Genomic DNA, 144,179 nt, shown 5'->3' with positions numbered 1-144,179 from the left:
GGACACCTGCACCCCGATGTTTATAGCAGCAATGGCCACGATAGCCAAACTGTGGAAGGAGCCTCGGTGTCCAACGAAAGATGAATGGATAAAGAAGATGTGGTTTATGTATACAATGGAATATTACTCAGCTATTAGAAATGACAAATACCCACCATTTGCTTCAACGTGGATGGAACTGGAGGGTATTATGCTGAGTGAAGTAAGTCAGTCGGAGAAGGACAAACATTATATGTTCTCATTCATTTGGGGAATATAAATAATAGTAAAAGGGAATATAAGGGAAGGGAGAAGAAATGTGTGGGGAATATCAGAAAGGGAGACAGAAGGTAAAGACTGCTAACTCTGGGAAACGAACTAGGGGTGGTGGAAGGGGAGGAGGGCGGGGGGTGGGAGTGAATGGGTGACGGGCACTGGGTGTTATTCTGTATGTTAGTAAATTGAACACCAATAAAAAATAAATTAAAAAACAAAAAAAAAACAAAAAAAACAAAAAAACAAAATATCATGGACTTTCTTCAGAGAGTTGGAACAAATCATCTTAAGATTTGTGTGGAATCAGAAAAGACCCTGAATAGCCAGGGGAATTTTAAAAATGAAAACCAGAGCTGGGGCATCACATTGCGAGATTTCAGGTTGTACTACAAAGCTGTGGTCATCAAGACAGTGCGGTAATGGCACAAAAACAGGCACATAGATCAGTGGAACAGAATAGAGAATCCAGAAGTGGACCCTCAACTTTATGGTCAACTAATATTCGACCAACAGGGAAAGACTATTCACTGGATAAAAGACAGTCTCTTCAATAAATAGTCCTGGGAAATTTGTACATCCACATGCAGAAGAATGAAACTAGACCACTCTCTTGCACCATACACAAAGATAAACTCAAAATGGATGAAAGATCTAAATGTGAGACAAGATTCCATCAAAATCCTAGAGGAGAACACAGGCAACACCCTTTTTGAACTTGGCCACAGTAACTTCTTGCAAGATTCATCCATTAAGGGAAAAGAAACAAAAGCAAAAATGAACTATTGGGACTTCATCAAGATAAGAAGCTTTTTTTTTTTAAGATAAGAAGCTTTTGAACAGCAAAAGAAACAGTCAACAAAACTAAAAGACAACCTACAGAGTGGGAGAAGATATTTGCAAATGACGTATCAGATAAAGGGCTAGTTTCCAAGATCTATAAAGAACTTATTAAACTCAACACCAAAGAAACAAACAATCCAATCATGAAATGGGCAAAAGACATGAACAGAAATCTCACAGAGGAAGACATAGACATGGCCAACAAACACATGAGAAAATGCTCCGCATCACTTGCAATCAGGGAACTACAAATCAAAACCACAATGAGATACCACCTCACACCACTGAGAATGGGGAACATTAACAAGGCAGGAAACCACAAATGTTGTAGAGGATGTGGAGAAAGGGGGACCCTCCTGCACTGTTGGTGGGAATGTGAACTGGTGCAGCCACTCTGGAAAACTGTGTGGAGGTTGCTCAAAGAGTTAAAAATAGATCTGCCCTACGACCCAGCAATTGCACTGCTGGGGATTTACCCCAAAGATGCAGATGCAGCGAAACGCCAGGGCACCTGCACCCCGATGTTCTAGCAGCAATGTCCACAATAGCCAAACTGTGGAAGGAACCTCAGTGTCTATTGAAAGATGAATGGATAAAGAAGCTGTGGTCTGTGTATACAATGGAATATTACTCAGCCATTAGAAACGACAAATACCCACTATTTGCTTCGACGTGGAGGGACTGGAGGGTATTGTGCTGAGTGAAATAAGTCCATCGGAGAAGGCAAACATTATATGGTCTCATTCTTTTTGGGAATATAAAAAATAGTGAAAGAGAATAAAGGGAAAGGAGAGAAAATGAGTGGGAAATATCAGAGAGGGAGACAGAACATGAGAGACTCCTAACTCTGGGAAATGAACAAGGGGTAGTGTAAAGGGAGGTGGACGGGGTTTGCGTTGACTGAGTGATGGGCACTGAGGGGGCATTTGACGGGATGTGCACTGGGTGTTATGCTATATGTTGGCAAATTGAACTCCAATAAAAAATAAAATGTTATACAAATATTAAGTTTTTTAAATGACCACTTTTCGTATGTTGTTAGATTGAATGTGTAAATATGTTGTTATATTTTGTTTCCTATGCTTATGAAGCACATGGATTTTTAATTTTCTTATTTAAAAATTTTTTAAATTTAGAATAAAAGAGGAAAACTAGGTTTATAATACATTCTAATTCATCCTTCTTCTCTTAGTATTCTCATGATTCCCTATTAAATGCTTGATAGAATTTTCTAGTGAAGCCTACTGGCCTGAAGTTGTTTGTGGGAATGATGTCAAGGAGAGTGATGAAGAATTTCAGTGTAAGTTCTAGCAAACATGAAATACACGAAGTGTTTCCTCATTCCTTGTACAAAATCTACAATGTATCAATTGAGGCTGCAGATATGTCTTATTTGCCTGTAATTTTCCTTTACATTTAATATGACTGTTGATGTAAAATTAACTGCTAATTCAATTTTCCAAGTTAAGTTAGTATATCAATATTTAATAAAGATAATGCGTTTTGAGGCAAAAATAATAGAAACTACACACGTATAATGTCAGGTCTTGCACAACCTTAGAGGTCCAAACAAATAATATATAAAATATCATGCTATCCTTTGTCTCTAGATATTTCCTTGGAAACCAATGGTAGTCAGGAACCATAATGCTGAGATTGCACAGTCTGCAGGCTGAATTACAAATCCATTGGTCATGTATTGTCCCTCAATTCTATATCTCCTGGGCATGCACTGCTCCACTACAGATTGTTGTGACACCAGTAGATTGCGATTTTGAGTCAGTTTCTCAGTGTTCTTGGATCTTTAGTGCCATTTGGGGAATGATTGAGTCCGAAGATGTTACTCTGTTTGCATTTAAAGGGATATTTTCAGGAATAATTTTATGTTAATACAGTAATAGATGCTTCTTAAACACTCACTTTCATGCATATCTCTTGGGATGCTTATTAAAACATACATCTATGAACACCAATACTGGTTTCAGATGTAGAAGTATAGGATGGGAGGTTACAGTTTTATTAGGCTTCACATTATGAAAATCTTAATTCATTCCTCACAATCATATTAGCGAATAAAGTGAGATCTACCAATGCTTTATTTATAGTTTATTAATAGTCCTCATAGATAACAGATTGAGTCTCAGTATTGGTTTATGGATAACGGAAGGGAAACTGCACTCCTGAACATTTTAGGCAGAAAGGGTGCAAGGAGGCACAGCCTTGGAAGGTACATTGGAGAGATGAACACACCTTGGCAGAGATGGAATGGAGTTGATTGCCACTAAGCAATGAACAGGAGAGTGGCACCCAGGAGCTTCACTTCCTATGGTGATGTTGACTCTTTCCCCACCTCACTTTCTCTCCTGCCTCTAAGGGTGAGGCCATGAGGAGGTTTTGGCTGCACTTCCCCATAGATTTAAATCATTGTGTAAGCACCACCACTCATATATGAGGTAGTCAGCCTCATCCTCAGGTTGGGCTTCTGTGATGGTGAGGGCAGTTTTGTTCTCAGAGATGGATCCAGAGAAGCGATCAGGGACCCCAGAAGGGTGGCTGCTTGTGTCATAGATAATCCTGCAAGGAGCCTGGTCTGGGGTGTGCTGGTACCAGCCAGGTTTGTTACCTGTAGAGACTGACCCAGAGCTGAGGCCACAAGTGAGTGTGACTGTCCCTCCTGGAGACACTGAGAGTGATGGCTCCTGGGTTACCACAGTCTGAGAATCAACTCCTAAAATCAAGAGGAGAGAAAGGTGTTGTTATGGAGACAAGGGTCACATGAGTCCCTGTTCTTATGTGCCCTCACAGATGCAGAATCCTTTTCTCTGACCTGATCCATAAGCAAGGAGCTCAAGAAGAAGTAACCTCCAGACCATGGTGGGGACCTTCATAAAATGCAGCCTGCTCAGGCTCCTGGGCTGGAGAGGGGTGTCCTGGGTCCTTTTCACGCCTTCAGTCCCATTAGAAGGAAAAGACGCTTCATGCAAATCAACTTCCTCTCTCTCCCTGCCCCAGAGTCATCCGCATATTCCCCTGGGCAATCTTGAAAGAGGCAGACACTAAGGACTCACAGACAACAATGACTGCAGGGTGACCTGGGACACTGAGTATAAGGAAAACTTCTTTCATGACCCTATGACCCTAGGGATGTCTGTCCCAGGGTTGCTCTCTGAGAAACCTGAAAGCTGTATGAGGAGATGCATGTATTCTTCACCTCCTGGCCCTATATCTAGTTCACCTCAAATCTAACATATCCCTGGAAAATTTTCTTCCCTCCCCAGTGACATTCCTTCTTGTCTCCTTGGAGGATCTTAGCAGCCACTCCTCCAGCAGTGAGAACACTGGGTATCTCAGAGGGTGTAGGGATGGTGGCCTCCTCTTAGTTAATCATGGACCCTGTCCGCAGTAGTGCAGGGGGAGCTGACCGGTGATGTCTCTTTATCAGAAATGAACAGAACATGGGATCCCTGGGTGGCGCAGCGGTTTGGCGCCTGCCTTTGGTCCAGGGCGCGATCCTGGAGACCCGGGATCGACTCCCACATCGGGCTCCCGGTGCATGGAGCCTGCTTCTCCCTCTGCCTATGTCTCTGCCTCTCTCTCTCTCTGTGACTATCATAAAAAAAAAAAAAAAAGAAATGAACAGAACACTGTGAACAAGTGAACCTCAGGGAGCATTTTGAACTCCATTTCCTTTTGTGTTCTGCTGAGGATCAAAGGGTCCTGGAAGGCTGGGGAAGGGATTGGAAGGAAGGAGGACTGGCAGGAGGGTAAAGAGTCTCCAGGAATAGGGGAAGATGAGGCAAAGGACTCGTGTTTGTCCCAGTGTGAGATACAAAAATGACTGGCATTCATTTTGGAATTACTTGTCAATTGCTGTTGTGATAAACACTACAGAATTATTTTTCTTTCTCTTCATGTTTGAGAGCCCGAACTCATATCAGAGAAAAAAAACTCATACTAAATGATTTTCCTATTAAATGAACGCCTCCTTGACCTTTAGAGAATGATAGGTAATTTCATATCTATCAAATTTTGAGATGAGGAGCAATATTCATACTCAAGAGTAAAAAAAGAATTGGAAGGCTGAAAACACAAATAATATCTATTTCTGTAAGTAAGTAACTCTAAGGTATTGGCAGAAATGAGAAAGACAGTTAAGAGAGAACTAAATGATGGAAGATAAAGGACTCAGGTACTTACTGCATATTTCATCATGAGCACATTTGGAAGACATAGTTATCAGCAAGGGTCCCTGAGGGTGTCCACCTGGACACATTGCCCCAGGGCTTCCCCAGACACCAGGGTCCTATTCACTTTTCCGTGGGGCTTACCTGTGTGGGATCTGCAGCCAGAACAGAATGGAGGGATTTATAGACTGGAGACAGAATCACACAAGTCCCCAGGAGTCCTCTCAGGCTCCAAGGTGATAGAGCAGCGTCCCTTTGTGGGTCTTGAGTGATCCTTCATGAGTTGGGGGAGCTTCCTCTGGGCAGTGCTTGTACCTCTGAGAGGACATACTGATGCAGGCTGACCAGGACGCTCTAGAGATCACTGTGTCCCCTGTGGTGCATACTGTCACATCACTGTTCTCTCCCACAGGGTGTCAGGAAACCAGCACTGGGAGCTCAGGGGCTCTACCCAGGTTGGGGCATCTGATGCATGGTCCAGTGCCTCTTCATATCTGCTCCCCTCATTCCATGTGCCTCATCACTGAGAGACTGCACACAACTAGTCTCAGCCCCAATCCTCCCTGGTGATCAAGGCCAATTTTATCCTGTATCAAATGAATTTTAGTATCTCAGATTTTGAGTCAATTCTGTGATGATATCTCCCTGCAATTTAAATCTGATACACTTCTGTTGGGTTGTGCTTCCTCCCGTGATTTGCTAGAATGATAAAATAAGTTTAGAATACATGAATTTTGTTTTAATATATATTTTAAACCATTTTTTCAACAAAGACTTAAACACTGTGGGTTACAGAACCAGTCTAATTGGACCCAGGACCCTGGAAGACAGGTCAGATGTTGACACAAAGAATTGATGACCACCACCTGTACCCAGATGACAGGAGAAAGAAGCAGAGCCAGTTCCTCTCCTGTCCCGACCCTTTCTCTTTCCACTAGGGGAAACTCCCTGTTCAATCAGTGGGGAGGTGAAGAGAGGATCCAGGTCATGGTAGAGAAGCCACTGAGCTCTGCCTGCTGTTATCTGATTGTTGGCATTGGGACAGTCCCTTCCCTGAAGAGTCCTATACTTTCCCCAGGGAACATTGCAGTCGAGTTCATGAAACAAATATATATTTATTGTATGATTGTTCTGTCCATCTACCTTCCACGAAAATCATGTCTGGACAGGGTACTCCATGGTGCGGTGGAAGAGCAAATATGGGGCCTGTGTGATTCAGAGCTGAGAGCTCTTGTGGCTCCAGGGTTGCAGGTGCAGGAAAGTCACCCACAGTGAGGACCCTGCTTGCTCTAGTGTGCAGGGGCCAGTGATAGATGTTCCTGGTCTTCCTCTCCCAGACCCTGAGCTCTCAGGAGCAGCCCAGCAGCGCCCACTGCTGGCCTCAGACTCCGTGCACCCCCAGCCCATATCACACACCCCAGCCCTCCTGGAAGGGTCTCTGACATTTGCATTTGGACCCTTCTGGTCACACCCAGAGTAGTAGAATGAGCAGGTCAGCTCTGTGGGGTTGAGCCATTCATTTTTCCAGGGCATCAATGCTCTCAGTTAGACAGCTAACTGAAATATATATGTCACAGTGTGTTTTAGGATTCCCTGACAGTGGAGTTGCATCTGCCTTGTCCCAGGTTTCATTACTAGGACATAATGCACTTTAATCAAGCTCAAGATTTAAAGTTCCCAGGGATTCCTGGGTGGCTTAGCGGTTTAGCATCGCCTTCGGCCCAGGGCATGATCCTGGAGTCCCAGGATCAAGTCCCATGTTGGGCTCCCTGCTTCTCCCTCTGCCTGTGTCTCTGCTTCTCTCTCTGTGTATCTCATGAATAAATAAATAAAATCTTTATTAAAAAAGGGATATAGCAAACAGGACTATAAAGGAAAAGAGGAAAACTGAGTGGGAGAAAGTTTGAGAGGAAGACAAACCATAAGAGACTCCTGACTCTGGGAAACAAAGAAGGTAGGGAAGGGGAGGTAGGTGGGGGAAGGGCTGACTGGGTGATGGGCACTAAGGAGGGCATTGAAGGGATGTGTACTGGTGATATATGTTGACAAATTGAGTTTAAATAAATTATTTTGAATAATTGTGATGCCTGGGTGGCTCAAGTGGTTAATGATCTGTCTTCGGCTTAAGTTGTGATGCTGGGGTCCTGATATCCAGCCTTGCTTTGGGCTGCCTATTCAGCAAGGAGTCCGCTTGTCCCTGTCCCTCAGCTCCCCCTATCTCATCCCATCCCTCTCTTTCAGATAAATACATAAAATCATTTTGAACTGAAACACGCATAGGTGGTCCATAGTTTAAGTGTCTGCCTTTGCCTCAGGGCATGATCCTGCAGTCCCGGGACCGAGCCCCACATCAGGCTCCCCACAGTGAGTCTGCTTCCTCCTCTGCCTATGTGTCTGCCTTTCTCTGTGTATCACTCATGAATAAATAAATAAAATCCTTTAGAATAATAAATATGCATCTATAGGGGCTCCTTGTTGGCTCACTCACTGGAGGGTGGGATTCTTGATCTCGGTTGTAGGTTTGAGCCCCATGCTGGATGTAGTCATTCCGGAAAAATAAAATCTTAAAAAAGGAAAATGTAAATATACATGTAATGTTTCCTAAAACATAGTATGATGGTGTGTGCTGTCGTCTATACGGACTTCATCTACTATTCTACACCTTTTACGAGTAAAAAAGTATTAGTGATGTTAAAATTTATTAGTATTAATAAACATTTTGTCTAACAGTTTAGAGGGTTCATGGATATTGTCTTTAATAAAGGAAAGGGTTACAGGGAGGCACAATTTCATGCCAGCATCCCGGGGGCATATGCTCTACTGCTGTCACCAGTAATGGGATTAACTACCTTAGTGCATTGTCCCTGCTTGGGAGCTATGGCCCCAGGACTGTGGCCCACCCCCTCATCTGTCTCTATCACTGTGCTTAGCATCACTGTCATGCACCTGACTGTAAGCTCCACAGAAGCTTCTCAATGATGAGGACAAAGATACAAGGTCCCAGGGGTTTTTGTGTCACTTCTTCCTTATCTGAGATGCTGTGGGTAATTGTAGCTGCTCCCACTGCCATGTCGTGTAAAACAGTAATAGTCAGCCTCATCCTCAGACTGGGCTCCTGTGATGGTGAGGGCGGCTTTGTTCCCAGAGATGGATCTACAGAAGCGATCAGGGACCCCAGAGGGGCGGCTTTTTGTGCCATAGATCATCTGCGTGGAGCCCGCCCTGGGGTCTGCTGGAGCCAGTTGGGGTAGTTACTTGTAGTGATTGATCCAGAGCTGAGGCCACAAGTGAGTGTGACTATCCCTCCAGGAGACACTGACAACGATGCCTCCTGGGTCACCACAATCTGAGAATCTGCTCCTAAAGCCAAGAAGAGGAAAGGTATAGTTATGGGAGACAAGGGTTACATGAGTCCCTGCTTTTATGCTCCCCCAACAGATGCAGAGTCCATTCCCCTGACCTGAGCCATGAGCAAGTAGCCCAAGAAAAAGCACCATCCAGGCCATGGTGGGGACCCTCACTGGAGGTGGACTCCACAAGCTCTTTGGCTTGAGTAGGGTGTCCCTGGGCCTTTTCTTGACTCCAGACCTATGATAATAAGCAAGTGCTTTATGCAAATCAGCTTCCTCTCTATCCCTCCCCCATGGTCACAAGCAACTCACGGGAGATCTTGAAAGGGGCAGATGCTGGGACATCACACACAAACGTCTGCAGGGTGGCCTGGGGCACTGATTATCAGGAAGACATCTTTCATTAGATCACCTACCTATGACCCTGGTGACCTCCATCCCAAAGTTCCTCGCTGAGAATCCTGAGAGATGTATGCGGAGATGGATACATTCTCCAACTCCTGGCCCAGCCTCTAAAACACCTCAACTCTAATCACTCTCTGGAACATTTCCTTCCCTCCCCAGGGACATTGCCCCTTGTTTCCTTGGAGGATCTTAGCAGCCACTCCTCCATCCATGAGGACACTGGGAATCTCAGAGTCCATGTGACAGATGTAAGGATGGTGGTCTCCTCTTAGTGAATCATGGATAGTGTCTACAAGTAGTCCAGGGAGTGCCTACTGAGGATGTCTCTTTATCAGAAAGGAACCCAACACTCTGTGAACAAGTGAAATATAAGAAATAGTGAACGATGGGCAGCCCAGGTGGCAATGTGTAAATTGCCCTGGGTAACATTGACATTTTCACGATATTAATTCTTCCAATCCATGAACATGGAATATTTTTCCATCTCTTTGTGTCTTCCTCCATTTCTTTCAGAAGCGTTCTGAAAGTGAAAGTGAAAGATTTAAAGTTCTCTAGAGAAGCCCATTGATTCAACCTTGATAATAATTCTACTTGGGTTACCCTTATAAGCTGACTTATTTGGTTATTTTTGCTGTTGTCAGAGTCTCCTGATAGGTTCACCAACCTCCATGGTGCAGGTCTTGGCTTTTTATCTCTGTCTTTGCTATGAGAATATCTTACCTTTGGGGACAACAAGTCTTTTGTCATTGATTACTAGTATGGGTTCTCAATTATTCTTGGATATTACCCTTACAGCAATTATTTTGTAACAACTGTCTGATGCATTTAAGATATTTTTGGTCTACTTTTATAATTTTGCTCAGTACAAATGTTGATATTAAATAACACTGCTATAAATGGTCTATAAAATTGGTTTGGGGAGCCTGGGTGACTCAGTTGGTGAAGTGTCTGCCTTCAGCTCAGGTCAAGATGCCAGAGTCCAGGGATGGAAGGAACCCTGCATCCAGTTCCCTGCTCAGTAGGTGGTCTGTGACTCCTCTCCTTCTGATCCTCTCCCTGCTCCTGCTCTCTCACTCACTCATTCTCTCAAATAAATAAAATCCTGTACAGAAATTAATATTATACCAACCCACTCCTCAGTACCACTGTCACCTACTTCCTGAAGGGATAACTGATAACACTCTCAAGGATGTGCTCTAGTAATTTATATACACACACTCCCACACATAAATGCACATACACAACACATATATTTTACATAACATAGTCTTGCGTTTTTTTTTGTGTAGTTCCATTTTTCCATATAAAACATATTCAGTGATATTTGACAAGCTTATGTCTTTCATTTTGATTCATAATTCATCATTATTCCATAGGATAATTTACCATAATTTCATCATTTTTCCACAAAGAAATATTCATGTTGGTTTCAATTATTTGTTATGTAACACGTCTTAACTAGATGTACCTGTATATTTATCTTGGAGTGTATTAGCTAGATAATTTTCATTAGACTTAAAAAAATTTCATTAGACTTGTTTTCTAAAAATGTAATGCTGATGCAAACCATATATATTTAATATTTGATAAGAATTTAAAATTTATGCTCCAAAATTGGTTTACCAATTTATATTCTCACCATAAAAGTATGAGAGTTCCTATTTCAGCAGACTTATTACAGTGGATAAAATCAAACTTAATATCTTCCAATTTTATCATTGAGAAATAATTTCATTGTTCAGTCACACTCCATTTATTAGTGACATTTTCCAGACCTATATATTGATTTTAGATTTATTATTTTTCTAGGGCTTCCATAAAAAAGCGCCACAAACCAGGTGGCTAAATGCAATAGAAAGGCATTTCTGCTGTTCATACACAGCCCCACAGTTTGTAGGGCCTGGACGTGTTCTGTCTGGAACCTGCAGAGGAATCCTTCTTGCCTCTCTGTAACTGTGAGAAACTTGAGGACAATTTTTAGGATTCACTGTTTGCAGCTGCAGAACCTCAGTCTCTGCCTCCACCCTCCCATGGAGCCCTCCTTGTCTCCATCTGACTGTCTTGCTACAAGCACACCAGTCAATTGAATTAGGAGGCCACCCCACAACATCATCGCCTCATCTGTACTAATTACATCTGCAGCACCCCATTCCCAAATAAGGTCACTCTCATAAGTCCTGAGCTCTACAATTTCAACATATGTTCTCTGGTAGATACAATTTAAATTAGGATATTAGGAAAGAAGAATCCTTTCCAAAAAGGCTTATGATTGTTACTATTTTTTAATATGCAACACGGTTGCATTGCACTGAAATGAAACCTAATAAATATCAAGAAAATACAAAATGAAAATTCCATTTTTCTTTTTAACCTGTAAAGTAGTATTGGCAATGCTCCTTTTTTACTGTAGGAAATGTATTTAGCCTCAATCTATAATTCTGATACAACAGAAATTTTGTAATACAAAATACCTGAATTTGGCTTTTTGTGAACTAATGCCTCCTAAGTTATTCATACACTTACTCCGTGTTAGGACTCACAGAGGGATGGAAATCAACCAAGACCCTTCCCATGCCCATCTTTCCATGGCTGGTCTGCATTTACAGTGCTTTGGGCTCAGGTGTTTGGCCATGAGATGTCGGTAATCACATGATATTTGTATCCACACTTGATGAAACAAAGTTTATATGTCCCTTCCTCCTCTGGGTCTCTCACTGTGCCCACACCACCATAGTGTAGCCCCAGCGGTACTCAGCCTCATCCTCAGGCTGGGCACTAGGGGACAATCCAGTCAGATTTGCCCCCAAGATGGGAGCCTGAGAAATGGGTGGAGGTCTATGAGTATTTATTGTTTTTATTATAAATAAATGACCTAGACTTGGCCAGTATGCTACAAGATCCAGTATAGATAGTGTCCTGTGCTGGAGGGATAGGTGAGAGTGACTGTCCCTCCTGGGGATATGGCCATGAAGGCTCCTATGCCACCACAGTCTGAGAACTGGTCCCTGAAATGAAAATAGACACATGTTAGGGATGAAGAAAAAAGGCAGAGGGATCTCTTCTAAGGATGCCTCAGAAATCTCCATGATCAGGGAGAGTGGGTGAGGAGAGGGAGAAGAGAAATCCAGGTCATGGTGTGGAATTTTAACAGGATCTCTGGCCTTACATCTGGGTCTGATCTCTAGGATGTCTCTTTTATTTAAGTTTTTCTTTATATTCCAATTAGCTAACACACAGTATAATAAGAGTACAACTTAGTAATTCAAGACTTATATAAATGAGCCAATGCTCATCACAAGTGCACTTCTTAATTTCCATCACCCATTAAACCCATCCCTCCACCCATCTCCCTTTTGGTAAGCATTAGTTAGTTCTTAAGAGTTAAAGGTCTGTTTCTTGGTTTTCCTCTCTTTTTTCCCTATGATACTTTGTTTCATTTCTTAAATTCTACATGACTGAAATCATATATTTGTCATTGCCTTATTGACTTATTTCACTTAGCATTATACCCTCTAGCTCCATCCACATCATTGCAAATGATAATATTTCATTCTTTCTTATGACTAAGTAATATTCCATCATATATCTAATATATATTATATTATATATTAATATATAAAACATCTTTAACAATTTATCAAAAAAACAATTTATCAGTTGGGAGTATTGTTGATAATGCTAGTATGAGCCTCGAGGAGCATGCATCCCATTGAATTAGTAATATTGTATTCTTTGGGTAATTACCTAGGAGGGTAATTGCTGAATCCTAGAGTATTTCTATTTTTAACTTTTTGAGTATCCTCCAAACTGTTTTCCAAAGGAGCTACACAACTTTGCACACCCATCAACAGGGCAAGAGGGTTCCCCTTTCTCAGCAGCTTTGCCTACACCTGCTATTTCCTATGTTGTGTCAATTAGCTGTTATGACTGATGTGAAGTCATATCTCAGTTTCGTTTTGATTTGTATTTGGGACGTTTCTTTTATCTCCTCCTCGGCTCCAGGGATGAAGGGCATGCGTGGTGGTATATTATGCAAATAGGAGTGCACAATGCCATCTGATACTGGATCCTCAGCCCAGCTAGAACCTTCCATCCAAGAAGGAGTTCAAGGATGGGTGAGAGCTATGAGTTTGTCCCCTGGGAAGAGACAGCTACAGGCCCCAAATCAGGTAGAAACATTTCAGTTGGTTTCAGGCCTGGCCAGCTCTGAGCAGGTGCACAGCGCCCCCTGCTGGCAGCCTCAGCATATCAGTCAAGGTGGTGGGAACTGTGCAGAAGGAATGGAGCCCATTTTTGGTTTTAACAAATAAGCCAGAAAACAAACAAATAAGGAGTGTTACCTACTCTTGAGTCCCTCTGGAGAGTTTCTTTTTTTTCGATGACTTCTGTTATCTTTTTCAGTTCTAAAACTTCCATTTGGTTTGTTTTGATGATTTCTCTTTAATTTCTGCATTTCTAGTTTTTCCATTTGTTTGAAGAATGTTTGTAATTTTACATCACATGGATTTTATGATAGTTGCCTGAAACTACCTTTCCAATAATTACAGCATATGACTGATCTCAGTGTTGGTGTCAGTCGATTATCCTTTCTCATTCAGGATTTTATTTTCCTGGTTTTTGACATGTCATATTTTTTTATTGGATCCTGGATATTATGGCTATTATATAATGAGATGCTTGGTCCGTAGTTATTTTTCTTCAAACAAGTGATCCTCCCGCTGAGGTGCAGTAGCAATTAAGGATGTTCGTGTCGCTTCCAGGTGTCTCAAGTGAAAATGTTTGCCACTCTGCTGCTTACTCTCTGCTGTAGAAGGTGGGGCAGTGATTGCCACTTCCCAGCTGCCATCAGGTGGGGGTGTGGGACATGCTCCTTGCTGGGCCCTGCCAACCTCAAGGTGGGATGCACAGGACTGAATTGAGCTGCTTTTCTTCAGGAAATGGATGCACTGCTCCCCATTGCTTTCCTCTCCTCACTGACACCAGGGAGTGGAGAGGTGAAAGGCAGGTCCAGCTTCCTTGCATCCTGCATCATAATTCAGTGTTTTCAGGCCCAGGGAGAGTCCAGGCTCACTTCTGAAATGTTCAGATGGTCATCAGCAATGGGTGCATGACTGCATATCAGCTCTGCCATGTACCACGGCATTCATTTTCCCTGCTGAGGAATGGGGTTCAGATGAGCTCCCCAGAAGACGCTAAAATCATGAGTGGGAAAAATTGGAATGCAAACTAGTCAACTAGGCCTGCCTTGCCCAGAATTGTTGATGTTCCCATGCGATGGAGGCTCAGTTACCTACTGAGTAGCTGACAACATGGCTGCTGGGTATTGGGGCACTGCCTGCTTCAGCCAGGAGGATATGGACACCAGGTCTCTGCTGAGCAATAATGTGAACACTTCATGAGGGCACAGTTTGGGGATTCATTAGTGTGTGCAAGTGGTGGGCAGGTTTGTTCAAATATTGGGATCCCTGGGTGGTGTAGTGGTTTGGCGCCTGCCTTTGGCCCAGGGCGTGATCCTGGAGACCCGGGATCGAATCCCACGTGGGGCTCCCGGTGCATGGAGCCTGCTTCTCCCTCTGCCTGTGTCTCTGATTCTCTCTCTCTCTCTCTGTGACTATCATAAATAAATTTTAAAAATTTTAAAAAAAAGGTTTGTTCAAATATTGCCTCATCTCAGGCCAACTTCTCTCTATATCTTCTGACAAGAGGAGTTGCTGCTTTTGGCGTTTTGGTGTTTTTTGGTTTTATTTTCTGGATCTCAGGCTCTGGATGATTCTTGGTTGGAGGAACCTACAGCATCTTGTCTTACCTGTGGGGGACATCATACAGGAAAAAGAACCAGGGTATGCACTGCTGTGTTTCCCTCAATTTGTTTGAACTCTTCCTTCTTCCTTCTCCTACCTTATGATGTCTTCTTATGCTTGTTTATTGTCGTGTGTCAGGACATTTCAGTTGTAAGAGAGGACCTGCGTGAGTGGGAGCACTTCTTACTCTCCAGAAATGGGGAACCCCATGGTGCCTGCACTGAATGCTTTCTTCCAGGGCTAGGATGGCGGGGATCCTGCTGAGGTGCTACGATGGAGGTGATTTATCTTGACTCTCAAGCTGTGTAATTAAAAGACAAAGAACGTGATTATTATTTTTTAATAATCAATTTATTTTTTATTGGTGTTCAATTTACCAACATACAGAATAACACCGAGTGCTCATCCAGTCAAGTGCCCCCCTCAGTGCCCATCACCCATTTACCCCCACCCTCCACCCTCCTCCCGTATCATCACCTCTAGTTCGTTTCCCAGAGTTAGGTGTCTTTATGTTCTGTCTCCTTTTCTGATATTTCCCACACATTTCTTCTCCCTTCATTATATTCCTTTTCACTATTATTTATATTCCCCAAACAAATGAGAACATACACTGTTTGTCCTTCTCAGATTGACTTACTTCAGTCAGCATAATACCCTCCAGTTCCGGGCAGCCCTGGTGGCTCAGTGGTTTAGCGCTGCTTGCAGCCCGGGGTGTGATCCTGGAGACCTAGGATCGAGTGCCACGTCGGGCTCCCTGCATGGAACCTGCTTCTCCCTCTGCTGTGTCTCTGCCTCTCTCTCTCTCTCTCTCTCTCTCTCTCTCTTTCTCTGTGTGTGTGTGTGTCTCTATGAATAAATAAATAAAATCTTAAAAAAAATACCCTCCAGTTCCATCCACATTGAAGCAAATGGTGGGTATTTGTCATTTCTAATGGCTGAGTAATAGTCCATTGTATACATAAACCACATCTTCTTTATACAATCATCTTTCAATGGACACCGAGGCTCCTTCCACAGTTTGGTTATTGTGGACATAGCTGCTAGAAACATCGGGGTGCAGGTGTCCCCGCATTTCATTGCATCTGAATCTTTGGGGTAAATCCCCAACAGTGCAATTGCTGGGTCGAAGGGCAGGTCTACTTTTAACTCTTTGAGGAACCTCCACAGTTTTCCAGAGTGGCTGCACCAGTTCACATTCCCACCAACAGTGTAAGAGGGTTCCCTTTTCTCCACTTCCTCTCAAACATTTGTTGTTTCCTGTCTTGTTAATGTTCACCATTCGCACTGGTGTGAGGTGGGATCTCATTGTGGTTTTGATTTGTATTTCCCTGATGGCAAGTGATGCAGAGCATTTTCTCCTGTGCATGTCTATGTCTTCCTCTGTGAGATTCCTCTTCATGTCTTATGCCCACTTCATGATTGGATTGTTTGTTTCTTTGCTGTTGAGTACAATAAGTTCTCTATAGATCTTGGAAACAAGCCTTTATGTGATACATCATTTGCAAATATCTTCTCCCATTCTGTAGGTTGTCTTTTAGTTTTGTTGACTGTATCCTTTGCTGTGCTAAAGCTTCTTAACTTGATGAAGTCCCAATAGTTCATTTTTGCTTTTGTTTCTTTTGCCTTCGTGGATGTATCTTGCAATAAGTTACTGTGGCTGAGTACAAAAAGGGTGTTGCCTGTGTTCTCCTCTAGGATTTTGATGGAATCTTGTCTCACATTTAGATCTTTCATCCATTTTGAGTTTATCTTTGTGTATGGTGCAAGGGAGTGGTCTAGTTTCATTCTTCTGCATGTGGATGTCCACTTTTCCCAGCACCATTTATTGAAGAGACTGTCTTTTTTCCAGTGGATAGTCTTTCCTCCTTTGTCGAATATTAGTTGACCATGAAGTGCAGGGTCCACTTCTGGGTTCTCTATTCTGTTCCATTGATCTTTGTGTCTGTTTTTGTGTCAGTACCACACTGTCTTGATGACCACAGCTTTGTAGTACAACCTGAAATTTGGCATTGTGATGCCCCCAGCTATGGTTTTCTTTTTTAAAATTCCCCTGGCTATTCGGGGTCTTTTCTGATTCCACACAAATCTTAAAATAATTTGTTCTAACTCTCTGAAGAAAGTCCATGGTATTTTGATAGGGATGGCATTAAACGTGTATATTGCCCTGGGTTACATTGACATTTTCACAATATTAATTCGGCCAACCCATGAGCATGGAATATTTTTCCATCTCTTTGTGTCTTCCTCAATTTCTTTCAGAAGTGTTCTATAGTTTTGAGGGTATAGATCCTTTACCTCTTTGGTGAGGTTTATTCCTAGGTATCTTATGCTTTTGGGTGCAATTATAAATGGGATTGACTCCTTAATTTCTCTTTCTTCAGACTCATTGTTAGTGCATAGAAATGTCATTTATTTCTGGGCATTGATTTTGTATCCTGCCACACTACCAAATTGCTGTATGAGTTCTAGCAATCTTGGGGTGGAGGCTTCTGGGTTTTCTATGTAGAGTATGATGACATCAGTGAAGAGGGAGAGTTTGACTTCCTCTTTGCCAATTTGAATGTCTTTACTGTCTTTTTGTTGTCTGATTGCTGAGGCTAGGACTTCCAGTACTATGTTGAATAGCAGTGGTGAGAGTGGACATCCCTGTCTTGTTCCTGATCTTCTGTGAAAGGCTCCCAGTGCTTCCCCATTGAAAATGATATTTGCTGTGGGCTTTTTGTAGATGGCTTTTAAGATGTCGAGGAAAGTTCCGTCTATCCCTACACTCTGAAGAGTTTTGATCAGGAATGGATGCTTTATTTGTCAAATACTTTTTCTGAATCTAATGAGAGGATCATATGGTTTTTGGTTTTTCTCTTGCTGATATGATGAATCACATTGATTGTTTTATGAGTGTTGAACCAGCCTTGTGTCCCGGGGATAAATTCTACTTGGTCATGGTGAATAATTTTCTTAATGTGTTGTTGGATCCTATTTGATAGTATCTTGTTGAGAATTTTTGCATCCATGTTCATCTGGAATATTGGTCTGCAATTCTCCTTTTTGATGGGGTCTTTGTCTGGTTTGGAGTTAACATGATGCTGGCCTCATAGAACGAATTTGGAAGTACTCCATCTCTTTCTATCTTTCCAAACAGCTTTAGCAGTATAGGTATGATTTCTTATTTAAACGTTTCATAGAATTCCCCTAGGAAGAAATCTGGCCCTGGACTCTTGTGTCTTGGGAGGTTTTTGATGACTGCTTCAATTTCCTCCCTGGTTATTGGCCTGTTCAGGTTTTCTATTTCTTCCTGTTCCAGTTTTGGTAGTTTGTGGCTTTGCAGGAATGCGTCCATTTCTTCTAGATTGCCTAATTTATTGGCGTATAGCTGTTCATAATATTTTTTTTAAAATTATTTGTATTTCCTTGGTGTTGGTAGTGATCTCTCCTTTCTCATTCATGATTTTATTAATTTGAGTCTTCTCTCTCTTCTTTTTAATAAGACTGGCTAATGCTTTATCTATCTTATTAATTCTTTCAAAGAACCAACTCCTGGTTCTGTTTATCTGTTCCACAGTTCTTCTGGTCTTGATTTCATTGAGTTCGGCTCAAATTTTAATTAACTCTCTTCTTCTGCTGTGCGTAGGGTCCATCTGCTGTTTTTTCTCTAGCTCCTTTATGTGTAAGGTTAGCTTTTGTATTTGAGTTCTTTCCAGTTTTTGAATGGATGCTTGTATTGCGATGTATTTCCCCCTTAGGACTGCTTTTGCTGCATCCCAAAGATTTTGAATGGTTGTATCTTCATTCTCATTAGTTTCCGTGAATCTTTTTAATACTTCCTTAACTTCCTGGTTGACCCTTTCATCTTTTAGCAGGATGGTCCTTAACCTCCACGTGTTTGAAGTCCTTCCAAACTTCTTGTTGTGATTTAGTTCTAATTTCAAGGCATTATGGTCTGAGAATAAGCAGGGGACGATCCCAATCTTTTGGTATCGGTTCAGACCCGATTTGTGACCCAGTATGTGGTCTATTCTGGAGAAAGTTCCATGTGCAATTGAGAAGAATGTGTATTCAGTTGAGTTTGGATGTAAAGTTCTCTAGATATCTGTGAAATCCATCTGGTCCAGTGTATCATTTAAATCTCTTGTTTCTTTGGGGATGTTGTGCTTAGAAGACCGATCGAGGGTAGAAAGAGCTAGATTGAAGTCACCAAGTGTAAGTGTATTATTATTTAAGTATTTCTTCGCTTTGGTTATTAATTGGTTTAAATATTTGGCAGCTCCCACATTCGGGGCATATATATTAAAGATTGTTAAATCCTCTTGTTGGTTAGATCCTTCCAGTTTGGATTGCATCTCATTCAATTGATTTTTAATTTCTGCCTGATTAGCTCTAAATTCTGCAGTCATGAAGTCTCTTGAGGCCTTCATGCTCTTTCCTAGAGCCACCAGTAGCTGTATAATAGTGCTTCTGAATTGGCTTTCTGACATTGAATTGTAATCCAGATTTTGTAACTCTGTGGGAGAGAGGACTGTTTATGATTCTTTCTTTTGAGGTGAGGTTTTCCTTCTAGTCATTTTGCTCAGTGCAGAGTGACCAAATTCGAGATGTATTGGGAAAAGGAAAAAAAGAGAGGAGAGAAAGAAGGAAAGAAAAGAGAAAGAGAAAAAAGAAAAAAGGAAGAAAAAAGAAAAGAAGAAAATGAGAAAGAAAAAGAAAGAAAGGAAAAAAAAGGTGGGCGAAGGAAACAAATCAAAAAGCAAAACAAAACGAAACAAAACAAAACAACAACAACAACAATAAAAAAAAAAAACCATGGGGGAGTATCTTCTGATTCTGTATACTGTAAGTCCCTTGAATTCCCTTGGAACTTGTCCGTCTAGCTGGTCTTCTGGGGGAGGGGCCTGTTGTGCTGATTTTCATGTGTTAGCACTTGGGGAAGCTGCTCTGCCCCCTGCCTGGTGCAGGGCTCAGTGTGGGTTGTTTACCCCGTGAGGCCCCTGGAGGAACAACCCCAGTGGCTGCTGTAGCTCTGGAAACCTGGATTCAGCTCTGCAGGAACTACTCCGTCTGCAGGGCCTGGAGGCTCCAGGGGCGGGGCCGCTGATCTGCTCAGCTCGGGGCAGGAGCGTCCTTGCTGTCCTGGGCCCTCCCGGCATCTGCCTTTCCCGGGGGTGTCCAGATCCTGGGCTGTGTCCCAGTGCCCTCTGCTCCGGGGCCTGCGCTGTTGGATTTGTGTTCCTGGTGGTGCAGCCCCCTCCGCGGAGCCACCGCCGGAGCCCCTCTGTGCTGCTTGGTTCACACTTTGTAATAATTCTATATGAATTCTTCTTTTTTAAAATTTAAAATATAATCTTTTTTTGTATATACTTTTTAAGGGAGTTCAATTTGCCAGCATATACAATAATGCCAAGTGCTCATCCCATCAAGTTTCCCCCTCAGTGCCAGTTACCCAGTCACCCCAACCCCCTGCCCACCTCCGTTTCCACTACCCCTTGTTTGTTTCCCAGAGTTAGATGTCTCTCATGTTCTTTCATCTGAATATTGTTGTTGTTGTGTTTTTTTTGTTGTTGATGTTGCCTATATATTTTTCTGGAAGGGCATAGCTCTCAGTGCTAAGGCTTTTCAACCTATATTTTATGACCATATAATGTCACCAGGTGAAATGTGTCTGCCACTTCTACTGACTTTTCTGAGTTCAAATTTTCCCATGAATGTTAGCCAGAAATTCTAATTTGTTTGTCTTTCTCATATACTTAGTATTTTTTAGGCTCATTCTGTAATTTACTCAGCATGATGATTCCTATCAAGAGAACATTACTCTGAATGGACCACTCCTCACTTCTGAGGGGTTCTTTGACCTCCCCTGCACTCAAACCCTCGTGGTCCTGCACTCTATGTACACTGGAAACTAGCCTAGATGTTTTGTTCAGATGTCCATGGAATTCACTGGAATTGTGGGTCTAGGATCTGAGTCCAATGAACAGCTGTTGTCCAACAAGTTGCCTAACAGGGAACAAGAGGGGATGAACAGTACACATTGAGGGGTTAAACCGGGGGCAGTGCCCAATAACAGGATGGTACCGAGTGTGGAGATGTATTTGGATGGTGGTGTTTGTAGGTGCACTATATTAAGACATCCAGTCCATTGTCACTGTGTTCTCCCACGTATTATTTATTTATTTATTTATTTATTTATTTATTTATTTATTTATTTTTTATTCGTGTCCAACTCACCAACATATAGAATAACACCCAGTGCTCATCCCATCAAGTGCCCCACTCAATGCCCATCACCCAGTCACCCCCACCCACTGCCCACCTCCCTTTCTACCACCCCTAGTTCGTTTCCCAGACTTAGGAGTCTTTCGTGTTCTGTCTCCCTCTCTGATATTACCCACTCATTTTTTTCTCCTTTCCCCTTTATTCCCTTCCACTATTTTTTATATTCCCCAAAAGAGTGAGACCATATAATGTTTGTCCTTTCCCAATTGACTTATTTCATTCAGCATAATACTCTCCAGTTCCATCCATGTCGAAGCAAATGGGTATTTGTCGTTTCTAATGGCTGAAGAATATTCCATTGCATACATAGACCACATCTTCTTTATCCATTCATCTCTCGATGGACACCGAGGCTCCTTCCACAGTTTGGCTACTGTGGACATTGCTGCTAGAAACATCGGGGTGCATGTGTCCTGGGATTTCACTGCATCTGTATCTTTGGGGTAAATCTCCAGCAGTGCAATACTGGGTCGTAGGGCAGATCTATTTTTAACACTTTGAAGAACCACCACACAGCTTTCCAGAGTGGCTGCACCAGTTCACATTCCCACCAACATTGCAAGAGTGTTACCATTTCTCCACATACTCTCCAACATTTGTTGTTTCCTGCCTTGTTAATGTTCCCCATTCTCAGTGGTGTGAGGTGGTATCTCATTGTGGTTTTGATTTGTATTTCCCTGATGGCAAGTGATGTGGAGCATTTTCTGTTGTGCGTGTTGGCCATGTCTGTCTTCTTCTGTGAGATTTCTGTTCATGTGTTTTGCCCATTCCATGATTGGATTGTTTCTTTCTTTGCTGCTGAGTTTAATACATTCTTTATAGATCTTGACAAAATACAGCAGCCATTCCTTTCACTTATTTAAATCTGTTTAATTTTTGGCAATCTTTATAGTTTCAGTTTACAAGATTTCTTTTTTTTCCTGCTGGTTATATTCGCTCCAAAATGTTTTACTCTTTTTGATGCTACCCTAAATGGAATTGTTTTTACTATCTTTTTTGCACTTCTTCATTTTTGATATAGACAAAACTACCTGATTGTATAGGTTATTACCACTTGAACTCTTGTAGGAGATACTAGATAGATCCCATTGAGGGTTGATGATATAGTTTGTTCCCTATTTCAGAAGAGTAGGAATAAGTAACGAAGCAGGGAAGAATATGAGAGGGAGTACTGCATCCATGACCTTAAAACAAGCAATCTCATATGATTGACTGTATGCATAGGAGAAAATAGATGACTAAATAGAATGGGTGCTCCCTCCACCTCTTATGGGGAAAATAGAAAACCCTAAAGCTTTTCTTCTTTTCCAGGTTGAGATACACCTGATTTGTGTTTTCCAGAACCTATGGAATCAATTGTGAAACATGTATTTTACAAGGACCAAGAATCCTCTGATTGATACAGATGAAGGATTAATAGGTAGGGTGAAGAAGGAGATGCCCTCTGTGTACCTGATCCAGTGAATGTGACTGGATCGAGAAGAGAAATATGCTTCCAGCTCTTTGCTTCCTCAGGATCAGGCCCCTGGGAGAGGACACCGACCTCCCTACAAGCAGCCTTTCTCGGCTGGTTTCCCAGCTCCCACTCCTTCCTTCAGCCTCTAACATCTCCCCCATCTCCTCACTGGACTATGATTCCCCTTTTCTGAGAACAGTGACATCTGGGGAATACCCCTCAAGCTTTGCTACACACCTCTGACTGTTGGATTATTTGAAGGTAAAGAAAAAAAGCATATTTCACTCCAGTTAGGCATCTTTTTTCTATTTATGCTGGAATCATGCAGTTAGTAACCTATAAGTTTCTATTTATAAATTATTTCCTGGATAGTTATACCTTATTTTTTTTATTCATATGTTCCTCCGCTGAAACATTTTCCATTACAAATCAAGAAGTTGCAGAAATTATGCAGTATTGAGTCTCTATAGAGAGCGCCAGATATTCATAAGGTACATAATTTTCATGTATTTGGTAGTATCTGAACTGTATATAAATATCTAAAATACATAGTTATAGATGGGATATGACATATGAATATGAATAACAATGAATAACAAAAAGGTCAGATTGTGAAAATAAGGGTAATTCAGGTTGAGGAGGATGGGGACCATCTAAGTGATTTTGTAAGGAAGGAGGTTGCCAAAGACCAGAAGTTCTCCCCTGAGATGTGTGGGTCTGCCCCACCTCTGAACTCTCCAAGTGAGGAAGGATCTGAATGAGGATTCTTGAGAAGATAGATGGACCTTCAACAAAACTAAGGTTCCCTTACAAAGATACATTTTTGCTATATGAGGCCTATTCCCATACATCTACTCCACATGTTTGCCCGTCTCTACTTCTGGTCTTAGACAAAGGCAAGTAATATAAGGGAAGGGGGAAGAAATGTGTGGGAAATATCAGAAAGGGAGCAGAACGTAAAGACTGCTAACTCTGGGAAACGAACTAGGGGTGGTGGAAGGGGAGGAGGGCGGGGGGTGGGAGTGAATGGGTGACGGGCACTGGGGGTTATTCTGTATGTTAGTAAATTGAACACCAATAAAAATTAAATTAAAAAAAATAAAAATAAAAATAAAAAATAAAAAATAAAAATAAAAAAAAAAGAAGGAGAAGGTGGAGAAAGAAACTTCTTTGCGCTTGAGAAGAATGTGTATTCAGTTGAGTTTGGATGTAAAGTTCTGTAGATATCTGTGAAATCCATCTGGTCCAGTGTATCATTTAAAGCTCTCGTTTCTTTGGAGATGTTGTGCTTAGAAGACCTATCGAGTATAGAAAGAGCTAGATTGAAGTCACCAAGTATAAGTGTATTATTATCTAAGTATTTCTTCACTTTGGTTAATAATTGATTGATATATTTGGCAGCTCCCACATTCGGGGCATATATATTGAGGATTGTTAAGTCCTCTTGTTGAATAGATCCTTTAAGTATGATATAGTGTCCCTCTTCATCTCTCACTACAGTCTTTGGGGTAAATTTTAGTTTATCTGATATAAGAATGCCTACCCCTGCTTTCTTTTGAGGACCATTCGAATGGTAAATGGTTTTCCAACCTTTTATTTTCAGGCTGTAGGTGTCCTTCTGTCTAAAATGAGTCTCTTGTAGACAGCAAATAGATGGGTCCTGCTTTTTTATCCAGTCTGAAACCCTGCGCCTTTTGATGGGGTCATTAAGCCCGTTCACATTCAGAGTTACTATTGAGAGATATGAGTTTAGTGTCATCATGATATCTATTCAGTCCTTGGTTTTGTGGACTGTTCCACTGAACTTCTTCTTAAAGGGGAATTTTAAGAGTCCCCCTTAAAATTTCTTGCAGAGCTGGTTTGGAGATCACATATTCTTTTAGTTGCTGCCTGTCTTGGAAGCTCTTTATCTCTCCTTCATTTTGAATGAGAGCCTAGCTGGATAAAGGATTCTTGGTTGCATGTTCTTCTCATTTAGGACCCTGAATATATCCTGCCAGCCCTTTCTGGCCTGCCATGTCTCTGTGGAGAGGTCTGCTGTTACCCTAATACTCCTCCCCATAAAAGTCAGGGATTTCTTGTCTCTTGCTGCTTTAAGGATCTTCTCTTTATCTTTGGAATTTGCAAGCTTCACTATTAAATGTCTAGGTGTTGAACGGTTTTTATTGATTTTAGGGGGGGAATCTCTCTATTTCCTGGATCTGAATGCCTGTTTCCCTTCCCAGATTAGGAAAGTTTTCAGCTAGAATTTGTTCAAATACATATTCTGGCCCTCTGTCCCTTTCGGCACCCTCGGGAACCCCAATTAAACGTAGGTTTTTCTTCCTCAGGCTGTCGTTTATTTCCCTTAATCTATCTTCATGGTCTTTTAATTGTTTGTCTCTTTTTTCCTCAGTTTCCCTCTTTGCTATCAACTTGTCTTCTATGTCACTCACTCGTTCTTCCACCTCGTTAACCCTCGTCGTTAGGACTTCTAGTTTGGATTGCATCTCATTCAATTGATTTTTAATTTCTGCCTGATTAGCTCTAAATTCTGCAGTCATGAAGTCTCTTGAGTCCTTTATGCTTTTTTCTAGAGCCACCAGTAGCTGTATAATAGTGCTTCTGAATTGGCTTTCTGACATTGAATTGTAATCCAGATTTTGTAACTCTGTGGGAGAGAGGACTGTTTATGATTCTTTCTTTTGAGGTGAGGTTTTCCTTCTAGTCATTTTGCTCAGTGCAGAGTGGCCAAAAGCAAGTTGTATTGGGAAAAGGAGAAAAAGAGAGGAGAGAAAGAAGGAAAGAAAAGAGAAAGAGAAAAAAAAGGAAGAAGAAAAAAAACGAAAAAAAAGAAAAAGAGAAAGAAAAAGAAAAAGAAAGAAAGGAGAAAAAAGGGGGTGGGGGAAGGACACAAATCAAAAAGCAAAAAAAAAAAAAAAAAAAAAGAACCACGGGGGAGTATCTTCTGATTCTGTGTACTTTTAAGTCCCTTGGCTTCCCCTGGAAGGTGTTAGTCAGTCTAGCTGGTCTTCTGGGGGAGGGGCCTGCTGTGCTGATGTTCAGGTGTTAGCAGTTGGGGGAGCTGCTCTGCCCCTGCCTGGTGCAGGGCTCAGTGGGGGTTGTTTACCCCGTGAGGCCCCAGGAGCAACAGCCCCAGTGGCGGGGCAGCTCTGGAAACCTGGATTCAGCTCCGGCAGGAACTCCGTCTGCAGGGCCTGGTGGCTCCGGGGCGGGACCGCTGATCTGCTCAGCTCGGGGCAGGAGCTTCCTTGCTGTCCTGGGCCCTCCCGGCCTCTGCCAGTCCCAGGGGAGGCGGGATCCTGGGCTATGTCCCGGCGCCCTGTGCTCCGAAGCCTGCGCTGGTGGATTCGCGCTCCCGGGCCGCTCAACCCCCTCCGCGGAGCCGCCGCCCGAGCCCCTCCGAGCTGCTCCCGCCTCGCAGCCCCCTCCGCGGAGCCGCCCCCAAGTCCCCCGAGCTGCTCCTGGAACCGCGCAGACCCTCCGCACGGAGCCTCTTCCTCTGCCCGAGCCCCTCCGAGCTGCTCCGGGTCTCGCCGTGCGCGCTGCAGCCCTTAGGGAGCTCGGCGAACTCTCCCGGCGCGCAGTTGCTCTGTTACTGTCCCGGGGAGCCCGAGGGCATCCTCGCCCTTGTGGGTCCTGCTCCTCCTGCTCCTCCGGGACGGGGCTCTCCTGTCCTGGGGACACTCGCCCCGGCCTCAGCCCGGCTCCTCGTGGGCCCCTCCCCCTTGGAGGCCTTTGTTTCTTTATTTCTTTTTCCCTGTCTTCCTACCTTGATAGAAGCGCGAACTCTTCTCACTGTAGCATTCCAGGTGTTCTCTCTTTAATTCTCAGGCCGAATTCATAGATTTTCAGGATAATTTGAAGGTTTTCTAGGTAATTTGGTGGAGACAGGTGATTTGGAGACCCTACTTTTCAGCCATCTTGCCCCTCCTCTTTCCAATTTTTTTGATGTATGCTTGTATTGCGATGTATTTCTCTCTCACGACTGCTTTTGCTGTTTCCAAAAGATTTTGAACAGTTGTATCTTCATTTTCATTAGTTTCAATGAATATTTTTCATTCTTCTCTAATTTCCTGGTTGACCCCTTCCTCTTTTAGTAAGATTCTCCTTATCTCCACAAGTTTGAGTTTCTTCCAAATTTCTTCTTGTGACTGAGTTCTGGATTCAAAGCGTTGTGGTCTGAAAATATGCCAAAGACAATCCCTATCTTTTGGTCTCTGTTGAGACCTGATATGACCCAGTATGTGGTCTATTCTGGAGGAAGTTCCATGTGCACTTGAGAAGAGTGTGTATTCAGTTGCCTTCGGATGCAAAGTTCAGTGAACATCTGTGAAATCCATCTGGCCCAGTGTATAGTTTAAGGCCCTTGTTTCTTTGGTGATATGCCTAGAAAATCTGTCTTTTGCAGAAAGTGCCCTGTTGAAGCCTCCTACTATTAGTATATTATTATCTAAGTAACTCTTTACTTGGATTATTAATTGATTGATATAGCTGGTAGCTTCCACATTAGGGGCATAAATATTCATGATTCTAAGGTCTCTTTGTTTCATAGACCCTTTAAGTATGAGATAGTCATTTCTTACTACAGTCTTTGGGATAAACTTTAATTTATCTGATATTAGGATTGCTTCCCCAGCTTTCTTTTGAAGACCGTTTGAATGGTGAATGGTTTTCCAACCTTTTATTTTCAGGCTGGAGGTGTCCTTAGGTGTAAAATGCGTCTCTTATAGACAGCAAATAGAAGTATCTTGCTTTTTTATCCAGTCTGATACCCTGCATCTTTTCATGGAATCGTTTAGCCTATTCATGATCAGAATTTACTATTAAAAGATGTGAATTTAGTGTCTTTATAATACCTTTTCAGGTCCTGTTTTTGTGGATTATTTCTTTGGGCTCCCTCTTTCTTTAACAAGGGTCTCCCTTAGCATTTCCTGCAGAGCCATTTGATGGTCACATATTCTTCCAGTTTCTGCCTATCTTGGAAGCTCTTTATCTCTCTTTCTATTCTGAATGACAACCTTGCTGGATAAATTATTCTAGACTACATGTTTTTCTCATTTAGTACTCTGAATATATCACACCAGCTCTTTCTAGCCTGCTAGGTCTCTGTGGAGAGGTCTGCTGTTAATATGATATTTCTCCCCATATAATTTAAGAATCTTTTGTCTCTCATTGCTTTAAATATTTTCTCTTTATCTTTGGAATTTTCAAGTTTCACTATTAAATGTCAAGGTGTTGAACACTTTTTATTGATTTGGGGAGGAATCCCTAGATCTACTGGATCTGAATGCCTGTTTCCCTCTCCAGATTAGGGAAGTTCTCAGCCATGATTTGTTCAAATATACTTTCTGGCCCTTCATCCCTTTTGGCATTTTCTGAATTCCAATTATTCATGGATATTTCCTTCCAAGGCTATCATTTGTTTCCCTTAAGTTTTCCTCATGGTCTTTTAATTGCTTTTCTCTTTTTTCCTCAGCTTCCTTCCTTACCATAAACTTGTCTTCTATGTTGCTCACTCTTTCTTCCACCTCATTAGCACTAGTTGTTAGTACATCCAGTTTGGATTGTATCTCATTTAATTTATTTTTAATTTCGGCCTGATTAGATCTAAATGCTGTAGTCATGAAATATCTGGAATCCTTTATGCTTTTTTCCAGAGTCACCAGTAGCTTTATATTTGTGCTTTTGAATTGGCTTTCTGACATCAAATTGTAATCAAAATTCTGGAACACTGTGGCAGAGAGCACTATTTTTGATTCTTTCTTTTCTTGTGACTCTTCCTTATAGTCATTTTGTACAGTGCAGAATGGCTGCATGAGTGGGCTAAGTCAAGAATATCAACCATGACCTAAGTAAATTTCACCCTAGATGATTCTAACAAGGTCAGAGACCAGAAAAGGAAAACAAAGATCAGGACAAAATAAAACAAAAGGACCACTAAAGTGCAAAACAAATTTTAAAACAAAGTAGTAGAAAAATTAAAGGCCAAAAATCCCAAATAAGAAGGAAAAAAACAAAGATTAAAAAAAACTAAAGAGGAAAGAGAGAGAAAAAAACAGAAAAAAAGAGAAGAAAAAGATAAAACAGGGGAGGGACTGGGAGATGGTGGTGAAGGAGTCGTAGTGGAGGGAGAATGTAGTCTACCTGAGGGGTCCTAGAGTATGATCCCCTTGGTTCTGAGTGTTAAGTTCTGATGTTAGAAGATGCTCGGTCCCAAATTTATATAAACCAGAATTACTTTTAGAAAGCCAAATATTGACCACCAAAACATAAACGAGATAAAAGGGTGGCAGAATGGGAATGAGAGAGAATATAATCTCACAGAATGAACCTGCACAGTATTCCACTTGGTTCTGGGTGCATGCTGGTGATGTTTTAGAAGGTATTAACTTCCACCATTGTAGAACAAAATAAGGCAGACAAAACAAAAAACACAAAGAAAACTCATGTTTTGAGAGATATATCTCCCAAAATTAAATTGAGTGTGTTGGAAGGAATTGGGAAGTGAATAATATATCTAACACATGTAATCGTAGAAATATGAAACTCAAAAAAGAAGAAATTTAAAAATGAAGAGGTGGTAAAATATTGTAATTAAGATGGGAATAGAGAAGACTTATTGGAAATTTTTAGTCTGATATTAAAACGAGTTGTAATAGAAAAAGGGAAAAAATTTAAAAAGGAAAAGGAAATGGGGCCTCTAGTTCTATATACTATAAATCCCTTGTCTTCCCCTGGAGCTTTGCAGTGCTGCTTGGTCAAGAACTTGCTCTTCCTCTGTACTTCCAGTGTATTTTTTGGGGGAAGCGCCTGCTGTGCTGATTCTCAGGTGTGTTCACCTGGGGGAGCTGCCCCCGCCCTGTTTACCCTGTGACACCTCTGGTCCCTGGTGGCCCTGCTCTGTCCCAGGCACAGCGTGACACCAGGAGGACATCAGCACTGGTGGCGGCCAGCTCCCCATCCCTGGAGTCAGCTCCTGCAGTAACTACCACCATCTGACAGTCTGCAGGTGCCTGGATGCTCCCAGGGAGGCGTGGGTGCCCTGATCTGCACAGCTTGGGGGCGCCCAGCCACAGGAAAATTCTCACTGTCCTGGCCACCCCCCTGCCTCCGCCTGCCCAGTGGGAGACGTGGGATCCTGGGCTGTGCCCCCCTGGTGCACTGGGATCCGGGTCCTGCACTGCTGGAATCGTGATCCTGGGGTGTGGCCCCCGAAGGCCCCAGGGCACAGCCCCCTCCATCCAGAGCCCCCCACCTGACCGACCAGATTCTCCCCAGGGTCCTGCAGGGCATGTCCCAGCCCTTTACGAAGACAGACACACAGTCTGGGGTTCGCTTTCCCTGGGTGCGCTTCCACTGTTAGTGACCCCGGGAGACTGGAGTTTCCACTGCCCCTCCTGCGATCTTGCCCAATTTCCTCTTAAGCGCTTTAATGTACAGGAAGAATCTGGTGCAGATTTTAAAGTTCCCACTATCCAGGGCTGGGCTTTCCTGCCCGTGTCTTTTGCTGCCCCGCTTTAGCCCAGCTCCTCGTGGTGCCCCTCCCCCACTTGATTCTTTTTTATTTTATTTTTCTGCCTTCCTACCTTGTTAGAAGTGGAAACCCTCTTCTCTGTTGTGTTCCAGCTCTTCTTTCTTTAAATCTCAGGTGGATTCGTAGGTGTTCAGGATGTTTTGAAAGTTATCCAGGTAAGTTGGTGACACCATGTGAGTTGAGGAAGGTACTCCTTCGCCATCTTCTCCAGTTGTAGTGAATTGACGGGACACCTGCACCTCAATGTTCACAGCAGCACTGTCTACAATAGCCAACTGCAGAAGGAGCCACCATGTCCTTTGACAGATGAATGGATAAACAAGATGTGAGATATATATGTGTGTGTGTGTGTATATATATATACACTGTATACACACACACACACACACAAAGGAGTATTACTCAGCCATCAGAAAGGGAATGGAACTGGAAGGTATTATGCTGAGTGAAATAAGTCAATCGGATAAAGACAATAGTCATAGGGTTTCACTCATATGTGGAATATAAGAAATAGTGAAAGAGAATATAACAGAAAGGAAGAAAACTGAGTAGGGGAAAATTAGAAACAAAGAACAACCATGAGAGACTCCTACTTCTGGGAAACAAACAAAGGGTTGCGGAAGAGGAGGAGGGTGGGGGGATGGGGGAAAGGGTGACAGGTAGTAAGGAAGGCATTGATGGGATGAGCACGGGGGTTATATGTTGAAAAATTGAATTTAAAAAAATATATTTTTTAAATTAGAGTGCCTAGGTGGCTCAGAGTTTGAACATCTGCCATTGGCTGAGGGCATGATCCTGGAGTCCTGGGATGGAGTCTCACATTGGGGTCCCTGCAGTGAGGCTCTTCTCCTTCTGCCTATGTCTCTGCCACTTGCTCTATGTCTCTCATGAATAAATAAAAAAAATCTTTAATAAAAGAAGAAAATATACATCTATAGGGGCTCCTTGCTGGCTCAGTCAGTGGAGCGTAGGATTATTGATCTCAGTTGTATGTAGAGGTTAGTGAAAAACAAATTCTTAAAAATGGAAAATATTGGGGATCTCTGGGTGGCAGGGTTTAGTGCCTTCCTTCAACCCAGGGTGTGATCCTGGAGTCCCGGGATCGAGTCCCCCAGTGGGCTCCCTGTGTGGAGCCTGCTTCTCCCTCTGCCTGTGTCTCTGCCCTTCTCTGTGTGTGTGTGTCTCTTGTGAATAAATAAATAAACTCTTTTTAAAAATGGAATATATAAATGTAATATTTCCTAAAACATAGTATCATGGTGTGTGCTCTCACCTGTATGGATTTCATCTGTGCTCTAAATGTTTTATGAGGGAAAAAGTTTTAGTGATGTTAAGATTAATTCGTATTAATAAACATTTTGTTTAGCATTTTCGAGAATCCATTGGTATCAAGACTAAGAAAGGAAAGCGTTACAGGGAGGCACCATTTCATGCCAGCATCCCCAGGGAATATGCTCTACTGCGGTCACCAGTAAAGGGTACACTACCTTAGGGCATGTGTCCCTGCTCGGGAATGATGGCTCCAGGACTATGCCCCCCACCTCATCTGCCTCTGTCACTGTGCTTAGCTGTCTCTTATCACTGTCATACACCTGACTTTAAGCTCAACAGAAGCTTCTCGATGATGACGGCTGGAGACAAGGGCCCAGGGGCTTTTGTCTGGCTACCTCCTTATCTGAGATGCTGTGGGTAATTTTAGCTGCTCCCACTGACATCATGCATGCCACAGTAGTAGTCAGCCTCGTCCTCAGGCTGGGCTCCTGTGATGGTGAGGGCGGCTTTGTTCCCAGAAATGGATCCAGAGAAGTGATCAGGAACCTCAGAGGGACAGCTGCTTGTGTCATAGACAAGCATGCGAGGAGACTGGCCTTGGGTCTGCTGGTACCAGCTGGTGTAGTTACTTGTAGTCAGTGACCCAGAGCTGAGGCCACAAGTGAGTGTGACTGTTCCTCCTGGAGACACTGAGACTGATGACTCCTGGGTCACCACAGTCTGAGAATCTGCTCCTAAAACAAAGGAGAGAAAGGTGTTGTTATGAGAGATAAGGGTCACCCTGAGACCTTGATTTTGTGTGCTCTTCAAGGATGCAGAGTCCATTTCCCTGAGCCATAAGCAAGGAGCCCAAGAAGAAGCACCATCCAGACCATGGTGGGGACCCTCACAGGATGTGGTCTCACAGGCTCTTTGGCTGGAGTAGGGTGTCCCTGGGCCTTTTCTTGACTCCACACCTAAGAGAATAAGCAAGTGCTTCACACAAATCAGCTTCCTCTCTCCCCTGGCCCAGGGTAACTCGCATATAATCCGGGAGATCTTGAAAGGAGCAGATGCTGGGACCTCACACACACCAATGATAGCATGATGACTGGGACGCTGAGTGTCAGGAAGACCTCTTTCACCAAATCACATTCCTATGACCCTGGTGACCTCCATCCCAAAGTTCCTTTCAGAGAATCCTGAGATCTGTATGAGGAGATGGATATGTATTCCAACTCCTGGCCCTGTTTCTAAATCACCTCAACTCTAAACCCTCAGGGTGACATATTCTTCTCTCCCCAGGTACATTATTTCTTGTCTCCTTGGAGGATCCTAGGAGTCACTCCTCCATCCATGATGACACTGGGAATCTCAGAGTCCATGTGACAGCTGTAGCGATGGTGCTCTCCTCTTCATTAATCATGGACCATGTTTACAAGGAGTCCAGGGGGTGCCGACCAAGGATGTCTCTTTATCAGAAATGAACACAACACTGTGGGAACAAGTGAACCTCATGGAGGATTTTGAACACCATTTTCCTTTGTGTTCTGTTGAGGATCAGATGGCTCTGGAAGGCTGGGAAGGAACCTGGAGAAGGAGGACTGCCAGGAGCATAAGGATTCTCCAGGAACAGGGGAAGATGAGGCATAGACCTCATGTTTTTCCCAGGGTGAGATACCATATTGACTGGCATTCATTTTGGATTTACTTGTAAATGGTTCGTTTGATAAATCCTGCATGTTCTTTCCCATTTCTCTTCATGTTTAATATTCAGAACTCATATCTAAGAAAAATAGTCATAATCCTGATTAGCCTATTAAACGAACACATCCCTGACATTTTAGAAAGAATAGGTAATTTCATTACGATTGGGTTTTGAGATGAGGAGCAGTATCTATACTCAAGAGAATAGAAGAATGAGGAAAGCTGAAAACACAATATCTTTTTCCATAGATAACTATATAGTGACATAAACAAGGAAAGAAATAAGAAATGAAATGATGGCAGACAAAGGACTCAGGCACTTACTGCCTATTTCATCAAGAGCACAATTGGAATTCATAGTTCGAGCAAGGGACCCTGAGGGTGTCCACCTGGACACATTGCCCCAGGCCTTCTCCAGACACCAGTTTCCTATTGAGTTCCCTGTGGGGCAGACCTGGGTGGGGATCTGCAGCCAGAGTAGAATGGAGGGATTGATAGACTGGAGACAGAATCACACAAGTCCCCAGGAGTCCTTTCAGGCAGGAAGGTGATAGAGCAGCGCCCCCGTGGGTCCTGAGGGATCCTAAATGAGTCAGGCAGAAGCTTCCTCTGGGCTGTCTTATACCTCTGAGAGAACATACTGATGCAGGCTGACCAGGGAGCTCTAGAGATCACTGTGTCCCCTGTGGTGTGTCCTGTCACATCACTGTTTTCTCCCACAGGGTGTCAGGGAAACAGCACTGGGACCTCGGGGGCTCTACCCAGGTTGGGGCATCTGATGCATAGCTCAGTGCCTCTTCACATCTGCTTCCCTCATTCCATGTGCCTCATCACTCAGAGACTGCACACAACTAGTCTCAGCTCTAATCCTACCAGGGGATCAAGGCCAATTTAAAAAAGATTTTTCTTATTTATTCATGAGACAGAGAGAGAGAGACAAATACAGATGGAGAAGCAGGCTGCATGCAGGGAGCCCAATGTGGGACTCGAACCCAGGAATTCAGGATCATGCCCTGGGCTGAAGGCAAGTGCTAAACCCCAGAGCCACCCAGGGATCATGGACATGCCAAAATTATGGTTGGGAAGAACTGGAGCACAAAGTAGCCAATTAGCCCTGCCTTGCCCAGAATTGTTGATGTTCTCATGGGATAGAGGCGAAGCCATCTACTGAGTAGCTGACACCATGGCAAGTGGGCAAAAGGAAATTCCCTGCTTCTGCCAGGAGGTTATGGACACCATGACTCTGCTGAGCAATAAAGTAAACCCTGCATGAGGGCACAGTGGGGGGATTCATTAGTGTGTGCAAGCAGTGGGCAGGTTTTTCCAAATATTTCCTCCCCTTAGGCCAACTTATCTCAATATCCTCTGACCATGAGAGTTGGTGCTTTTGGAGATTGGGTGGTTTTTGGCTTGATTTTATGGCTCTCAGCCTCTGGATGGTTCTTGGTTGGAGGAACTTACAGCCTCGTATCTTACATGTAGGAGACATAATACAAGAGAAGGAACCCCAGGTTCTCCCTGCTGTGCTGTGTTTTCCTCAATTGGTTTGAAGTCTTCCTTCAATCAACCTTCAAAAGTCTTCCTATACTTGTCTGTTGTAGTGTGTCAGGACATTTCAGTTGTAAGATCAGACCTGATTGAATGGGAGCACGTCCTATTGTCCAGAAGTACGGATCCTCATGGTGCCTTCTCTGATTGCTTCACTGCAGTGCTAGTATGGGGAGGATCCTGCTGAGGTGATGCGATGGAGGTGATTTATCTTGACTCTCAAGCTGTTAAAGTAAAAGACAAGTAATTTGAGTATCTTTTCCATTATTCTTTAGAGAATAATAAAGACTATAGACAGCACATAACCAAAACTTCAATGCAAAAAGTTTCACAAGCCAGATGGACCCATTATAGTACAAATGTCCAGCTTTGTGTTCTTAAATGCAGGGGATGGAAGAGGATATATTTTTATTCCCACTTTCCGTATGTTTTTGTGTGTTGAACTTTTTATTTATATACAGAAAAAAGGCAAAAATGTGTTAGAGATGTCTAACATACATTTCTTTTATTAAGATTTTATTTATTTATTTATTTATTTATTTATTTATTTATTTATTTATTAGAGAGAGGCAGAGACACAGGCAGAGGAAGAAGCAGGCCCCATGCACGAAACCTGATGTGAGACTCGATCCCGGGTCTCCAGGATCAGTCCCTCGGCTGAAGGGAACACTAAACCGCTGAGCCACCTGGGCTGCCCCTAACATACATTTCACCCATTTTTTCTAATGGCTTTCAGAGTGAGGGACCCAGAACACTGGAAATGAGGGGTAGAGAACCTGCTGAATCTCATAAAGGTATTTTATCTCTTCGTTGCCTCAGCTTTGACCTTCTGTGTCCCTAAAGGATGTGAGGGTAAAGACCCTAACTGTTCTCCTTGCATCTCCTTTGCAGTCATGCATAGGGGGCCCTGGCCTCTTCCTGAGAGATGGAGGATTTACTACATATATCCAGGGAACCGCTGAGGACAGAGAGGGGCTGTGTCATGATAGGAACTGGCCATGGAGCCCCAGCCACCACTGACCCAGAGAAGTACTTACATTCGCAATCTCCAGATTCATATCAGGAGGTGTGGAAAGGACCAGCCTAGGGAGGTGTGAGTGCTGGTGGATCAGGGCCTGTTGTATGTATTAGGATTAGACCCTTCCTTGACAAGACACTCAACATATGAGGAGAGAGATGGAGGGTCCCCAGCTGCCCTTTGCCTGTGACTAGTACAGAAAGTAGTGATATGGAGGTGGGACATGTGCAGGACATCATGCAGCAAACCCTGAAATCTACAGATCTGCTGGAACCCCCCTGCCCAGTCTCCCTCACTGCCACCAACATCCCTGAGCAGGGGCACCTCAGGCACATCCACACTCCACCCCTGGGGAAGTCCAACAGCTTCAGTCCATGAAGAGGGGTCTCTCAAATGGACCATCTAAGGGTCTCTCTCCTCCTGTTCTCCACAGGGTGGCCTAGGCAGGAGGATGCAGGGAAGGAAGCACATGAACATCTGGAACTAAAACCTAACCATTAGAGCCCTGCTCAGATGCTGCAAAGGCCTTTGGTTGTCCCTGAAGTAGAGCTCACACCCAGGGCGACCCAGCTCATGGGAAGCCTCCTCTCAGCAAGAACATGGCAGGAGGGGTCACAGCAGTGACCAGTGAGCTCCCCGTTTCATCACAAAGGACCCAGACATCCAGTCTCACTTCCCAGTGCAAACTAGAAATGTGTCCATTAATGACTATCTGAAAAGACAAGTAGAGATGGATATACACATTGTGTGGCTCCTATTTATGACCATATGTATTGTCAGTTCTCAATCAATCAATTGTAGTAGAATTTAGAATTTTTATCTATGGGCATTTTACGAAATAAGAAATGTGAACTATGCCATGAATGGAATAATACTTGAAAACTTTTTTTAAAAAATATTTTAATATTTATTCATGAGAGAGAGAGAGAGAGAGAGAGACCGAGAGAGAGAAGCAGGCTCCATTCAGGGAATCTAATGCAGGACTCAATCTTGGACCTCAGAATCACGCCCCAGGCTGAAGGCAATGCTAAATCACTGAGCCATCCAGGGATCCTCAAAACTTGAAAACTTCTAATCATAATTTTTTATACAACGATAAGTGCAGTCGACTTTCAACTATGAAATGAACTGAATGGAGTAATTCAGTGAAGAGAAAACCCATTGCACACCAGGATGGGTGCTGCTGTTTTATTCTAGGGAGGAGACAGAAAGTAAGTGCAATGTTTCAACCCCCTTCATGCACATGGATAAGTCCCCTGTAAGGTGAGAGCCAAGGCTGTGGCCACATGTCAGTCCAGCCCTCTTTTGGCTGTGAGGTGACAGCTGGCCTGGAGCCTCATGTCCTCAGACACGTGTAAATGTACATTTGCAAACCTCATGGCTGACAGATCTAGGGGACTGGACGTCAAAGCCACCTCTTATTCTGTGTGAAACACACAACTCAGAGCCTCTCATGAGGGTCTCAGGGCAGGAACCAGGAAGGAAAAAGAATTATTCCGGAACTTGACAGCTGCAGGTCCCAGGATAGGCAACAAGTGACCCTGCCATCACTGGTAACTTCCTGTGGACCTTCTCCATGGTAAGAGCCTGCTGGTCAACACCAGATCTGATCCTGACTGTAAGCTCCACAGAAGCTTCTCAATGAAGAGGACCAGATAAAAGGACCCAGGGGTTTTTGTCTCACTTCCTCCTTATCTGAAATGTTGTGGGTAAGTGAGGCTGCTCCCATGTGAGGAGCCATGTTCTGTAACACAGTAGTAGTCAGCCTCAACCTCAGGCTGGGCTCCTGTGATTGTGAAGGCGGCTTTGCTTCCAGGGATGGATCCAGAGAATCGACCATGGACCCCAGAGGGGCAGCTGTTTTTGTTGTAGATAACTGCTAGGAGCCTTGCCTGGGTTCTGCTGGTATACCTGGGGTAGTTACTTGTAGTGACTGACCCAGACTGAGGCCACAAGTGAGTGTGACTGTCCCTCATGGAGACACTGACAGTGATGGCTCCTGAGTCACCAAAATATGAGAATCAACACCTAAAACCAAAAAGAGAGAAAGCTGCTATTATGGGAGACAAGAGTCACATGAATCCCTGTTTCTCTGTGCCCCGAACAGATGCAGAGCCCATTTCCCTGATCTGAGCCATAAGCAAGGAGCCCGAGAAGAAGCACCATCCAGGCCATTGTGGGGACCCTCACTGGAGGTGGGCTCCACAGGCTCTTCGGCTGGAGAAGGGTGTCCCAGGACCTTTTCATGACTCCACACCTATGAAAATAAGCAAGTGCTTTATGCAAATCAGCTTCCTCTCTCTCCCTGTCCCACAGTAACCTGCAAGTCACCTGGGAGATCTTGAAAGGAACATGCTGAGAACTCACACACACAAATGTCTGCAGGGTGACCTGGGACACAGACTGGCAGGAAGACATCTTTCACCAAATCAATGACCTATGACCCTGGTGACGTCCATCCCAAAGTTCCTCGCTGAGAATCCTGACAGCTGTATGAGGAGATGGATACATTCTCCAACTCCTGGCCCAGCCTCTAAATCACCTCAACTCTAATCCCTCTCTGGGACATTTTCTTCCCTCCCCAGGGACATTGCTCCTTGTGTCTTTGGAGGATCCTAGCAGTCATTCCTCCAGCCATGAGGACACTGGGAATCTCAGAGTCCATGTGACAGATGTAACGATGGTGCTCCCCTCTTCGTTAATAAGGGACCATGTCTGCAGTAGTCCAGGGCGAGCTGACCAAGGATGTCTCTTTATCAGAAATGAACCCAACACTCTGTGAACAAGTGAGCCTCATGGACCATTTTGAACTCAATTTCCCATTGTGCTCTGCTGAGGATCAGAGGGTCCTGGAAGGCTGGGGAAGGAACCTGGAGAAGGAGGACTAGCAGGAGCATAAGGAGTCTCCAGGAACAGGGGAATATGAGACTCAGAGCTCTGTTTGCCCAAGTGTTAGATACCAAAATGCCTGCCATTCATTTTGCAACTACTTGTAAATTGTTGGTTTGATAAAACATGCATGTTCTTCTTTCCTTTCTCTTCATGTTTGAGATCCTAAACTCCTATCAGAAAAACAATCATACTCATGATCTTCCAATTAAACTAAGGCATCCCTGACACTTTAGAAAACAATAGGTAATTTCACATCTATCAAATTTTGAGATGAGGAATGATATTCATACAAAGAAAAAAGAAGGAATGAGGAAAGCTAAAAACACAAACAGTATCTATTTCCATAGATAACTATAAAGTAGTGACATAAACGCGAAAGTCCAGTAAGAAATAACTACTGAAATGATGGCAGACAAAGGACTCAGGCACTTACTGCCTTTTTCATCAAGAGCACAATGGGAAGTCATACTTAGAGCAAGGGTCCCTGAGGGTAGCCACCTGGACACATTGCCCCAGGCCTTTCCCAGACACCAGCGTCTTATTGACTTTCCTGTGGGGCAGATCCGGGGGGCGGGATCTGCAGGCAGAGCAGAATGGAGGGATCAATTGACTGGAGACAGAATCACCCAAGTCCCCAAGAGTCCTCACAGGCATGAAGGTGATAGAGCAGGGCCCCCTGGGGTCCTGAGTGATCCTACATGAGTCAGGCAGGAGCTTCCTCTGGGCTGTCTTGTAGCTCTGAGAGGACATACTGATGCAGGCTAACCAGAGTGCTCTAGAGGTCACTGTGTCCCCTGTGGTGCATCCTGTCACATCACTGTTCTCTCCCACAGGGTATGAAATATAGTTCATCTTGAATTAACTGGGGAGTCACAGTAATCAGCCAGCCTCCCTCACCTTGAAGGGAGCCCTGAGCCACCCCTAGAACCTGTCTCAGGCATCCCTAAGGCTTCCCAGGTCAGAGGAATCCTTTCCTACTGGGAAGGTCTGGAGCCGCTGGTGAGCACAAGGATTGGAAACTGGGTGTGGAGATCCCAGGGCCCTGGAGCCCCTCCCAAAGTTGGAAGATGCAGACAGAAACCCTGTCCCCCGCTGGCTCTAGGGTGATGCAGGCCGTCCTTGGGGAGAGCTGTCTTGGCTGTGCTGCTCATCTTGGAGGGACCATGCTGATGCACTCTGTTCATGAGGGTCTATGGTATCCAGGTGACCCATCAGTGGGACGAAGTGTGAGCAGATAAAGCTACAGGGTGTCCAATATGTCAAAAGAAAGAAAGAAAGAAAGAAAGAAAGAAAGAAAGAAAGAAAGAAAGAAAGAAAGAAAGAAAGAAAGAAAGAAAAAACACAGTGAGAGATATAGCTTTCCTGACACAAGAGAAGTCATTTTAGTCCCCAGCTATATTCTGGGATCTCTGTCCTAGTGTCTCTCCTTTACCAGCACACATCTTGGAGATCTACCTAAGATTTAAAAAGAAATACAAAACAAACAAACAAACAACAAAAAACCAATCAGTAGTTGAGGATTTTAACAGGACAAAGAGAATGGGGCCCTGACAGTCTCTACCAGGCCAGGAGAGATCCTAACCACATCAGAGAACACAAATCAGTGGTGAACCCCCCGGTGCTGACTCAAAGGAAGCCAGGCCCTGCACTCCTTACCCCAGATGAGGAACCCAAACCCTTTCTGGTTTACACTGGCTCTGAGAGCAGGTCCTCAGCACCTTCCCCCTGTGGGACAGTGACCTCTGCTTCACTCCTGAACAAAAGAAACTAATTGGGCAGCCCCAGGTGGGTCAGCTGTTTAACACTTCCTGCAGCCTGGGGCATGATCCTGGAGACCCAGGATGGAGTCCCAAGTCGGGTCCCTGCATGGAGCCTGCTTCTCCCTCTCCCTGTGTCTCTGCCTCTCTCCTCTCTCTCTCTCCCTCGAATAAATAAACAAAATCTTAAAAAAAAGAAAAGAAACTATTTAACTTTTCTCCATACCTGATCCTTGCAAAACTCACAATCTGTCATTGAGCACTCTTATACTTTTATGACAATAGCACAAGGTTTTAAGATTCTGTTTTTTTATAAGAAGATATAACTGGAAACATCGGTTATATTACCAAGATGTTGACTAGAATGCCATACTGGTTTTATATATATAAATTTTCTTTTATTTATAATATATTTATAAATATATATATTTTATTGGAGTTCCAATTGCCAACATATACTAAACAACCCAGTGCTCATCCCGTCAAGTGCTCCCCTCAGTGCCCATCACCCAGTCACCCCATCTCTCCTTCCACTATCCCTTAGCGGAAAAGGAGATAAAATGAGTGGGAAAAATTAGAGACGGTGACAAAACATGAGAGACTCCTAACTCTGGGAAACGAACAAGGGGTAGAATATCATATTTGAATGAGATATATGCATCTGTATACATCTATACACACATAATCAGATATGACCAGTCAGATTTAGGGAACTAAGGTTGGCTTTACAGATCCAGTAAAACCTCTTGGAAAGATCATCCTACCACCTTCTTACAGAGTTTGCAACAGCTTTACCAGGCTAGTCAGGAGGTCATGTCCTAGCAGGGCAGAAACCTTGGGATATTTGGGTACCTCAAGAACAGACAGTGCACCCAAGTGTATGCGTGTTGCAGGCTAAGTCTGATGACAAGGCTTGGCACAAGTTTTGACTTAGCTTCTATACTGGGGGAGCTGTTAAGTATTTTGTCTAGAGGTTTTTCACAAAAGTTGCAGCAAATCACATTTTAACAAGAGCCATGCTTGCTGCAACTATATTTAGTAGAAATGAGGCTGGTTGTTGAGAAAACATATATTTCCATGACACATCTGAGTAAATACTTGAGTTGATTCTTGTTCATTATAATCTGAACTTGATCCTGATTTTCTCTAGCTTCCTAAAATCTCTGGCTACAAGTCTGAAAACTAGCATGTTGATTTTCCCCCACCTTTGGAAGTGCATTCAAACTGCCCTATATCCTGAAGTCCTGAAAGGTAACTGTGAATCCAATGATAGAACCTTCAGGAAAGTCACCACGGCGGCTCATGTAGAGGTGGTCTTCATGCCAGTGGCTCTCTGGGACAGTCAGAGATCACCAGACACATTTGAAGTACAAGCCAGGAAAGTCTGTCAGATTGTCACAGCCTTCTGTGACGACATGAAGCTTAACATCAAGAAATCATCTCCACTGGTTACCCTCAGAACTCAGCAACTACCTACAATTTCATTCGATCATTTACCATCTTTTTTTTTCCCCATACAACTGCCTCATGTTTAATACCTGATTTCTTGAACCACAAACCTTACTTTGAGAATGCACCTCCATCAACCCCTCCTGAAATGGGTTTAAATAAACAGGCCTATTGTCAGGAGAGGGTCAACAAAACTGAACAATCTGCTAGCACAAGTTTTATCACATGTATCTTTGGGAAATTTCAGAGAAGGGAGGGAACTGGCTAAACATAGGCTGCCCCAGATTGGACCCCATGGGCATGAAAGTTAGTTTCATTTAAACAAATGAAAATCTGCAGATTTAGGAAAAGCTCTATAATCCCCCTAAACTGCCAGCTTGTACCAGGAAGAGAGTTATTACCAGGCTCCCTCTTTACCTAAGTCATGTGTCTACACAGCAGGACAAACTCTCTTTTCCAAACAACTCCTCTCACCTTCGCTCTAATGCACTTTCTCCTCTTTGGTCATGAGACAGCTTCCCTTCTCCTTCATTCACGAATGTGTCATGGTGCCTGACTGTCTTTGGAATTTTCCACGTCTGTGTGGATACCCACAATGTAGGCTATGAAACTTGATTTCTCCTGTTAATCTGCCAAATTAGATTTAGTAATTCTTTAATAAGAATTAGATTATTATGAAAACAAGGGACCTGAAGAACACAGGAAATACTTAACTCCACGGCAAAAGGCACTGGTGACGTTTCATCAAGGTCAGTCAAGAGTAAGCAGAGATGTGCATCACTAGGACTCCTGATCAACAGTTCCCTGGATCAGGGGCAGATCCTATATCCTGGAAACATGAGGTAAATGTTATCCTGCATAGAAATGGATCCTTACACTGTCCTAGCTGGTGGAGCCCCTCCCCTCACTGTTCCAAGAACCCCACCTCCTTCCCCTCCTTCCAACTCTCATCCCTGTCCTGGATTCCTCTATGTCATGAGGACTCTGACTTTCCTCATCATCATCCCCTTGTTCAGAACTCCTACTCTCACTGGGACAGAGTCCACGTCCCTGCCACATCCCCCCTACTGCTCATACCCTGCTCCATCACTATCTGGGCAGGACTGGGATGTCATTGTGGGACATCAAATTCTGGGGTTCCCTGGGTACACCTCCAATGTCCCAGCTCCACCCCACCACGCTCACCCCTCCTCAGTATCCAGGGACAAGCTTTCCTATTTTTATTATATGTTTATTCTGTGTCCTCTCTCTTTCCCCAGAAACTGTCAGCTCCTTGATTGTGGGGACTCTTCCATGTCCACTAGTGTCCCACATCCCTAGGCTCACATGGGGCACATACTAGGTGTTCAGTAGGTGGTGTGAATGCACACTGTAAGGACAGTGCTCCATCCTCAGTCAGACGCAGGTGGACTCTGTCTCCTGTTCTGTCCTGACTTGTCACAGTGATACAGGATTGCCGATCCCAATGGTCAAGAACAAATTCTCAAGATATATAATGTTGGAGAGGTGATTTTATTATAGCAGGAACAGGAGCTGTGGGCAGAAAGCTGCACTGGGATTGTGCGGAGGGACTGATGATATGCTTTTTAATAAGTGGAGGTCAGGGATAGTGTAAAACTCTAAGGAATTTGGAAGCAAGGCTTTCAGGACCTTCATGATCTAGCTGCCGTTAAGGTGAGGTTATTCTCAATCTTTAACAAAGATAAACATTAAGGCACTGAGGCAGCCATGAGTTCCTTGAGCAACTCAATCTGTTCATATGTCAGGTCTCTAACAGTGGGTTGCAGGCTGTAAGGACATTTAATTTAATCTTTATTTTTCTTGCCTTTCTTTCTTCATTGATAGATTCTGTACACAGGCCATCATGCTCTCGGCACCAAGGAATTTTTCTTCAATACAAGAAAACCATAGAATGTGTTCGAGCCATGGACAGGGAGGAGAGGCTGAATTGAAGAGAATCAGGATCATTTTGGAGCCAAAGCTCCGTCAGGTTGACCACAGACTGCAGTTTACACCAAACAAAGGGGGAAGCTGACTTAGCCAAATAGTGGGTGCTGCAAAGCAAAACTCATTTCCGGGGAGAGAGCATGTTTGTGTCTCACTTCCTCCCAGGCCCAGAGCACTGTGTGACCATCGAGGTTGTCATCAGAGGACTGGCAGTAATAATCATCCTCGTCCTCAGCCTGGAGCCCAGTGATGGCCAGTGTGGCTGAATTGCCATACTTGGAGCCAGAGAATCGATCCGGGACCCTCAAGGGTCGATTGCTATTACCATAGATGATAGTTTTAGGGGACTTTCCTGCAGCTACTGGTACCATAGTGTATAATAACCACTGCCGATGTTGGTGCTGCTTCCAGTGCAGATGGTGACCCTCTGTCCCAGGGCTGCAGACACTGAGGGCAGCTGAGTCAGCACAGCCTGGGCCCAGGACCCTACAAGAGGGAGAGACACAGAGAGGATGATGCTGGGGTTTGGAATCAAGAAGAGGCAGCAGAATCTCACATGTCCTCCCAGGGTCCCTTCCCCCATCCCCACATTCAGTCACCTGTGCAGTGAGCTAGGAGGCTGAAGAGGAGAGGGGACCAGGCCATGGTGGAGGTCATCACTGACTCTGCCTTCAGTGGTCCCACAGGTGAGCAGAGCCTCCTCTCATCTCTCTCTTCCCTTCTTCATCTTCTCTGGGAGGGAAGGCCCATCCGTGCAAATGAGACTCCAGCTTTCTGACACCCACCTGGCCTTGGGTCAGGTCCCTCTGCCTGAGATGACAGGGGCATGGGCAAGGGAGGGGCTGTGTAAGGCCAGGGGGTGGGGAGGTCCCAGCTGTGATCTCTGAGCAGAGGGCACAAGCAGTGCCAGTTGGCAGGTCCTAACTCTGATCACCCTGACTCTTCAGAAATGGAACCAGAATGCGCCCTGGTGTCCAGACCCAGAGGCACTAGTGTGTGACAAGGTAACCAGGGCCTACATCTCCTGCTTCCCCAACTCTTTGCCCAGTGTTCCATGCATTAGGGCCACATTAGGGCTAGTCCAGTCCCCGTATGCCAGCTCACATTACTTCAGGGCTCACTATTTGCTCCACTGAGAATCTTCAGAGAGAATTTGTCCATAACTCCCTTGACCACTCCTGGTCAGGGCTAAGGTGGTATCTCTTATACAAATTCTTCTTAGAGTTCAGGGTCCAGTCCAGAGCATGACACATACCCATGGATACATGGTCCCTGCTATTCAGAATGCTGGGACTTTCCTCTCATGAGGCTTCTCTGATTTCCAGAGTTATCTACCCATGAGTTCCACCCAGCACTGAGGACATGGGGAAGAAATTACCAAACAGACAGAGCTTCTTGGACAAAGGGACATTTGGGGACAGACCACTCTCTGGGTTGGGCACAGCTCGAGTCTCTGAAACTTGTGTCCAGCATGTTCAGGATAGAACATTAGTCGTTAAACCCCATGACTACACCCATGGATTTCTCCTGCCCAAATCCCCCTGGACCCAGAAGATTCTGTCAAACATCCCACATGTGATTAGAGGAGAGTTGGTGCTGAGGGGAATGATGCACCTGAGCTCACAGGTTCTGTGGCCCTTTGTTGGGACACAAGACTTTCCATGAGGGAGAGAGAGAGAGAAAGAGAGAGAGAGAGAGAGAGAGAGAGATGAAGAATGAGGGTATGTGACCCTTCTCCCTCTAAAAACTTTGAAACATGCTGAGGGATGGTTCTCCATGGAGATGGTCTTCTAAATATCCAAGGTCTTGAACTTACATTTACAGGTAAGCATCTCAAAGATTTTTTATCTGAAATGATTATGTTAGCCAAGAGAATTGCTGTGAGAGCAAACATGTTAACAATCCACTGAATCAGGAGTCTAGGACTTGTCAAGTGACAAGAAATCTGTCCATTCCTTATCTCTGCAGACACGACACCTACATCTCCAGGGTATCCAGGTGTTGTGGAGCGCAGAGCAGGGGTGAGACCCAACCTCCTCCTTCTTACCCCACAACCCAGCCTCACCCAAAGTCCCCTGAGTTCCCCTGGTGTCTACCAGGAGTAAGAAAACATACTGCTGAGAGTTCTGTGTCTGTGTGTGTGAAAAAACACTACAGCCTGGGATGGTATCTATGGGAGAAAATGTTTCTGTGGTGGATGTACTGTCCAAAGAATTTTTCAGAATGAAAATCTGGAGCAAAAGAAAAATAATGACTTATCTTAAAATATGCAGGCAAACCTTTGTCTATGGATTCCTCCAGGATTCCCCATGAGTGAGGGCATCGGATAATTCTAAAGTAGGTAAAAATCATTACATCTCATGTGCAAATACCTAAAAGTAGATAAACACATCTTTTTCAGGAAATGTAATAATTTTACTTTCTTTTTTAATAAAATAATTTTTATTGGTGTTCAATTTACCAACATACAGAATAACACCCAGTGCTCATCCCGTCAAGTGTCCCCCCTCAGTGCCCGTCACCCACTCACCCCCACCCCCGCCCTCCTCCCCTTCCACCACCCCCAGTTTGTTTCCCAGAGTTAGGAGTCTTTATGTTCTGTCTCCCTTTCTGATATTTCCAACACATTTCTTCTCCCTTCCCCTATATTCCCTTTCACTATTATTTATATTCCCCAAATGAATGAGAACATACACTGTTTGTCCTTCTCCGATTGACTTACTTCACTCAGCATAATACCCTGAGTTCCATCCACATTGAAGCAAATGGTGGGTATTTGTCGTTTCTAATGGCTGAGGAATATTCCATTGTATACATAAACCACATCTTCTTTATCCATTCATCTTTCGATGGATACCGAGGCTCCTTCCACAGTTTGGCTATTGTGGGCATTGCTGCTATAAACATCGGGGTGCAGGTGTCCCGGCATTTCATTGCACCTGAATCTTTGGGGTAAATCCCCAACAGTGCAATTGCTGGGTCATAGGGCAGGTCTATTTTTAACTGTTTGAGGAACCTTCGCACAGTTTTCCAGAGGGGCTGCACCAGTTCACATTCCCACCAACAGTGTAAGAGGGTTCCCTTTTCTCCGCATCCTCTCCATTTGTGGTTTCCTGCCTTGTTAATTTTCTCCATTCTCACTGGTGTGAGGTGGTATCTCATTGTGGTTTGGATTTGTAGTTCCCTGATGGCAAGTGATGCAGAGCATTTTCTCAAGTGCATGTTGGCCATGTCTATGTCTTCCTCTGTGAGATTTCTCTTCATGTCTTTTGCCCATTTCATGATTGGATTGTTTGTTTTTTTGCTGTTGAGATAAGAAGTTCTTAATAGATCTTGGAAACTAGCCCTATATCTGATACGTCATTTGCAAATATCTTCTCCCATTCTGTAGGTTGTCTTTTAGTTTTGTTGATTGTATCCTTTGCTGTGCTAAAGCTTCTTATCTTGATGAAGTCCCAATAGTTCATTTTTGCTTTTGTTTCTTTTGCCTTCGTGGATGTATCTTGCAAGAAGTTACCGTGGCCAAGTTCAAAAAGGGTGTTAAAGGCATTAAAGGCATTCAAATTGGCAAAGAAGAAGTCAAACTCTCCCTCTTTGCCGATGACATGATACTCTACATAGAAAACCCAAAAGCCTCCACCCCAAGATTGCTAGAACTCATACAGCAATTTGGTAGCGTGGCAGGATACAAAATCAATACCCATAAATAAATGGCATTTCTATGCACTAACAATGAGACTGAAGAAAAAGAAATTAAGAAGTCAATCCCATTTACAATTGCACCCAAAAGCATAAGATACCTAGGAATAAACCTCACCAAAGAGGTAAAGGATCTATACGCTAAAAAGTATAAAACACTTCTGAAAGAAATTGAGGAAGACACAAAGAGATGGAAAAATATTCCATGCACATGGATTGGCAGAATTAAGATTGTGAAAATGTCAATGCTACCCAGGGCAATTTACACGTTTAATGCCATCCCTACCAAAATACCATGGACTTTCTTCAGAGAGTTAGAACAAATTATTTTAAGATTTGTGTGGAATCAGAAAAGACCCCGAATAGCCAGGGGAATTTTAAAAAGAAAACCATATCTGGGGGCATCACAATGCCAGATTTCAGGTTGTACTACAAAGCTGTGGTCATCAAGACAGTGTGGTAATGGCACAAAAACAGACACATAGATCAATGGAACAGAATAGAGAATCTAGAAGTGGATCCTGAACTTTATGGCCAACTAATATTCGATAAAGGAGGAAAGACTATCCATTGGAAGAAAGACAGTCTCTTCAATAAATGGTGCTGGGAAAATTGGACATCCACATGCAGAAGAATGAAACTAGACCACTCTCTTTCACCATACACAAAGATAAATTCAAAATGGATGAAAGATCTAAATGTAATTCTACTTTCATATTAAATAGAATGGAGTAAGGGGTGCATCTATGAGGTGCAGGTTGTAGAGCATCAACTCTTGTTTTTGCTGATGTCATAATCCCAGGATAGTGAGCTAAAGCCCTGCACAGAGCTCTGCACTGAGCCCAGAGTCTGCTTGAGCCTCCTTCCCTCCTCCTCTGCCTGCCCGCAGCTAAAGCTAACTCATGCAAAAGACTGAGCCTATCCTAACTCCAAGGACTTTTAGGGAGCTCCTCAGAGGAGGGCCTTTCATATTCATGTCAGGAGAGGAGTGGCGGTTTTCTGCACAAAGAGTCATCGAAGAAAATATTAAAATATTAAAACAATGCATAAAGATTTTTCAAATCAAGATGGGAAGCGGTGATTTTACAGAAGCATTACCACCTGGTGAACCTGTGGCCTGGGGATAGGAGGGGGGACAGAACAGGGCAGGACTGAAGATACCCAGTTGTCAGGGCAGAGCACCTGAAGCAGGAGCACAGCAGGAGGGGATGCTGGTGGCTGTGGTCCCAGGAGAAGGCGGGGAGAGAAGCGGGAAGAGGACTGTGTGAACTGGGGTCTGTGCTATGAGGAGCCCCTGAGATGGTGCTGCTGTTGCTGCAGGGGATCCTCAAGTAGGGAGAGGCTTCTCTGTGCATGAAGGAGTAGAAGATCTGGTGAAGGAGCACAAACACTGAATTTCTAGCTCAGAAACGGGAGACCCTGACCTTGAGCGTCAGGATCAGTGCCCACAGCCTGAGCCAGGTGCGCAAGCCTGGTGAGCAGGCCCTGGGGTGTATGTGTCCGTGTAGGGGGATAGGAGCCTAGGATGGTACCTTGGACCCCTTCCCTGGGTGCAGGACAGGGGAAAGGAATCCAGGAGGCAGCGACCCTCAGTCCAGGCTGGCTCCGGGGGCCTTCCTTGCAGCGTCCCTGCAGTGTGTGGTGATGTTAGTCCTCCCCTCTGCTCCAGGGCCCTAGGGGTGAGCCAGTTGTCAATGATGTGACACATGACCCTCTTCGTCTCCCCCATAAAAATGTTCCAGGAGGGCTGAGGCCAGTGACCATGTGTTGGGGAATTTGCAGACCTTCACAACCTAGGGGGACGAGGAGTCATGGAGGAGCATGAGCTGAATGTCCAAGGTCAGGCTGCAGTGCCCAGGACATGGGCATCATGGAGAAGTGGGGATGGAGAAAAACCCCAACCTCTGCCTTGAGCTGAACATCCCCAGGATCCCAGCCACAGGGAGGCAGCGCTGGGGGCTATTTCTCAACCTTTCAGTCCCCAGAGGGAGGAGAATATTATCTTGGTCACTGCTCCTCACTCCCAGTTCCTCTCCTGGTGCCTGTAATGGGAAGGGCCTGGGAGGACCCCTCTGAGCTCAGGAGATCTGGGGCTGACAGCAGGTGGGACGTGGGCCCAGACTCAGGCAGGGGCTGCCTTCCCAGCTGCCAGAACCCCATGGACCCCAGGGACAGGCTCCCAGTCCCCTGCCGCCCCATTCCTGGTCCACACTGGCTGAGATGAGGGAAGAGGATTCCAGAGCAGAGCCCTCTGCCTCCAGTGCTGTGGGTCCCCACCCCTTGTGCATGGAGGACAGACCACACCCAGGTCACACCCAGCCTTCCGGAGGCTGCACCTCATGACCCCAAGTGGCTCAGAATCCCCTGCTTTGGCTCCTCCCTTAGGACTGTCTCCAACTGTCCTCCCTGCTCCACTGCTTCTCCAGGATCAGAGTGAGGCTCAGGGTCAGGAACATCCCCAGGGCAGGGAGCACGTGGACAAAGACATCAGGGGTGCTGCCCCCATGGACTCCAAGGTGGGTCCTCGAGGCCTGGTTCTCTCTCTGTCTCTGTCTCTGTCTGTCATCGGAGCTCCTTCTCTATCAGTTGAGCCTCTGTCCACACTCCTGGTGGGGGGCCACAGGCTCGCTCTGTCTCTCCGATGACCTCTCTCTGTGGCCCCAGGTGTGTGCTATAATTTACAGGTTTATAAATAATCAACCTTTAGTTTTCAAACTATCTGGTGTTGTAGCTGTAGGACCTAGGGTCACACGCATTGGGGAAGTGGATGGGATGATATTCCCCTGTGAGCTCCGTCATGGACCCCAGACTCCCAGAAGACATTCTCTGCCTGTACGAGGGTGCTGTCGCTCTGGGGTACAGTTTACTGAGCTGCGACAACACAGCAGTGTGGTGTGGCCACCATCACAGTGCCGTGTAGGAGAGTGACATCACCACGAATACAGTCACCTGACACATTCACCTTCCTCCTTCCTCCACCTTCTGTCAATCCCTGGCCTCATTACCACCTCTAGATTCCTGCCTCTTCCAAAACACAATGAAATTCCCATGATGTGGAATTTAGCCTTTTATATGTTATTCATCCTGAATAGATGTGCAGTTAATATTCATGCATGTTTTTGAACTTAAGAACTTATTTCATTAAATGTTGACTAATATCACCCTCTACGACTTTCATCAGGTTGGAGTAAATCTTCCTTAATTCAAGTCTGGTCATTTTATTTTATTTTTTTAAATTTTTTTAAATTTTTTTATTTATTTATGATAATCACAGAGAGAGAGAGGCGCAGAGACACAGGCAGAGGGAGAAGCAGGCTCCTTGCACCGGGAGCCTGACATGGGATCCGATCCCGGGTCTCCAGGATCGCGCCCTGGGCCAAAGGCAGGTGCCAAACCACTGTGCCACCCAGGGATCCCAAGTTTGGTCATTTTATAAAAATCTGGTATAAAAAAGTGTGCAAATTTTTTATTCCTTTGAATTGTATTGATTATGAATAAAGTTTCCATAAACATTCACGTGGGGATTTTTCTCGAAAGTTTTTTTTTTACCTTTTATATTTCTGAGTGTGGCATTGATTTATGTGTTCCATGCAATCATCAAATAATAATAACTTGTCCTCTGGTTGAAGCTAAGGCAATTATGATCCCAGCTGCAAAAAGAGCTGACATGTGCATCAGCAGAACAAGGATGGGGCTGAAGGACCATGATAGCTTCACGACGTAAGATTATTTCTTTTACTGAAAAACCAGAAGATGATAAGTGAATGTTCACTAGCCAAAAAGAACCTGTCCCTGATCCCGAGGACAAAATTTTCTCTTTCCTTTGACACCCTCTGTGCACAATGGGCTACTTTAAGTGGCTCTGAGGTCAGAGGTGATGACGCAAGTGCCATTGCCAGGAGGTCCCCAAGATGCACCTGGGCTCAGGGCATCAACTGAAGAATCAGCAGAAACCCAGGGGGAGCCTAAGCAGGCAGCTGCTGGGGCGCTCACTCACTTTGCAGGTGGTAAGTAGGTTTTTGTCTCACTCTCCAAAGGCCTGGAGCACTGTGCCAGCATTGAGACTGCTGTCCCACGTAGTACAGTAATAATCAGCCTCGTCTTCAGCCTGGAGCCCAGAGATAGGGTGGCTGTGCTACCTGACTTGGAGCCAGAGAATCGATCGGGGACCCCTGAGGGTCGGTTACTACTACTATAGATGATGGTTCTGGGGCGTGTTCCCGGGAGCTGCTGGAGCCAACTCACATAATATTCACCAATGTTGGAGCTGCTTCCAGTGCAGGAGATGGTGACCCTCTGACCCAGGGACCCAGACACTGAGGCCGGCTGAGTCAGCACAGACTGGTCCCAGGACCCTGCAAGAAGGAGAGAAATAGGGTGATGCTGGAGTCTGGACCCCACATGTCCTCCCTGGGCCCCTCCCCTTGTCCCACATTCAGTCACCTGTGCAGTGAGCGAGGAGGATGAGGAGGAGAGGGGACTAGCCCATGATGGAGGTCATCACTGATCCTATCTTCAGTGGCCCCTCAGCTGTGCAGAGCCTCCCCTCATCTCTCCCTTCTCCTCTTGTTCCTCTCCTCTGAGATAGGAAGGGGCCCTCCTATGCAAATGAGACCTCAGCTCTCTGACACTTCCCTGGCCCTGTCTCAGGTCCCTCTGCCTGAGGATTTCAGGGGGATGGACAGGGGAGGGGCTATGTGGGGCTGGGGTGTGATTAGGGAGGTCCCAGCTGTGAGACCTGAGAAGAGGCCACAGTCAGGGCCAGGTGGTGTTCCCAGCTCTGATCCAGCATGAGCCCTAAGAAAAAAGCCTCAACTGCCTTCTGGCATCCTGACACCACCTCACCCTGCATGACATGGGAATCAGTTGGCCATAGGACTCAGGTCCTGTCTCCTGAGTGAACCACCTTGGTACCCTGAGAACCTTATGACCCTTACTTGTTTCTTTCTCTTTTTTTACTTCAATTTTTTTTAATTTTTATTTATTTTTTATATATTTCTTTTAATTGGAGTTCAATTTGCCAACATATAGCATAACACCGCATGCTCATCCCATCAAGTGCCCCACTCAGTGCCCTTACCTTTTTTTTTTGCCCTTACTTGTTTCAAGATGTTGATAGACAGGTAATGACCTCAGGCACCTGGAAGAAGCAACTCAATGTCAGATAATTCTGAAATATCTGGTAATATGAGCACATGCAATACATCATGTATTAATGTCTGGAGGCCATTAGTGATTTGAGAATAAGTGTCAGGGCCAAAGGCGACAGGGGGCACCTCTTCATTCTCCTGTCCTGGGCAGTGACCTTAAAATGATCCAGTTGCACAGTCTGGACACCATGCCAGGTGTGTTGGGTGGTGTCAGAGGGGATGGTGGGCTAAGCATGTTAGAGCAACAGGGAGCGCTGTCGCATGGGTCCTGTGAGGACAGACATTTAATAAAATACACAAATTCTTGAAAACTGAGCAGGCAGTGTTCTCAGTGAAATGTGTTGTGCTTCACAGGAGTCCCTGGAGTCTCATGAGTTCTCAGTTCTGACTCACTTTCTCCAGTCACATTTCACCCTCAATCCCCATGGAGTCATTTTCAGAACTGATATTCAGGCAGGAGGAGACAATCCCATATCTGGGCAAATTTGCACTTTAAAAAAAATCACCAGTATTGCTATCTGCTACCTGGGTCTAAGGTGAGAGACCCTTGAGGAGTGGAGGATAGGAATGCTATCAGTGAGTCCTCAGGGAGCAGAGTACTGGGGCTTCACTGTCCTGTCTTGATTCTTCCCTTTACCTCCTCCCTCATCAAAAGGAGCTCCTTTCAGTGATGAGGGAAATGATGCAGATGCAGAGGGAGGTCATTTGTATACCCTTGCTCCCATCATTTGCACAGGATGGTCATCACCCCAGTCTTCCTGTTGCCTTACAGATTGAAGCTTTTCTTCAGGGGGCTAAACTAGAATATGCTATTCTTTCATCCTTGGTAACTGATTTTCACTTCAAGAAATAAGGTATTCATATTTGCATCTAATTTGTAATCTATATATATATAAATATAATATATTTGTAATTATATTTCCTATAATATGTAAACATTAAATATATATGTTAAATATATAATATATTATTTTTAAAGATAATAATTCAAAGAAGAGAGAGAATTGTCGGGAAGGGCAGAGGGAAAGGAGCGAGAAATTTTAGCAGATTCCAAGCTGAACAGATAGCTGAGAACAGGGCTAGGTTTCAGGTCCCCGAGATCATGACCAGAGCCAAAACCAAGAGTGGGAAAACTAAACAACTGAACTGCCCGGGCACCCCATAGGAAATACATTTTAACTAGCCTCTTCATTATCCTAATGCCTATGATGATTCCCACAATAAAATTTAAATCAATACTTGTGAGCAATAAATGACAGATACAGGGGGACTCATATAAAAACAGCAGAGCGAAGAACACAGTAACACACAAGGTAATAAGGGAAAACTATGCAGAACTGTAATGAGTTGTGGAATTATGGGATACTCTGGGGACATGCCACCTTTAACAATGGATTTAGATGGCCCTAGTTTAGTAATCACCCAGAGCACTGGCAGAGAACAACGCAGTGCCAGGTTATGCTGAAATCCCTGTAGAGGTGACAAGTAGATGTGGGGAATTGAGACCAAACTTCCTTAGTTCTATCCTCAATCCACTGGACCTGAATAAAACGGCTTGTTGTTTGGAAGCTAGTTTGCAACATGTATGGATTCAGGCTGTGTGTTCTCTAGGCCTCCAGATGGGATCGTCATAAGGACTTTTACTACCAACCCTGGTGTCACTCCAGAGCAGAGTTATTTCCTCTTCGCCAAGTCATTAGAAACACTGGTATATTTGGCTAACTTCATAGGCAAAGATTATAGCAGCAGAACACAGACACTTGGGGTTTTAGGAACACGGGAGCCAATGGAGAGCAGCTGGTGCCATGACTGGTATGATAACACATTTAGTATCATCTGGCTGACTGGCAAATGTGATGTTAAATGTCTCTAAGAGAAGATGTGTCCCATTTCCCCTTAGTAATGACAAAAATAAAACCTAAGAGAAAATCAATAGACCAGAAACAGAATGTATTTCAGATAAATTGCCAAACTTCGTCAGAGTTGAGCAGTAATTTAAAAAAAATAGAAAAATACAAATATATATATAAGAAGGAATAAAAGGAAGGATACAAATAGAGGTACATAAATAAAGAAAAGGAAGAAAGAAAAAAGGAAAGAAAGAAGGTAAAAAGCTATACAATGAACTTCTCAAACAAAGTACAAGGAAAAAAAAACCTGAATAAAAAGTAAGTTAAAGACATTACCACTGAGGTGGGTACTTAACTCGATGAGCACTGGGTGTTATTCTGTATGTTGACAAATTGAACACCAATAAAAAATAAATTTATTAGAATAAAGATGTTACCAGATATTTCACAGAAGGAGATAGACAGATGGAATTTAAACATGTGATATTCTGTTACATATTACATATCATTAGGGAAAAACAAATGCAAACTTGAATGAGCTACCATTGCACACCTATCAGAATGGCCAAAATCCAGTAGACTGGCATCAGATAGATTATGAACAGAAAAGGAATCAGCAAATTTGGACTATCCCCATCCATATGCTCAATGATACGTCATGTTAGTATGACACATCTTCCCTATGAGGTATTAAGAACATCAATTCATCTTTTGTTATTTTCCCCCAAATCCATAATGTTAGCATAATTATAAGAAAACATGAGATAAACCCATATCCTGGGACATTTAAAAAAATAGCATACCGTTTCCAAATTCCCAAAATCAAGAGCAGAGAAAGACTGAAAACTTCTACATTGGAGGATTTTAATATGTCCTGATGAATAGATGCAATGTTGTTACTTGGATTGATTTCAGGCAAAACTGTGTCAAAATAAGTAAGTAAGTAAGTAAATAAATAAATAAATAAATAAATAAATAAATAAATAAACAAACTTTGAAATCTAGATAAATTCTGCAATTTCACAAGATGGTCAGACCACTGGCAAGTACTTGTTTTTATAAACATATCATAGGAACACAAATGTTACATTAGAAAAAGCTAGGTGAAATATAGAGATATTTATCTTATACTTGCATTTATTTCTCTAAGTATGAAATTATTGCAGAAAAAAATTCTACACACAAACAATAAGGAAAAGAAGGAATCAAAATTTCTTCTTTCCACTCTTCTGCATTTAAGAACAGAAAGCCAGACATTTGTGTTATGCTCGTTTCCTGCCGGCCTGTAAAACGTCTCACATTGATTCTTGGTTATGGAATGTATTTACTTTTTATTACCCTGTATAGAATAATGTAAAAATAATAATCACGTTCTTTGTCTTTTAATTACACAGCTTGAGAATCAAGATAAATCATCTCCATTGCAGCAGCTTAGCAGGATCCCACCAACCTAGCACTGGAAGAAAGCATTCAGAGCAGACACCATGAGGATCCCCAGTTCTGGACAGTAGGAAGTGCTCCCATTCATCCAGGTCCTCTCTCTTACATCTGAAATGTCCTAACGCTTGACAACAAACAAGCATAGAAAGACATCAGGAGGTAGAAGAAGGAAGAAGGAAGAGTTCAAACAAATTGAGGGAAACACAACAGTGCATACCCTGGTTCTTTTTCTTGTATGATGTCCCCCACAGGTAAGACAAGATGCTGTAGGTTCCTCCAACCAAGAATAATCCAGAGTCTGAGATCCAGAAAAATCAAACCAAAAAACACGAAAACTCCAAAAGCAGCAACTCATGGGATCAATTCCCATGTCGGGCTCCCTACATGGAGCCTGTTTCTCCCTCTGCCTGTGTCCCTGCCTCTCTCTGTGTGACTCTCTTGAATGAATAAATAAAAACTTTAAAATAAATAAATAAATAAATTAACAAATAAATAAATAAATAGTGATAATTATAAGCCTTTTTGGAAAAAAATTATTCTTTCCTAATATCCTCATTTAAACTGTATCCTACCAAAGAACATATGTTGAAATTGTAGATCTCGGGACTTTAGGATATGACCTTCTATGGAAAAGGGGAGCTGCAGTTATAACTGGTCCAGATGCGGTGATGAAGGGGGTGGGGTGACCTCCTAATTCAATTGATTCTTGTGCTTGTAACATGACAGTCAGATGGAGTCAAGGAGGCATCCGTGGGAGGGTGGAGACAGAGATTGTGGTTCTGCAGCTGCAGACAGGGAACCCCAAAAATTGTCTTCAAATTTCTTACAGTTATGGAGAGGCAAGAAGGACTACTCTGCAGGTTCCAAACAGATCATGGCCACTCCCTACAGACTGTGGAGTTGTGTATGAACAGCAGAAATGCACTCTTATTTTTTTTAAGTCACCGATTCTGTGGTGTTTTATTATGGCAGCCCTAAGGAAAAAAAAGTGTATCTAAGAACCAATACATAGATCTAGGAAATGTCACTAATAAGTGGATTACAACTGAACAATGAAATTATTTCTGAGTTTATCCCCTGAAATTGTCTGCTGAAATAGGAAATCTCATACTTTGATGATGAGAGTATAAATTGGTCAATCAATTTTGGAACATAAATCTTAAATGCTTATCAAATATTAAATATATATATGACCTGCATCAGTGTTACAAATTTTTGAAATTAATTCTTAAGAAAATTATCTAGCTAATATACTCCAAGATAAATGTACGGGTACATCTAGTTAAGACATGTTACAATAACAAATAATTGAAACCAAAATGAATATTCTTCTGTGGAAAAGTTGTGAAATTATGGTAAATTATCCTATGAATTAATGAGGAACTATGAATCAAAAGGAGAGCATCCTAATACTTTTTAAGCATCCTAATGCTTGTCAAAAATCAGTGATTAGGGGACCCCTGTGTGGCTCAGCAGTTTAGCGCCTGCCTTCGGCTCAGGACATGATCCTGGGGTCCCAGGATCGATTCCCACTTCAGGATCCCTGCTCAAGCCTGCTTCTCCCTCTGCCTGTGTCCCTGCCTCTCTCTCTGTTTCTCTCTCATGAATAAATAAATGAAATCTTTAAAAATATAGTTGATTTTATTTTTATTTTTTATTTTATGAGGGGGGCACTTGATGGGATGAGCACTGGGTGTTATTCTATATGTTGGCAAATTGAACATCAATAAACATTAAAGTAAAAAAAAATAAAATAAAATAAAATATATTTTAAAAAATTCAGTGATTATGTTGTATAAGGAGCAATGGAACTACAGCAAAAACAAAATTATGTTATGTAATATATACTGTGTGTGTATGTGTGGGAGTGTGTCTATATATATTACGAGAGCACATCATCGAGACTCTTATCAGTCATCCCTTCAGGAAGTAAGTGGCAGTGGAACTAAGAGTGCACTGGTATCACATTAATTTTTGTAAAGGATATTTATTTTTTATTTATTTATTTATTTATTTATTTATTTATTTATTTATTTATTTCTGATAATGAGTCAGTAAGAGAGTATGAGCAGTGAGATGATAAGAGGGAGAGGGAGAAGCAGACTCCTTACTGAGCAAAGAGCCCAGTGCAAGGCTCTGTCCTGGATTTCTGAGATCATAATCTGAACAGAAAGCAGACACTTAACCAACTGAGCCACCCAGCTCCTAATTTCAATTTTATAGTCCATTTACAGCAATGTTATTTATTTATTTATTATTTATTTATTTATTTATTTATTTATTTATTTATTATTTATTTATTTTTGCTTATTTATTTATTAAAGATTTTATCTCTTTAAAAAAGAGACACACACAGAGAGAGAGAGAGAGAGGCAGACAGAAAGAGGGAGAAGCAGGCTCCATGCAGGGAGACCAACATGGGACTGGATCCCGGGACTCCAGGATCATGCCCTGGGCTGAAGGCGGCACTAAATCACTGAGCCACGCAGGCTGCCCAAGAACAATGTAATTTTATATCAACCTTTGTACTGAGCAAATTACAGAAGTAGACCAAAAATATCTTAAACGTCTCAACAAGTCATTATAAAATAAATCATGTAAAGGTAATATCCAGGAATAAATGAGAACCCACAGAAGTAACCAAAGGAAAAAGTACATGTCATCCCTCAAAGCATGATATTCTTGTTGCAAAGACAGAGATCAAAGCCAAGACATGCATCATGGAGGCTGGTGAACCTAGCAGGAGACCCTGACAACAACAGCAATAACCAAGTAAGTCAGCCTATACGGGTAACCCAAAGAGAATTATTACCAAGGTTGAACCAATGGGCTTCTCTAGAGACTTTAAATCTTGAGCTTACTTCAAGTGCATTAACTCCCAGTAATGATACCAGGGACAAGGCAGATGCAAACTCCAGTGTCCAGAAAACCTGAAACATACTGAGACATAAATATTCCAGTAAGCTGTCCAATTGAGGGAATCGATGCCCTGCAAAAATGAATGGCTCAGCCCCACAGAGCTGACCTGCTCATTCTACTGTCCTGGGTGGTGACATCAGAGGTCCACCTGCAAAGGTCAGAGGCCCTTCTAGGAGGTCTGGGAAGGTAAATTCAGGCTGGGGGACATGGTGTCTGAGGCAAGCAGGGGGCGCAACTGGGCTGCTCCTGGGAGTCACGGTCTGGGTGAGGAAGACCAGGAAAATCTGACTGGCTCCTGCACATCAGAGGAAGCAAGTGGCCACCTCACTGTGGGTGACTTTCCTGAACTTATGGCCTTGGAGCCACAAGAGCTCTCCGCTCTGAATCACACAGGCCTCATAATTTGTCCTCTACTACAGCATGGGGTAACCTGTCCAGACATGATTTCACGGAATGATAGATGGACAGGACAATCATACAATACAATCAATCATCAGCAGAACACAAAGGGGAATGGCGTTCAAAATGATCCATGAGCATCACCTATTCACACAATGTCATCCTCATTTCTGATAAAGAGACATCCCTGTTCAGCTCCCCGGGGACTACTGCAGACCGGGTTTATGATTAACTGAGAGGAGACCACTGCCCCTACCTCTGTCACAGGGGCTCTGAGATTTCCAGTGTCCTTACTGTTGGAAGGGGCACTACTATGACCCTCCAAGGACAGAAGAAGGAATGTCACTGGGGAGGGAAGAAAATGTTCCAGGGAAGGGTTAGGTTTGAGGTGAGGTAGATGTGGGGCCAGGAGGTGAGAACACATCCATCTCCTCATTCAGCTCTCAGGCTTTTCAGAGAAGAACCTTGGGACAGAGGTCTCTAGAGACAGTATGGTGATCATTTGCTGAAAGATGTCCTCCTGACACCCAGTGTCTCAGGACACCCTGCAGTCACTTGTGTGTGTGAAGTCCCAGTTTCTGCTCATTTCAAAGTCTCCTAGGGGACATGCTGGTGACTCTCAGGCAGGGAGAGAGAGAAAGCTGATTTGCATGAAGTGCTTTCTTAACCTCATAGGACAGGAGACATGAAAAGGTCCAGGGACACCCCATTCCATCCCAGGAGTCTAAGGAGGCTGTAGTCTGTCCCACCATGGCCTGGACAGTGTTTCTTCTTGGGCTCCTTGCCTATGGCTCAGGTCAGGGAAAAGACTTTACATCTGTGGGGAACACTTAAAACAGGGACTCATGTGACCCTTGTCTCCCATATCAACACCTTTCTCTCCTCTTGATTTTAGGAGCAGATTCTCAGACTGTGGTCACCCAGGATCCGTCACTCTCAGTGTCTCCAGGAGGGACAGTCACATTCACATGTGGCCTCAGCTCTGGGTCAGTCTCTACAAGTAACTACCCCAGCTGGTACCAGCAGACCCAAGGCCAGGCTCCTTGCATGCTTATCTACAGCACAAGCAGCCGCCCCTCTGGGGTCCCTGATCGCTTCTCTGGATCCATCTCTGGGAACAAAGTCGCCCTCACGATCACAGGAGCCCAGCCTGAGGATGAGACTATTATTGTTCACTGCGTATGGGTAGTGCATTTACACAGTGATTTAAATCTATGGGGAGGTGCAGCCAAAACCTCCTCATGGGCTCAGAAAAGCTCAGCTTTAAAGGCAGGAGAGAAAGTGAGATGGGGAAAGAGTCAACACCACCATGGGAAGTGAAGCTCCCTGACCCCATTCTCCTGTTCAGTGGTTCATTAAATGAACCCCATTTCTCTCTCCCAGGGTGTGTCCATCTCTCCAATGTGACCTTCCAAGACTGTGCTTCCTTGCTCCCTCTCTGTCTAAAATGTTGAGGAGTGGGGCTTCCTTTTCATTATACATAAACAAATACTGAGCCTCAATCGACGGTTTTCTTTTTTTTTAATCGACAGTTTTTAATATGGTCTATTAAACATAGAGGCTTGGTAGATCTCATTTTATTCACTAATTTGATGAGGATCAAATTAATATTTTCATCATGTGGAGCTTGATAAAACTATAATTCTCCATGTTATAATTCTAAATCAGAAACCATTCTCATTGTTCATAGATGTATATTTAACAAGCATTCCAAGATACTCGTATGCAAGTTAGTGTTAAGAAGCATCTGTTATTGTATTAATATGAAATTAGTTCTGAAAATATCCCCTTAAATTAGTTCTGAAAATATCCCCTTAAATTAGTTCTGAAAATATCCCCTTCTAACTTAATCATTCCCACATCCCACTAACGATCCAAGAACACTGAGAAACAGATTCAAAATTGCAATCCATTTGTGGTCACAACAGCCTGCTTTGGAGCAGTGCATGCTGTGACATGAAGAGGTGAGGGACAACACGTGACCAGTAGATGTCAATGTGTTACTCAGCCTGGAGACTGTACGATTTGAGCATCATGGTTCCTGATGACCATGGGCTCTCAGGGAAATATCAAGAGACATAGGATAGCGTAATTATTATATGTCAGATGGCTTCTTCTAAATAATGTTGTGCAACACTTGACATTATACTTGGATGGCTTCTGTTTATTTTGCTTTAAAATACATTATATTTATTAAATATTACTAAAATAATCTCATTGTAATAAAATTAGTATTTTAGTTCTTTTTACATCAACAGTGATATAGGGGGCACCTGGGTGGGTCATTTGGTTAAGCATCTGTCTTCAGCTCAGATCATGATCTTGGTGTCCTGGGATTGAGCCCCACATCCGGCTCCCTGCTCAGCTGTGAGCCTGCTTCTCCCTTGGCCTATGCCTGGCTCTCCTCCTGATTGTGTGCACTCTCTAAAGTCAGAGACCACTCTGTCAAATACATAAATAAAATATTTAAAATAAAAAACAAAAGGAACAATGATATTAAAGGTAAATGAAAATTACAATCAAATAAAGTGGAGCCACGGACATAATTTATGCATTGTAGATTACGTTTAAGGAATGAGGAATCATTTTGTTTAACTCATACTCACCAGTACTTATACCAAGTTATTTGTTCATGTCTGCTGCTGACATCCTTGCCACAAAGATAACTGCAGGTTCAAAGGCTTCTCTAGAGAATCCCTTCAAACATTTAAGGAGGAAATAATGAGAATACTACAGAGAAGCAGGGAGGAATGAACAACTTTGAGTATACATTATAAAGCTTATTTTCCTCATTTATTATACCCAGACTCAAATTTCAAAATAAAAGATATTAAAAATCCATAAGTTTCATGAAGATAGGAACAGAAATATAATGAAATATTTGCAAATGCAAAGTGACAGATTATTAAGAGTGGTCATTTTAGACATTTAATTTGTGTAACATTTAAAACCAATCAACTGGGATCCCTGGGTGGCACAGCAGTTTGGCGCCTGCCCTTGGCCCAGGGCGCGATCTGGAGACCCGGGATCGAATCCCACGTCTGGCTCCCGGTGCATGGAGCCTGCTTCTCCCTCTGCCTGTGTCTCTGCCTCGCTCTCTCTGTGTGTGACTATCATAAATAAATAAAAATTTAAAAATAAAATAAAATAAAATAAAATCAATCAACTTGTCAGATATCCTGCTCAGGAGAGAGCCTGCTTCACCCCTCCCGATCTGTCTCTCTCTTACTATCCCAATTCTCTCTCTCAAATAAATAAATAAATAAATAAATAAATCTTTTATAAAGATATAAAAGAAAATAAGGGCAACCCGGGTGGCTCAGCTGTTTACCACCGCCTTCAGCCCAGGGTGTGATCCTGGAGACCCAGGATCGAGTCCCACGTCGGGCTCCCTGCATGGAGCCTGCTTCTCCCTCTGACTGTGTCTCTGCCTCTCTCTCTTTCTGTGTATCTCTCATGAATAAATAAATGAAATCTTAAAAACAGGAAAACAGTAAATGTAATACATTTTATAAGAGAATAAATTAAAAGATATGGCCATCTAAATAAATGCATCATGACTCATCTGAAACATTCATCCTAAAGTTGTCTGAGGGAAGAGGGTGATCATGGTCATATATCTTTTGCCTCAGGTCCTTATGAGTCTAGAGATTTTGTGACTATTTGCACATATACCAAAGTTGTTTGGGGCCCATTGAGAACATGATTTCTGCACGCCTATCCCAGGCATGTGGAAACAACGATAAAACTTCACATTCATATTCTAATTGAAGGAAAGCAAAGGGCATGAAACTACAAGTGAAAATAATTGGGTACACTTGATGGGATGAGCAATGGGTGTTATTGCTATATGTTGGCAAATTGAACTCCAATAAAAAGAAATTAAAAAAAAGAAAGAAAACAATTGGGTACAATATGAACAGAGTGTGAAGCAACAAATAACCTGAAAGGAATTGGAAAACACAAATGCACAGAAACCATGAATTTACGAGATATGTCTCACTTCCAAACCTAAAGAGCTATGTCTAATATTCACCAGTAAATGTTCCACCAGACAAAGCTGTTTGCTCTTCACAAATCATTCGGTCATATCTGATCCCGAACAGATTGTAACAGCATCATTTGAACTTTAAAATCATTGCTGACCTGCTGTCTTGGCAATAAGCCACGGAGCTTACTTCCTGGACAGTATGCAACTCCAGAAATCCCTCATGATCCGCTACAAGCCCCTCAAACCAGCTCCACTGTCCTCTGATTGGTGATGCTTGACAGGATACATACCTTACTTTCACCTTGTGGTAACTTCTCTGGTGACACCTGAATGGGTCATTTGTGTACATGTTTGTCTTTTCCATACAGAAGCATCACTTCAGAGAATGAGGAAGCAGAGTAATTGTGTGCAGTGTGTACGAATCATGGTATCTAGAGATCAGACATGGGACTGTCAATAGACATGGACCTGGTAAGCTGGTGAAAGCCCCTGGGTTTCCAGGTCTTTGGTCCAAGGTGGGCTGGGTGCCTGTGACCAGTAAGGGGAGGTATGGGCCTGTGATCCCTACATAGCTGCTCAGAGAGGCCCCTTCACTCTGTGTATTGGGCCCTGTGCTCCTTGTTGGTGCTCAGCAGCTGTGTCCTCTCAGGCCTGGAGGAGTCCCCTAAGCAGACACTTGTATGTGATCTCAGCATGTGCATCCTCCAGGGCTCTCCCCAGAGGTGATGCAAATCCCAACCTCCACCGTGTGGTGTGAGCTGAGCTCCAGCACCAGGACTCAGAGAAGGGCTGGGAAATCACTAAATGGACTTAATTTGCATGGATACCCCTCTTGTAGAAAAGAGTGGAGGACAAAAAAAGGTCTGGGGCAGCCCACCTGGTGTGGGGATGGTCATCATCACCTGTACTCCTGTCTCCTGATATACTTCTCTCAGTGCACAGGTACAGACAAACAGGCCTCACATGCCAGGTCACAGTTCCTAGGCTCCATCAGCCCCTCTGGCTCAGATGCTGGGAAGCTGTACCTTGGTCTCCGATCCATTACCCATCAGTGTCTGTGTTTGCAGGTCCTTGTCCCAGCCTGTATAGACCCAGTCACCCTCCCTTTCTGCATCTTTGGAACAACAGTCAGACTCACCTGTACCCTGAGCAGTGGCTCCAGTGTTGGCAGCTACTACATATACTGGTTCCAGGAGAAGCCATGGAGCAATCCCCGGTATCTCCTGTACTACTCAGGCTCAGATGAGCACCAGGGCTCTGGGATCCCTAGCTGCTTCTCCTGATCCAAGGATGCCTCAGCCAAGGCAGAGCTCCCTCATCTCTGGGCTGCAGCCTGAGGACTAGACTGACCTTCACTGTCTAATCAGAAACAATAATGCTTCTCACAGTGACACTGGCAATTTGGGACATGGGACAAAATTCTTCATCTGTTCAGATGCTTCTGAACTTTGAGTATACATTATAAAGCTTATTTTCCTCATTTATTATACCCAGATGCTTCTTCCATGAAAATTTATAAAATGTAAAATAAGTGATATATCTAACATGTACTTAAAAGTACCACCTGGTTCATAATGAACCTATTCTCAATTATCTCTTCAAGTTCTATATGTCCTCAGAAATAAGAAAACAATAATAAAACAAAACACTTCAATGTGGTAACAGTCATGCTACCTGGGTTTCCAAATGTCATAAAACCAGAGTCTGCGCTGCGAAGCTTTTTTCTCCTGAAATGAGGACAATGAGCCTTTTCTTGACTTTATCCCCCTCAGAGGTCCAGGACCATCTAAATAGGGGGTTCAGTCCTTCCCAGCATGGATTCAGCACCTCCAGGGCTCAGAACAGAGCCTACCCTTCCCTCACAGGCTCCAGTGCTCAGAAGTGACCAAGGCTCACTGTGTCTTAGGCCTGAACACTGGGATGTGGGATGTTGTGTGAGGACACAGGTCGTAGGCAATTCTATTCTCAGAGCTGGATGGGATCCCTCGCTCAACACCTGAGGCTTGGGTTGTGCACTTGAGGAGAAGGGGGTCCGTCAAAGCAGGAATGGGGGGCTTATGGCCATGAACCCTTTTATGGGCTATGAGATTTTGGGGATGTTGCACCATTACTGGGAAAATGCTCAGCCTGGCTCAGTGAAGTTGTTTGATGTGGGTGCATGAATGAGCCTTTGCTATAGCTGCCAGCAGGTTGATGGAGACTCCTGTGAGTGGGTGTCCTGAGCCCACAGGTACTGACTCTGTCTCCCTCTTCCCTTAGTCCCCATTGGAGCTTTTCCATAATCCAGGGCTGTAGGGGATGTGAATATCAAGAGTAAGAACTCTCCCATGTGTACATGTGTCACTGCCCTAAGGAATCTCTTGATGACCCCAGATCCAAGGTCATCTTCTCTTTCACAAGAGCAGTAGAAACACAGGGGTTACCATGGCAATGTTACCACACCTCTCAGGCAGAGATCCTACATTGTGACCCAGAACAGCATTGAGAGACCAGCCAGGGATTCAAACCTAATTTTCCAGGCCCAGGTGTGTTGACAAAAACGTCTTTGACCACCTTGGGCTGCAGCCTCGGGAGAGATTGATCATCATTGCTATAGAGCTGCATACAATCAATATCACCCAGATAATTTCTGTTTCCTGTTTCCCAGGGACATGTGATAACATCTACTCTTCACATCTTTTATTTTCTTCTATATATTTACTCATGAGAGACACGCAGTGAGAGAGGAGAGACACAGGCAGAGGGGGGAAGCAGGCTGCATGCAGAGAGACAAACATGTGCCTGGATTCCTGGTCTCCAGGGTCTCGCCCTGGACTAAAGGTGGCGCTAAACCACTGAGCCACCTGGGCTGCCCTACTATTCACCTCTTATTCCATCACTCACCTGTTCCTGCCTTTAAGCAACACAGGCTCAGAATCTAGCTTTGAATGCTTTGTTACTCACTAGAAACAGAATTGTTTAAATTTAAATTCCAGACTTTTTTAAATTAAAAAGGTCAATGAAAATACCTCCTTTTAAAGATATTCATCTCCCAATGAAAAAATAGTTACATGGATTTCAGAAGCGATATGGCTCACACTATTGCCATGTTGGAATGAGAAGAAGGGGAGTTGTGCAACATGTGTGACCCAAGAGAACCAGTTGGCACACTGCTCAGCCCTGCCTGTCCACTGGTACCATCCTAGGGATTTAGTGAGAATTCCCTGAGTTCTTGTATTTGGTGATAATGATTTTCTCTCTTTCTCTCCACACAATTTTCTAGAGTGGCTGCACCAGTTCACATTCCTACCAACAGTGTAAGAGTGTTCACTTTTCTCTGCATCCTCTCCAACATTTGTGGTTTCCTGCCTTGTTAATTTTCCCCATTCTCACTGGTGTGAGGTGGTATCTCATTGTGGTTTTGATTTGTATTTCCCTGATGGTCAGTGATGCGGAGCATTTTCTCATGTGCTTGTTGGCCATGTCTATGTCTTCCTCTGTGAGATTTCTGTTCATGTCTTTTTCCCATTTCATGATTGGATTGTTTGTCTCTTTGCTGTTGAGTTTACTAAGTTCTTTATAGATCTTGGATACTAGCCCTTTATCTGATACGTCATTTGCAAATATCTTCTCCCATTCTGTAGGTTGTCTTTTAGTTTTGTTGATTGTTTCTTTTGCTGTACAGAAGCTTCTTATCTTGATGAAGCCCCAATAGTTCATTTTGCTTCTGTTTATCTTGCCTTCATGGATGTTTCTTTCAAGAAGCTACCGTGACCAAGTTCATGGTGAATAATTTTCTTAATGTATTGTTGTATCCTATTGGCTAATATCTTGTTGAGAATTTTTGCATCCATGTTCATCAGGGATATTGGTCTATAATTCTTCTTGTTGGTGGGTCTTTGTCTGGTTTTGGAATTCAGGTGATGCTGGCCTCATAGAACGACTTTGGAAGTATTGAATCTCTTTCTGTCTTTCCAAACAGCTTTAGTAGAATAGGTATATTTTCTTCTTTAAACGTTTGATAGAATTCCCCTGGGAAGCCATCTGGCCCTGGACTTTTGTGACTTGGGAGGTTTTTAATGACTGCTTCAATTTCCTCACGGGTTCTCGGCCTGTTCACATTTTCTATTTCTTCCTGTTCCATTATTGGTAGTCTGTGGTTTTCTAGAAATGCATCCATTTCTTCTAGATTGCCTAATTTATTGGTATATAGCTGCTCACAATAACTTTTTAAAATTGTTTGTATTTCCTTGGTATTGGTGTGATCTCTCCTTTCTCATTCATGATTTTATTAATTTGAGTGTTTTCTCTCTTCTTTGTAATAAGCCTGACTAATGGTTTATCTATCTTATTAATTCTTTCAAAGAACCAACTCCTGGTTATGTTAATCCATTCCACAGTTCTGGTCTGTATTTCATTGAGTTCTGCTATAATCTTTATTAATTCTCCCCTTCTTCTGGATGTAGGATCTATCTGCTGTTTTTTCTCCATCTTCTTTAGGTTCAGGGTTAGCTTTTGTATTTGAGTTCTTTCCAGTTTTTGAATGGATGATTGTATTCCGTTGTATTTCCCCCTCAGGACTGCTTTTGCTGTATCCCAAAGATATTGAATGGTTGTATCTTCATTCTCATCAGTTTCCATGAATGTTTTTAATTCTTCCCTAATTTCCTGGTTGACCCTTTCTTCTTGTAGCAGGATGGCCCTTAACCTCCACATGTTTGAAATCCTTTCAAACTTCTTGTGATTTTGTTCTAGTTTCAAAGCATTATGGTCTGAAAATATGCAGGGGACGTTCTCAATGTTTGGTATTGGTTAAGATCTGATTTATGACCTATTATGTGGTCTATTCTGGAGAACGTTCCATGTGCACTTGAGAAGAATGTGTATTCAGTTGCGTTTGGATGTAAAGTTCTGTAAATATCTGTGAAGTCCATCTGGTCCAGTGTATCATTTAAAGCTCTCGTTTCTTTGGAGATGTTGTGCTTAGTAGATCTGTCGATAATAGAAAGCGTTGTGTTCAAGTCACCAAGTATAAGTGATTTATTATCTAAGTATGTCTTAACTTTGGTTATGAATTGATTGATATCCTTTCTGCTCCTACATTCGGGCATAAATATTCATGATTGTTAGGTCCTCTTGTTGGATAGATTCTTTAAGTATGATATCGTGTCCCTCTTCATCTGTAACTACAGTCTTTGGGATAAACTTTAATTTATCTGCTATAAAGATGGCTTTCTTTTGAGGATCATTTGATTGGTAAATGGTTCTCCAACCTTTTATTTTTAGGCTGCAGGTGTCTTTATGTCTACAATGAGTGTCTTGTAGACAGAAAATAGATGGGTCTTGCTTTTTTTTTCCAGTCTGAAACCCTGCGCCTTTTGATGGGGTCATTAAGCCCATTCACGTTCAGAGTTACTATTGAAAGGTATGAATTTAGTGTCATCATGATACCTCTTCAGTCCCTGTTTTTGTGGATCGTTTCCTTGAACTTCCTCTTTCTTTTTCAGTGTCCCCTTTAATATTTCTTACAGAGCTGGTTTGGTGGTCACATATTCTTTAAATTTCTGCCTAATTTGGAGGGTCTTTATCTCTCCTTCTAATCTGAATGAGAGCCTTGCTTGATAGAGTATTCTTGGCTGCATGTTCTTCTCATTTAGGACCCTGAATATATCCTACCAGCCCTTTCTGGCCTGATAGGTCTTTGGAGATATCTCCTCTTAACCTAGTACTTCTCCCCATAAAGGTTAGGGATTTCTTGTCTCTTGCTGCTTTAAGGATTTTCCCGTTACCTTTGCAATTTGCAGGTTTCCCTATTGAATTTTGAGGTGTTGAATTTTGATTTTATTTTTATGATATTAGGGTGGAATCTTTCTATCTCCTGGATCTGAATGCCTGTTTCCCTCACAATGTTAGGGAAGTTCTCAGATACGTTTTGTTCAAAGACACCTTCTGCTCCTCTATCCTTTTCATCGCCCCCTGGCTCCCCAATTAAACGTAGAGTTTTCTTTCTAAGGCTGTCATTTATTTCACTTAACCTTTCCTCACGATCTTTTAATTGTTTTGTCTTTTTTTTTCTCAGCTTCCTTCCTTGCCATCAACTTGTCTTCTATGTCACTCACTCATTCTTCTACGTCATTAACCCTTGTCATTAGGACCTCTAGTTTGGATTGCATCTCATTTAATTGATTTTTAATTTCGGCCTGATTAGATCAAAATTCTGCAGTCATGTAGTCTCTTGAATCCTTTATGCTTTTTTTTTCCAGAGCCACCAATAGTTTTATAATTGTGCTTCTGAATTGGCTTTCTGACATCGAATTGTAATCCAAATTACAGAATTTTTATTACAATTTGATGTCAATAAGTCAATTGGAAAACAACAAATATTATATGGTCTTATTCATTTGGGCAATATAAAACTTAGTGAAAGGGAATAAAGGGAAAGGCGAGACAATGAGTGAAATTATTAGCGAGGGTGACAAAACATGAGAGATGCCCAACTCTGGGAAATGAACAAGGGGTAGTGGAAGGGGATTTGGGAGGGAGTATGGGTGACTGGGTGATGGGCATTGAGGGGAGCACTTGGCGGGATGAGCACTGGGTGTTATGCTATATGTTGGCAAATTGAACGGCAACAAACAAATTTAAAAGGAACGAATTGTGATTCATCATATAGGCAAGAGAAAAACCAAGAACCATATGATCCTCTCATTAGATGCAGAGAAAGCATTTGACAAAATACAGCATTCATTCCTGATCAAAACTCTTCAGAGTGTAGGGATAAAGGGAACATTCCTCAACATCTTTTTTTTAAAAATTTATTTTTTATTGGTGTTCAATTTACTAACATACAGAATAACCCCCAGTGCCCGTCACCCATTCACTCCCACCCCCCGCCCTCCTCCCCTTCCACCACCCCTAGTTCGTTTCCCAGAGTTAGCAGTCTTTACGTTCTGTCTCCCTTTCTGATATTTCCCACACATTTCTTCCCCCTTCCCTTATATTCCCTTTCACTATTATTTATATTCCCCAAATGAATGAGAACATATAATGTTTGTCCTTCTCCGACTGGCTTACTTCACTCAGCATAATACCCTCCAGTTCCATCCACGTTGAAGCAAATGGTAGGTATTTGTCATTTCTAATAGCTGAGTAATATTCCATTGTATACATAAACCACATCTTCTTTATCCATTCATCTTTGGATGGACACCGAGGCTCCTTCCACAGTTTGGCTATCGTGGCCATTGCTGCTATAAACATCGGGGTGCAGGTGTCCCGGCGTTTCATTGCATTTGTATCTTTGGGGTAAATCCCCAACAGTGCAATTGCTGGGTCGTAGGGCAGGTCTATTTTTAACTGTTTGAGGAACCTCCCATTTACAATTGCACCCAAAAGCATAAGATACCTAGGAATAAACCTAACCAAAGAGGTAAAGGATCTATACCCTCAAAACTATAGAACACTTCTGAAAGAAATTGAGGAAGACACAAAGAGATGGAAAAATATTCCATGCTCATGGATTGGCAGAAAAAATATTGTGAAAATGTCAATGTTACCCAGGGCAATATACACGTTTAATGCAATCCCTATCAAAATACCATGGACTTTCTTCAGAGAGTTAGAACAAATTATTTTAAGATTTGTGTGGAATCAGAAAAGACCCCGAATAGCCAGGGGAATTTTAAAAAAGAAAACCATAGCTGGGGGCATCACAATGCCAGATTTCAGGTTGTACTACAAAGCTGTGGTCATCAAGACAGTGTGGTACTGGCACAAAAACAGACATATAGATCAGTGGAACAGAATAGAGAATCTAGAAGTGGACCCTGAACTTTATGGGCAACTAATATTCGATAAAGGAGGAAAGACATTCCTCAACATCTTAAAAGCCATTGATGAAAAGCTCACAGCAAATATAATTCTCAATGGGGAAGCACTGGGAGGCTTTCCTCTAAGATCAGGAACAAGACAGGGATGTCCACTCTCACCACTGCTATTCAACATAGTACTGGAAGTCCTAGCCTCAGCAATCAGACTACAAAGGGACATTAAAGGCATTCAAATTGGCAAAGAAGAAGTCAAACTCTCCCTCTTCGCCAATGACATGATACTCTACATAGAAAACCCAAAAGCCTCCACCCCAAGATTGCTAGAACTCATACAGCAATTTGGTAGCGTGGCAGGATACAAAATCAATGCCCAGAAATCAATGGCATTTCTAGACACTAAATGAGACTGAAGAAAGAGAAATTAAGGAGTCAATCCCATTTACATTTGCACGCAAAAGCATAAGATATCTAGGAATAAACCTAACCAAAGAAGTAAAGGATCTATACCCTAAAAACTATAGAACACTTCTGAAAGAAATTGAGGAAGACACAAAGAGATGGAAAAATATTCCATGCTCATGGATTGGCAGAATTAATATTGTGAAAGTGTCTATGTTACCCAGGGCAATATACACGTTTAATGCAATCCCTATCAAAATACCATGGACTTTCTTCAGAGAGTTAGAACAAATTATTTTAAGATTTGTGTGGAATCAGAAAAGACCCCGAATCTCCAGGGGAATTTTACAAAAGAAAACCATAGCTGGGGGCATAACAATGCCAGATTTCAGGTTGTACTACAAAGCTGTGGTCATCAAGACAGTGTGGTACTGGCACAAAAGCAGACACAAAAATCAATGGAACAGAATAGAGAACCCAGAAGTGGACCCTGAACTTTATGGTCAACTAATATGCGATAAAGGAGGAAGGACTATCCACTGGAAGAAAGACAGTCTCTTCAATTGATGGAGCCTCAGTGTCCAATGAAAGATGAAGGGATAAAGAAGCTGTGGTTTATGTATACAATGGAATATTACTCAGCCATTAGAAACGACAAATACTCACCATTTGCTTCAACATGGATGGAACTGGAGGATATTATGCTGAGTGAAGTAAGACAATCGGAGAAGGACAAACATTACATGTTCTCATTCATTTGGGGAATGTAAATAATAGTGAAAGGGAAGACAAGGGAAGGGAGAAGAAATGTGTGGGAAATATCAGAAAGGGAGACCGAACATAAAGACTCCGAACTCTGGGAAACGAACTAGGGGTGGTGGAAGGGGAGGAGGGCGGGGGGTGGGGTGAATGGGTGACGGGCACTGAGGGGGGCACTTGACAGGATGAGCACTGGGTATTATTCTGTATGGTGGCATATTGATCACCAATAAAAAATAAATTTATTATTAAGAAAAACCCTATTATCATTGGGTAAAATAAATGACACATTTGTGTTTAACCTTCAGCATAACAACTGAAAGGCTGGTGACTCCCACATGAGATTCTAGAAAAAGCTGAAGGACACATAGGGCCATGCTGGATGCCACTTTCCAGGGGACAGTTTACTGGCTTTTGTTAGTTACCCTGTTTGAATGTCCTGTAAGGGTTCTTCAGGACATCGGAATAAAATGAACATATTCTAGGATTGAAAATGCTCCATGATTCAAAGATCACAGTTTGGTAAAAATTTGCAAGATATGTAATAGAGCACATCCTTAGATTCAGATAGACTTTGTGATATAAGAAAGTGATTTAATCATATAGACTCAACATTTACTAGTGAATAATATCTTTTTTCTCTATAGTCATAGGTTTCTCTGAGTAAAGTGGGTGTTTGTGCATAACTGTGTCATATATTTTTTGTTGGGATTTTGTGCCAGGTTTTATCATTTGCTCCTTTTGTTATATCCCCACCTTAATTTCTCATTGGGTATTTTCTATATCCTGGCAAGACCAGTATTTATTTTAAATTCCTACACAGATATTTTGACTATTTGGTTATGCCTGAACAGAAATTTGCATTTCCTCAAAGTCACATGCAAATATACCTGTATGAACTCAGGGAGTATCTCCAGATTTCATGTTGGAACTTTCTTTCTTCTAAGATTTCATTTACTTTTTTTTAAAGATTTTATTCTTTAATTCTTATTTATTTATGATAGTCACAGAGAGAGAGAGAGAGAGAGAGGCAGAGACATAGGCAGAGGGAGAAGCAGTCTCCATGCACCGGGAGCCCGACGTGGGATTCGATCCCGGGTCTCCAGGATCGCGCCCTGGGCCAAAGGCAGGCGCCAAACCGCTGCTCCACCCAGGGATCCCCTAAGATTTCATTTATTTATAAAAGTCAGAGGGAGAGAGAGAGAGAGAGAGAGAGAGTCAGAGACACAGGCAGAGGGAGAAGGAGGCTCCATGCAGGGATCCTGATGTGGGACTGGGTCCTGGGACTGCAAGATCACACCCTGAGCTGAAGCCAGACACTCATCTGCTGAGCCACCCAGGCATCCCTTGTTGGAACTTTCGTAAGGAATCCAGGATCTTCAGTAAGAATCCAATATCTTCAGAAAATAATGCAGTAGTAAACATGTTTCTCCTAGGCATGCTTTCCTTATCTCTCTTTGATTTTCTCAGATCCAGTTCAGGATTCTTTGCAACATTTAGTTCTGAAGTCTCTTTAAGCATCTCTCACTGTGACACTTTTTCAGACTCCTCTTGATTTGGGGACTTTGTCCACACTTTATGAGGGGAGATTATTCCTAACATCCCACAGTGCTAACTGCATGCACCTGTTACTTGAAAGCTCTATACTGGGATGTGTCCCTTCTCCCGCCATTTATTCATTTCTTCAAACAGTTAACAATAAGGAGCATGGACAGCTATTTTAGACTTTGAAATTCTGTCTGTGATCAAGGTGGTTGTTAACATACGGGCTATGGTTGTGTCCTCAGTCACACAAGAGTCAGATTTTATGGCATGAGATGTGGGTATGAGCCTGACTGTCTTGGCGCCATTTTCAATTGAGACATCTTATTGTGAGATCTTAGAAATTACAGTCAAGACTACCGCTGGTTCCTGGCGCCTGAAACCATCATCAATTCTTAAGTGCCAAGAGCACTGGGAGCATCTTTGTTTGAATGAAGGGACTCTGTATGGGCTCCTGGGTGGCTCCCTAGAGAGATGGGGCTGGTCCCTAGAGAAATCAAGCCCTGGTCTGAGGCTGGGAAAATACACCTGTGTAGCCTCATCCTTGACAAAGAGGGAATGAGATCCAAGAGGGTAGGCACATCCATTCCAGGAGCGTAATACATCCCAACTTCGCAGGTAGAGAAGCTACTACACATAAGTCACTCCCAGATTTAGCCCTAGGTGTCTCTCCACCTGGCTGTTCACCTATCTCATTTATCAGGTCCTTTAATGGACTGGCAAACAGAAGAAAGAGTTTCCCAGAGTTCTGTGAGCTGCTCTACGAAGTTAATCAAATCTGAAGAGGGAATCATGAGAACTCCTGATTACTACCCAAGTTGGACAGAAGGTAAGCTATTCCTTCCTGTTGGAATCAAAGAAGGTAGCCATGTCCAGGGACTGAGCTCTGATCCTGTGCATGTGACACAATCTCTGGACAGAGAAATTAAGTGTTGCATTGACATACACTGTAGAACACCCAGTAGGTACCACATCCCACAGAATTGCTGGTTTTGGAGAAAAGAAGAAAAAAAGAGAAAACAAAACAAAACCTAAAAAATGTAGGATTTAAGACAATAGTATGAAGCAAATGGTGGGTATTTGTCATTTCTAATGGCTGAGTAATATTCCATTGTATACATAAAGGGAGAAGAAATGTGTGGGAAATATCAGAAAGGGAGACAGAACATAAAGACTCCTAACTATGGGAAACGAACTAGGGGTGGTGGAAGGGGAAAAGGGCAGGGGTGGGGGTGAATGGGTGACGGGCCCTGAGGGGGGCACTTGACGGGATGAGCACTGGGTGTTATTCTGTATGTTGGTAAATTTAACACCAATAAAAAATAACTTTATTATTTAAAAAAAGACAATAGTATGATATGTGAAACATATAGTGTGTGTAGTAAAGGAGAGACAAGATGAGGAAATCCAAGATTTTTGTTTTTAAAGTTTTTGTTGGGATTCCTGAGTGGCTCGGTGGATGAGCATCTGCCTTTGTCTCAGGGCATGATCCTTGGGCCCTTGGATCCAGTCCCACATCGTGCTCCCTGCAGGGACACTGCTTCTCCCTCTTCCTGTGTCCTACCTCTCTTTTCGTGTTTCTCAGGGTGCAGGTGAGTCTGGCTTTAGTACCTGGAGACACAGAGAAGGGGGTGGCTGGGTAGCAGAGGCTGGGACAGGGTACCTACAAACACGGACATGCATGAGTGATAGAGCATTTTTGCCAGAAGGTTCTCAGTCGTGGGGGCTGTTAACATCTTGGAAGCTCCCCCAGAAGTCAGATTTTGTCTTTACCTGACCAAAGAGACAGGAACAGGAGGAGGACAGGTATCTACCCCATGTTGCTGAAGACCCTGCCACCACAGTGGGACTGGCCTTCCCAGGAGTGTCATATCTCACTGCTGACCCAGAGAAATGAAAGTGCTTTTTATGCAACTTTGCACCTTCTGCCCGACTCTCAGACTCTACTTGATTAGTGATTCAGGATCAGAGGTAGGACCTGAGGACAAGAAGGCTGAACACGCTCTGCTCAGAGTGGGAAACTGGGATGGGTGGAGAGATCAGCTGTGGGAACCCCCACAGGACACTGCCCAGGAGCCTCTTCCAGGCAGTGAGGGCTCCAGGCTGCTGGGGTCTTAGCCTCTGCCCAGCCCTGAGGTCCAGGGGCATCCCCCAGCTGGGAGGGTCCCCCTGCAGGGCTCAGGAGATGCACAGTGCCGCCTGCTGGTTACATGTCCCACTCAGGGTCCTCAGTGTCCTGAGGTTAACATCCACACCTGTGACCCGAAATACTGTGTGAAGCAGCCTGTGGGGTCTGATGCAAGGAACATGGATACACTGTCTGTGGTTGAGAGCTTCCCACATGGAGGGAAGAGTCATCTAGCTATAATCACCCCTGTGACTGTGGGAATGTCTACAAAATAAAAGTCATGCAAAAGACTGAGCCTATCCCACCTGTGGGACATTTCGGGAGCTCCTCAGAGGAGGGTCTTTCAAGTTCATCTCAAGAGAGGAGTAACCGTGTCCTGCACAAAGAGTCATAGAAGAGAAAATCAAAGCAGGGCATAAGGATCCTCAAACCAGGATGGAAGGCAGTGATTTCACAGAAGCACCAGCACCAGGTGACATTTGGGTCACCTCCCCGATGAGATCCCCTCATTTGGGGATCTCCTCCCTGGATGGGAGGGCAGAGAGGACAAGGTAGGACTGAAGATACCAAGTTGTCAGGGCAGAGCAATTGAGGCAGGGCATAGCAGGTGGGATGCAAGCAGCTGTGCTCCCAGGGGCCTCTCAGGCCTGTGCAGCAGGAGGAAGGCAGGGAGATAAGGGGGAAGAAGATTGTGTGAACCAGGGTCTCTACTATGACAGGCCCCTGAGAGGGTGCTGCTATCAATGCAGGGGAGCCTCAGGTAGGGAGAGGCTTCTGTGTGCATGAAAGAGTAGAAGATCTGGGGAATACAAACACTGAATTCCTAGCTCAGAAATGGGGGCCCCAGACCTTGAGCAGCAGGAGCAGGGCCCATGGCCCGAGGCTGGTGTGCAGGCCTGGTGAGCAGGCCCCAGGGTGGGTGTGACCAGGAAGGGGGGACAGTAGCCTGGGACAGACCCAGAGCCTCCTCCCCGGGTACAGCAGGGGGACAGGAGTCCTGGAGGCAGTGTCCCTGGAACCCCACGGGAATGTGCAGGCAAAGCTGTAGGGAGTGAGCATTTGTAAGGGGGATGTTTGCAGACCTTCACACCCCAGGGGGAGGAGAATTCAGGGAGGAGCATGAGCTGAATGTCCAAGGTCAGGCTGCAGTACCAGGGACAGTGGGCACGATGAAGTGGGGGTGGAGACGAACCCCAACCTCTGCACCCACCTGCACATCCCCAGGACCTCAGGCACAGGGAAGCAGAGCTGGGGCTCTCTCAGCCCTTCCGCACCCGGGAGGAGGAGAATATATCCTGGTCAACAATTCCGCCCCAAATTCCTCTCCCTGATTTTGGTCATGGAGGGACCCTGGAGGATCCTCCTGAGCTGTGGGGGCCTGGATCTGACAGCAGGTGGGCCCTGGACCTAGACACACACAGGAGCTGCCTTCTAGGTGCCAGCAACCCATGGACCCCAGGGGAAGAGCCCCAGTCCCCTGCTGCCCCAGCCTGGGTACCCCCTGACTGATGAGGGGACAGGAACCCAGAGCAGAGTCCCCTGCCTCCAGTGCTCTGGGTCCTGACCCCTTCTGCATGGAAGACAGGCCATAACCAAGTCACACCCAGCCTTCCTGAGGCTGCACCTCATGAACCCAAATGGCTCAGAGTCCCCTGCTGTGGCTCCTCCCTGGGGACTGTCTCCAACTGTCTCCACTGCTCCACTGCTTCTCCAGGATAAGAGTGAGGCTCAGGGTCAGCACGATCCCTAGGGCAGGGAGCACATGGACAAGGACATCAGGGATGCTGCCCCCATGGACTCCACTATGGGTCCCTGAAGCCTGATCTCTCTCTGTCTCTGTGTCTCACCCCAGCTCCTTATCTGTCAGCGGAGCCTCTATCCACACTCCTGGTGGGGAGGCCACAGGCTCGCTCTGTCTCTACGATCTCCTCTGTCTGTGGCCCCAGGTGTGTGCTATAATTACAGGTTTATAGAAGACCAAGCTCTATTTTTCAAAGTTTCCTGTGTTGCAGCTGAAGGACCTCCTGCAGTCATCACCAGATCCACAAGGGCAGATCCGACCTTGACATTGGTTATAGAGAGGCTGAGACCCTCACTACACAAGACCTTCTGTTCCTGAAGGGACAACGCTGGCTCCCACCCTCTATGACCACGGAGGTCATGGTTCAATTCCAGGCGCGGCTCTGACACATCACAATGCCTGACCACCCCCCCCCCCCGCCCTGCGGACACACTCTGACATCTGGACTAAGGGGCTCATGTGAAGTTTCTTTGCTCCCTTTTCTAACTGCCTGTTCAAACTCCCTCAGGTCCCTTCCTTCCTGTCCTCCCCCTTTCAAGGACAGGGGGTCACACCTCCTTGAGCAGTGGTTGGGATGATGTCACCCTGTCAGCTCCGTCATGGATCCCAGACTCCTAGATGACCTTCTCTGCCTGTACAAAGGTGCTGTCTCTCTGGGGTAGAGTTTACTGAGCTGTGACAACACAGCAGTGGTGTGGCCGCCCTCAATGGGCCCTGTAGGAGAGTGACATCACCAGGAATGCAGTCACCTCACACACTCACCCTCCTCTTTCCTCCCCCTGCTGTCAATACTTGGCCTCCTTAAGACCTCTAGATTCCCACCTCTTCCAAAATACATTGAGATTCCAATGATGTGGAGTGTAGCCTGTGGTATGTTCTTCTTCCCAAAGAAATGTGCAGTTAATACTTATGCATATTTTTGGACTTGAGTACTTATTTTCTTTAAATATTGACTAATATCACCCTCTACGAATATACATCATGTTTGAGGACATCTTCATTACATCAAGTGTGATCATTTTATAAACAGCTGGTATAAAAATCAGTGTGTAAATTTTTTTATTGCTTTCAGGGTTGCTGATTATGAATAAAGTTTCCATAAGGAAGCACATGGTGGTTTTTCTCTGGAATGCTTTTTTTTATACCTTTTATAATTTTGATAGTGGCATTGATTTATGTGATCCATGCAATCAACAAATAATAAGGAAAACTAGTCATTTGGTTGAAGCTAAGGCAATAATGATGCCATCTACAAAAAGAGCTGACATGTGCATCAGCAGATCAGGGATGGGGCTGAAGGACCATGATAGCTTCACGACCTAAGAGTGTTTCATTTACTGAGAAATCAGAAGATGAAAAGTGAATGTAAACTAGCCTAAAAGAACCTGTCCCTGGTCCCGAGGACAAAACTGTCTCTTTCCTTTGATACCTTCTGTGTATTATGGGCTACTCTGAGTGACTCTGAGGTCAGAGACGTGAAGGAGTCTCCATTCCCAGGAGGGTCCCCCAGATGCACCTGGGCAAGGGTATCAACTGAAGAATGAGCAGAAACCCAGGGGGAGCCTAAGCAGGCAGCTGCTGGGGTGCTCACTCACTTTGCATATGGGTAAGTGGGTTTTTGTCTCACTTCCCCACAGGCCTGGAGCACTGTGAGAGCACTGAGACTGCTTTCCCACGATGAGCAGTAATAATCAGCCTCATCCTCAGCCTGGAGCCCAGAGATTGTCAGAGTGGCTGTGCTGCCTGACCTGGAGCCAGAGAACCGATCGGGGACCCCTGAGGGTCGGTTACTACTACCATAGATGAGGGTTCTGGGGCCTGTTCCTGGGAGCTGTTGGTACCAGTCCACATAACCTCTACCGATGTTGGAGCTGCTTCCAGTGCAGGAGATGGTGACCCTCTGGCCCAGGGACCCGGACACTGAGGGAGGCTGAGTCAGCACAGACTGGGCCCAGGACCCTGCAAGAGGGAGAGACACAGAGAGGGTGATGTTGGATATAAGAAGAAGATGCAGGACCCCACATGCCCTCCAAGAGCCCCTCCCCCATCCCACATCCAGTCACCTGTGCAGTGAGCCAGGAGGGTGAAGAGGAGAGGGGACCAGCCCATGGTGGAGGTCATCACTGATCCTGTCTTCAGTGGTCTCTCAGCTGAGCAGAGCCTCCCCTGTCTCTCCCTTCCCCTCTTCATCCTCTGAGAGAGGGAGGGGCCCTCCCATGCAAATTAGACCCCAGCTCTCTGACCCTTCCCTGGCCCTGGGTCAGGTCCCTCTGCTGAGGATGTCAGGGGGGTAGGTAGGGGAGGGGCTATATGGGGCTGGGGTGTGGTTAGGGAGGTCCCAGCTGTGAAACCTGAGAAGAGGCCACAGTCAGTGCCAGGTGGTGTTCCCAGCTCTGATCCAGCATGAGCCCTAAGAAAAAAGCCTCAACTGCCTTCTGGCATCCTGACACCACCCCACCCTGCATGACATGGGAATCATATGGCCGTTAGCCATAGGACTCATGTCCTGTCTTCAGAGCTCTGTCCACTCTCCACCTATGATCTGGACAAGTCTCCCCGCAGGTGGCCTCTCATGACTGTGGCATAGATATTAGGCTTCACTCAGGTGTCCAGGCCAGGGCGACACAGCCTCTGGTCCCAGAGTGGGCTGGGCTGCCCCGGGCTCTCTTTTCTCCTCCTCCCTCTGCCACAGGAAGGACTGTCCATGCACATGGGCTCCACTCACTGACAGCTCAGCCCCTCCTTGGTCCCTGATCCTGGAGCTCTGCTCACACCACACACTGAGGAGGATGGAGGTGGCTCCAGCCCTGGGGAGAGCTCTGGGGGGAAGCACCTGCTGAGACCACACACAGGCCCCCAGGGGAGACTGCCAGGCCAGAGGGGACACAGATGCTGAGTCCCCATCAGGGAGCTCAGAACCCAGTTCTCAGGCCCAGGCACCCTGGGTGAAGGGTCCTCACTGAGCAGCCCTTTAGGACCACAGGGCAGTCCCTCAGCGCCCCCTCCTGGTCACAGGGCACATACTTCAGTAACACCCAAAGCCCTGAGAGCCCAGCTGGTTTCCAGGGCTCACCAGTTCCCTCTCCATTGGCATGGCCAGGTCTGACTCTCAGAATGGGTTCCATCTTTTGGGCCTTAAAAGCATGAGTTCCACATGTTTCACAGAAATGTATTTGTGTTTTAACCTCCCGTTTTTGTTTATTTTTGTGTATTTTTATTGGAATTTGATTTGCCAACATATTGTATGACACCCAGTGCTCATCCATCAAGTTCCTCCCTCATTGCCCGTCACTCAGTCACCCCATTTCCCCCGCCCACCTTCCCTTCTACTACCCGTTGTTCATTTTGTACCAACATATTTGTTGTATCAATGACAAATCCGAGAAGCACAATGTGTTCACAGATGCACAGTACAGTGGCTCCCATCAGGCCACATTGTATTAGAATATAGTCTACACTGTAGGGACACATTGGGACCCTCATTCATTGATTCCATCATTAATTTTTCCCCATACAGATTCTTTTATTTTTTGGACAAACCTCATTTGGTTTCACATATTTTACAGTGGAGACTTTAGTAGGATTGTGTTGAAACGTGGAGATTATAAATTAATGCTCATATTCTGGGCTATCAATAGGTACCTCAATAGGTAACATTTTCTTACAAATGGTGAACCTATATATTCTTGAGGGTAACATGAATAATCACCCAGATTACTCATTCTCTGCGCTTTATTTGTTCAAAGAACTTGTCTCATGCTCAGAATTTGCCCTCTCCCACCTTCTCCCTGTGGTTTCCTTACTTGGTACCTGGAAGCCCATCATGTCCATTTCCACCTTCTGGAGGAATGGGCCTGGGTACTGGCACCATGGGAGTGGGCCGAGATTCAGCATCTACAGGGGTGACCAGGTTTGGGGACCACAGTGGGGGAGTGGTCTTGTGTCTAGGTTGGTAAGTTCTGGCCTGGTAAGAGTTCAGTTGGTGTCTGTGTCAAGAGGAATCAGTCTGCAGGCTAGGTCCTTAGAGTCAGCCTGAAATGAAGGTGGGCCAGGAGATTGGACGTACAGGAGCCTCTTGGCACCTGGGACCACAGGGCTTGGGCTGTTCCTGGAGTGGTGGGATCCTGCATCTCATGTGGAGCTTCTGGCCCCTGGGTACATGCAGCTACCCTTGCATGGAGGTTGATGACAATCATAGTCGAGATTCTAGGTCTGAGGGGCCTCCCTTCTCTTAGGTTGTTTGATCTGGGGAAACAGAAAGGCTGAGGTCACAAAGGAACAGATGTCCTGGGGCTCTGGATAAAGTTGGGCACCCTGGGGTCACAAGGGTTTTGGAGGCCCCCAAAGCTGGCAAGGAACAGTAGTGGGCCAGGACCTAGGACATATAGGACCTGGAAGCCATGGGAGCTGGCCTGGCTTGGGTGCTGGCAGAGGCTCTGGTCTCCAGTAAGGTCAGGGGCACAATTCACCCTGCCTCCAGGGGAAGGGATTACCTCTGAGCTGGGCCCCCGATCTGGGCAGAGCTCACAGGCACCATGTGAAACTCTTCCCTTCCCCCTTCAAAGCACCTTGCCTTCTGTCTCATTTCACCCAGGGGCTGAAACAGCTCACTGGAATCCTCAGCTCTCTTGGAAGAATTTGCCTTGTGGATCTACTTTAAATTGATGTTTCTGGAAGAATAAGCTTGCTAGAAACTCCTGCACTGTCCTCCTGCTGATGCCACTCTGCTCTCTTCAGCAGCCTCAATGGAATGGGATGCAGGAACCTTACATTCACTCCTGTTCTGGCTAGTCCTGAGGCAGGGGGACGTCAAACTTCCTGGTGCAATACCTATTCAAGAATGTCCCCTTCTTAAAGCTCAGTTCATCTGATCTCAGCTGTTCAAATTGTTGGGGGAACAGACATCCCTCCCTGAAGCACTGGGTTCTCTTGCTCTTTCTATTTTCAGGACATTGTGGCTGCAATTGTGCATCAGCCTCCAGTGGGGCTGGAGCTCTAGACCCACCCAGGGATGGGTCTACTCAGTGTGGGTGTGGCCTTGTCTTGGATCCAGAGAAGCAGCTGGGAACCTCAGAACCCAAATGTGTACTTGAGTCCGAGTAATAGTACAGGAGACACCAGGGAGGGCTCCCTGACTTCTGCTGGAACCAACTTATTACACAGCTGTCATTTCTGAAGCCATTGCTCAGGGTGCAGGTGAGTCTGGTTGTTGTTTCCAGGGATGCAGAGAGGGAGGACAGCTGGGTCATCACAGGCTGGGACAGGGAACCTGAAGACACACACACGTCACAATGAAGACAAGAGACAGGGTGCATATGGTTGAGGAGATGAGCCACAGGGATCTGACTCAGGCTGGGGTCTCCCCTCTACCACTGGTGCCTGTCCCTTCCTGTGCAGTGACAGAAGAGCACAAGGACAGGGATCCAGGCCATGGGGGCACAGCCCCTTCTTAGGCCACAGAGCTGGGGCTGGGCTGCCCCTGCCTTGTCTTATCCCCTGTCCCAGGGCCTCACAGAGGAGGGGCTGCTCATGCAAATATGATCACCCCTGCCTCTCCCTCCTGTGCACTTACTGTTCTGTGGTCCTGTGACAGGGAGGATTGATGATGCACTAGCTTCCCCCTGGTAGGCCTGGAGGAAGTAGCTGCTGGGACCCACACCGGCCCAAGTCCAAGTACCCATCCCAGTTCAGAGAGGACATGACTATTTAGTTGCCACTAAAAGCAAGGTACCCAGCCCCAGGACTGTGTCAGAGGAGGGATTGCATAACTGGGACCCCTGTCCTGCAGAAACCCCCAGACTCCATCCTACTTCCCCCTGCTGGTCTCTGGGCAACTCCCCTTCTTTCCCACCCCAGGCAAGCCTCCTCTTATGCTTCTCTGACTCCTGTGCTCCCATCATGTAAGAGTAACCCTCCAGGGATTGGTAAAGGTCCTGGAGTGTTGTCTCTAATCAGGATTCCTCCATGGCCTGGGTTCTAGTGGGAGGGATCTGTGCAGTCCTCTTCCAGGAGAACAGGAACTGCTGTGGAGATGAGGACAAGGCACAGGGAACACAGAGCAGAGGGTCTCTGTCCCTGCGGACAGAGTCCAGGAGAGGTGGGTTGGCTCCATGTGTTGAGTGTGAGTGGGAGCTGTTGGGGGGGGGACACATATCTTCACAGAGGAGGACACAGAGGGTGGGAATGCTGGGCACTTCCTGAGCAGGGTTGACAGGACACAGAACAGTCTGATGAAGCTGCCAGGGTTTTGGGGACAGAGCAGGGCCTGGTCTTCAAGCAGGGACCAGTGCAGGGCCATTCTGTGACTTCCTTCACCTCCATTTACTGTAATATTTTTTCATCCCAGCTGTGCCTGTCCTCAGGGGTGCTCATCAGAGAATTAGCTTCAGTGGACATCCTAGTACAGAATGTGGGACAGGGAGACCTAGAAGGGTCCTTAGGAGGAGGGAGGGGCTGGAGAATCGTGACAGCCAAGGCAATGGGGAAGGGTGCAGGGGCTTGTGTCCCCAGGTGGGACAGTGGGAGCTGACTAACTGGACTCCAGGCTGTGGGAGAGGGAGGGATGGTCCAGAGTATCAGGTGGATGGAGGGCGATGCCACAGATTCTGGAATGCCTGGAGAGACACAGGTGAGGTCAATTGGAAAAACAGGTGGAAAACTGGTGGTGGGTCTGTTTTTTCCATGTCACCTAAAGACCATATATGATTTGTACAAGGTGTGGAGACATTCGCAGACAACCAGGACTGACGGAAGCCTTCCCTACCCCAATGGAAGGATGTGCATGCTACATTAACCACAAGCCTGAGGGCTTAGTCCGAGGGGTCCTGAAAAGAAAGCTGGAGGCCATAAGGTGACAAAAGGAACAGGGTGATGACCAAATACACAAGGATTATGGGAACCAAGTAGTGTAAATGCTTCCCCCACCACTGCATCTTTGCTATGCATCCCTGAAGGGAACCCCTTGTCTATGAGGGAGGAGGGAAGGAAAGGACAGGATAGAGAAGCTCAGGGCACCAGGACTCAGGAGGGGGTGATGTGTGCAGCATTGGAAACCCCCAGAAGACCCTGCCCAGGAGCTTCTGCCAGGCCCTGAGGGCACCAGGGTGCTGGGTATCACCAGGGGCACAGAGGGCAGCTCAGCCTTTGCCCAACCCTGAGGCCACAGGGGCTCTCCCAGCATGGAGGGACCCCTGCAGGGCCCAGGGGATGCATGTATGCCCTGTGGGTTACATGTCCCTCTCAAGGTTCTCATGTCCTGAAGTTTATATCCAGAGCTCTGTCACCAGCACTCATCAGTGACCTGAAGGACTGTGTGGAGCAGCCTGTGAGGCCTGATGTAAAGAACATGGACACAGTGTCTGTGATCTGAGAGCTCCCCCATGGAGGGAAGAGTCATCCATAAAGAAGCACTCCTGTGGGTATAAGAATTTATATAAACCACAAACCATATGAAAGGGTGAAATCATCCCACCCTCTGAGACATTTAGGAACTCCTCAAGGGAAGGTACTCATGTCTGTTTTGAGAGAGGAGTGACCGTGTTCTGCACACAGAAGAGAAAATGAGAACAGGGCATGAAGATGCTCAAACCATGAAGGGACGTGGTGATTTCACAGGTGAGAAAATCATCTGCTGACAATGTCACCCTGAGATGGGTGGGAACACAGAACAGGGAAAGACTGAAGAAACCACGTGATTGGGGCAGAACAACTGAGGCAAGAACACAGCAGGCAGGGATGTCAGCGACTGTGCTCCCAGGAGGAAGGTGAGGTGAGAAGGGGGAAGAGGATAGTGAGTACAGAGGTCTCTGCTATGACGAGCCCATGAGAGGGTGCTGGTGTCACTGCAGGAGAACCTCAGGTAAGTAGAGGCTTCTCTGTGCATGAAGTAGAAGATCTGGGAAAGGAGCACAAACGCTGACTTCCTGGCTCAGCATTATTGAACCCTGACCTTGAGTGGCAGGAGCAGGGCCCACAGCAGGAGGCTGGTGTGCAGGCCTGGAGAGTAAGGCCCTGGGGTGGGTGTGGCCATGTCAGGGGGACAGGGGCCTAGGACAGAACCCTGGGCCCCCTCTCTGGGTACCGGACAGGGACAGGAGACCTTCAGGCAGCATCCCTCAGTCCAGGCTGGCTCTGGGGGCCATCCCTGCAAGGTGCCTGCAGCTTGTGGGCCTGTGAGTCCTACTCACTGTTCTAGATCTCCAGGTGTGAGCTGGATGTCGATGACGTGAGACCAGCCCCTCTCGGTGTCCCCATGGGAATGTTCATGGAGGGTTGAAGACAGTGAGCATATGTTGGGGGGCGGGTATTTGCAAACCTTAACACCCCAGTGGGGAAGAGGAGTCATGGAGGAGCATGAGCTGAATGTCCAAGGTCAGACTGCAGTGCCCAGGATATTAGGCATCATGAAGAAGTGGGGATGGAGAAAAACCCCAACCTCTCCCACCACCTGCACATCCCCAGGACTCCAGCCACAGGGAGGCAGAGCTGGGGGCTCGCTCTCATTCGTTCAGACCATGGGAGGAGGAGGACATAATTCTGGTCACTGCTCCACACCCCATCCTCTACCTGGTGTCCTCTTGGGCAGAGGCCTGGGGGACCCTCCTGAACTCTGGGGGTCTGGGGCTGATAGCAGATGGGGGGTCTTGGGGCCCAGACTTACTGGAGTTCGATTTGCCAACATATACCATAACACCCAGTGCTCATCCCGTCAAGTGCCCCCCTCAGTGCCCGTCACCCATTCACCCCCACCCCCTGCCCTCCTCCCCTTCCACCATCCCTAGTTCATTTCCCAGATTGAGGAGTCTTCCCGTTCTGTCTCCCTTTCTGATATTTCCTTTAAATATTGACTAATATCACCCTCTATGTATATCCATCATGTTGGAAGATGTTTTTCTTACCTCTTTCAGGTCATTTTATAGGTGGTATAAAAAAATCAATCTGCAGATTTTTTATTGCTTTCCTCTCTGGAGAATATGAAAAAAAATTTCCTTAATCAAGCACATTGGGCTTTTTCTCTAGAAAGCTATTTTTTACCGTTTATAATTTTGAGTGTGACATTAATTTATGTGTCCCATGCAAACATCAAATAATGAGAACTAGTCATCTGGTTGAAGTTAGGGGATAATGATCCCAGCTGCACAGAGCGCTGACATGTGCATCAGCAGAGCAGGGACAGGGCTGATGGACCATGACAGCTTCATGACTTATGAGTGTTTCATTTACTGAAAAATCAGAAGAAGATAAGTTAATGGTTATGGGTCTAGAGGAAACTGTCCCCGCTCATGAGGACAAAACTATCTGTATCCTTTGAGACTCTGTACAAATGTGGCTACTCTGAGTGACTTTGAGGTCAGAGACGATAAAGGAGTCTCCAATCCCAGGTTGGTTCTGAGGATGGACCTTGGATCAGAGCATCAGGCCAAGCTTAAGCAGAAACCCAGCGGGAGCCTAAGCAGGCAGCTTCTGGGGTGCTCCCTCACTTTGCAGATGGGTAAGTGGGTTTTTGTCTCACTTCCCCCACAGGCCTGGAGCACCGTGTGACCTTTGAGACTGCTGTCATAGGATGAGCAGTATTAATCAGCCTCGTCCTCAGCCTGGAGCCCAGAGATGGTCAGGGTGGCTGTGCTGCCTGACTTGGAGCCAGAAAATCGATTGGGGACCACTGAGGGTCGGCTACGATCATAATAGATGATGGTTCTGGGGCCTGTTCCCGGGAGCTGCTGGAGCCAGCTCACACTATATCTACCGATGTTGGAGCTGCTTCCAGTGCAGGAGATGGTGACCCTCTGGCCCAGGGACCTGGACACTGACGACGGTTGAGTCAGCACAGACTGGGCCCAGGACCCTGCAAGGGGGAGAGACACAGAGAGGGTGATGGGGTCTGGAGACAAGAGAAAGATGCAGGATGGCACACGTCCTCCCAGGGCCCCTTCCACTGTCGCCACATCCAGTCACCTGTGCAGTGAACGAGGAGGGTGAGGAGGAGAGGGGACCAGCCCATGGTGGAGGTCATTCTTGATCCTGCCTACTGTGGTCCCACAACTGAGCAGAGCCTCCCCTCATCTCTCCCTTCCCCAATTCATCCTGAGAGAGGGAGGGGCCCTCCCATGCAAATGAGACCCCAGCTCTCTGACCCCTCCCTGGCCATGGGTCAGGTCCCTCAGCCTAAGGATGTGAAGGCTGTGGGCAGGGGAGGGGAAGGGCTGTGTAGAAACCTGAGGTAGGGAGGTCCCAGCTGTGAGCCCTGAGCAGAGGGCACAGGCAGTTCCTTGTGGCAGGTCCCAGGTACAATCATCCTTGACTCTTCAGAAATAGACGCCATCACTCCCTGGTGTCCAATCCCAGATACACTATTGTGTGACTTGGTGATCGGAGCCCATCTAAAACAAAGGGTGCCTCCCCCCTGCTCTGTCCACTGCTTTAGGGCCAGGTCAGGAGTCCCCTTATGTAACCTCCCATAACTTGAGGACAAACTTTCTGCTTTACCTAGACTCCTCATGGGGAAATGTGTTCATAGCCCCTTGGGAATTCTTGAGTCAGGACTGAGGTGGTGTCTCTTTAGAAAGTCCTCTTGGATAGGATCAAGTCCAAAGCAGTGACGGGTCTCTATGGACATTTGGAACCTTCTGTGCAAGATGCTGTGTTCTCTCCTGTTATGTGACTCCTCCCTGAGTTCTAGACGATTCCTTCCTCGGAGGTTTGTACATCAATGAGGAGACAGGGAGAAATCTGTCCACGTTTTGGGTAGAAGCCCATGAATTCATTCCTAGTAGATAATATACTGAGAATCTTTGTCATCTGTCTCTACTTGCAATTGGTTGTCACCATAGTTTCCCACATACAGTGGGCAGGGACTCCCTCCTAGGGACTCTTCCCAGCACATGGTCACAAGACTGCAGGAGCCCAGCCTCATGAGGTTGCGAGTGTCGCTGACATCAGAGCACAGGGGGCAAAGATGCTGGAAGTTCTTGTCAGACAGGTGTGACTGCTGAAGTTGCTCTGACAGAGACCAAGGGACAGAGTGATGTGTGAGTCGCCCCTCAGTCAACTGGGCATTTAAAAAGGATGTGGGCTCCTTCACACAAAATGCTTGCGAGGGAGATTGATTTAAACTCAGTGACAAAGTCATTGTGAGGCTGCAGGTGGAATCACTATGCACCTTTCCCAGATCTGTGCTTAGTGCAGAGAGAATATGGACGAAAAGTCTGGTTAAGCAATTGGATGCAACAACAACTGTAAAGGAAGGCCTTCTGTTCTTGCTTGAAAAGGAGTCTACAACATTTTTATAAAATCATCTTTCTCATTTTTGGTCATAAGTTTAATATTGTGTGTTTTTTTCTACAAGCAGAGAAGTCCAAAGTGATGGCTAAGGAAACTCAAAGAGAGCCTATGCCTACAAATTTCAGAGCCATGTCAGCCATGGGGCACCACACACACATAGAGCTTCCAGGGCAGAGCAATCTGAGGTCAGACTTGACTCTGGGGTGGACACAGCTGTAGTCCCTCTGCCTGGTATCCAGCATGTTCAAGACAGATTTCTTGCTCATCCAGCCACCCATAACTAAAAGAAGGGATTTCCAATACCAAGGCCAGCTGCACCCCAAAGTTTTTGTCAAAGGTCCCACATGTGTGTGGTGGAGACGTGGAGATAAGGGAGACCATGTGGTCCTGAGTTGGGAAAGAAGGGTTCCACAGAGGTCCAGCCTCTTTAGAAGTGTCAGGGGGGTGACTCACAGAGTGACAATACCCTCCCTGAGAGTACTGGGAGGGTGTGTTCCACGTCACCATGGACTCTGAGAACCGTGAGAATAGGACTGATGCTGGACTCCCAAAATCAATATACTGATCAGCCACAGGTGCTGACTGAGCCCAGGGATGGTCAGGGGATGATCTGCTCATAGGGAGAGAGATGCCATTGGGATTCCTGAGAATCAGCCTTCTCCCAGGAGAGCAGGTGTTCAGGGCACCTCCTGGCTGCCCCGCTGACAGGACCCGAATCATACAGGATGTTGGTGTTTCCTGGTACTGGGATTCTGCATCCCAGAGATTGTGACCTTGAGGATGGTGGGTGGGCACAAGCTCACATCATCTGAATTCTGGAAGCACACAGAAATCCAGAAACTGCAGGGCCAAGGATATTGTATAGGGAAGAGAGAGAAGAGGCCACTTTGTCCCCTGTTCTACATGGGATTTCTGATGTTTGGTTCTCCATGGAGCTGGTTCTAGAAATAAAAGGCAAATGTCTGAAAGATCATTTCCTGGAGGGGGATTTGGTTCTGGCAGTGAGGACTCACATGAGAGGAGATCTTGCAACAATCCGAAGTCCAGGTCTTGTTGGGTGATGTAAATCTATCTGTTTATCTCATCTGTCCCTGATCCAGTGAATGCCATGAGAAGGATTTATTTTTTATAATAAAATTTTTTATTGGTGTTCAATTTGTAAACACACAGAATAAAACCCAGTGCTCATCCCGTGAAGTGCTCCCCTCAGTGCCCGTCACACATTCACCCCCAACCCCCGCCCTCCACCCCTTCCACCACACCTAGATCATTTCCAGAGTTCGGAGTCTTTATGTTCTGTCTCCCTTTCTGATATTTCCCACACATTTCTTCTCCCTTCCCTTATATTCCCTTTCACTATTATTTATATTCCCCAAATGAATGAGAACATATGTTTGTCCTCTGATTGACTTACTTCACTCCGCATAAAACCCTCCAGTTCCTGGATAAATAAAAATTAAAAAAAAAGGGATCCCGGGTGGTGCAGTGGTTTAGCGCCTGCCTTTGGCCCAGGGCGTGATCCTGGAGAACCGGGATCGAATCCCACGTCGGGCTCTCGGTGCACAGAGCCAGCTTCTCCCTCTGCCTGTGTCTCAGCCCCTCTCTCTCTCTGTGTGTGTGTGTGTGTGACTATCATAAATAAATACAAATTTTTAAAAAACCCAGTTCCATCCACGTTGAAGCAAATGATGGGTATTTGTTGTTTATAATGGCCAAGGTATATTCCATTGTATACATAAACCACAGCTTCTTTATCCATTCATCTTTTGATAGACACCAAGGCTCCTTCCACAGTTTGGCTATTGTGGACATTGCTGCTATAAACATCGGGGTGCAGGTGTCCCGGCGTTTCATTGCATCTGTATCTCTGGGGTAAATCCCCAACAGTGCAATTTCTAGGTCGTAGGGCAGGTCTACTTTTAACTCTTTGAGGAACCTCCACAAAGTTTTCCAGAGTGGCTGCACCAGTTCACATTCCCACCAACAGTGTAAGAGGGTTCCCTTTACTCCGCATCCTCTCCAACATTTGTGGTTTCCTGCCTTGTTAGTTTTCCCCATTCTCACTGGTGTGAGGTGGGATCTCATTGTGGTTTTGATTCGTATTTCCCTGATAGCAAGTGATGCAGAGCATTTTCTCATGTGCATGTTGGCCATGTCTATGTCTTCCTCTGTGAGATTTCTCTTCATGTCTTTTGCCCATTTCATTATTGGATTGTTCGTTTCTTTGGTGTTGAGGTTAGTAAGTTCTTAATAGATCTTGGAAACTAGCCCTTTATCAGACACGTCATTTGCAAGTATCTTCTCCCATTCTGTAGGTTGTCTTTTAGTTTTGTTGACTGTTTATTTTGCTGTGCAAAAGCTTCTTATCTTGATGAAGTCCCAATAGTTCATTTTTGCTTTTGTTTCTTTTGCTTTCATGGATGTATCTTGCAAGAAGCTACTGTGGCCAAGTTCAAAAACGGTGCTGCCTGTGTTCTCCTCTAGGATTTTGATGGAATCTTGTCTCACATTTAGATCTTTCATCCATTTTGAGTTTATCTTTGTGTATGGTGTAAGAGAATGATCTAGTTTCATTCTTCTGAATGTGGATGTCCAATTTTCCCAGCACCATTTATTGAAGAGACTGTCTTTCTTCCAATGGATAGTCTTTCCTCCTTTATCGAATATTAGTTGACCATAAAGTTCAGGGTCCACTTCTGGGTTCTCTATTCTGTTCCATTGATCTATGTGTCTGTTTTGTGCCAGTACCACACTGTCTTGATGACCACAGCTTTGTAGTACAACCTGAAATCTGGCATTGTGATGCCCCCAGATATGGTTTTCTTTTGTAAAATTCCCCTGGCTATTCGGGGTCTTTTCTGATTCCACACAAATCTTAAAATAATTTGTTCTAACTCTCTGATGAAAGTCCATGGTATTTTGATAGGGATTGCATTAAACGTGTAAATTGCCCTGGGTAGCATTGACATTTTCACACTATTAATTCTGCCAATCCATGAGCATGGAATATTTTTCCATCTCTTTGTCTCTTCCTCAATTTCTTTCAGAAGTGTTCTGTAGTTATTAGGGTATAGATCCTTTACCTCTTTGGTTAGGTTTATTCCTAGGTATCTTATGCCTTTGGGTGCAATTGTAAATGGGATTGACTCCTTAATTTCTCTTTCTTCAGTCTCATTGTTAGTGTATAGCAATGCCACTGATTTCTGGGCATTGATTTTGTGTCCTGCAATGCTTCCAATTTGCTGTATGAGTTCTAGCAATCTTGGGGTGGAGGCTTTTGGGTGTTCTATGTAGAGTATCATGTCATCAGTGAAGAGGGAGAGTTTGACTTCATGAGAAGGATTTAGAGCAAAATACTAGTAATGGAGACTTTGTTATTCGACCCAGTGGATCTCCAGGGGGTATTGCTTTGTTGCCCAGGGTATGTGGAAATTACCTATGCAGTGAGGGAGGATCGTGAGGAACAGGGTAGAGACCGCCCAACTCTGGATCCTGAGCCCCACATCCAAGCCTGAGCCTACAACCCATTTTTTGTGCTCCTCTGATACTCACGTTTTTGGGGGAGGTTTCTCATGCAAACTTTCTTCTTTCCTAAGGTTTTGCAAGCTCTTTCCTTGACTTAAGCCAGGCTCCAGCTGAGCAAAAGAGAATATAGGAGTCTGGGGTAGGGCTTCACCCAGGAGTGACACAGGAGCACCTGCAAAAGGCCTAGAGACAGACACTCCCAGGGGATGTACAAGGGAGCACCACTGCTCTCTGGTGGTTGCAAGAGACATGTGGACCTTGGGCTGAGCTGGAGCCCAGGGCTCCTGTCCACCATTCCTCAATGCTCACTGTTTTTGTCTCTTCAGATTGCTTTCTTTTACTGAGAAATATACATGGAAGTCTCTCCCATGTCTTCCTCTGCCCTGAAAGAATTGTTGAATCACATTCCATGAATTGATGAATTGTTGAATCACATTCCATGTAGGGACATACTGGAATTTCTTTACCCATCCACCATTTGCAGGACATATTTGTTGATTTCTAGTGTTGACAATCATCAACAAAACAGGAATAAACATTTAGGGACATATTTTGGGTGAACATAAGTAATTCATTTATAGAATTACCTAGGAGCATGAATTTTGTATTGTATCATTAAGATTTTGTTTAGCTCTGCAAGAAACTGCCCAGGCATCTTCCAAAGTGGCTAGGGCATTTGGCATTCCCCCCAGCAGTGAAGGAGAGTTCCTGCTGCCCCACATCCTGGGCACCATCTGATGTTGACGTGGTATTGAATTTTAGCCATCCTGATGGGAGTCTGGTGCTACCTCACTGTTTCAGTGTGTAATCCCCCAGTGACATATTATGTGGGAAATCTTTACACAGGTGCAATAGTTCTCTGTGTACATTTGTGGTAAGAGGTCTGTTCACATCTGTTCATATCTGATCACATCTGTTCACCCACATCACCCAAATTCCCTGATGCATGCTGAGCATCTTCTCATTAACGGTGCAACTTCCCCCAAATCTCATATCACATAAAAGGGTTCATGGCCAAAGGCCTCAAATTCCCTCTTTGACTGAATCCTTCTCTTCAACTGCACAACTGAAGTCTCAGGTGCTGAGAAAAGGATCCCATCCAGCTCTGAGAATGGAATTTCCCAGGGTCTGTGTCCTCACACAACATCCCAAATCCTAGTGCTCAGGCCTAAGACGCAGTGAACCTTGGCCACTCCTGAGCACTGGAGCCTGGGAGGGAAGGGAGGGCCCTGCTCTGTGCCCTGGAGGTGCTGAATCCATGCTGGGGAGGATGGCCCCCTGCTGAGATGGTCCAGGATCTGAGGGGGATAAAGTCAAAGAAAGGTTCATTGTCCTCATTTCAGAAGAAAAACACTTAGCAGCACAGACTCTGGTTTTATGACATTTGGAAAGCCAGGGAACATGATCCCTTACAACCTTTTTTTGTTTTTATTTTGTTTTGCTATTTCTTAGGACATAGAAACACTGAAGAGATAATGGAGAATAGACTCATGATGAATCCGGTGTCACTTGTTAGTACACGTTATATATACAACTTATTTGACACATTTTAAATTGTCATGGAAGAAGAATCTGAACAACGACTTTATTTTATTTTGAAAATTGAGTCTGGGTATAATAAATGAGGAACATAAGCTTTATATGTATACTCAATGTTGTTCATTCCTCCCTGCTTGTCTGTAGTATTCTCATTATTTCTTCCTTAAATGTTTGAAGGAATTATCTAGAGAAGCCTTTGTACCTGGAGTTATCCTTGTGGCGAGGATGTCAACAGCAAATATGAACACATAACTTGGTGCAAGTGCTGGCCAGATGAGTTAAACGAAGCAACTCCTCATTCCTTAAACATAATTTACAGTGCGTAAATTATGTCCATGGCTCCGCTTTATCTGGCTGTAGTTTTCCTTGACGTTTAATATCATTGTTTATTTTTTATTTTGATTTTAAATATTTTTATTACGTATTTGACAGAGTGATCTCTGACCTCAGAGAGTGCACACAATTAGGAGGCCAAGGGAGAAGCAGGCTCAAAGCTGAGCAGGAAGCCCGATGGGGGGCTCAATCGCAGAACACCAAGATCATGATCTAAGCTAAAGACAGATGCTTGGGGATCCCTGGGTGGCTCAGTAGTTTAGCACCTGCCTTTGGCCCACGACATGATCCAGGGGTCCCGGGATCGAGTCCCACATCAGGCTCCCTTCATGGAGCCTTCTTCTGCCTCTGCCTGCGTCTCTGCATCTCTCTCTCTCTCTCTCTGTCTCTCTCATGAATAAATAAAACCTTTTTAAAAAAATGAAGACAGATGCTTAACCAACTGAGCCACCCATGTGCCTCTAATATCATTGTTGATGTAAAAAGAACTAAAATATTAATTTTATTACAAATGAGATTTTACTAATATTTAATATATATAATGTATTTTGAAGCAAAATAAATAGAAACCATTCAAGTATAATGGAAAGTGTTGCAAAAATTATTTAGAAGGAGCCATGAAACAGGTAATAATTACACTATCATAGGTCTCTTGATATTTCCCTGAGAGCCCACGGTCATCAGGAACCATGATGCTCAAATCGTACAGTCTCCAGGCCTAATTACACATTCACATCTATTGGTCACGTATGGTCCTTCACTTCTTCATGTCACAGCATGCACCGCTCCAATGCAGACTGTTGTGACCACAAACGAATTGCAATTTTGCATCTGTTTTTCAGTGGTTGTATCGTTAGTGGGATGTGGGAATGATTATGTTAGAAGATGTTACTCTCTGCATTTAAGGGGATATTTTCAGAACTAATTTCATATTAATACAATAATGGATGCTTCGTAACACTAACTTCCATAAAAATCTCTTGGAATGCTTGTTAAATATACATCTATGAACACTGACAGTGGTTTCAAATTTAGAGGTATAACATGGAGGATTACAGCTTTATCAAGCTCCACATGATGAAAACATTAATTTGGTCCTCATCATCTAATTAGTGAATAAAATGCGATCTACCAAGGCTCTATGTTTAATAGACCATATTGAAACTGTAGATTGGGTCTCAGTACTGGTTTACCTAAAATGGAAGGGAAGCCCCACTCCTCAACATTTTAGGCAGAGAGGGAGGAAGAAAGCAGTCTTGGAAGGTCACATTGGAGAGAAGGACACACCCTGGGAGAGATAAATAGGGTTATTGCCATGAACCACTGAACAGGAGAATGGGACCAGGGAGCTTCACTTCCCATGGTGGTGTTGACTCTTTCACATCTCACTTTCTCTCCTGCCTTTAAAGCTGAGCCTTGGGATCGCTGGGTGGCGCAGCGGTTTGGCGCCTGCCTTTGGCCCAGGGCACGATCCTGGAGACCCGGGATCGAATCCCACGTCGGGCTCCCAGTGCATGGAGCCTGCTTCTCCCTCTGCCTGTGTCTCAGCCTCTCTCCTCTCTCTGTGTGACTATCATAAATAAATAAAAATTAAAAAAAAAAAGCTGAGCCTTTCTGAGCCAATGAGGAGGTTTTGGCTGCACTTCCCCATAGATTTAAATCACTGTGTCAGTGTAACTACCCATATACAAGGAACAGTAATAGTCAGCCTCGTCCTCAGGCTGGGCTCCTGTGATGGTGAGGGCAGCTTTGTTCCCAGAGATGGATCCAGAGAAGCGATTAGGGACCCCAGAGGGGCGGCTGCTTGTTCTGTAGATAATCGTGCGAGGAGCCCGGCCTTGGGTCTGCTGGTACCAGCCAGGGTAATTACTTGTAGAGACTGACCCAGAGCTGAGGCCACATGTGAGTGTGACTGTCCCTCCTGGAGACACTGAGAGTGATGGCTCCTGGGTTACCACAGTCTGAGAATCTGCTCCTAAAATCAAAAGGAGAGAAAGGTGATGATATGGGAGACAAGGGTCACATGAGTCCCTGTTTTATGTGCTCCCCACAGATGCAAAGTCTTTTCCCTGACCTGACCCATAGGCAAGGAGCACAAGAAGAAGCACCGTCCAAGCCATGGTGGGCACCCTCACAGATTGCAGCTCCCTCAGGCTCCTGGGATGGAATGGGGTGTCCCTGGACCTTTTCATGTCTCCTGTCCTATGAGGTTAAGAAAGCACTTCATGCAAATCAGCTTCCTCTCTCTCTCTGCCCTAGAGTCACCAGCATGTCCTCTGGAAGACTTTGAAATGAGCAGACTCTGGTACCTCACACGCATAAGTGACTGCAAGGTGACCTGAGACACTGGGTGTCAGGAGGACATCTTTCAGCAAATGACCACCATACTGTCTCTAGTGACCTCTGTCCCAAGCTTCTTCTCTGGAAAGCCAGAGAGCTGAATGAGGAGATGGACGTGTTCTCACCCCCTGGCCTCATATCTACTTCACCTCAAATCTAACCCTTCCCTGGAACATTTTCTTCCCTCCCCAGTGACATTCCCTCTTCTGTCTTGGAGGGTCTTAGCAGTGCCTCTTCCAGCTGTGAGGACACTGGGAATCTCAGAGCCCCTGTGATAGAGGTAGGGGCAGTGGTCTCCTCTCAGGTAACCATGGACCTTGTTGCATTAGTCCCCAGGGAGCTGAACAGGGATGTCTCTTTATCAGAAATGAGCATGACATTGTGTGAACAGGTGATGCTCATGGAGCATGTTGAACTACATTCCCTTTGTGTTCTGCTGATGATTGTATTGTATGATTGTCCTGTCCACCTATCATTCCATTAAATTTATATGTGGACAGGTTACTCCATGATGTAGTAGAGGACGAATTACGAGGCCTGTGTGACTCAGAGAGCGCTTGTGGCTCCAAGGCCGTAGGTGCAGGAAAGTCACCCATAGGGAGGACCCTGCTTGCTCTAGGGTGCAGGGGCTAATGATAGATGTTCCTGGTCTTCCTGACCCAGACCCTGACTCCCAGGAGCAGCCCACTCATGCCCCCTGCTGGCCTCAAACACCATGTCCCCCAGCCTGTATCAACTTCCCAGTCCCCCTAAAAGGGCCTCTGACCTTTGCAGTTGGACCTCTGATGTCACCACCCAGGACAGTAGAATGAGCAGGTCAGCTCCGTGGGATTGAGCCATTCATTTTTCCGGAGATCAATGCCGTCATTTAGACAGCTAACTGGAATATTTCTGTCTCAGTATGTTTCATGATTTCCTGACACTGGAGTTTGCACAGGCCTTGTCCGTGGCATCATTATTGGGATTTAATGCACTTGAAAGGAGCTCAAGATTTAAAGTCTCTAGAGAAGCCCATTGGTTCAACCTGGGTAATATTTCTACTTGGGGTACCCTTATAAGCTGACTTACTTGGTTTTTGTTGTTGTTGGCAGGATATCCTGTTAGGTTCACCAGCCCTCATGTTCATGTCTTGGCTTTTATCTCGGTCCTTGCAATGAGAGTATCATGCATTCAGGGATGACATGTTCTTGGTCCTTGGTTACTTCTGTGGCTTCTCATTTATTCTTGGATATTACCCTTACAACAATTATTTTGTAAGGACTTGTTGATACATTTGAGATGTTTTTGGTCTACTTGTGTAATTTTGCTCAGTACAAAGGTTGATACTAAATAACCTTGCTCTAAATGGTCTATAAAATTGATATGCAGAGCCTGGTTGGCTCAGTAGGTTAAGTGTCTGCCTTCAGCTCAGATCATGATCCCAGAAATCCAGGATAGAGCCCTGCTTTGGGCTCCTTGCTCAGTAGGGAGTCTGCTTCTCCCTCTCCCTCTGATCCTATCCCTGCTCCTCCTCTCTCACTCACTCATTATCCCAAATAAATTAATAAAAACTTTTTTCATGAATTAATATGATACCAATGCACCCTCAGTTTTGCTGCCACTTACTTCCTGAAGGGATAACTGATAAACTGTCTTAGATTTGCTCTAGTATTTTATATACACACAATCCCAACCATACAAACACATACACAACACATATATATTACGTAACATAATCTTGTTTTTTTTTCTGTAGTTCCATTGCTCCTCATAAAACATAATCACCGAATTTTTTAAAATATTTTTAAAGATTTCATTTATTTATTCATGAGAAAGAAACAGAGAGAGAGTCAGACACACAGGCAGCGGGAGAAGCAGGCTCCAGCAGGGGGCCTGATGTGGGACTGGATCCCAGAACTCCAGGATCAAGTCCTGGGTTGAAGGTAGGTGCTAACCTGCTGTACCCCCTAGGGATCCCCTAATCACTGATTTTTGACAAGCAGTCGGATTCTTGACAAGCATTAGAATGCTCTCATTTTGATTCATAGTTCACCATTTATTCATAGGTAAATTTACCGTAATTTCACGACTTTTCCACAGAGAAATATTCAAGTTAGTTTCATTTGTTATTTTTACGTGTCTTAACTAGATGTACCTGTATATTTACCTTGGAGTGTATTAGCTAGTTAATTTTCATTAGAATTGATTTAAAAATTTGTAACACTGATGCAGGTCATATATATATTTAATATTAAAAAAGTATTTAAAATTTATGTTCCAAAATTGATTTACTAATTCATACTCTCATCATCACAGTATAAGATTTCCCTTTTCATCAGACAATTTCAGTGGATAGTCAAACTTAATATCTTCTAATTTTATAATTGGGAAATAACTTCATTGTTTAGTTGTAATCCACTTATTAGTGACATTTCCTAGATCTATAAATTGATTTTTAGATTATATTATATTTCTAGGACTGCCATAATAAAGCAACACAAAATCAGTGACTTAAAACAATAAAAAGGCATTTCTGCCATTCATACACACCTCCACAGTCTGTAGAGAGGGACCATGATCTGATTGGAACCTATAGAGGAGTCCTTCTTGCCTCTCCATAACTGTAAGAAATTTGAGGACAATTTTTGGGATTCCCTGTCTGCAGCTGCAGAACCACAATCTCTGTCTCCACCCTCCCACGGATCCCTCCTTGTCTCCATCTGACTGTCATGTTACAAGCACAGGAATCCATTGAATTAGGAGGTCACCCCACTCCCTTCATTGCCACATCTGTACTAATTACATCTGCAGCACCCTTTTCCATATAAGGTCACATTCTTAAGTCCTGAGGTCTACAATTACAACATATATACTTTGGTAGGATAGAATTTAAATGAGGATATTAAGAAAGATGAATCCTTTCCAAAAAGGCTTATAATAATCACTATGGTTTATTTATTTATTTATTTATTTATTTATTTATTTATTTATTTATTTATAAGTTTATAAGTTTATAAGTTTATATTTATTCATTCAAAGGAGACACACAGAGAGAGGCAGGGGCACAGGCTCTGGGAAAAACAGGCTCCATGCAGAGAGCCTGACATGGGACTCCATCCAGGGAATCCAGGATCAACATCAGGGCCGAACTCAGGAGTTCAACTGCTAAGCCAAGCATGCTTCCCCCCCTTTTTTTTTTTAAGATTATTATTACTATTTTTAAATATGCAATGCAGTTGCATTGCACTGAAATACAACCCAATAAAGTGAACATTAAGAAAATACAAAATGAGGGTTTTTCCATTATTAATTTTTTATATGTAAAGGAAGGCTTTTAATGTTCCTTTTTTTTCTAGAGGAAATGTATTTAGCCTCAATCTATAGTCCTGATCCTACAGACATTTTGTAATACAAAATACCTGAATTTGTCTTTTTGTGAACTAATGCCTACTGAGTCACTCATATGTTTATTCAATGTTAGGACTCACACAGGGATGGAAATCAATCCAGACGCTTCCCAATGCCCATCTCGCCATGGCCAGTCTGCATTTATATTGCTCTGGGATCAGGCGTTTGGCCATGAGATGTCAGTAATCACATGATATTTGTATCCACACTGGATGAAACAAAGTGTATGTGTCCCTTCCTCATCTGGGTCTCTCACTGGACCCAGCACCCCTGTAGTGTAGCCCCAAGAATACTCAGTCTCGGCCTTAGGCTGGGCACTAGGAGATGGTCACGTCAGGTTTGCTCCCAAGAAGGGAGTCTGAGAAATCAGTATTTGTTGTTTTTATTATAAATATATGGCCTAGACTTGGCCAATCTTTTCCTGGATCCAGTATGGATAGTGTCCTGTGCTGGAGGCATTGTTGAAAGTGACTGTTCCTCCTGGGGACATGGCCATGAAGGCTCCTGAGTCACCATGACCTGAGAATTGGTCCCTGAAATGAAAATAGACCCTTTTTAGGAATGGAGAAGAAAGGCAGATGGATCCCTCCTAAGGATCCCTCTCAAGTCTCCATGAATTGGGGAAGTGGCTGACGAGGGGGAGGAGAAGGAAAGGAGTCAAGATCATGGTATGGAATTTCCACAGATTTCCTGGCCTTAAAACTGGCCCTGGTCTCTGGGATGTCTCTTTTCTGTTTAAGTTTTTCTTTATATTCCAAATATCTAACACAATGTGTAATATGAGTACAACTTAGTAATTCAAGACTTAAATAAATGAGCCCGTGCTCATCACAAGTGCACCCGTGAAGCCCCACCACCTTTGTAACCCATCCCTCCACCCACCTTCCATTTGGTAAGCATTAGTCAGTTCTCTAGATTTAAAGGTTTGTTTCTTGTTTTCCTCACTTTTTCCCCTATGATATTTTGTTTCATTTCTTAAATTCTACATGAGAGAAATTATATATTTGTCTTTCTCTATTGACTTATTTCACTTAGCATTATACTCTTTAGCTCCAACGCGTCTTTGTAAATGATAATATTTCATTCAAATGATAATATTTCATTCTTTTTTATGGCTGAGTAATAGTCCATTATGTATATATATGATGGACTATATATATATATATATATATATATATATATATTATATTCCATTATCATCTCTCTCTGTCTCTCTCTCTCTGTATATATATATATATATATATATATATATTCCTTTTCATTTATCAGTTGGGCTCATGCTATAATTTAGGTATTGCTGGAAATGCTACTATGAACCTCAGGATGCATGTATCCCTTTAAATTAGCATTTTTGTCTTCTTTAAGTAAATACCTAGAAGGGTAATTGCTGAATCAGATTATTTCTATTTTTAACGTTTTGAGTGGCCTCAAAACTGTTTTCCAAAGGAGCTACACAAGTTTCCACACCCATCAACAGTGCAAGAGGGTTCCCCTTTCTCTGCATCTTTGCCCACACCTCCTGTTTCCTGTTGTTTCTGTTAGCTGTTTTGACTGGTGTGAGGTCATATCTCAGTTTCCTTTTGATTTGTATTTGGGATGATTCCTTTATCTCCTTCTCAGCTCCAGGGATGAAGGGCATGCTTGCCCTTGGGCAAATTGGAGCCCACAGTGCCGTCTGATTCTGGATCCTCAGCCCAGCTAGTAGCTTCCATCCAGGGAGGATTTCTGGGGTGGGTGAGAGCTATGGGTTTGTCCCCTGGGAGGAAACAGCTGCTGTCATCTCACCCTCTGGCAGTGAGCACCAGAACCATTTCAGTGGGTTTCAGGCCTGGCCAGCTCTGAGCAGGTGCACAGCGCCCCCTGTTAATAGCCTCAGGAGATCAGTCAAGATGGTGGGAACTGTGCAGAGGGAATGGAGCCCATTTTTTATTTCAACAAATAAGCCAGAAAACAAACAAATAAGAAGTGTTACCTACTCTTGAGAGTTTCCTTTTTTTCGATGACTTCTGTTATCTTTTTCAGTTCTAAAACTTCCATTTGGTTTGTATTGATGATTTCTCTTTAATTTCTGCATTTGTATTTTTTCCATTGGTTTGAAGAGTGTTTGTAATTTTACACTACATGGATTTTATGAGAGTTGCCTAAAGCTACCTGTCCAATAATTACAGCATCTGAGTGATCTCAGTGTTGGTGTCAGTCGATTCTGCTTTCTCATTCAGAATTTTATTTTCCTGGTTCTTGACATGTCATAATTTTTTATTGGATCCTGGATATTATGGCAATTATATAATGAGATACTTGGTCCTCAGTTATTTTTCTTCAAACAAATGATCCTCCTGCTGAGGTGCAGCAGCAGGGCAAGGGTGTTTGCGTCAGCTTCCAGGTGGCTCAAGTGAAAATGCTTACCATTCTGCTACTTACTATCTGCTGGAGAAGGTGGGGCAGTGATTGCCACCTCCCAAATCCCATCAGGTGGGGGTGTGGGACAAGCTCTTTGCTGAGCCCTGTCAACACCTGGTGGGATGCACAGGACTGAATGGAGCTTCTTTCCTTCAGAGAATGGATCTTCTGCTCCCCACTGCATTCCTTGTCCTCACTGACACCAGGGAGCGGAGGGTCAAATGCAGTGCCACCTCCCTTGCCTCCTGCATCATAATTCAGTATTTTCATGCAAGGGAGAGCCCAGTCTCAGTTCCCCAGAGTTCAGACAGTCACCAACATTGGGTATATGACAACAAACCAGCTTTGCCTTGTACCACTGCATTCATTCTCTCTGCTGAGCAATGGGGTTCAGATGAGCTACCCAGGACAGCCAAAATCATAGGTGGGAAAAACTGGAGTGCAAACTAGTCCACTAGGCCTGCCTTCCCCAGAATTGTTGGTGTTCCCATGTGATGGAGGCTCAGCTATCTCCTGAGTAGCTGACACCATGGCGGGTGGGTATTGCGACACTGCCTGCTTCTGCCAGGAGGATATGGACACCATGTCTCTGTTGAGCAATAATGTGAACCCTACATGAGGGCACAGTTTGCGGATTCATTAGTGTGTGCAAATGGTGGGCAGATTTGTCCAAATATTTCCTCCACTCAGGCCAACTTATCTCCATATCCTCTGCATAGGAGTTGGTGCTTTTGGAGTTTTAGTGTTTTCTGGTTTGATTTTCTGGATCTCAGCCTTTGAATGTTTCTTGCTTGGAGGAATCTTCAGGATCTTGTCTCTCATGTAGGGGACCTAATACAAGAAAAGGAACCAGGGTACCTACTGTTGTTTTTTCCTCAATTTGTTTGAAGTCTTCATTCTTCCTTTTTCTACCTAGAAAGACTTCCATACTTGTTTGTTGTCATGTGTCAGGACATTTCAGTTGTAAGAGAGAGGACCTGCATGAGTGGGATCACTTCCTACTGTCCAGAACTAGGATCCTCATGTTGCCTGATCTGAATGCTTTCTTCCGGGGCTAGGATGGTTGGGATCCTGCTGAGCTGCTATGCAGATGATTTATTTTGACTCTCAAGCTGTGTAAATAAAAGACAAAGAACATGATTGTTATTTTTATATTACTCTTTACAGGGTAATAAGTAGTCAATACATTGCATAACCAAGAATTCAATGTGAGAAGTTTTAAAGGCTGACTGGAAACCAGTATAGCACAAATGTCTGGCTTTCTGTTCTTAAGTGTAGAAGAGTGAGGGAAGAAATTTTTATTACTTTGCCTTATGCATTTTGTATAGAAATTTTGTTCTGTAATAATTTTATATTTACAGGAAAATTGCAAATATAGGATAGAGATCTCTTCGGTTCACCCAGCTTTTCCGAATGGTAAACTTTTGTGTTGTTATGAATCATTTATAAAAACAAGTACTTACCAGTTTTCTGATCATCTTGCAAAATTGCAGACTTTATCTAGATTTCAAAGTTTTTGTATTTATTTATTTACTTACATACTTATTTTAACACTGTTTTGCCTGCAATCAATCCAACTAACAACATTGCATCTATTCATCAGGACATACTAAAATCCTGCAATATCTGAGTTTTCAGTCTTTCACTGTTCTTGATTTTGGTTATTTGGAGACAGCTGGTGTGGTATTTTGTAAAATGTCCCATAATATGGGTTTATCTGATGTTTTCTTTTCTTTTTCAAGGTTTTATTTATTTATTCATGAGAGACACAAAGAGAGAGAGAGAGAGAGACAGAGACTCAAGCAGAGGGTGAAGCAGGCTCCATGCAGGGACCCCGATGTGGGACTCGATCCCAGAACTCGATCCTGGGACTCCAGATCAGGCTCTGGGCTGAAAGCAGGCTCTAAACCGCTGAGCCACTGGGGCTGCCACTATCTAATGTTTTCTCATGATTACACTAAAGTTATGAATTTGGGGGAAGAATAGCACAGAAGTGAATTGATATTCTTAGTGCATCATTGGGAAGATGTGTCATATTAACATGACATATCATTGTGCATACGGGTGGGGGACGGTGCCCCTTAGTGCTATTTTAAATGATTCTTTTTCTGTACATAATCTATCTGATGCCAGTCTATTGGATTTTGGCCATTCTGATATGTGTGCAATGGTAGTTCATTCATGTTTGCATTTGCTTATCCCTAAAGATATGTTTATTGGAACAGAATATCACAGGTTTATATCCCATCTGCCTATCTCCTTCTGTGAAATATCTGGTAATGTCTCTAACTTACTTTTTATTGAGTTTTTTTTCTAGTGCTTTGTTTGAGAAGTTCATCATAAAGCGCCTTTCTTCCTTCCTTTTTCTTCTTTTTTTCTCTCTCTCTTTCCTTTATTTCTTTCCTTCTTATATAGATTTGTATTTGTGTATTTATGACTGCTCAACTCTCCAGAAGTTTGGCAATTTATCTGAAATGCATTCTCTTTCTGGTTTATTGATCTTCCCTGTTAGGTTTTATTTTTGTCACTATTCAGGGGGAAATGGGACACATCTTCTCTTAGAGACATTTAACATCACATTTTCCAGTCAGGCAGGTCATACTAGATGTGGTTCCATAACAGTCATGGCACCAGCTGCTCTCCATTGGTTCTGGTGTTTCTGAAACCCCAACTGTCTGTTTTCTGCTGCTATAATCTTTGCCTATGAAGTTAGCCAAATATGCCAGTGTGTCTAATGACTCGGTGAAGAGGAAATAACACTGTTCTGGAGTGACACCAGGGTTGGTAGTAAAAGTCCTTATGACGATCCCATCTGGAGGCCTGGAGACCAAAACAGCCTGATTCCATACATGTTGCAAACTAGCTTCCAAACAACAAGCCGTTTTGTTCAGGCCCAATGGATTGAGGACAGAACTAAGAAGGTTCGATCTCAATTTCCCACAACTACTTGTCACCTGTACAGCGATTTCAGCATAACCTGGCACTGAGTTGTTCTCTGCCAGCGGTGGGGTGATTACCAATCTAGGGCCATCTAAATTCAGTGTTAAAGGTTACAGACCCCCAGAGTATCCCATAAGTCCACAGGTCATTACACTTCTGCATAGGTTTCCCTCATTACCTTGGGTGTTACTGGGTTCTTCATTGTTGCTGTTGTGTGAGTCCCCCTGTATCTGATTGTCTTTTTTTGCTAACAAGCAATGACTCACATTTTTCTTTTGATAATCATCATAGGCATTAGATAATAAAGAGGCAAGTAAAATGTATTTCCTTTTGGGTGCCCCGGTGGCTCAGTTGGTTAATCATCCCACTCCTGGTTTTGGCTCTGGTCGTGATCTCAGGGACCTGAAATCTAGCCTGTTCAGCTCACCTGAACTTTTCTCAGCCACCTGTTCAGCTTGAAATCTGCTAAAATTTCACTCTCCTCTGCCTCTGCCCTTCCCCACACATTCTCTCTCTTCGGCACTAATAATAAAGTCTTTAAAATAATTTATTATATATTTAACATATGTGTTTATTTTTTAAGATTAATTCATTTATTCATGAGAGAAACAGAGAGAGGGATGCAGAGACATAGAAAGAGACAGAAGCAGGCCACATACAGCCTAATGTGGGACTCGATCCCAGGACTCCAGGATCTCACCTGGAGCCAATGGCAGACCGTTAACTGCTGAGCCAGCCATCCCTTAATATATGTGTTTAATGCTTATATACTTTTAGAAAAATAATTTCAAATATATAATATGTATATATATTGATTACAAATTAGATGCAAGTATGAATATTTTTTTCTCTAAGTGAAAATCAGTTACCACGGATGACAGTATAGCATATTCCAGTTTAACCCCCTGAAGAAGAGCTTGAATCTATGATGCAACAGGAATACTGATGTGATGACCATCCTGTGCAAATAATGGGAGCAAGGAAATACAAATGACCGCCCTCTGCATCTTTTCCCTCATCACTGAAAGGAACTCCTGTTGATGAGGGAAGAGGTAAAGGGAAGAATCAGGACAAGGCAGAGAAGCCCCAGCACTCTGCTCCCTGAGGACTCACTGTTGACATTCCTATCCTCCCCTCCTCAAGGGTTTCTCCCCCTAGACCCAGGTAGCAATACTAGTGATTTTTTTTAATCTGCAAGTTTGCCCAGTTATAGGATATCTCTCCCTGCCTGAACATCATCTCTGAACAGGACTCCATGGGGATTGAGGATGAAATGTGACAGGAGAAAGTGAGTCAGAAATGAGAAATCATGAGACTCCAGGGACATCTGTGCAACACAATCACACGTCACTGAGGACACTGCCTGCCCCTTTGCAAGAATTTATGTATTTTCTTAGATGTCTGGCCCAGAAGTCTGTTCTCCCAGGACCCATGCGACAGCGCCCCCTGCTGTGCTAACATGCTTAGCCCACCATCCTTTTGACACCACTCAAATCTCCTGGGATGGTGTGCAGACTATGCAACTGACATTTTATGAAAGTGACATTTTAATGTCACTGCCCAGGACGGGAGACAATGGTGCCCCTTGTCGCCTTTGGCCCTGAGACTTTTTCTCAAACCACTAATGGCCTCCAGATATTAAATACCTGATGTATTGCATTGGGCTCATATTACCAGATATTTCAAAATTATCTGACATTGAGTTTGCTTCTTCCAGGTGCCTGAGGTCCTTACCAGTCTATCATCATCCTGAAACAAGTAAGGGTCATGAGATACTCAGGGTACCAAGGTGGTTCACACCTTGTAATAATTCTATGTGAATTCTTCTTTTGCTTGAACGTTGCTGTTGTTTTGTTGTTGTTGTTGTTGCCTATATATTTTCCTATCAGGGCATGGTTCTCAGTGATAAGGCTTTTCAGCCTACATTTGCTATTACATTATAATGACATCAGGGGAAATGTGTCTTCTACTCCTACTGACTTGTGTGAGTTCAAATTTTCCCTTGAATGTTAGCCAGAAATTCTAATTTGTTTGTTAGTCTGATATACTTAGAATTTTTAAGGCTCATTCTATTACTTACTCAGCATGATGATTCCTATCAAGAGGGGATGAACAGTAGACATTGAGGAGTTAAACCGGGGGCAGTGACCAAATGGCAGGATGGCACCGAGTTTGGAGATGTATTTGGATGGTGATGGTTGTAGCTTCACTATATTTAAGTCATCCAATCCATTCCCACCGTGTCCTCAAACTTATTTAAAACTGTTTATTTTTTGGCAATCTTTGTAGTTTTCAGTTCACACGTTTTATTTTTCCTACTAGTTATATTCCCTCCTAAATGTCTTATTCTTTTTGATGCTATCCTAAATAGAATAGTTTATTAGTATGTTTTTTGGGCTTCTTCATTTTTGATATAGACAGAACTACCTGATTGTTATTGGGCATTACCACTTGAACTCCTGTAGAAGATACTAGATAGGTCCCATTGAGGGTTGATGATAGAATTTGTTCCCTATTTTGGAAGAGTGGGAACAAGAAGTGAAAGAGGAAAGAATATGCGTAGGAAGCTTTGCATCTGTGACCTTAAAATAAACAATCTCACATGATTGATTGTATGCACAGGAGAAAGTAGATGACAAAATAGAATGGGTGCTGCCTCCACCTCTTACAGGGAAAATAGAAAACCCTAAAGCACTTCTTTTCCAGGTTGAGAAACACCTGATATATGTTTTCCAGAACCTATGTAATCATTTGTGAAACATGTATTTCACAAGGACCAATAGTTCTCTGATGCAGATGAAGGAGAAATAGGTCGGGTGAGGAAGGAGCTTCACACTTTGTTCCTCACCTAGTGATTTTGGCAGGACGGAGAGGAGAGATATGCTTCTAGCACTTTGGTTCCTCAAGATCTGGTCCCTCGGAGAGGACATCAACCTCGCTACAAGTAGCCTTTCTCTGCTGGCTCCCAGCTCCGACTTCCTCCTCCAGCCTCTAACATCTCCCCCATTTCCTCAATGGACCATGATTCCCCTTCTCTGAGAACAATGATATCTGTGGAATACCCCTCAGGATTTGACACACACCTAGGACTGTTGGATTATTTGAAGGTGGAGGGGAAGAAAGCATATTTGACTCCGGTGAAGCATCTTTTTTTCTATTTACGCTGGAATCGTGCAGTTAGTAACTGACAAGTTTCTGGTTATAAATTATATCCCAGATAATTATACCTTATTGTATTGATTCATATGTTCCTCTGCTGAAACTTTTTCCATTACAAATCAAGAAGTTACAGAAATTATTCAGTATTGTGTCTCTAGAGCAAGAGCCATATATTCATAAAGTACATAATTTTCAAATATGTGGTAGTATCCGTACAGTATATAAATATCTAAACCACATAGGTATTGGTGGGATATGATATTTGAATAACAAAAGGTCAGATTGTGAAAATAAGGGTAATTCATGTTGAGGAGGTTGGGGACCATCTAAGTGAGTCCTTAGGGAAGGAGGTTGTCAAAGACCAGCAGTCCTCCCCTGAGATGTGTGGGTCTGCCCCGCCTCTGAACTCTCCAAGTGAGGAAGGATTTGAATGAGGATTCTGGAGAATGTATATGGACCTTCAACAAAACTAAGGTTCCCTTGAGAAGATGCATCTTATCCATATGAGGTAGTGGCCTATTCCCATACATCGACTCCACATGTTTGCCCATCTCTGCTTCTGGTCTTAGACAAAGGCAAGCATAAGAAGGAGAGGTTGGAGACAGAATTATGAAATTCTGTCATAGAAATGCAGCGTGCAGGGGAAGGATCTCTCTGGGCCTTTTAAGGAGTAAGAGAGGAGTTCTTCATGGAATCCTAGATGAAGGGGAGATTTCCACCCTGTCCTCTGAAAATGGAGGTGATTAATGTTTGAGGAACTAAGTCAATAACAGAGGGACAGGAGCTCATAAGTTTGAAGATGCCCAAGAGAGGAGAGGAGGTTAAGCAAAAAGTGCAGGGTGAGGGAGGACCGTTGAAGGCAAAGGGAACGGACTTCGTATGCCTGGATTATTGCAGGTTCCCAGGCACAGAGCCCCCGTCCCCACCACAGGAGAGCTGTCTGAGAAACCTGCAGAATGTGATGGAGTGAATGGCTAAGGGCATGAAGAAGCTGGATGGATACAGAGAACCTGGTAGAAGATTGATCCTTTCACAACTCAGGCTACTGTCAGGTCAGAGAAGCAACTGTGAACTTAACAACTTGTCATCTGCAAATCACTGTAGTCTTCCAATTTGAGGGAGCTCCTCTCACTTCTCTCAGGAGGCCCCAGTTCTTCTTCCCATCACAAGGGTCCTGTCCTCAGTTGCCCACTCTGATATTTGGTCACTTGTACAGGGACCTTAATCATGCTGATTTTGTACTCTTGGTGCTCATGTGTGCAGAGTAGAATCAGGTGTGAGTTCTGGAATCCCACATGGTGGGGGGGCGGGAAGCATGGTGGGCACCACTCCTGTAAGGGCAGGATCTGCTCTCTGAGCTACAATGCGGTAGCAGGTGGTGTTCTCATGTGCATTTTAGGTCCCAATTAGGCAATGAACAATGAAAGAAATATGACAGCACAACATCTTGGGCACCACCATGACACCTGGGGACAGTCTTGCTCCTTCTTTCCTTTTGCTCTTGGGAGTGGAGTCACTCATGACATATGGGGTCTTATTCCCCATGACTGTTCTGTACATCATTCTGGACTGGTAATGGCTTTGTCACAGGAAGAAGGAAGAGATGATGTAAGTTTCCATATGGGTTGAGGGAAAGTCACCATCTAGTTTCTATAACCAGAGGGTTATAGAGTCACAGCACAGGAGAGCCTCAAATGGGTGGAGTCATTGGTCCCAGTCCCACTGGAGCAGGCTCAGGCCCCTCTCACGTGTGAAGAAGTTTAGCATCAGTCCTTTTTTCTTGTCAGCTGCCCAGAGCCCCCTGGTGTCCCAACAATCATGACCTTTGTTTATCAAAAAGGTGCTTCACAGTCAGGTTTTTCAGTGACAGAATAAGATAACTTCTTAAAACTTTTAAATGAAAATGTATGATACTCAAATATGGAAATAAGTAATGAAATGTGGACAAAAATAAAGAATGAAAAATTTGGGTTAATAATAAATAACAGGTACACTTTATTAAGAAGAAGAGCAGGTGCCAGATTTTCTCACCATCCTCGCCATTCGAATGTCAGTTCTGTACATCTGCCTGGAGTCCTTGCGGTAATGTTTAGCCTTTTCATAGATAAGCTTCCTCCTTGCCTTTCAAAGCATCTTTGGGGCAAACTTTTTTCTCAGACACTTGATCTTCAACTCTGCAAAATTCCTTCACTTTTTCTTAAGTGTTTCTGGCAGAGGAGGAACCCTCTTTTTCTTCTGTTCTGCACCCTCCATGGTTCCAGCCAGGAAAGAGCTTGAGTGTCTGATTCTTGATTTTATCTCAGGTCATGACCTCAGTGTCATGGGATCGGGTCCCACCATGTTAGATTCAGCACTCAGGGGGGGGAGTCTGCTAGAGATTCCCTCACTCCCTCTCCCCCTGCCGCTCCCCAATTCATTCTCTCCCTTTCCCTGTCTCTTTAAAAATAAATAAGTCATATATACATGTATATATATATATATACACATATACACACACATATATATACATACACACACATATATATATATATATTTTAAACATTGAAAACAATGGAAATTTTAAACTTATGGAAATAAAGACAATAGGGATACATACAAATGACACATAAAATACAGAAAAAGAAATATTGTGGAATATAGTGAACTGAATAAAAGAAATACTGATTCAAATGTTCTAAATAAATTATGAGCAGTGAGATTGTGTTATCAGACTAATATATTCAGACCCTATAACCATTGTGGATTATTATAGATATGGAGTAGGTTTTCATAAAGATAATTGCTCTTAGAACAGTCATAATAATAAATTAACAGAGTAAAATTACATGATCTCACTAGACCTTGAAATAAATTTTGACTAATATGAAAGCAAAGTCTTCATAAAAACCACATGAATGGGCATCCCTGGGTGGCGCAGCGGTTTGGCGCCTGCCTTTGGCCCAGGGCGTGATCCCGGAGACCCGGGATCGAGTCCCACGTCGGGCTCCCCGTGCGTGGAGCCTGCTTCTTCCTCTCTCTGCCTGTGTCTCTGCCTCTCTCTCTCTCTCTCTCTGTAAGTATCATAAATAAATAAAAATTAAAAAAAAACCACATGAATAGAAACAGAAATTTTACAATGACGACTCGCTTTCTTACACAGACATAGAACTCAGTCTCACACCGAGGAAAGTAGCTAATGGGGGGGTGGTGGGAAGACATTTCTACCATTTCAGGAATGTGCAAATGTGACCTAAATACCATTAAACTCAACATATTGGGGAACCCTGGGTGTCTCGGCAGTTTAGCACCTGCCTTGGGCCCAGGGCATGATCCTGAAATCCCAGGATAGAGTCCCACATTGGGCTCCATGCATGGAACCTGCTTCTCCCTCTGCCTGTGTCTCTGCTTCTATCTCTTTCTGTGTCTCTCATGAATAAATCAGTAAAATCTTTAAATAAAAAATAAATAAACTCAACATCTTTCTTCAATTATCAGACAATGCAAGTGAACAAGGAAAAATTCCTGGTTAGACTTCAGCATTGATGGGAATGGAAACGGAGTTATGTCAGAAGATCCAAATCTATGATTCAGATATAGATACTCTGGAATTGGTGCATCAGTGACAGAAGCAATCACCCAATGAGCAAAAAGAACAGGCATTCATATTGAAGATGAATCAGAGGATTCCACGGTTCTGGAAATTTCCAGAAATAGTTAAATGACCAAGGATGGAGATCCTGGATTCCTCAGAGGTCAGGTGGGAGGTGAGCACCCTGGTCCTGCCACCCCCAGTCCATGTACTTCAGTAGAAAGAGACCCTGTATCACAACCTGATGGGGGAGATGACGTTTCTGTGTCCTTTGAGGCCTTTTTTTTTTCTTTGAGGCCCTTTTTCTAGGAAGATGCTACAGTGAGTGTCTTTGGGGTCACAAGGGAAGGAGTAGCACTGAGACCCAGGTGGTGGCCCTGTATGGACCTGGACCCGTGTTGGCAACAGGAATAGCAGACACAGGAGCCACACACTGAGCCTAAGCAGCTGCTGGGGCCTCCCCCTCCCAGCAGATGACAAAGGGGTAGTGGTCTCCATTCTCAAAGACCTGATATTCTATGTGAGCCTTGAAATGCTGTCACAGGAGGGACAGTGAAGCATGACCTCATCCTCCTGGCTCAGCCCAGCAATGGCCAGAGAGCCGGAGCTGCCAGACATGGAGGCAGAGAATGGACCAGGGTCCACAGAGGGTCTAGCCATCATAATACATGAGGATTTGGCTGCCCATTCATGGATCTGTTGGTAGCAGGACACATATTGGACACTCCTGATGTGTTCTGACTCAGACAGAGCTGGATTCAGGGTCTCTGATTTTGCTTTGACCTGTCATGGACTCTGTCCTCAGGGCAGCTGACCTTGGCACCCAGGAATCTGTGCTCAATGTAAGAAAATCACAATATCTTGATCTCAAGGACAGGCTTCAAGGAGAAGTTTAAGAGAATGTGGAAAGAATTATAGGTAAATTCCTTGAGGGGAGTCTCAGACGCCTGTTTATATCAAACAAACAAAGAAGCACTGACTTGGCCAAACTTTCAGGATTGCACCGTCAGCCCCATCACAGTAGGGATGTCAAGTTTGTGCCTCACTTCCCCCCAGGCCCGGAGCACTCTGTGAACACCAAGCGTGGGATCAAAGGACTGGCAGTAATAATCAGCCTCGTCCTCAGCCTGGAGCCCACTGATGGTCAGGGTGGCTGAGTTGCCAGACTTGGACCCAGAAAATCGGTCAGGGACCCCTGACGGTCGATCCCCATCACTGTCCATGAGGAGTTTAGGGGCCTTTCCTGGGAGCTGTTGGTACCAGCTCGCACCAAACCTACCGATGTTTGTCCTTCCAGAGCAGGAGATGGTGACTCTCTGGCCAAGGGACCCCGACACTGAGGCCGGCTGGGTCAGCACAGATTAGGCCCAGGACACTGCAAGAGGGAGAGTCAGAGAGGGTGATGGTCTTTTCTACAGAAAAGGGGAAAAATCAGAGCCCATGTGCCCTCCCAGGATCCCTTCCCCTTTCCCCATATCCAGTCACCTGTGCAGTGAGTGAGGAGGGTGAGGAGGAGAGGGTACCAGGCCATGTCAGAGGACATCACAAATTGATCCTGCCTTCTGGGGACCCACAGCTGAGCAGACCTCCTCTAATTTCTCCCTTGTCCTATTCATCCTCTGAGAGAGGGAGGGGCCTTCCATGCAAATAAGACACTAGCCCCTCTGTCTGAGGATCCTAAGGGGGTAGGGCTGGGAGGGGCTGCATGGGACAGGGTTGCAGAGGTCCCAGCTATGAGCCCTGACACAGGCAGTAGCGGGTAGCAAGTTTTCTGCTCTGATCAACTATCCCTCAAAACATGTGAAGGGTGCTCCCTGGGTCCAGGCCTAGGTGCAGTATTGTACGACATGGTGACACAAGTCCACTAGAGAGAACTCCTGCCTTCTCACTACACTGTCCACTGTCATCTTCCTTAGGGCCAGGCCTGGTGTCCTCTTATGTGGCCTCCCATCCCTACAGGACACATTTTTACTCTATTCATGCTCCACATAGTGAGTCTGTCCACAGATACCTGGGCTGTTCATGAGACAGGACTGAGGTGATGTCTCTTGTAGAACCACATAGATGAGGATCACGTCCAGAGCAGGGATGAGTCCACATTGACACATGGCCAATTCTGTGCAGGAGGCTGATTTCTTTCCTCTTACCTGATTCCTCTCTGTTTGGAGAGTTCTCCTCTCCCAGAAGTTCCCTCAGCACTGAGGACCAGGGAGCACTCTTCCCAAACTCTGGGTAGAAGCGGTCGTGTGCATTGTAGAGGATTATACACTGGACATCCCTCAGAAATCTCTGCCAGGCCTGAGTCCCCAGCAGGGAGAAAAGGGCCCAGCCCCAAGGACCAGGCTCCTTAGTGTCAATGGTCCTCAGTAAGCAGTGGAGTAGGGACCACAGGGCAGTCCCACCAAGCCCTCTGCTGGTTGCAGAGCACACACTCACCCTGGCCCTAAGACCCCAGTCCAGCTGGTTTCTGTAACTTGCCAGGTCCCTGTCTATTCTCACATCTCTCATCTGATTTCTAGAGACGGCGATTCCAGTATATTGTACCTGATACTTTTGTATCTCACTCTCAAGAGGTGTTCCAATCTCAGAAGGTTCATGAATGTACATCAATGGCAACTATTTTCACCCCAGAGAAGACCCTACACACTTTCAACCACTTCATTGGCCTGTGATTTTGGTTAAATGTTCATTGTTAGTTTTCCATCAGTTTTGCTTCCAGATAAGAGTTTTTACCTACTGTGCCATAAATTGCATTGTGTTGCAATACTTCGTGTTGTCATAAGAGAAAGATTGCCTGGGATGCCTGGGTAGCTCAGCAGTTGAGCATCTGTCTTTGGCTCAGGGGGTGATCCTGGGGTCTTGGTATTGAGTCCAACATGGGCCTCCCCCCAGGGAGCCTGCTTCTCTCTCTCCCTATGTCTCTGTCTCTTTCACTGTGTCTCTCATGAATAAATAAAATCTTAAGGAAAGACTGATCTAATAGCTACCATGACAGAAGCATGATGTATGTCATTTTGCAGATTCTACGTCTACAGCATTCCACACAGTCAAAAAATAGAGAGAAGTAGAGGAATCAATTCTCAGACATTTATATCTGGGCCTCTATCTTTGCCTCCCCCATGTGAAGAAACTTCTTTTCTCTGAACACTGAACTCCTGCACCAACATTATTCGATAGATTTGCCACCATGGGGGTTTTCCAAGGAATTTTGGATGAGGAGGTAAATATTACAATTTCTTGATCCTATGGTGTGTTTTTACCAAGTCCATGCTTATGTAGGCAAATGACAATTTTCCTGGTACTTGGTTTGGTGAATTGTTAGCAGATGGTCATATACCTGACTTATATGTTGTAGTTCATTTGCCCAAGGATATTGTCTTCTGTGCTCAGATTATGCTCTATGATCCAGCTGCTCCCTCTGGTTTCTTCAACCAGTAACTGGAGGCTAATCATGTCCTTTCTTCTTCCCTGCAGGAACCCACTGAATCCAGTCCATGGGACTATCACCTTCACCAGGAATGAAGTCTGTGTTTTTCTCTTGTTCGGTCCTAATATCAAGTGCTTAGTTCCCAACTCCTCTTTGATCAATTCAGCCCTCCCAATATGAAATGTTCCACAAGCAGACGTCACTGTCTTTGCCTTAGATCTATTCCTCTTTTTTTTTTTAAATTGAAGTTTGATTTGCCAACATATAGTATAACACCCAGTGCTCATTCCATCAAGTGATCTATTCCTCTTCATGGGAATCCTATTCCAGGGAATTCCCACATTCATTCAAGAAACTGGTGTTGAATTCGTCCTTGGTGTCAGGCTAGGTTTTGAGCTTTGTGGATACAGTAATAACACATATACACAAAAGGAAAAAATTCAAATGTGGGACACACAGAAAAGACAGTCAGAGAGAAACATCTCCACGTGGTTGGTATTACCCGACCAGTGATCATCTTGGGTATCTGGAGTCCGCTGACTGCTTAGAACCCCTCACCTCCTACAGAACATCAACAATGACCTCCTCCATGCTCTCTCTGCAGCTTTCCCTCGGCCTTCACACGTTCCTGCTCCATTCCAGGTGCCTGAGTGCAGGTGTCCAGCCCTGCTCACCTGGTGTGGGTTTCCAATGCTCTAGGGAGCTTCCCAGGTATGAGCAGAAATGGGCTCCTGTCCTCACAGGGAACAGAGACAGGAGAAAGAGGAAGGCTACTCCAGGTCAGTAGATGACTTATAAGCAAAGGAGGACTGCATACAAGGCTTGTGTTGGTCAGCAGCAAGACAAATATCCTCACACACATCCACTAAGTCTTATGTTTATGAAGAGGCCTTTACTATTTTGAGGCCTGTGTGCAGCACATCAACGCCACATCACTATGTCAAGGATACATTCTTGGAGCACACTCTGGGAGCAGCTAAGTCAAGCAGAACCCACCATCCACAGACAAGGACAGAGTTGAATAGCCTCAGAGTGCCTGTGTCCAGCTTCTGGATCAGTCTGTGATTACAACTTTTAACAATATTCCCCAGCAACTGGCAATGCAGAGTTCGTCCTGTGTCCTGTCCACCAAATTCTCATTTTATTTATTTATTTTTAATTTATTTATTAAAGATGTTATTTATTTATTCATGACACACACACACACACACACACACACACAGGCAGAGGGAGAAGCAGGCTCCATGTAAGGAGTCTGATGCGGGACTTGATCCCAGGAATCCATGATCTCGCCCTGGGCCAAAGGCAGGTGCTAAACTACTGAGCCACCCAGGGATCCCCAATTTTCTCATTTTTAAATCTGTATTTAGGAATTTATAATTAGGGGGTGCCTGGGTGGCTCAGTTGGTTAATCATCTTTCAGCTCAAGTCATGACCCTGGTGTACTGGGATGGAGTCCTGTGTTTGGCTCCCCACTGAGCAAGGATTCTGCTAGGCCTCCTCCCTTCTCTTCATCTTCTCTTTCACAAATAGATAAAGAATATCTTAAAAGGAAATAATTTCAAAAAAAAGGAAATAATTTCTTATTAGGGCTCCAGTTAAGAGGCAGGTGATAAACTGCTAGAAGGGATGGTACAGGGGTAAGGACTGGAAGATGCTGGTTCTTGGGAGGCAGTGACCACTCTCCTCACTTGACCTGTGACTACATGGAGGAGGGAGACAAGATCCAGTCAATGGTGGAGATATCAGCTCTTGGTCCTTCAGGCCCCACCCGAGCCTTGGATCCCAGGTCTTATACCCTTCGCACAGTGTTGAGATCGGCTGGCACCTTCCTACCTATCTGCTTCCTCCAAGATTGGTATTTAACAAGAGTGGAGGGGATCTCTGGGTGGCTCAGCAGTTTAGAGCCTACCTTTGGAGGGATCAAATCCCACATCAGGCTCCCGGCATAGAGCTTGCTTCTCCCTCCTCCTGTGTCTCTGCCTCTCTCTCTCTCTCTCTCTCTCTCTCTCTCTGATAAATAAATGAATAAATCTTTTTAAAAAAATAACAAGAGTGGAGGTGCAGACTGAGAAGTCAGTTCTCTCAGATTCGCAGCCTGTGCTTCTCCCTCATGGCTGCACAAGGACTTTATCTCTCACACGCAGACACGGCCTCCCCAGGTGCCTGCACCAAAGCCTGTTTATGGAGCTCACCTGCAAGTGCTTGAAAGTCCTCAGGCCCCACTTCTGATTTCTCAGATGTCCCCCCAGGACTCCTGCCCCTCTGTGTCCCACCATGGAATGAAGTCCCTGAATCCACTACCCTGGAGTCTGCCCAACACCCTGTCCCAGATCTCATCTTCCATGAAAGAGGCCTTCAGCTTGGACTCAACAGACACTTACGATGTGCCTCCCTTGGTCCAGTCCCCATCCTTGGCTCTGGGGTGAGAAGGGAAACAGAAGACCCAGTTCTGCCCCATGAAGGCTCAGTTCTTCCCAAGACTCACTCCATACAACTAGCTATTCATGTGGAGAGTTGCCCTCCTCAGGGAGAGGAGACATTTCTGGTCACAGAGGAGACCCCCTTCTCTGTGCCTCTCAAGACAGGCCCTGATGTGGAACCCCACAGGTGGCAGGTGTGACTGTGGACACCCTGCAGGCAGAGCAGTGGTTCCTACTCACTGCCCCTGTGCTTCAGCCAGGGCAGCAGACATAACTGATCACAGATGTCATCAGATCACATACCTGACAGATCTGAGCAGGGTCCTGACCCTCACAGGCCTGTGGGGACATAGCCAGCATCCCTCAGGACCTTGAGCCTCCCAAACCCACACTGCCCCCTGATGGCAGGAAATGTGTCCACTCGACCTGGAAGGGCTCCTGCCTTGAAGCCAGAGCCCAGGGCTGCTTTCTGCACACATTCCTGCCCTCTTCAGAGCTGTGGGTCTCAGTTTCCAATGCGGGGAGACCCATGGATTTGGTTTGGAAAAATACCAGTCAGGAAAGTCAGCTGTGGTAGGTGAGGGGACGTTATGAACTGGCCTGGGACTCAGAGGGAGGGGAAAACATATGAATTCCGCTAAAATATCATTGTCACTGTGAGTGACACCATTCTTACAAAAGAAGACTCACCATCTGTGCTTATGCTTGAAAATTAAAAAATCGCAGAAGGATAAATGTAGTGGTCTGACGGGCCTGCCATAAGAAGATGACTGTCCACACGTTCAACCCCTTTTCCTCCGTAGACCCCAGCGATGGCAGATGTCTGCCTTCTCTTGGAAGATTTGCCTTTTCTAAAATTTGATTACTCTGTGATCCTACTATGAACATATCATGTTTTATACGTGGGCCCCTTCCTGGGTAACATCTTAGTCAGTCCCAGCTTTGGCTGATAAGACATAAACTTGGAATTAATTTCCACATGTGGATTTCTAGGCACTTGCAGTTTTTAGTGATTGTGAATGAATCCGCTGTAATTATTCACATGGAGGTTTCCCAATGGCAAATGTTTTGGATGTATTTATTTAATTTTACACTGGCATCTATTTAGAAAACACGCCAAGATTAGAAACTGGTCAGTGCTGGTTATACTCATGTAGATAATAATATCAGATTAAAATAAAGGCTGACTTAGTCTTCAAGGACATCATGGGTACAGTTGAGGTCCCATGATATTTTCAAGTGCAAAATAATTTATTTCATTTAATTCAAATCACAAAGAAAAGAATGAATATAAATCAGCATAGAAGTAATTGGTCCCCAGCTGATGAAGACAAGAAATTTTTGTTTTCATGAAGCCTCTTTGTCTACAAATGGGCTGCTCTGAGTAGCTTTGAGGACAGAAGGGACAGGAGGAACCTCATATGCATGTGGTTCCCCTGGATGGACCTTGGTCCATGGCATCAGCAACAGGAGCATAAGAAGCAGAAATACAAAAAAATAGGCATTCCCCTGAAGACTAATGGGAGGATAGCATAGCATTGACACTTGGACAAATAGATAAATGACCAAGAAGAGGAAGCCCAGATTCCTCAGATGTCAGGTGAGAGATGAACACAGTGGGCTTACCACTCCCTTGTCTCTGAATTGAGGTCAAAGAGATTCTGTGTCCCAACAAGATGGGAGACATCTTCTGTGCCCTTCTGTGTCTTCTGAGACCCCTTGTCTAGGAAGGGGCTGCTACGAGTTCTGGGGGAAGGGAGGGAAGGAGGAGCCCTCATTCCCACGTGGTGTCCTTGGAGAGATGTGGGCCGATGGTGGCAGTAGCAAGAGCATCAGAAGCAGAAGCCACAGGCTGAGCCTCAGCAACACCTGGAGACCCATTCTGACAAATGAGAAAAGGGTTCTGATCTCAGTTCTGACAAGCCAGGGGATCTGCATGAGCCCTGAGATGCTGGCACAGGAGCTATAGTGGGGGGCCCTTCATCCTCTGTCCTCAGCCCACAGATGGCCAGAGAACCAGAGTTGCTGTTGACCAGGTGCTCCAAGGGTCTATCATAGTAGATAAGAATTTGGGGGCCTATTCATGGGAGCTTTCGGTCTCAGGACACATATTAGACATTCCTGACATGTCTTGACTCAGATGCAGTTGAATTCTGTGCCCGTGGTTCTTCCTTTACAACCTGGACTCTGTCCACTGTCTAGACAGTCCCTGGCACCAGGAATTTCAATTAATTTTGTTAAAATTCCCCGTATGTTGCTGCCAAGGTCAGGGATGGGAGATAGATTTTAAGCCAATGGGGACAGAACTGTATGTAAAATTCTCTGCGGTGAGCCTCAGATCTGGATTTCAGCCAAAGAGAAAGGAAACAGCTGACTTGGCCAGGAAGTCTGGGAGGCATACGGAGCTCCAGTGCTGTGAGAAAAACAGGTTTTTCTCTAACGGCCCCACAGGGCTGGATCACTGGAGAAGCACTAGTAATCAGCCTATTTTTCAGTCTGGAGCCCGGAGGTGGCCAAGGAGCCAGTGATGCCAAAACCAGAGCCAGAAAATAGATTGGGGACCCGAGGATCAATTGCTATTGCCATAGATGAGGAGTCTGGGGTCTGTCCATGCGAGCTGCCTGTACCGTTTCACACCATAATCACCAAAACTGAGACCCTTCCAGGGCAGGAGAGGATGACCCTCTGGCCAGGACCCCAGGCCCTAACAGTGGCTGAGTCAGCACAGACTGGGCCCAGGACCCTACAAGGAGAGATATAGACAGGGTGAGCAGGCCTGGTGAGCAGACCTTGGGGTGGGTGTGGTCGTGTAGGGGGCAGGAACCTGAGCCGGGTCCCTGGATGCCCTCCCCCAGTGCAATATAGGGGACAGGAGTCCTGCAGGCCTGATCCCTCAAACCAGGCTGGCTCCTGGGGTTTTCCCTGAAGCATCCCTGGAGCATGTGGGGTAGTGAGTCCTCCCGTCTGCTGCAAGTCCTCAGGGGTGAGCCGTGTCTCCGATGAGGTGAGACCTGTGCCTCTTCATCTCCCACAAGGGAATGTTCAGGGAGGATTGAGGACAGTGAGTGTGTTTTGGGAGGGATGTTTGCAGACCTTCAAACCCCAGGGGGGAGAAGAAGTCACGGAGGAGCACGAGCTGAATGTCCAAGGTCAGGCTGCAGTGCCTGGACATCAGGTGTCATGAAGAAGTGGGGATGGAGACGAACCCCAACTTTTGCACCCACCTGCACACCCCCAGGACCCCAGGCACAGGGAGGCAGAGTTGGTGGTCTCTCTCATCTCTTCATCACCCTGGGGGAGGAGCACTGCATTCTGGTCACTTCTCCCCACTCTCACTTCCTCCTCCTGATGTCATTGAAGGGCCTCGGTGGACTCCCTTAAGGTCTGGGAGCCTTGGGCTGACAGCGGGTGGGCCCTGGACCCAGACACATGCAGGGGCTGCCTTCCCAGCTGCAAGCATGCCATGGGCCCCAGGGACAGACACCCAGTCTCCTGCTGCCCCAGCCCTGCTTGCTCTAAATGAGATGAGTTGACAGGACCCCAGAGCAGAGCTCCATGGACTCCAGTGCTGTGGGTCCCCTACCCATTGGGCATGGAGGACAGGCCACACGTAGTTCACACCCAGCCTTCCTAAGGCTGCACCTCATGGCCCCAAATGGTTCATAAACCCCTACTATGGCTCCTCCCTAAGTAGTGTCTCCATGTGTCCCCACGGCCCCCCTCTTCTTCTCTAGAATTAGAGTGAGGCATGCGGTCCGCCCATCCGTCCCCAGGGCAGGAAGCTGATGGACCAAGACATCAACGATGCTGCCCCCATGGACTCCAGTGTCTGTCACCAAAGCCTGGTCTCTCTCTGTCTCTCTCTATCTCTGTCTCTGATCCCAGCCCCTTCCTCTGTCAGCTGAGCCTCTGTCCACACTCCTGGTGGGGAGGCCACAGGCTCGCTCTGTCTCTATGATGACCTCTGTTTGTTGCCCCAAGTGTGTTCTGTAATTTGCAGGTTTATAATTAGTTGACCCTTACTTTTACAAGTTCCCTGTGTTGTAGCTGAAGGACCTCCTGCAATCGTCACCAGAACCACAAGGGCAGGTGCGACCTTGACATTGGTTTTGGAGAGGCTGAGACCCTCACAACACAGGACCTTCTGTTCCTGAAGGGACAACGCTGGCTCCCACCATCTGTGACCATGGAGGTCGTGGTTCGATCCCAGGAAAGTCTCCGACACATCACAATGACTGACCCTCAGCCCAGGGGTCACACACTGTCATCTGGACTATGGGGCTCATGTGCAGTATCTTTGCTCTCTTTTCAAACTGTCTGTTTGATTTTCCTCAGGTCCCCTCCTTCCTGACCTCCCCATTCAGAGACACAGGGTCACACCTCCTTGGAGCAGTGGATGGGACGATGTCACCCTGTGCCCCATCACAGCCCCCAGAAACCTACGTGACATTCTCTGCCTGCATGAAGGTGCTGTTGCTCTGGGGTACAGTTTACTGAGCTGTGACAGAACAGCAGTGTCGTGCGGCCGCTGTCACAGGGCCGTGGAGGAGAGTGACATCACCAGGAATACAGTCACCTCACACACTCCCCATCCTCCTTTCTGCACCTGCTGTCAATCCCTGGTCTCTTTACCACCTCTAGATTCCCACCTCTTCCAAAATATGATGAAATTCCAGTTTTGTGGAATGTAGCCTGTTATATGTTCTTCTTCCCTATGAAATGTGCCGTTAGGGGATCCCCAGCTGGCTCAGCGGTTTAGTATCTGCCTTCAGCCCAGGGCATGATCCTGGAGTTCCAGGATCGAGTTCCATGTTGAGCTCCCTGCACAGAGCCTGTTTCTCCCTCTGCCTGTGTCTCTGCATTTATCTCTGTCTGTCTGTCTCTCTCTCTCTCTATCTCTCATGAATAAAAAAATAAACAAGTGTGCAGTTAATACTCATGCATATTTTTGAACTTCAAAACTTATTTCCTTTAAATGTTGATTAATATAACCCTTTATAAATATTCATAATGATGGAGGATGTTTTTCTTACCTCAAGTCTGATCATTTTATAAAAAGCTGGTCTAAAAATTAGTGTACAGATTTTTATTGCTTTCACCTGAGGTGAATATGAAAAAGAATTTCCATAAACAAGTACATCAGGATTTTTCTCTAGAAAGATTTTTTTTACTTTATATAATTTTCACTAATTTTCGCATTGATTTATGTGTTCAATACAACATCAAATAATGAGAACTAGTCATCTGGTTGAAGCTAAGGGAATAATGATTCCAGCTGCACAGAGCGCTGACACGTGCATCAGCAGCAGGGACAGGGCTGAAGGACCATGATAGCTTCGTGACTTATGAGTGTTTCATTTACTGAAACATCAGTAGATGATAAGTGAATGTTCACTAGTCTAGAAGAAACTGTCCCATCTCATGAGGACAAAATTTTTGGTATTGTTTAATACTTGTTGTGTACAGATGGGGCTAATCTGAGTGATTCTGAGGTCAGAGACAATGAAGGAGACTCCATTCCCAGGAGGCACCCCAAGATGCACGTGGACCTGAGCGTCAACTGAAGAATAAGCAGAAACCCAGGGGAAGCCTAAGCAGGCAGCTGCTGGGGCACTCACTCACTTTGCAGACAGGTAAGTAGGTTTTTGTCTCACTTCCCCACAGGCCTGGAGCACTGTGGGAGCTTTGAGATTGCTGTCATAGGATGAGCTGTAATAATCAGCCTCGTCCTCAGCCTGGAGTCCAGCAATAGTCAGGGTGGCTGTGCTGCCTGATATGGAGCCAGAGAATTGATCAGGAACCCCAGAGGGTCGAGTATTGGTATTATAGATGATGGTTCTGGGGCCTGTTCCTGGGAGCTGCTGGTACCAGCCCACATAACTTCTATAACCAACGTTGGAACTGTTTCCAGTGCAGGAGATGGTGACCCTCTGGCCCAGAGACCCAGACACGGAGGCTGTTTGAGTCAGCACAGACTGGGCCCAGGACCCTGCAAGGGAGAGAGACACAGAGAGGGTGATGCTGGGGTCTAGAGAAAAGAGAAGGATGCAGGACAGCACACATTCTCCCAGGCCCCCTTCACGGTCTCCACATTCATTCACCTGTGAAATGAGCGAGGAGGGTGAGGAGGAAAGGGGACCAGGCCATGGTGGAGGTCTTCACTGATCCTGCTTTCTGTGGTCCCACAGCTGAGCAGAGCCTCCCCTCATCTCTCGCTTCCCCTCTTCATCCTCTGAGAGAGGGAGGGGCCCTCCCATGCAAATGAGACCCCAGTTGTCTTGTCCCACAGTGGTCCTGGGTCAAGTCCCTCTGCCTGGGGATGTGAAGGGTGTGGGCAGGGGAGGGGAGGGGTTGTGTAGATACCTGAGGTAAGGAGGTCCCATCTGTGAGCCCTGAGCAGAGGGTACAGGCAGTTCCTGGTGGCAGGTCCCAGCTATTATCACCCCTGAGTCTTCAGAAATGGGCCCCATCACATCACCCCCTGGTGTCCAATCCCAGATACACTGTTGTGTGACTTGGTGATCAGAGCCCATCTAAAACAAAGGGTGTCTCTCCAGTACTCTGTCCACTGCTTTAGGGCCAGGTCAGGAGTCCTCTTTGTAACCTCCCATTTCCAGAGGACAAACTTTCTGCTTTACTTAGACTTCTCATGGGTAAGTGTGTCCATAGCTTCTTGGGTGTTTTCACTCAGAATTGCGGTGGTGTCTCTATACAAACTCTTCTTGGATCAGGATCAAGTCCAGAGCAGTGACAGGTCTCTATAGACATTTGGAAACTTCAGAGTGAGATGCTGTGTTCTCTTCTGTTGTGTGACCCCTCCCTAAGATCTACAGGATTCCTTCCTCAGAGGTTTGTACATCAATGAAGAGGTAGGGAGAAAGCTGTCCACGTTTTGGGTAGAAGCCCTTGAATTCATTCCTAGTAGATAATATTCTGAGAATCTTTGTCACCTGTCCCTACTTACACTCGGTTGTCACAATAGTTTCCCACACACTGTGGGCAAGGACTCCCTCCTAGGGACTCTTCCCAGCACATGGTCACAAGACTGCAGGAACCCAGCCTCATGACGTTGCGAGTGTCGCTGACATCAGAGCACAGGGGGCAAAGATGCTGGAAGTTCTTGTCAGACAGGTGTGACTGCTGAAGTTGCTCTGACAGAGACCAAGGGACAGAGTGATGTGTGAGTCACCAGTTAGTCAACTGTGCATTTAAAATGGATGTGTCCTATTTACACAACATTCCTCTCAGTAAGCTTTATTTAAACTCAGTGACAAAGTCATTGTGAGGCTGCAGGTGGAAACACTATACACCTGTCCCAGATCTGTGCTTAGTGAGAGGGAATATGGATAGAAACTCTGGCTAAGGAATTGGATGCAAAAGCAACTGTAAAAGACGGCCTTCTGTTCTTGGTTGAAACGGAGTCTACAAACTTTATGAAATCGACTTTCTATTTTTGGTCATAAGTTTAGTATTGTGAGTTTTATTCTATAAGCAGGAAAGTCCAAAGTGATGGCTAATGAAACTCAAGGAGAGCTTATGCCTACAAAGTTCAGAGCCCTGTCAGCCATGGAATCACCAAACACAGAGCTTCCAGGGCAGAGCAATCTGAGGTCAGACTTGACTCTGGGGTGGACACAGCTGTAGTCCCTCTGCCTGGTACCCAGCATGTTCTGGACAGATTTCTTGCTCATTCAGCCACCCGTGACTACAACAAGGGATTTCTAATACCCAAGGCCAGCTGCACCTGAAGTTTCTGTCAAAGGTCCCATATGTGAGTGGTGGACACATGGAGATGAGACCATGTGGTCCAGAGCTGGGAAAGAAGTTTTCTCCACAGAGGTCCAACCTTATTGGAAGTGTCAGGGGGGTGAATCAGGGTGTGACAGTCCAGCCCTGAGAGTACTTGGAGGGCGTGTTCCACATCACCATGACCTTTGAGAACCATGAGAATAAAAAAAAAAAAAAAAAGAGAACCATGAGAATAGTACTGACGCTGGGCTCCCAGAATCAATATACTGATCAGCCTCAGGTGCTCCCTGGAGCCCAGGGATGGTCAGGGATGATCTGCCCATAGGGACAGAGATGCCTTTGGGATTCCTGAGAATCAGCCTTTTCCCAGGAGAGCAGGCATTCAGGGCATGTCCTGGCTGCCCCGCTGACAAGACCCCAGTTATACAGGATGTTGCTGGTGTTTCCTAGTGACTGGGAATCTGCATTCCGGAGATTGTGACCTTGAGGAAGGTGGGTGAGCACAGGCTTAGTCTGAATTCTGGAAGCACAGAGAAATCCAGAAACTGCAGAGCCAAGGATATTGTACAGAGAAGAGAGAGAGGAGGACACTTTGCCCCCTTTTCTACTTGTGACTTCTGATAGATGGTTCTCCCTGGAGCTGATCCCAGAAATAAAAGGCATGTGTCTGAAAGATCATTTCCTGGAGGGGGATTTGTTTCTGGTGGTGAGGAATCACTTGAGAGGAGACCTTGTAACAATCCAAAGTCCAGGTTTTGCTGGGTGACATAAATCTGTCTGTTTATCTCATCTATCCTCGATCCAGTGAATCCCATAAGAAGGACTTAGAGCAAAATCCTAGAAACGGAGACTTTGTTATTTGACCCAGTGGATCTCCAAGTGGTTTTATATTGTCGCCCAGGGTATCTGGAAATTACCTATGCAGTGAGAGAGGGATGTGAGGAACAGGGCAGAGACACACAGACCTTGATCCTGAGCCTCACGTCCAAGCCTGGGTCTACCAACCCATTCTCTGTGCTCTCCTGATACTCACATTTTGAGGGAGGTTTCTCATGCAAACTTTCCTCTTTCCTAAGCTTATACAAGCTCCTCCTTTGACTTTAGTCAGGGCTCCAGCTTAGCATAAGAGAATATAGGAGTCGGGGGTAGGGCTTCACCAAGAAGTGACACAGGAGCACCTGCAAAATGCCCAGAGACAGACACTCCCAGGGGATGTACAAGGGAGCACCACTGCTCTCTGGTGGTTGCAAGAGACATGTGGACCTTGGGCTGATCTGGTGTCCAGGGGTCCTGTCCCCCATTCCTCCATGCTCACTGATCTAGTCTCTTCAGATTGGCTTCTTTTATTTAGAAATATACATGGAAATCTCCCCAATGTCTTCCTCTGCCCTGAAAATTTATGTCTTTGAATTGTTGAATCACACTCCACGTATGGACATACTAGAATATCTTTACCCATTCACCATTTGCAGGACATATTTGTTGTTTTCTGGGCTTGGCAATCATCAATAAAATAGGAATAAATATTTAGGGACATATTTTGGGTGAACACAAGTAATTCATTTATAGAATTACCTAAGAGCATGGATTTTGTATTATATCTCTAAGATTTTGTTTAGCTCTGCAAGAAACTGCCCAGGCATGTTCCAAAGTGGCTGGGACATTTGGTATCTGCCCCCAGCAGTGAAGGAGAGTTCCTGCTGCCCCACATCCTGGGCACCATCTGATGTTGATGTTGCATTGAATTTTCGTCATGCTGATGGGAGTCTGGTGCTACCTCACTGCTTCAGTGTGTAATCCTCCAGTGAAACATCATGTGGGAAATCTTTACACATGTGCAGTAGTTCTCTGTGTACATTTTTGTAAGGGGTCTTTTTGCATCTGCTCACTGGGAAAACATGACCCAGCACCCATGAATTCTGGAGCTTGCAAAGCCCCAATATGAAAAGAAAGAGAGAAAATCAATATCACCAAGATTCCAGGACTCAGGGAATTCCGCTAAATTCTTAGGAATGCACCAGGGGATAGGCAGGGCCTGGGCAGAGACCACATGGTTCTTCTGCATCACACAACTGGCCTTCTTCTCATTGTAGCCCAGCAACAGTGGGGTCATATCGGTTCTGAAATCCACATAACTATTTTTTCATTGGGAGATGAATATGTTCAAAAGGAGGTATTTTCATTAACATTTTACACTTAAAAAAGTCTGAACTATCAATCATTCTCTTTCTTGCAAGATACAAAGCATTTATTTGTAGCCCGATTCTGAGCCTCTGTTGGTCACAGGCAGGGACAGGGGAGTGATGGAATAAGACGTGGAGGATAGACGTTAACACACGTCCCCAGGAAACAGAAGTTCTCTGTGTGATAATGGTAGTATGCTGCTCAACAGCAATGATGACCAATCTCTCCTCAGGCAGCAGCCCAAGGTGGTCGAAGGTGTTTTTGTCAACACACCCATACCTGGAAAATCAGACTTGCACCCCTGGCTGGTCATTCAATGCTGTTCTGGGTCACAATGTAGGATCTCTGCCTGGGATCTGTGGTACCTATGCCAAGGTAACCCCTGTGTTTCTACTGTTCTTGTGCAAGACAAGGGGACCGTGGATATGGGCTCATCAAGAGGTTCCCTAAGGGAGGGACACATGTACACATGGGAGAGTTCTTAATCTTTACGTCCACAGCCCTCACATCACTGGGTTATGGAAAAGCTACAATGGGACTAAGGAAAGAGGGAGACAGAGTCAGTACTTTTGGGCTTAGGACACCCACTCACAGGAGTCTTCATTAACCTGTTGGCAGCTATAGCAGATGCTCATTCACGCACCCACATCACCCAAATTCACTGATGCATGCTGAGCATTTTCCCAGTAATGGTGCAACATCCCCCAAATCTCATATTCCATAAAATGGTTCATGGTCCCAAATTCCCTCTTTGACTGAACCCTTCTCTTCAATTGCACAATGGAAGCCTCAGGTGCTGAGCAAATGATCCCATCCAGCTCTGAGAATGGAATTTCCCAGGGCCTGTGTCCTCACACAACATCCCAGATCCTAGTGCTCAGGCCTAAGACACAGTGAACCTTGACCACTTCTGAGCACTGGAGCCTGGGAGGGAAGGGAAGGCTCTGCTCTGAGCCCTGGAGGTGCTGAATCCATGCTGGGGAGGACGGCACTCTCTGCTTAGATAGTCTAAGACCTCTGAGGGGGATAAAGTCAAAGAAAGGCTCTTTGTCCTCATTTCAGGAGAAAAACATTTACCAGCAGAGAATCCGGTTTTATGACATTTGGAAACCCAGGTAACATGAATATTACAACATATAAGTGTTTTGTTTTATTTTTGTTTTATGTTTTTTCTAAGGACATAGAGACACTGATGAGATAATTGAGAATAAACCCATTATGAACCAGGTGGCACTTGTAAGTATGCAGTATATATATACAACTTATTTTACAAGTATAAATTTTCATGGTAGAAGAATCTGAAGAGATGAAAGATTTTGTCCCATGTCCTGATTTGCCACTGTCACTGTGAGAAGCATTATTGTTTCTGATTAGACAGTGAAGGTCAGTCTAGTCCTCAGGCTGTAGCCCAGAGATGAGGGAGCCCTGCCTTTCCTGAGGCATCCTTGGATCAGGAGAAGTGGCTGTGGTCCCCAGAGCCCTGGTGCTCATCTGAGTCTGAGTAGTAGTACAGGAGGTACCAGGGAGGGCTCCGTGGCTTCTGCTGGAACCAGTGTTTGTAGTAGCTGCCAACACTGGGGCCACTGCTCTGGGTGCAGATGAGTCTAACTGTTGTTCCAGGAGATGCAGAGAGGGAGGGCGCTGGGTCCACAAAGGTTGGGACAGGGACCTGCAAACACAGACACTGATGGGTAATGGAGCAAAGACCAGAGAAAACTTCCCAGTAGCTGAGCCAGAGGGGCTGATGGAGCCTAAGAACTGGGACCTGGTATGTGAGGCCTGTCTGTACCTGTGCACTGAGAGAAGTACATCAGGAGACAGGAGTCCAGGACATGGTGACGGTCCCCACACCAGGTGGGCTTCTGCAGATGCCTCCTTTTACCCCCATTATTTTCTACCAGAGGGTGTCCATGCAAATGAAGTCCATCTAGTGATTTCCCAGCCCCTCTCTGAGCCCTGGTGCTGGAGCTCAGCTCACACCCCATTGTGGAGGTTGGGAGTTAGCTTCCCCCCTGGGGAGAGCCCTGGAGGAAGAACCTGCTGAGACCACACGCAGTCCCTGCTCAGGGGACTCTTCCAGGCCTGAGAGGACACAGCTCTTGAGTCCCCATCAGTGAGCAGAGGGCTCAGCACACAGACCCAGGCTTCCTTGAGTGAAGGTTCCTCCCTGAACAGTTATGTAAGGTCCACACCTACAGGTCCACAGCTCCCCCTGTTGGTCACACACCCACCCCATCTGGGATCAAAGCCCTGGGAGCCCAGGGGCTTTCACCAGCTCACCAGGGCCCTGTCCACACCCCCATGTCTTATCTCTAGATACCATGATTTGTATACACAGCACACGATTACTCTGGTCTCATTCTGTGAAGTGATGCTTCCCTATCTAAAGAACAACCATGTGCACAAATAGCCAATTAATGTGTCACCAGAGAAGTTACGACAAAAGGTTAAAGTTAAGGGTGTATCATGTCAAGCATCACTGATCAGAGGACAGTGGAGCTGGTTTAAAGGGCTGGTAGGTGCACAGGACACATTCATAGATCAATATTTAACAAGTATTCCGAGATATATTTATGAAAGTTAGTGTTCAAAAGCATCTATTACTATATTTTTGAAAATTTTTATTTTTTTTTAATTTTTAAATTTTTAATTGGAGTTCAATTTGCCAACATATAGCATAACACCCAGTGCTCATCCCACCAAATGCCCCCCTCAGTGCCCGTCACCCATTCGCCCACACCCCCTGCCCACCTCCCTTCCACTACCTCTTCTTCATTTCCCAGAGTTAGGTGTCTCTCATGTCGTGTCACCCTCACTGATATTTTCACACATTTTCTCTCCTTTCCCTTTATTACCTTTCACTATTATTTATATTCCCCAAATGAATGAGACCATTTAATGTTTGTCCTTCTCTGATTGACTTATTTCATTCAGCATAATACCTTCCAGTTCCATCCACATTGAAGCAAATGGTCGGTGTCTGTCATTTCTAATGGCTGAGGAATATTCCATTGTATACATAGACCACATCTTCTTTATCCATTCATCTGTCGATGGACACCAAGGCTCCTTCCACAGTTTGGCTACTGTGGACATTGCTGCTATAATCATCGGGGTACAGTTGTCCCCGCGTTTCACTGCATCTGTATCTTTGGGGTAAATCCCCAGCAGTGCAATTGCTGGGTCGTAGAGCAGATCTATTTTTAACTCTTTGAGGAATCTCCACACAGTTTTCCAGAGTGGCTGCACCAGTTCACATTCCCACCAACAGTGCAAGAGGGTACCCATTTCTCCACATCCTCTCCAACATTTGTTGTTTCCTGTCTTGTTAGTTTTCCTCATTCTCACTGGTGTGAGGTGGTATCTCATTGTGGTTTTTTTATAATAAATTTATTTTTTTATTGGTGTTCAATTTGCCAACATACAGAGTAACATCCAGTGCTCATCCCTTCAAGTGCCCCCCTCAGTGCCCATCACCCATTCACCCCCACCCCCCACTCTCCTCCCCTTCCACCACCCCTAGTTCGTTTCCCAGAGTTAGGAGTCTTTATGTTCTGTCTCTCTTTCTGATATTTCCTACCCATTTCTTCTCCCTTCCCTTCTATTCCCTTTCACTATTATTTTTGATTTGCATTTCCCTGATGGCAAGTGATGCGGAGCATTTCCTCATGTGCTTGTTGGCCATGTCTATGCATTTCCGCTTTTCATACAAACCTCCCCGCTTTGTAGGGAGTGGCCATGATCTGTCTGAAACCTGCAGAGGAGTCCTTCTTGCCTCTCCATAACTGTAAGAAATTTGAGGACAAATTTTGGGGTTCCCACTCTGCAGCTGCAGAACCACATTCTTCGTCTCCACCTTCCCACGGATCCCTGCTTGTCTCCATCTGACTGTCATGGTACAAGCACAGGAATCAATTGAATTAGGAGGCCACCCCACCCCCTTAATCACTGCATCTGTACTAATTAAATCTGCAGTACCCGTTTTCCATATAATGTCACATTCTAAGTCCTGAGCTCTACAATTTCAACATATGTTCTTTGGTAGGATAGAATTTAAATGAGAATGTTAGGAAAGAAGAATCCTTTCCCAAAAGGTTTATAAGTATCATTATTTTATTTATTTATTTATTATTTATTTATTTATTTATTTATTTATTTATTTATTTATTTTAAAGTTTTTGTTTCTTCATTCAAGAAAGACACACACAAAGAGAGTCAGGGACACAGGCAGAGGGAGTAACAGGCTCCATGCATGGAGCCCAAAATGGGACTCAAATCCAGTACTCCAGGATCAAGGTCAGGGCTGAAGGCAGGAGTTCAACCCCTGAACTAAGCAGGCCTCCCTTTAAAAAAAATTGCTATTATTTTTTTTTAGTATGCAACACAGTTTCATTGCACTGAAATGCAACCTAATAAAGTAAGCATCAAGATGGAACTGGAGGGTATTATGCTGAGTGAAGTAAGTCAGTCGGAGAAGGACAAACATTATATGTTCTCATTCATTTGGGGAATATAAATAATAGTGAAAGGGAAAATAAGGGAAGGGAGAAGAAATGTGTGGGAAATATCAGAAAGGGAGACAGAACGTAAAGACTGCTAACTCTGGGAAACGAACTGGGGGTGGTAGAAGGGGAGGAGGGCGGGGGGTGGGAGTGAATGGGTGACGGGCACTGGGTGTTATTCTGTATGTTAGTAAATTGAGCACAAATAAAAAAAAAAGAAAAAGAAAATACTAAATGAACGCTTCTCGATTTTTCATTTTTTTCTGTAAAGGAAATGTATTTAGCCTCAATCTATAGTCCTGATCCAACAGACATTTTGTAATACGAAATATCTGATTTTGGGTTTTTGTGAACTAATGCCTCCTGAGTCACTCATATACTTTTCAATGTTAGCATTCACCCAGGGATGGAAATCAGTCCAGACCCTTCCCAAGGCCAATCTCCCCATGACCAGTCTGCATTTATAGTGCTCTGGGCTCATGTATTTGGCCATGAGATGTCAGTAATCACATGATATTTGTATCCACACTTGATGAAACAAAGTGTATGTGTCCCTTCCTCATCTTGGTTTCTCACTGGGCCAAGCACCACTAAAATGTAGCCCCCAGGGGTACTCATCCTTGTCCTCAGGCTGGGCACTAGTAGTTGGTCAAGTCAGATTTATTCCCAAGAAGGGAGCCTGAGAAATCAGTATTTATTGTTTTTATTATAAATAAATGCTCCAGACTTGGCCAATCTTTGCCTAGATCCAGTATGGATAGAGTCCTGTGCTGGAGGCATTCCTGAAAGCGACTGTCCCTCCTGGGGACACTGCCATGAAATCTCCTGAGTCACCACGATCTAAAAATTGGTCCCTGAAATGAAAATAGGCACATGTTAGGAATGAAGAAGAAAGGCGGATGGATCCCTCCTAAGGATGCCTCTGAGATCCCCATGAACATGGGAAGTGGCTGAGGAAGGGGAGAAGAAGGAGAGGAGTCAAGATCATGCTGTGGAATTTCCACAGATTCCCTGGCCTTAAAACTGGCTCTGGTCTCTGGGATGTCTCTTTTTTATTTAAGTTTTTCTTTACATTTCAATTATTAACACAATGTGTAATAGGAGTACAATTTAGTAGTTCAAGACTTAAATAAATGAGCCTGTGCTCATCACAAGTGCACTCCTAAACCACTGCACCACCTTTGTAACCCATCCCTCCACCCACCTTCCATTTAGTATGCATTAGTTAGTTCTCTAGAGTTAAGGGTTCATTCTTGTTTTCCTCTCCTTTTCCCCTATGATGCATTGTTTCATTTCTTAAATTCTTCATGAGTGAAATTATATAGTATTTGTCTTTCTCTGACTTACTTCACTTAGCATTATACTCCATAGCTCCATCCACATCTTTTTTTTAATTTATTTTTTATTGGTGTTCAATTTACTAACATACAGAATAACACCCAGTGCCCGTCACCCATTCACTCCCACCCCCCGCCCTCCTCCCCTTCTACCACCCCTACTTCGTTTCCCAGAGTTAGCAGTCTTTACGTTCTGTCTCCCTTTCTGATATTTCCCACACATTTCTTCCCCCTTCCCTTATATTCCCTTTCACTATTATTTATATTCCCCAAATGAATGAGAACATATAATGTTTGTCCTTCTCCGACTGACTTACTTCACTCAGCATAATACCCTCCAGTTCCATCCACGTTGAAGCAAATGGTGGGTATTTGTCATTTCTAATAGCTGAGTAATATTCCATTGTATACATAAACATCCACATCTTTGCAAATGATAAAATGTGATTCTTTTTATGGTTCAGTAATATTCCATCATATATATGTATATATATAACTTCTTTAACCATTTATCAGTGGGGCTCACTCTGGTATTGCTCAAAATGCCACTATGAACATCAGGGAGCATGTATCCCTTTGAACTATTATTTTTGTATTCTTTGGGTAAATACCAGGAGGGTAATTGCTGAATCACAGAGTATTTCTATTTTTAACACTTTGAATATCCTTCAAATTGTGTTCCAAAGGATCTACATAAATTTGCACACCCATCAATAGTGCAAGACGTTTCCCCTTTCTCCACATCATTGCCCACACCTGCTGTTTCCTATGTTGTGTCTATTAGCTGTTATGACTGGTGTGAAGTCATATCTCAGTTTAACTTTTATTTCTTTTGGGATGTTTTGTTTATCTCCTCCTCAGCTCCAGGGATGAAGGGTGCGCGTGGGGGTATGTTGTGTAAATAGGAGCTCACAATTCTATCTGATTCCGGACCCTCAGCCCAGCTAGTGGCTTCCATCCAAGGTCGATTTCTGGGGTGGGTGAGAGCTATGGGTTTGTCCCCTGGGAGGAGACAGCTGTTGTCATCTCTCCCTCTGGCAGTGAGCACCAGTGCAGGGCCCAGGCAGGTGGAATCTTTTCAGTGGGTTTCAGGCCTGGCCAGCTCTGAGCAGGTGCACAGAGCCCCCTGGTGACAGCCTCAGCAGATCAGTCAAGGAGGAGGGAACTGTGCAGGAGAAATGGAACCCATTATTGGTTTCAACAAATAAGCAAGAAAACAAACAAATAAGAAGTGTTAAAAAAAAAAAAAGAAGTGTTACCTACTCTTGAGTCCCTCTGGAGAGTTTCCTTTCTGTCAATGACTTCTGTTATCTTTTTCAGTTCTAAAATTTCCATTTGGTTTGTTTTGATGGTTTCTCTTTAATTTCTGCATTTCTATTTTTTCCATTTGTTGTAGAGTGCTTGTAATTTTACACCACATGGGTTTTATGAGAGTTGCCTAAAACTACCTGTCCAATAATTACAGCATGTGAGTGATCTCAGTGTTGGTGTCAGTTGATTCTCCTTTCTTATTCAGGATTTTATCTTCCTGGTACTTGACATGTCATACTTTTTTATTGGATCCTGGGTATTATGGCTATTATATAATGATATGCTTGATCCTCAGTTATTTTTCTTCAAACAAGCGATCCTCCCGCTGAGGTGCAGCAGCAAGGGGAAGGGTGTTCATGACAGCTTCCAGGTGGATCAAATGAAAATGTTTACCACTCTGCTGCTTACTCTCTGCTGGAGAAGGTGGAGCAGTGATTGCCACTTCCCAGCTCTTATCAGGTGGGGGTGTGGGACAAGCTCTTTGCTGGGTCTTGTCAACACCATGGTGGGATGCACAGGACTGAATGGAGCTGCTTTCCTTCAGGGAGTGGATCCTCTGCTCCCCACTGCATTCCTTGCCCTCACTGACACCAGGGAGTGGAGGATCAAATGCAGGTCCAGCTCCCTTGTCTCCTGCATCATACTTCAGTGTTTTGAGGCCCAGGGAGAGCCCAGGCTCAGTTACCCAGTGTTCAGACCACCACTAGCAATGGGTTATGGCAACAAACCAGCTTTGCCATGTACCACTGCATTCATTCTCCCTGCTGAGCGAGGGAGTTCATATGATCTCCCCAGTATCTGCCAAAATCATGGGTGAGAAAACCTGGGGTGCAAACTAGTCAACTAGGCCTGCCTTGCCCAGAATTGATGATGTTCCCATGCGATGGAGGCTCAGCTATCTCCTCAGTAGCTGACACCATGGCGGATGGGTATTGGGACACTGCCTGCTTCTGCCAGGAGGATATGGACACCATGTCTCTGCTGAGCAATAATTGAACCCTGCATGAGGATACCCTTTGGGGATTCATTAGTGTGTGCAAGTCATGGGCAAGTTTGTCCAAATATTTCCTCCACTCAGGCCAACTTATCTACATATCCTCTGACCAAAGGAGTTGCTGCTTTTGGAGATTTAGTGTTTTCTTTCTTTTCTTTTCTTTTTTTTTTTTGAGATTTAGTGTTTTCTGGTTTGATTTTCTGGATCTCAGCCTTTGAATGTTTCTTGGTTGGAGGAACCTACAGGATCTTGTCTTACATGTAGGGGACCTAACACAAGAAAAGGAACCAGGGTACGCACTTTGGCATTTTCCTCAATTTGTTTGAAGTCTTCCTTCTTCCTCTTTCTACCTTCAAAAGTCTTCCTATACTTGTTTGTTGTAGTGTGTCAGGACATTTCAGTTGTAAGAGAGAAGACCTGCATGAATGGGAGCACTTCCTGCTGTCCAGTGCTGGGGAATCTCATGGTGCCCATTCTGAATTCTTTCTTCCAGGGCTAGAATGGTGGGGAACCTGCTGAACTGCTGGAAGGGAGGAGATTTATCTTGACTCTCAAGCTGTGTAAATAAAAGACAAAGAACCTGATTTTTATTTTTACATTACTCTTTGCAGTGTGAAGAAAAACAAATACATTCCATAACCAAGAATTCAATGTGATAAGTTTTACAGGCCGGCTGGAAACCAGTAGAGCACAAATATCTGTCTTTCTGTTCTTAAATGCAGAGGAGTGGAGAGAAGAAATTTTTATTCCTTTTTTCTTTTATTTGTTTGTGTATAGAAATTTTATTCTGTAATAAGTTTACATTTATGGAAATAAATACATATATGGGATAGAGATGTCTATGTTTCACCCAGCTTTTTCTAATGGTAACATTTTGTGTTGTTATGATATGTTTATAAAAATAAGTATTTACCAGTGGTGTGATAATCCTGAAAAAATTGCAGACTCAATCTGGATTTCAAAATTTGTTTGTTTGTTTATTTATTTATGTATTTACTTATTTTAACACTGCTTTGCCTAAAATCAATCCAAGTAATAACATTGCAATTATTCATAAGGACATACTAAAATCCTCCAATGTATGAGTTTCAGGCTTTCTCTGTTCTTGATTTTGGGAATTTGGAGACAGCTGGTGTGGTATATTGTAGAATGTTCATAAGGACATACTAAAATTCTCCAATGTATCAGTTTTCAGGCTTTCTCTGTTCTTGATTTTGTGAATTTGGAGACAGCTGGTGTGGTATATTGTAGAATGTCCCAGAACATGGGTTTATCTGATTTTTTTCTCATGATTACATTAATTTTATGGATTTGGGGAGAAATAGCACAGAAGTGAATTGATGTTCTTAGTGCATCATTGGGAAGATGTGTCATACTAACATGACATATCATTGAGAGTATGGGTGGCGACAATGCATATTTGGTGCTATTTTATTTTATTTATTTATTTTATTTATTTTTTTGAAGATTTTATTTTTATTCATGAGAGACACACACAGAGAGAGAGAGAGAGAGAGAGAGGCAGAGACACAGGATGAGGGAGAAGCAGGCTCCATGCAGGGTGCCTGACACGGGACTCCATCCCTGGTCGCCAGGATCACACCCGGGACTGAAGGCACTGCTAAACGGCTGAACCACCAGAGCTGCCCCATTTGGTGCTATTTTAAATGATTCTTTTTCTGTTCATAATCTATCTTATGTCAGTCTACTGGATTTTGGCCATTCTGATAATTGTGCAATGGTAGCTCATTCATATTTGCTTTTGCTTTTCCCTAATGATATATAGTATGGAATAGAATATCACATGTTTATATCAAATCTCCCTATCTCCTTCTGTGAATTATCTGGTAATGTCTTTAACTTACTTTTTAGCCACTTTTTTCTTGTGCTTTGTTTGAGAAATACATTGTATAGCGTTTTTCCTTCCTTCCTTCCTTCCTTCCTTCCTTCCTTCCTTCCTTTTTCTTTCTTCCTTTTTCTTTCTTTCTCTGTCTTTATATCCTTTCTTTCTTTCCTTCTTATATATATTTGTATCTGTATATTTATGACTGCTCAACTCTCCAGAAGTTTGGCAATTTATCTGAAATACATTCTGTCTCTGGTTTATTGATTTTGTCTGTTAGGTTTTATTTTTTGTCATTTTTCAGGGGAAATGGGACACATCTTCTCTAAGAGACATTTCACATCACATTTTCCAGTCATCCAGATCATACTAGAAGTGGAACCATACCAGTCAGGGCACCAGCTGCTCTCCATTGGCTTCCGTATTTCTGAAACCCCAAGTGTCTCTGTTCTGCTGCTATAATCTTTGCCTATGAGGTTGGCCAAATGTGCCAGCGTTTCTAATGACTTGGTGAAGAGGAAATAACTATGGTATGGGGTGACAACAGGGATGGTAGTAAAAGTCCTTATGAAGATCCCATCTCAAGGCCTAGAGAACACACAGTCTGAATCCATACATGCTACAAATGAGCTTCCAAACAACAAGCCATTTTGTTCAGGCCCAATGGATTGAGGACAGAACTCAGGAAGTTCATCTGGTCTCAATTCCCCACATCTGCTTGTCACCTCTACAATGGAATTGCTAAAATTTCTCACTCCTCCCCTCTACCCTTCCCCACACATTCTCTCTCTCTCATTCGAATAATAGTCTTGAAATATAATACATTATATATTTATCATATGTTTTATGCTTACATATTTATGCAATATATTTCAAGTATATATTATGTATATATAGAGAGATTAGAAATTAGATGCAAATATGAATATTTTTTTCTAAGAGAAAAAATTATCTGTTACCACAGATGACAGCATAGCATATTCCAGTTTAGCCCCCTGAAGAAGAGCTTGAACCATAAGGCAACTGGATGACTGGGGAGATGACCATCCTGTGCAAATAATGAGAGCAAGGGACTACAAATGACCGCCCTATGCATCTTTTCCCTCATCACTGAAAGGAACCCCTTGTTGATGAGGGAGGAGGTAAAGGGAAGAATCAGGACAGGACAGAGAAGCCCCACCTTCTGATCCCTGAGGACTCACTGGAGGCATTCCCATTTGCCCCTCATCAAAGGTCTCTCACCTTAGACACAGGTAGCAATACTGATGATTTTTTAAAAAGCAAATTTGACCAGGTATGGAATTGTCTCCCTCTGCCTGAACATCAGCTCTGCAAATGACTCCATGGGGATTGAGGATGAAATGTGCCTGGAGAAATTGAGTCAGATCTGAGAACTCATGAGACTCCAGGGACTCCTGTGCAGCACAAAACTTCACTGAGGACACTGCCTGCTCAGTTTGCAGGAATTTGTGTATTTTCTTAGACACCTGGCCCAGAAGTCTGGTCTCACAGGACCCATGCGACAGAGCCCCCTGTTGCTTAGCCCACCATCTCCTCTGACTCCACCCAACACTCCTGGAATGGTGTCCAGACTGTGTAATTGGATCATTTTAATGTCACTGCCCAGGAAAGGAGAATGAGGAGTTGCCCTTGTCAACTTTGGCCCTGACACTTATTTTCAAAAAACTAATGGTCTCCAGACAGTTAAATACATGATAAATTGAATTGTGCTCATATTACCAGATATTTCAGAATTACCTGTCATAAAGTTTGCTTCTTCTAGGTGCCTGAGGTCCATACCACTCTATCATCCTCTTGAAAGAAGTAAAGGTCATAAGGTTCTCAGGGTACCAAGGTGGCTCACACCTTGTAATAATTCTATGTAAATTCTTCTTTCGTTTGAACGTTGTTGTTGTTTTCTTGTTACCATGTATATTTCCTGTCAAGTCTGCATCCCTCACTGCTAAGGCTTTTCAGCCTATATTTGCTATGACAATATAATGCCATCAGGGGAAATGTGTCTTCCACTCCACTGATTTGTCTGAGATCAATTTTTCCCTTGAATGTTAGCCAGAAATTCTAATTTGCTTGTCCCTCTGATATACTTTGTATTTCTAGGCTCATTCTGTTATTTACTCAGCATGATGATTCCTATTAAGAGAACCTTACTATAAATGAACCTCTCCTCACTTCTGAGGTGTTCTTCAACCTCCCCTGCACTGACACCATCATGGTCCTGCACTGTAATTACATTGGACTCTAACCTAGAAATATTGTTCAGAGTTCCATGGAAGTCACTGGAGTTGTGTGTCTAAGATCTGAGTCCAATAAACAGCTATTGTCTAACATCTTGCCTAATAGGGAACCAGAGGGGATGAACAGTAGACAGTGAAGGATTGAACCAGGAGAGTGTCCAAATGGCAGGATGACACCAAGTGTGTAGATGTATTTGGATGATGGTGGTTGAAGCTTCACTATATTAAGTCATCCAATCCATTGCCACCGTGTCTTCTCACTTACTGAAATCTGCTTAATTTTTGGCAATCTTTTGTAGTTTTCAGTTTACATTTTTTTCCTACTCCTTATATTCCCTCCTAAATGTTTTATTCTTTTTGATGCTATCCTAAATAGAATTGTTTATTAGTATCTTTTTTGGGCTTCTTCATTTTGGATATAGACAACACTACCTGGTTGGGATAGGGCATTACCACTTGAACTCCTGTGGGAGATACTAGATAGATCTCATTGAGGATTGATGATAGAGTTTGTTCCCTATTTTGGAAGAGTAGGAACAAATAATGAAACAGGAAGCTCTGCAACCGTGACCTTAAAATAAGCAATCTAACATGATTGACTGTATGCACAGGAAAAAGTAGATGACTAAATAAAATGGCTGTTGCCTCGACCCCTTATGGGGAAAATAGAAAACTCTAAAGCTTTTTCTTCTTTTCCAGTTTGACATACATCTGATTTATGTTTTCTAGAACCTATGTAATAATTTGTGAAACATGTATTTCACAAGGACCAAGAATTCTCCGGTTGATGCAGTCCAAGGAGTAAGAGATGGGGTGAGGAAGGAGCTTCCCTCTTTGTTCCTGACACAGTGATTTTGGCAGGAGGGAGAGGAGAGATATGCTTCCAGCTCTTTGCTTCCTCAGGATGTGGCCCCTGGTAGAGGACACCCTCCTCCCTACAAGGAACCTTTCTCTGCTGGTTCCCCAGCTTCCACTCCCTCCTCCAAGCTCTAACATCTCCCCCATCTCCTCACTGGACCATAATTCCCCTTCTCTGAGAACAATGATATCTAGGGAATAACCCTCAAGTTTTGTTTTTTTATTTTTTTTTACTTTAAATATTTTTTTTCAATTTTTATTTATTTATGATAGTCACAGAGAGAGAGAGAGAGGCAGAGACACAGGCCGAGGGAGAAGCAGGCTCCATGCACCGGGAGCCTGACGTGGGACTCGATCCCGGGTCTCCAGGATCGCGCCCTGGGCCAAAGGCAGGCGCCAAACCGCTGCGCCACCCAGGGATCCCCTAACCCTCAAGTTTTGACACACACCTACAACTGCTGGATTATTTGAAGGTTGATATTTTTAAAAGTATATTTCATTCCAATTAGACATCCTTATTGTCTATTCATGCTGGAATCATGCAATGAGTAACTATAAGTTTCTGGTAATAAATTATTTCCCATATAATGGTACCTTGTTTAATTGATTCATATGTTCCACTACTGAGACTTCTTCAGTTACAAATAAAGAAGTTATAGAAGTTATTCAGTATTGAATCTCTAAGACCCAGGTATTCATAAAGTACATAATTTTAAAATACACTGTAATATCTGAAATGTATATAAATATCTAAAATACATAGATATAGATGGGATATGACATATGAATAAAAAAAGGTCAGATTTTGAAAATAAGGGTAATTTGTGTTGAGGAGGACGGGGACCATCTAAGTGAGTCCTTAGGGGAGGAGGTTGTCAAAGACCAGCAGTCCTCCCCTGAGATGTGTGGGTCTACCCCACCTCTGAACTCTCCAAGTGAGGAAGGATCTGAATGAGGATTCTAGGAAAGATTCATGGACCTTCAACAAAATTAATGTTCCCTTGCAAAGATGCATCTTCTCTATATAAGGTAGGGGCCTATCCCCATACATCTACTCCACATATTTGCCCGTCTCTGCTTCTGGTCTTAGACAAAGGCAAGTGTAAGAAGAAGAAATCAGAGACAGAATTATGAAACTCTGTCATAGAAAATTGTGGTTCAGGGAAAGGCCCTCTCTGGGCCTGTTGAAGAATGAGAGAGGCGTTTTTCAAGGAATCCCAGATGAAGGGGAGATTTTAACAATGTACTCTGAAAATGGAGATGATTCATATTTGGAGAACCAAATCAATAACAGAGGGATAGGAAGTCAAAAGTTACAAGATGTCCAGGAGAGGAGAGAAGGTTAAGCAAAAAGTGCAGGGTGAGAGAGGACTATCTAAGGCAAAGGAAATGGACCTCCTCTGCCTAGATCATTGCGGGTTCTCCAGCATAGGGCCCCTGCCCCTCCAAAGGAGAGCTATCTGAGGAACCTGTGGAATGTGTTAGAGTGAATGGATGAGGGCATGAGGAAGCTAGATAGATACAAAAAACCTGGGAGAAGATTGATCCTTTCAAAGCTCAGGCTCCTGTCAGGTCAGAGAAGCCCCTGTGAACTTAACAACTTGTCATCTGCCACTCACCTTAATCTTCCAGTTTGAGGGAACTCCCCCACACTCCTCTCAGGACACCCCCCCAGTTATTCTTCCCATCACAAGAGTCCTATCCTCAGTTGCCCTCTCTGACATTTGGTCACCTGAACAAGGACCTTAATCATGCTGACTTTGTAGTTCCTGGAGCTCATGTGTGCAGACTAGAAACAGGTGGGTATTCTGGAATCCCACACCGTGGAGGGGTGGCATGGTGAGCACCACGTCCTGTAAGTGAAGGCAGGATCTGCTCTCTGAGCTACACTGGGGTAGCAGACGGTGTTCTCATGTGCATTGTAGGTCACAATGGGGCATTGAACCATGAAGGAAATGACAGTGCAGCCTCCTGGGCACAACGATGAGATCTGCGGACAGAGTCTTACTCCTTCTTTCCTTTTGCTCTTGGGAATGGAGTCACTCACGACATATGGGGTCACATTCCCCATGACTGTTCCCTACATGATTCTGGACTGGTGATGCCTTTAGTCACAGGAAGAAGGAAGAGATGATGTAGGTTTCCATAAGGGTTGAGAAATGCCACCATCCAGTTTCACCAGGGGGTTACAGAGTCACAGCAGAGGAGAGCCTCAAATGGGTGGAGTCCTGCTCCAAGTCCCACTGAAGCAGGTTCAGGCCCTTCTCATGTGTCAAGAAAGTGGGCATCAGTCCTTCTAACTTGCCAGTCGCAATGGCCCAGAGCTTCCTGGTGTCCACACAATCATGACCTGTATTTAAATCAAAATAGTGCTTCATAGTCAGGTTTTTCAATTTCAGAATAAGATAAACCTCTTGAAAACTTTTAAATGAAAATGTATCATATGCAAATATGGAAATAAGTAATGAAATGTGGACAAAAATAAAGAATGATAAATATGGGTTAATAATAAATAACAGGTACACTTTATTAAGAAGAAGAAAAAAGTCCAAAAATGCTTAAATAAACCAATTTCCTTAGAAAAATTACACAATGTCTAAAAGTGAGACAAGATTCCATCAGAATCCTAGAGGCGAGCACAGGCAACACCCTTTCTGAACACGGCCACAGCAACTTCTTGCAAGATACATATAAGAAAGCAAGGGAAACAAAATAAAAAATGAATTATTGGGACTTCATCAAGATAAAAAGCTTCAGTGCAGCAACATTAACAGTCAACAAAACTAAAAGACAGCCTACAGAATGTGGGAAGATATTTGCCAATGACATATAAGATAAAGGGCTAATATCCAAGATCTTTAAAGAACTTAAAGTCAACACCGAAGAAAAAATAATCCATCATGAAATGGACAGAAGCCATAAACAGACTTTTTTCCAAAGACCTGCATGTGGCACAAAAAGCACATGAGAAAATGCTGCAAGTCACTTGTCGTCAAGGAAACACAAATCCAAATCACAATGAGATACCACTTTACACCAGTGAGAATGGCTAACATTAACAAGACAGGAAGCAACAAATGTTGGAAAGAATTGGAGAAAGGAGAACTCTCTTGCACTGTTGGTGGGAATTCAAGCTGCTACAGCCACTCTGGGAAACAGTCCAGAGGATTCTCAAGAAGGTAAAAATAGAGCTACACTAGTCCCAGTAATTACACTACTGGGTATTTGCCCCAGAGATCCAGATGTAGTGGAATGATGGGACGCCTGCACCCCAGT

At 44.5% G+C, this 144,179-nt stretch overlaps 2 long non-coding RNA genes and 1 gene segment (V, D, J or C); all 3 read right to left on the bottom strand.

Moving 5' to 3' along the window:
* Window positions 1-31,692: 31,692 nt before the first annotated feature.
* On the bottom strand, window positions 31,693-96,654 carry LOC144299097 (immunoglobulin lambda variable 8-61-like). The segment is given in 2 exon segments: window positions 31,693-32,101; window positions 96,301-96,654. Coding segments are annotated over 2 exon segments (429 nt in total).
* Window positions 74,948-77,879, bottom strand: LOC144299549 (uncharacterized). The gene is made up of 3 exons (XR_013366244.1): window positions 77,596-77,879; window positions 76,054-76,124; window positions 74,948-75,231 (listed from the first exon to the last, which is right to left on the bottom strand). It is a non-coding gene; the product is annotated as an uncharacterized LOC144299549 (long non-coding RNA).
* Window positions 96,655-132,991: 36,337 nt separating the features above from the next.
* LOC144299111 (uncharacterized) lies at window positions 132,992-142,800 on the bottom strand. Of its 3 annotated transcripts, none has more exons than XR_013365893.1 (3): window positions 142,523-142,800; window positions 134,906-136,503; window positions 132,992-133,159 (listed from the first exon to the last, which is right to left on the bottom strand). It is a non-coding gene; the product is annotated as an uncharacterized LOC144299111 (long non-coding RNA). The 3 variants fall into 3 exon arrangements; XR_013365892.1 differs by having other exon boundaries at window positions 136,248-136,503; XR_013365891.1 differs by lacking the exon at window positions 134,906-136,503.
* Window positions 142,801-144,179: the final 1,379 nt, after the last annotated feature.

The sequence above is a fragment of the Canis aureus genome, chromosome 27, assembly GCF_053574225.1.
Source record: "Canis aureus isolate CA01 chromosome 27, VMU_Caureus_v.1.0, whole genome shotgun sequence".
NCBI lineage: Eukaryota > Metazoa > Chordata > Mammalia > Carnivora > Canidae > Canis > Canis aureus.
Note: the sequence above shows the minus strand (reverse complement) of the source record. Positions and strands in the feature narration are given on the sequence as shown.